The sequence below is a fragment of the Hyla sarda genome, chromosome 6 (assembly GCF_029499605.1).
Source record: "Hyla sarda isolate aHylSar1 chromosome 6, aHylSar1.hap1, whole genome shotgun sequence".
In the NCBI taxonomy this organism is placed as follows: domain Eukaryota; kingdom Metazoa; phylum Chordata; class Amphibia; order Anura; family Hylidae; genus Hyla; species Hyla sarda.
The window spans coordinates 123089459-123233637 of NC_079194.1; positions in this window are offsets into that span (position 1 = coordinate 123089459).

Below are 144179 nucleotides of genomic sequence, written 5' to 3' on the forward strand. Positions count from 1 at the left end.
CGACAGCCGACAAGAGGAGGAAAACTCACCAAGACATTACATGCAAAGGAAAAATCACCAAGACATCACATGCAAAGGAAACATCACCAAGACACCACATGCAAAGGAAACATCACCAAGACATTATAAGCAAAGGAAAAATCACCAAGACATCACATGCAAAGGAAACATCACCAAGACATCACATGCAAAGGAAAAATCACCAAGACACCACATGCAAAGGAAACATCACCAAGACACAACATGCAAAGGAAACATCACCAAGACATTATAAGCAAAGGAAAAATCACCAAGACATCACATGCAAAGGAAACATCACCAAGACATCACATGCAAAGGAAAAATCACCAAGACACCACATGCAAAGGAAACATCACCAAGACACAACATGCAAAGGAAACATCACCAAGACATTATAAGCAAAGGAAAAATCACCAAGACATCACATGCAAAGGAAACATCACCAAGACATCACATGCAAAGGAAAAATCACCAAGACACCACATGCAAAGGAAACATCACCAAGACATCACATGCAGAGGAAACATCACCAAGACACCACATGCAAAGAAAACATCACCAAGACACCACATGCAAAGGAAAAATCATCAAGACATCACATGCAAAAGAAACATCACCAATGCATCACATGCTAAGGAAACATCACCAAGACATCACATGCAAAGGAAAACTCACCAAGACACCACATGCAAAGGAAACATCACCAAGACACCGCATGCAAAGGAAACATCACCAAGACATCACATGCAAAGGAAACATCACCAAGACACCACATGCAAAGGAAAAATCATCAAGACATCACATGCAAAGGAAACATCACCAAGACATCACATGCAAAGGAAACATCACCAAGACACCACATGCAAAGGAAACATCACCAAGACATCACATGCAAAGGAAACATCACCAAGACATCACATGCAAAGGAAAAATCATCAAGACATCACATGCAAAGGAAACATCACCAAGACATCACATGCAAAGAAAAACTCACCAAGACATCACATGCAAAGGAAACATCGCCAAGACATCACATGCAAAGGAAAAATCACCAAGACATCACATGCAAAGGAAACATCACCAAGGCATCACATTCTAAGGAAACATCACCAAGACATTATAAGCAAAGGAAAAATCACCAAGACATCACATGCAAAGGAAACATCACCAAGACATCGCATGCAAAGGAAACATCACCAAGACACAACATGCAAAGGAAACATCACCAAGACATTATAAGCAAAGGAAAAATCACCAAGACACCACATGCAAAGGAAACATCACCAAGACACAACATGCAAAGGAAACATCACCAAGACACCACATGCAAAAGAAACTGTTACGCCGAGCGCTCCGGGTCCCCGCTCCTCCCCGGAGCGCTCGCTTCACTCCCTCCGCTGCAGCGCTCCGGTCACGTCCTCTGACCCGGGGCGCTGCGATCCTGCTGCCAGCCGGGATGCGATTCGCGATGCGGGTAGCGCCCGCTCGCGATGCGCACCCCGGCTCCCCTACCTGACTCGCTCCCCGTCTGTTCTGTCCCGGCGCGCGCGGCCCCGCTCCCTAGGGCGCGCGCGCGCCGGGTCTCTGCGATTTAAAGGGCCACTGCGCCGCTGATTGGCGCAGTGGTTCCAATTAGGGTCTTCACCTGTGCACTTCCCTATATTACCTCACTTCCCTTGCACTCCCTTGCCGGATCTTGTTGCCTTAGTGCCAGTGAAAGCGTTCCTTGTGTGTTCCTTGCCTGTGTTTCCAGACCTTCTGCCGTTGCCCCTGACTACGATCCTTGCTGCCTGCCCCGACCTTCTGCTTCGTCCGACCTTGCTTCTGCCTACTCCCTTGTACCGCGCCTATCTTCAGCAGCCAGAGAGGTGAGCCGTTGCTAGTGGATACGACCTGGTCACTACCGCCGCAGCAAGACCATCCCGCTTTGCGGCGGGCTCTGGTGAAAACCAGTAGTGGCTTAGAACCGGTCCACTAGCACGGTCCACGCCAATCCCTCTCTGGCACAGAGGGTCCACTACCTGCCAGCCGGCATCGTGACAGTAGATCCGGCCATGGATCCCGCTGAAGTTCCTCTGCCAGTTGTCGCTGACCTCACCACGGTGGTCGCCCAGCAGTCACAACAGATAGCGCAACAAGGCCAACAGCTGTCTCAACTGACCGTTATGCTACAACAGTTGCTACCACAGCTTCAGCAGTCATCTCCTCCGCCAGCTCCTGCACCTCCTCCGCAGCGAGTGGCCGCTCCTGGGATACGCTTATCCTTGCCGGATAAATTTGATGGGGACTCTAAGTTTTGCCGTGGCTTTCTTTCCCAATGTTCCCTGCATCTGGAGATGATGTCGGACCTGTTTCCCACTGAAAGGTCTAAGGTGGCTTTCGTAGTCAGTCTTCTGTCCGGAAAAGCCCTGTCATGGGCCACACCGCTCTGGGACCGCAATGACCCCGTCACTGCCTCTGTACACTCCTTCTTCTCGGAAATCCGAAGTGTCTTTGAGGAACCTGCCCGAGCCTCTTCTGCTGAGACTGCCCTGTTGAACCTGGTCCAGGGTAATTCTTCCGTTGGCGAGTATGCCGTACAATTCCGTACACTTGCTTCAGAATTGTCCTGGAATAATGAGGCCCTCTGCGCGACCTTCAAAAAAGGCCTATCCAGCAACATTAAAGATGTTCTGGCCGCACGAGAAATTCCTGCTAATCTACATGAACTTATTCACCTAGCCACTCGCATTGACATGCGTTTTTCTGAAAGGCGTCAGGAACTCCGCCAAGATATGGACTCTGTTCGCACGAGGCGTTTCGTCTCCTCGGCTCCTCTCTCCTCTGGTCCCCTGCAATCTGTTCCTGTGCCTCCCGCCGTGGAGGCTATGCAGGTCGACCGGTCTCGCCTGACACCTCAAGAGAGGACACGACGCCGTATGGAGAACCTCTGCCTGTACTGTGCTAGTACCGAACACTTCCTGAGGGATTGTCCTATCCGTCCTCCCCGCCTGGAAAGACGTACGCTGACTCCGCACAAAGGTGAGACAGTCCTTGATGTCTACTCTGCTTCTCCACGTCTTACTGTGCCTGTGCGGATGTCTGCCTCTGCCTTCTCCTTCTCTACAGTGGCCTTCTTGGACTCTGGATCTGCAGGAAATTTTATTTTGGCCTCTCTCGTCAACAGGTTCAACATCCCAGTGACCAGTCTCGCCAGACCCCTCTACATCAATTGTGTAAATAATGAAAGATTGGACTGTACCATACGTTTCCGCACGGAGCCCCTTCTTATGAGCATCGGATCTCATCATGAGAGGATTGAACTTTTGGTCCTCCCCAATTGCACCTCGGAGATTCTCCTTGGACTTCCCTGGCTTCAACTTCATTCCCCAACCCTGGATTGGTCCACTGGGGAGATCAAGAGTTGGGGGTCCTCTTGTTCCAAGAACTGTCTAAAACCGGTTCCCAGTAACCCTTGCCGTAACTCTGTGGTTCCTCCAGTAACCGGTCTCCCTAAGGCCTATATGGACTTCGCGGATGTTTTCTGCAAAAAACAAGCTGAGACTCTACCTCCTCACAGGCCTTATGATTGCCCTATCGACCTCCTCCCGGGTACTACTCCACCCCGGGGCAGAATTTATCCTCTCTCTGCCCCAGAGACTCTTGCCATGTCCGAATACGTCCAGGAGAATCTAAAAAAGGGCTTTATCCGTAAATCCTCCTCTCCTGCCGGAGCCGGATTTTTCTTTGTGTCCAAAAAAGATGGCTCCCTACGTCCTTGCATTGACTACCGCGGTCTTAATAAAATCACGGTTAAGAACCGCTACCCCTTACCCCTCATCTCTGAACTCTTTGATCGCCTCCAAGGTGCCCACATCTTCACTAAATTGGACTTAAGAGGCGCCTATAACCTCATCCGCATCAGAGAGGGGGACGAGTGGAAAACGGCATTTAACACCAGAGATGGACACTTTGAGTATCTGGTCATGCCCTTTGGACTGTGCAATGCCCCTGCCGTCTTCCAAGACTTTGTCAATGAAATTTTTCGTGATCTGTTATACTCCTGTGTTGTGGTATATCTGGACGATATCCTAATTTTTTCTGCCAATCTAGAAGAACACCGCCAGCATGTCCGTATGGTTCTTCAGAGACTTCGTGACAACCAACTCTATGCCAAAATTGAGAAATGTCTGTTTGAATGCCAATCTCTTCCTTTTCTAGGATATTTGGTCTCTGGCCAGGGACTACAGATGGATCCAGACAAACTCTCTGCCGTCTTAAATTGGCCACGCCCCTCCGGACTCCGTGCTATCCAACGCTTTTTGGGGTTCGCCAATTATTACAGGCAATTTATTCCACATTTTTCTACCATTGTGGCTCCTATCGTGGCCTTAACCAAGAAAAATGCTGATCCCAAGTCCTGGCCTCCTCAAGCAGAAGACTCCTTTAAACGACTCAAGTCTGCCTTTTCTTCGGCTCCCGTGCTCTCCAGACCTGACCCTTCCAAACCCTTCCTATTGGAGGTTGATGCCTCCTCAGTAGGAGCTGGAGCTGTTCTTCTACAAAAAAATCCTTCCGGGCATGCTGTCACTTGTGGTTTTTTCTCTAGGACCTTCTCTCCAGCGGAGAGGAACTACTCCATCGGGGATCGAGAGCTTCTAGCCATTAAATTAGCACTTGAGGAATGGAGGCATCTGCTGGAGGGATCAAGATTTCCTGTTATTATCTACACCGACCACAAGAACCTCTCCTACCTCCAGTCGGCCCAACGGCTGAATCCTCGCCAGGCCCGGTGGTCTCTGTTCTTTGCCCGATTTAATTTTGAGATTCACTTTCGTCCTGCCGATAAGAACATTAGGGCCGATGCTCTCTCTCGTTCCTCGGATGCCTCAGAAGTTGATCTCCCTCCGCAACACATCATTCCACCTGACTGCCTGATCTCCACTTCTCCTGCCTCCATCAGGCAGACTCCTCCAGGAAAGACCTTTGTTTCTCCACGCCAACGCCTCGGAATCCTCAAATGGGGTCACTCCTCCCATCTCGCAGGTCATGCGGGCATCAAGAAATCTGTGCAACTCATCTCCCGCTTCTATTGGTGGCCGACTCTGGAGACGGATGTTGGGGACTTTGTGCGAGCCTGCACTATCTGTGCCCGGGATAAGACTCCTCGCCAGAAGCCCGCTGGTTTTCTTCATCCTCTGCCTGTCCCCGAACAGCCTTGGTCTCTGATTGGTATGGATTTTATTACTGATTTACCCCCTTCCCGTGGCAACACCGTTATTTGGGTGGTCGTTGATCGATTCTCCAAAATGGCACATTTCATCCCTCTTCCTGGTCTTCCTTCTGCGCCTCAGTTGGCTAAACAATTTTTTGTACACATTTTTCGTCTTCACGGGTTGCCTACGCAGATTGTCTCGGATAGAGGGGTCCAATTCGTGTCTAAATTCTGGAGGGCTCTCTGTAAACAACTCAAGATTAAATTAAATTTTTCCTCTGCATATCATCCCCAGTCCAATGGACAAGTAGAAAGAATTAACCAGATCCTGGGTGATTATTTGCGACATTTTGTTTCCTCCCGCCAGGATGACTGGGCAGATCTCCTTCCATGGGCCGAATTTTCGTATAACTTCAGGGTCTCTGAATCTTCCTCCAAATCCCCATTTTTCGTGGTGTACGGCCGTCACCCTCTTCCCCCCCTCCCTACCCCCTTGCCCTCTGGTCTACCCGCTGTGGATGAAATTTCTCGTGACCTTTCCATTATATGGAGAGAGACCCAAAATTCTCTCTTACAGGCTTCTTCACGCATGAAGAGGTTCGCGGATAAGAAAAGAAGAGCTCCCCCCGTTTTTTCCCCTGGAGACAAGGTATGGCTCTCCGCTAAATATGTCCGCTTCCGTGTCCCTAGCTACAAGTTGGGACCACGCTATCTTGGTCCTTTCAAAATTTTGTGTCAAATTAATCCTGTCTCTTATAAACTTCTTCTTCCTCCTTCTCTTCGTATCCCTAATGCCTTTCACGTCTCTCTTCTCAAACCACTCATCCTCAACCGTTTTTCTCCCAAATCTGTTCCTCCCACTCCTGTTTCCGGCTCCTCGGACGTCTTCTCGGTCAAGGAAATTTTGGCTGCCAAAAAGGTCAGAGGGAAAAATTTTTTTTTAGTAGACTGGGAGGGTTGTGGTCCTGAAGAGAGATCCTGGGAACCTGAGGACAACATCCTTGACAAAAGTCTGCTCCTCAGGTTCTCAGGCTCCAAGAAGAGGGGGAGACCCAAGGGGGGGGGTACTGTTACGCCGAGCGCTCCGGGTCCCCGCTCCTCCCCGGAGCGCTCGCTTCACTCCCTCCGCTGCAGCGCTCCGGTCACGTCCTCTGACCCGGGGCGCTGCGATCCTGCTGCCAGCCGGGATGCGATTCGCGATGCGGGTAGCGCCCGCTCGCGATGCGCACCCCGGCTCCCCTACCTGACTCGCTCCCCGTCTGTTCTGTCCCGGCGCGCGCGGCCCCGCTCCCTAGGGCGCGCGCGCGCCGGGTCTCTGCGATTTAAAGGGCCACTGCGCCGCTGATTGGCGCAGTGGTTCCAATTAGGGTCTTCACCTGTGCACTTCCCTATATTACCTCACTTCCCTTGCACTCCCTTGCCGGATCTTGTTGCCTTAGTGCCAGTGAAAGCGTTCCTTGTGTGTTCCTTGCCTGTGTTTCCAGACCTTCTGCCGTTGCCCCTGACTACGATCCTTGCTGCCTGCCCCGACCTTCTGCTACGTCCGACCTTGCTTCTGCCTACTCCCTTGTACCGCGCCTATCTTCAGCAGCCAGAGAGGTGAGCCGTTGCTAGTGGATACGACCTGGTCACTACCGCCGCAGCAAGACCATCCCGCTTTGCGGCGGGCTCTGGTGAAAACCAGTAGTGGCTTAGAACCGGTCCACTAGCACGGTCCACGCCAATCCCTCTCTGGCACAGAGGGTCCACTACCTGCCAGCCGGCATCGTGACAGAAACATCACCAAGATATCACATGCAAAGGAAACATCACCAAGAAACCACGTGCAAAGAAAACATCACCAAGACCTCACATGCAAAGGAAACATCACCAATGCATCACATGCTAAGGAAACATCACCAAGACATCATAAGCAAAGGAAAAATCATCAAGACATCACATGCAAAGGAAACATCACCAAGACACCACATGCAAAGGAAACATCACCAAGACACCACATGCAAAGGAAACATCACCAAGACACCACATGCAAAGGAAAAATCATCAAGACATCACATGCAAAGGAAACATCACCAAGACATCACATGCAAAGGAAAACTCACCAAGACACCGCATGCAAAGGAAACATCACCAAGACACCGCATGCAAAGGAAACATCACCAAGACATCACATGCAAAGGAAACATCACCAAGACACCACATGCAAAGGAAAAATCATCAAGACATCACATGCAAAGGAAACCTCACCAAGACATCACATGCAAAGGAAACATCACCAAGACATCACATGCAAAGGAAACATCACCAAGACATCACATGCAAAGGAAAAATCATCAAGACATCACATGCAAAGGAAACATCACCAAGACATCACATGCAAAGGAAAACTCACCAAGACATCACATGCAAAGGAAACATCACCAAGACATCACATGCAAAGGAAACATCACCAAGACATCACATGCAAAGGAAAAATCATCAAGACACCACATGCAAAGGAAACATCACCAAGACATCACATGCAAAGGAAAAATCATCAAGACATCACATGCAAAGGAAACATCACCAAGACATCACATGCAAAGGAAACATCACCAAGACATCACATGCAAAGGAAAAATCATCAAGACATCACATGCAAAGGAAACATCACCAAGACATCACATGCAAAGGAAACATCACCAAGACATCACATGCAAAGGAAACATCACCAAGACATCACATCCAAAGGAAAAATCACCAATGCATCACATGCTAAGGAAACATCACCAAGACACCACATGCAAAGGAAAAATCATCAAGACATCACATGCAAAGGAAAACTCACCAAGACACCACATGCAAAGGAAACATCACCAAGACACCGCATGCAAAGGAAACATCACCAAGACATCACATGCAAAGGAAACATCACCAAGACACCACATGCAAAGGAAAAATCATCAAGACGTCACATGCAAAGGAAACATCACCAAGACACCACATGCAAAGGAAACATCACCAAGACACCACATGCAAAGGAAAAATCATCAAGACATCACATGCAAAGGAAACCTCACCAAGACATCACATGCAAAGGAAACATCACCAAGACACCACATGCAAAGGAAACATCACCAAGACATCACATGCAAAGGAAAAATCATCAAGACATCACATGCAAAGGAAACATCACCAAGACATCACATGCAAAGGAAAACTCACCAAGACATCACATGCAAAGGAAACATCACCAAGACATCACATGCAAAGGAAACATCACCAAGACATCACATGCAAAGGAAAAATCATCAAGACACCACATGCAAAGGAAACATCACCAAGACATCACATGCAAAGGAAAAATCATCAAGACATCACATGCAAAGGAAAACTCACCAAGACATCACATGCAAAGGAAACATCACCAAGACACCGCATGCAAAGGAAACATCACCAAGACATCACATGCAAAGGAAACATCACCAAGACATCACATGCAAAGGAAACATCACCAATGCATCACATGCTAAGGAAACATCACCAAGACATCACATGCAAAGGAAAACTCACCAAGACATCACATGCAAAGGAAACATCACCAAGATATCACATGCAAAGACACGAGTGGCAGAACCAGGAAGGAATTACTTAATAGGAACATGAGAGATGGCAGCACAAGGGTAGAGTTGAATCTTGCTGAATGGAATTGCAGAATTCTGCCCAAATTTCAGTGGAATGTCTGTGTTCTGAGAAATTCAGAAAATGTAATAATTCAAGCTCTATTGATTTCACAGCAGAATTCCACAAAATATAAAACCGGTCTTATATTTTTGCAGAATGCCGAAATTCTGCTGTCTAAATGGGACTGCGGAATCCCATTCAAGTCAAAAGACAGTAAATTATGTATTGTAACACTGCATTCATAGAATGCAACATCAAGCTTTTACTACACATGTGCATCCACTGCGCCCCTGTGTGACACATGTAAAAATTTAACCTTACTTCTACTTTAAAAGTTCTTTAACTTTCTACTATACTTTGCATTTCAAGTCCACAGCGTTTTTTTAGATCAGTCAGTAAAAACCCATCTTGATAATGTGCATAGTCCATTAGAGATATGTTGGTTTATTTTTATCTATTCCTCTGCTTAAGGCTGTGTTCACACATTCAGGTTTTTAATTGCAATTAATGAATACAAAGCCAGGATATGAATTTGTGAAAAGGAGATTGCCTCTGTGTTTCCTTTATACATTTCCTACATTTGTGATCTGTTCCTGACTATGCATTCAATAATTGCAATTACAAACCTGAACATGTGAACACAGTCTCAAAGGACTAGATGAATTGAATTTTACTGTATATAATATGTAGGTCTGGCATACAGCTTTAGCTACGGTTTTTAACCATTACCATCTACTGCAAAAAAAAGAAATAAAGTTGTCATTCCCCTGATTTCTTCTGGTTCAAACATCTTGTAGTCGATACCTTGTATTCACAGTTGGCAATCCAGTCAACAAATGTTTAATCACTTTCTGATACATTAAACTTGCTTTGTTTTTAATCTAATTGAAACTGGCATTTAAGCATTAAATTGGCATCATAGGCGGGCAGAGATAAGAAGGTAGCCAGTCATTATCATACTTATTAAATGTCAATCAGCAGCTCAGCAATTAATGCTTATGTAATCACTTCGCTACAACTAGATGGTTAAATGCCAATTAAGCAGTTCAACAATCTCCCGCCATCTGAAGCATTAATAAGGCTCTTATTACAGATTAGTTGCCATCAGCATTTTCATGGCATTCTGCTTCAGTTCACCTACCTACTGCAAGTTTTATTGCTATTAAATGCAGATAACCTACATATATTTAACAGGGCGGGATTGTGTTATCATGGCAGGGAGCTTAACAGTTAACTCCGATACATTTTAGAGTGGGAGATAGGCTAGGTTCACACTACGGAATTTCCACCTGCAATTCCGCTTTGAAATTGGAGGCAGAAATTCTGCTTACTAAAATGTATAGTGTAGTGAATGGTTTTCTGTTCACAAATTCCGCTTCACAAATTCCGAAGTGTGAATGGAAAATCCGCTTGGAAATTTCCACCTGAAGAATGGCGTTACTCATTCTTCAGGCGGAAATACTCGTGGAACCCATTGCAGCCTATTGGAGACTGCAGTGTCCACGGGGCCATCATATAAACGGCTATCCGGCAGCGCAGACTGCTTCAGCTGCTACCGGATAGCTGTTTAAGGTGCCCTGTGTGGTCCGGTGGGTGTCACTCACCTGTACCGGCGCTCCGGACCGTCCTCTTTGGGATCCCCTGCATCGCCGGCGGTCACCATCGTTGTAACGTCGCAGTGCACGCCGTCCCGTCATCCAATAGGAGCGGCATGCGCAGCGACGTGATGACGGCGATGAAGAGACATAGCAGAGACGGTCCGGGGACGCAGCGACAGCGACATCCAGGGCAGCGGTGAGCGGCGGGGACAGGTGAGTATAACCTCCTATACCAGTGGTCTTCAACCTGCAGACCTCCAGATGTTGCAAAACTACAACTCCCAGCATGCCCGGACAGCCGTTGGTTGTCCGGGCATGCTGGGAGTTGTATATTTGCAACATCTGGAGGTCCGCAGGTTGGAGACCACTGTCCTATACTTTACATTGCACGGATCCCTCAACATACGATGGTTTCAACTAACGATCGTTCATTTGGAATGGATTACCATCGTATGTTGAGGGACCACTGTATTTTAATAATGTGTTTAATAAAGTGTGTGTTTTTAACTTTTTTCTTTAGTTAGTACCTGTACCAATAGACAGATCGCCCCATTGCGACACCCATTGCGATCCTCCTATATGATGTATAGAAGCAGCGGCATGGCCGCTCTTCTCTGGTCCCCTGCACTGTATTCTGCGATGTGACGTTCTTTACATCACAGATTCATATTTCCTGCAGAGAGCAATGATTGGCCGGATGGTTCCAACCAATCACAACTCTCTGTGGGAAATATGAATAATAGGTATATATATGACATATAATATAGTAAAGACCATACTACAGTGGGACCAGAGAAGAGATGCCAGCCACCTGCATCTATGCATTATACAGGACGATCGCAGAGGGTGTCAGGAGTGACACCCGCTCTGATCTGTCTTTAAAGGGGTTGTGCGCTGCCCTGCAGTTCGGAGCTCTGCTCACAGTGTCCGGAAGTTCATTACTCCGAACGCTGTGTGCGGGCTTCCATGTTCGCGGCTGCCGGGAATGACGTCACGCCCGGCCCCTTCGTGACGTCTCGCCCGCCCGCCCCCTCCTGATGTCTCGCCCGCCCCCTCTACCAAAGTTTATGGGAAGGGGGCATGACAGCGATTGCGTCCCCTTCCCATAGACTTTCATTAAGGGGGCGGGCGAGACGTCACGCCCGGCGGCTGCGAACACGGAAGCCCGCACACAGCGTTTGGAGTAATGAACTTCCGGACGCTGTGAGCGGAGCTCTGAACTGCAGGGCAGCGCACAACCCCTTTAATTGCAGGTACTACTGCTCTCAACATGGAACACACTCTGCTCCATGCTGGGAGCTGTAGTACCTGCATTAATAGACAGATCGCAACAGGTGTCAGAAGAGATACCTGCTGCAATCTGTCTATTAATACAGGTACTAAAGCTTCCAGCATGGAGAAGAGTGTGCTCCATGTTGGGAGCAGTAGTACCTGCAGTTAAGGACAGATCACAGCAGGTGTCACTCCTGACACCGGTTTCAATCATCCATCTGAGATGCAGAGCGGCTTTCTCCTGTGCTCGCATCTCTGCACTATACTCCGGCTGGCCAGTGATGTGAATATAAATTCACATCACTGATTCATATTTCCCGCTGAGAGCGAGGATTGGCTGCCACCATCCAGCAAATCACCACTCTGGGGGAAAAATATGAATCAGTGATGTGAATTCTATTCACATCACTGGCCGGCCTGGAGTATAGTGCAGAGTTGTGAGCACTGTATGGAGCCACTCCGCTTCTCTGAAATGTAAAGGACAATCGCATCGGGTGTCAGAAGTGACACCCGGGGCAATCTGTCTATTAGTACAGGTACTACTACTCCCATCTAGGAACAGTCTGGAAGTAGTACTACCTAAACAATTCAAAAAATAAAGAAAACAAATTTAAAAAGTTAAAAACACACACATACTTTATTAAACACATTATTAAAATACATTACTAATAAAAATGTACTGGAAATCTTAAGGAAAAAAAACTTAGTGGAAACCTATTGAATGGGGATTCTGCTGCCCCATTCATATGGTGAAATTTTCCATTCTGGACATTAAACCTGTCTTTACATTTTGATGAATTGAATTCCATTGAAGAACTGGCCAGAATCTGAGTGTTGAGCGAACAGAAATTCTGCATAAATTTGAGTGGAATCCAAGAAATTGTGCCGTGTGAACATAGCCTTATAGAGGCAACTGTCAGGTGTTTAAATCCTTTGTCTAGATCCGTCCGGAAGAAAGTTTATACATCTTTCCAGTTTGTTCAGACATTTAGCTCATTTGCAATTTCTCAGGGAAAATAACATCTCGTGTCATAATTATTTGTCGAGTTGTTAGTGATCGAGCAGAGATACAAGTAGAGATACAGCCGCCTTGTAAGCAGCTGAATGGAGAAGTTGTGATCTTTCTCCTGTCAATGGCGCCGCTGAGTAAAGTACAGTACAGTACTTGGCTTCATTCTATACTGATTATTACCTCGACAAATTCACCTGACACCGGCGTCCTACTCAATGACTTAATGAGGCATTGCCGCGTTCTGGAGCTATTATCCTCATTAACTGCAGCTCAGGAGATACTATTGTTTCAATAAAAATATCCTTCCGTAGGGTCTCGCCATTTGCCAATAAAACATTTTTTTTTCTCTCTTACAAGCACAGATTCTGAGATATCATTTCCCATGATTGTCAATGCTGGAAGTAGATTAAAGGGGTACTCCGGTGAAAACCTTTTTACTTTTAAATCAACTGGTGGCAGAAAGTTAAATATATTTGTAAATTACTTCTATTAAAAAATCTTAATCCTTCCAGTACTTATTAGCTGCTGAATGCTACAGAGAAAATTCCTTTCTTTTTGGAACACTGATGACATCACGAACACAGTGCTCTCTGCTGACATCTCTGTCCATTTTAGCAACCATGCATAGTAGCTGCATAGTAGCTGCATAGTAGCTGCATAGTAGATGTATGCTAAGGGCTGCATGGTGGCTCAGTGGTTAGCACTGCTGCCTTGCAGTGCTGGGGACCTGGGTTCAAATCCCACTAAGGACAACAATAAATAAAGTGTTATTATTATTATAATAACGTCAGCAGAGAGAACTGTGGTTGTGATGTCATCAGAGAGCATTCCAAAAAGAAAAGAATTTCCTCTGTAGTATTCAGCAGCTAGTAAGTACAGGAAGGTTTAAGATTTTTTAATAGAATTAATTTACAAATAGGTTTAACTTTCTGCCACCAGTTGATTTTAAAGAAAAAAGGTTTTCACCGGAGTACCCCTTTAAGACAAAAATCAAGATAAGAGGGGCAATGTGGATGGATCCAATAAAATATTAGTAATCTGGCATTTAATAGGCCAGTGGTCTCCAAAGTATGGACCTCCAGCTGTTGCAAAACTACAACTCCCAGTATGTTGAGAGTTGTAGTTCTTTCCATTCTGACTATAGTACTCTCTGCTGACACGTCTGTCCATGTCAGGAACTGTCAGCAGGATAAGTTTGCTAAGGGGATTTACTCCTACTCTGGACAGTTCCTGACATGAACAGAGGTGTCAGCAGAGAGCACTGTGGTCAGACTGGAAAAAACTACACAACTTCCTGTGGAGCATACAGCAGCTGATAAGTACTGTAAAGATTTAGATTTTTAAATAGAAGTAACTTACAAAATCTCAATGCAAAATCTGCCCCATGTGCCAATTATAATACTGGTCTCTTTTGGTAGATGTGCCTTGGGGCCCCCTTAGGCATCAGTGCCCCTGTGGGACTGCTACCTCTGCACCCCCTATAGTTACACCCCTAATGCCAGCTCCCACAAGGTGTGTGCCCAATCCAACTAGCTCCTGCAAACACTTTGTCACAGCTTTTAGAGATAGCTAATCCAAGCTCAAGATAGAGATAGCAATTCCATTACCCCCTGTGCTATTTCATTAGTCCCCTGTCGTATTTCAGAGGTTTGCAGGACTGCATAGAATTTTGTATGTCCTTTGACCGCACGCTCCCTCCCACTCAGATGAAAAACTACCCATTCCCGTAAGCTTTATATCGGGTCCTGTGGGACCCACGGGATCCCAATCCCAGTTTGGAGACCACTGCAATAGGACATAGATTCTGATAGCCTAGAAGAGAAAATCAATGAACCTGTCCAGCATCAGAGGGATTCTTCATATAACAAGTTACTATGGATTATGGGTAGGCTCACACTGTGTTAGTGCACTCGTATGCTGCTAGCAGTGCTTTTGAGCCCGCTTAAAATAGTGCATATGTCCCGAATGGAGTCACTAGGTGACTTTGTTCGGACATAGAAATTAATGGGGTCCAGAATTCCACGGCAGAAACATCTGCCATGGAAATTTAGCCATGTACACAGTGCAGCAGAATCTTTTTGAAATCAATGGGACCCAGCGGCAGTGGAATTTCTAAACGGAATATTCCCGCAGAATTCCACTCGCTTTGTTTACACGTCCGTAATGTCTGCACGGAAAAGCATAACATGCTGGCGCTATGACCGCATGGGAATGCGCCGTCTCATAGATGGCTATGCATTCTGTGCAGAGTCTGCAGAAAGAATGGAAAGGTACATTCTTTCTGCAAACACGGAAATCAGTATTACCGTGCCAGAAACATCTGGGGTGGAAATTCCGCTGTGTGCACAGAGCAGCAGAATCCTATTGAATACAATGGAACTCTTCTGCTCCAGAATCTCTGGCGGAATTCTAGTGCAGATTCCAGTGCCGATTTCTGCCCAGAAATTCTAAATGTGTTAAAATGGCCTTAGAGGTTTTTACCCATCACTCTCTCCAGTCCATGCTGTTTTCTGATCCAATAGAGAATATCAACTAGTCAGAAGTGGAGAACAAGCTAAGCAAGGACCCTTTTGCTCACACTAATTTCTTTGTGGGCTTCCAACTGGAGTTAGTGCCACGTGGCTGACATATCACAAATTTCTACTGCATACGTCCTGCAATTGGGAAATCATGCCACAAACGTCAAAAAACTATTCAAGTGTTACACCACAGTGAACCAACCGGTATAGGCCCTTTTCAGTATAGTGTAAACAAACTGGACTATGGGGGAGATATTTCAAAACCTGTCCAGAGGAAAAGTTGCTGAGTTGCCCCTAGCAACCAATCAGGTGGCTTCTTTCATTTTTAAAAAGGCCTGTGAAAAATGAAAGCAGCGATCCGTTTGGTTGCTATGGCTCTTCTTCTACACAGGTTTTGATAAATCTTCCCCAATGTGTTTATACATTACCACTAGAAACCAAGATGCGAGAAGCACATTAGAGACTATTAGTCAGTATATTCCCTTTGGAAGACTCAGAACAGAAACTTTGACCACATTTTCACATACCTTACCTGCATGGGCTCACAAGGGAACCCCCCAACCTGCCATACGTGACACTACTGTACCCTTCCCCAACGAGACTACTACCCGCTGGTCTGGAATACTCTACTTGGCCTAGTAATATATACCATATACTCTCCAGATCCACATTACAGAAGATAACACACTGAAAATACTTTGGAATATTAGGGTTAGGGTAGTAAACTGAACTAGAGCAACTAGTGTCAGTCAGCTGCCAAGGCGGGGAGGGTTGCTGAATCATTGTCTACTATTAGGGTTGCCATCTGGCTGGTATTTTAACAGCACAGCCAGTATTTTGGCCACCGACAATGCAATGGCCGGTATTTATCCAACCAATCCTCCAACTCCCGGAATGTTGCACCATATACTGTACCAGTGTTTCCCCACCAGAGCACCTCCAGCTGTTGCAAAACTATAACTCCCAGCATGCCCGGACAGCCGCTGGCTGTCCAGGCATGCTGGGAGTTGTAGTTTTGCAACAGCTGGAGGCATCCCTGGTTGGGAAACACTGACCTATACTGTTTACTTCTATATAGTCCAACATGCTGAGAGTCGTAGTTTTCATTTGGGGTAGCTGCTGAGCCACAGGCTGTATCAGGGCATGCTGGGAGTTGTAGTTAGTAACTAACTGCAACTCCCGAATTTAACCCCTTAAGGACTCAGCATTTCTCCGTTTTTGCATTTTCATTTTTTTCTCATCACCTTCTAAAAATCATAACGCTATACATTTTGCACATATAATGCCATATTATGGCTTATTGCGCCACCAATTCTAATTTGCAGTGACATTAGTCATTTAACCAAAAAATCCATGGCAAAACGGAAAAAAAATTCATTGTGCGACAAAATTGAAGAAAAAATTTCAGTTTGTAACTTTTGGGGGCTTTTGTTTCTACGTAGTAGAAAATGACACCTTATTCTTTATTCTGTAGGTCCATACAGTTAAAATGATACCCTACTTATATAGGTTTGATTTTGTCGCACTTCTGAAAAAAATCATAACTATATGCAGGAAAATTGAAAATGTAGCCAGCACCTAAACCCAATACACGGGTGCACGCTGCTGTGGCAAGTACAAAACATGTAAAAAAAGAAAATGGCAGCAGCACACTTGGTCAACAAAATGGAGGCTCTTAGCGCACTTTTTGATCAAAACGTGTCCCCCATCCACCACGCGGAGGTGGCCTCTTATCGGATGGGTCCCTAAACACTCACCTACCTCAGGCTGGGTGACATGTTGGATCCACTAACGATCCAAACCACCTCCTGTGAAAATAGGGGAGGGGATGCACGGCTACAGAGGGAGCCACTCCCCCCAAAATTGCACAGCAAAGAAAAAAAACTGAAAATGTAGCCAGCACCTAAACCCAATACACGGGTGCACGCTGCTGTGGCAAGTACAAAACATGTAAAAAAAGAAAATGGCAGCAGCACACTTGGTCAACAAAATGGAGGCTCTTAGCGCACTTTTTGATCAAAACGTGTCCCCCATCCACCACGCGGAGGTGGCCTCTTATCGGATGGGTCCCTAAACACTCACCTACCTCAGGCTGGGTGACATGTTGGATCCACTAACGATCCAAACCACCTCCTGTGAAAATAGGGGAGGGGATGCACGGCTACAGAGGGAGCCACTCCCCCCAAAATTGCACAGCAAAAATATGCAGGAAAATTAATACGTTTAAAATTGTCATCTTCTGACCCCTATAACTTTTTGAATTTTCCGCGCACGGGCCGGTATGAGGGCTCATTTTTTGCGCCGTGTTCTTAAGTTTTTATCGGTACCATTTTTGCATTGATAGGAATTTTTGATCGCTTTTTATTAATTTTTTTATTATATTAAAAGTGACCAAAAATACGCAATGTTGGATTTTGGTATTTTTTTGCGCGTACGCCATTGACCGTGCGGTTTAATTAATGATATATTTTTATAGTTCGGACATTTACGCACGTGGCGATACCACATATGTTTATTTTTATTTTTATTTACACTGGTTTTTTTTATGGGAAAAGGGGGGTGATTCAAACTTTTATTAGGGAAGGGGTTAACTTGTTAACTTTTTGTTTTCACTTTTTTTTTTTGGAGTGTTATAGCTCACATAGGGACCTATAACACTGCACACACTGATCTCTTATGCTGATCCCTGCAAAGCCATAACTTTGCATGGATCAGTGAGATAGGGGCTCGATTGCTCAAGCCTGTAGCTCAGGCTTGGAGTAATCAAACCCAGATCGGACACGATGGAGCGAAGCATGGGGGTCTCCGCTCGTTTCCTAGCTGATTGGGACATCCCTGATTTTATCACGATGTCCCGATCAGCCCGACTGAGCTGCTGGGAAGCGTTTACTTTCACTTTCAGACGCGGAGGTCAACTTTGATCGCCGCGACTGAAGGGTAAATAGCGCGGCGTGACCCCGTTTTAAACACCGGGTCCGGGCTCAGGGCGTACAGGTACGCCCTGAGTCCTTAACAGGTTAATTAAAAAAAAAAGAGATCAAAAATTCACATCAAAACAAAAATGGTACTGTGAAAAACTACAGATCGGGGCGCAAAAATTAATCCCTATACAGGCCTGTATAAGGTGAAATAAAAAGTTATAGTGGTCAGAATAAGACAAATTTCCCCCGCATATGTGTATCCTGTGATGTTACGCATATATAATTAATTATGCAAATTAGCATGGGCAATATTTTTTTGCAACCCTATCTACTGTACACTGTAAAACTGTCTTGCTGTCCTGGTGGAAGTGTGGAAGAGAGAATTTTATCATGTTAAGACACTATAACATCTTATGAGAGCCTCATTTATAAGAGCCTACTACAATGCTTGACCAATGTGCGGGTAAGGTCTTTGCTTCCATCATTCGTCTACGGCACTTTTATTACATTAGATGTGAGGCCAAAAATAGATGGATTTTTAGTTAAAAGGATTATGCAAGGCAATATTGGCCTGTTTGGCCAATCCTTATTCCATATCATAATACCCTTACATAGGTAGGGGCACCCTCAAGTTTCCCCTTTTGTGCTGGCCAAGGTTCCTTGTAGACAAGTAGCCCATTTCGAACCAACCATAAGACGTAATAACTCCTGTCATAAAACCTCATCCGACTTTATTATAATGATGAATTAATCATCTTATCAATTGGGGATATGAAGAAAATGTGTTGTCACCTTTTAACTGTTCCTGTCCCAGGTGCCCACTTGCTTTGATGAGCTACATTAGAAGTTCAGCTAGCAGTGAAAGAGATTCTTAGTCACATACAGTATAGGTGTAGATGCCCTGATAATTAGTATGTTCACCTTGAAGCCCGGCGTGACCCATTATAATGACCTATGACCAACCCTTCGGCGGGTGCCATTCATTAGTGAGAACCATTCCTGGATTCAGCTTCATTAGCAGGAAGATGCTTCATGACAGGAGGGAAGTCTTGCAAAAATTCGGCACCCTGAACCACTAAGCGGGAAGGGCCAAGTCAGTAATTAAATCATAGTTACATCATGTAGACCTCTAGAAGCTAACAAGCTCCAGAAGTGTAGGGAGGACTGTATCAGCAACGGTAGGAGCTCAGTAATTTGGAATGAGTTCCTCTGATTTTCTCTCAGTCAGCTCCTCAAATCTGTAATGTTACAGGTACGTAAAAATTGTCGCGTTTGGGGCATTTGATAATGATTTACAGTTAAACTCTAAAGAATGGGATTGCACTGAAGATGTATCAATGTATCCCGCTTGTCCCCAGCAGCAGGACCCCCGCGATCTACCTGCTGCACCCAGCAATCGTTTAGAGCATCAGGTGCAGCAACGGAGGCTCGTGACATCACAGTCACACTCTACTCATAAAGTCACGGCCACGCCCCCTCAATGCAAGTCTATGGGAGGGGGTGTTACAAACGTCACACCCCCTCCGATAGACTTGCATTTTGGGGGCATGTCCGTGACGTCACGAGCCTTTGCCCCGCTTCGACAGTCATCCAGCACGTAGAGAAGTTTGCTCCGTTCACCGGATGTCTGGAGTGATGCAGCAGAGATTGTAGGGGTCCCCACGATCAGACATTTTATTCCCTATACTTTTTTTTTTTTATAGGGGATCAATAAATATACAAGTGAAAACTGAGCAATAATGTATAGGGGATAAGGGATAAGATGTCTTAGAGCCAGAGTACCCCTTTAAGGATTTTTTTTTTTACATTTTATTATTAACATTGCTGAGGTTAGAAATGGTAGATGTGAGTACTGCCAACCTGCTGTGTCCCTTTTTTTGCACAATGCCAGTCCAGCGTAAGCTGAACATTAGAGTTCAGATAAGTTAGCTTGAATGCATATACTTAGCAAACAGTCTGTCTGGGGTTACCGAGGTCTTCAGGCTAAACTGTTCAGATGTTCAGAGTATTACGTATTTTACAGGGTAGGTTAAAATTCCACATAGATACAACTTCTTGAAAGTCAATATAAATCTCCTTGTATGCAAGGGCGTACATACCGTAGTGGCAGACCATGCAGCTGCTATGGGGCCCTTGCAGAGCGGGCGTCCTGTACTGGTTGGTCCTATTGCATTTTTTATTGGTAAGAAAGTGAAGAACTCCTCTCTCCATGTTATTGCATTGTCAGTACATTAATGGAGGGGGTATTGACCAATGAGTTTTGGAAAGCAAGGGGAAATAATGAGCAGATCTTTTTGTCCTGGGGGGACAGACTAAATGCCATTATAGGAGTCCCATTTTGATATTTGCTCTGGGTCCTCCTTTCTATGTATGCCACTGCTTTGTGGAATCCTAAACCAGATCTTAAAGGGGTAGTCCAGTGGTGAAAAACATATCCCCTATCCTAAGGATAGGGGATAAGTTTCAGATCGCGGGGGGTCCAACCGCTGGGGCCCCCGACGATCTCCTGTATGGGGCCCCGGCTCGCTGGCCAGATAGCGCGTGTTGACCACCACATGAAGCGGCGGCCGACACGCCCCTCAATACAACTCTATGGCAGAGGAGATCGTGGGGGGGCCCCAGCGGTCGGACCCCCCGCAATCTGAAACTTATCCCCTATGCTTAGGATAGGGGATACATTTTTCACCACTGGATATCTCCTTTAATTACTCTAGCTTTATCAGGTTTTGAAAAGGATATCTCTCAATAGTTTCTTAAAGATTTTGGTCTATCTCAGGTTACAGATGTCTTCATGCCAAACTGGCACCAGAGGCAGATGCAGATGTGGGTGGAGAATGCCTCGAGTTTTGCTGTATACACCTGCATGAGCTTAAGGCTTGTCAACTTTTGTGTCTGATTAATCTCTGGATTATTTTCCAACCACCTTCATTTCTTGGATTTTTTTCTTTAAAGTGTACCTGTCGTCAACAAAAAAATGTTTTATATAATGTAGATAATACCATTATATGTATATTTGTAATACACAAAATATTTTTGTCCCTGAAGATATTGCCTGTGTGTCTCTATGAGGAGTCCAAATACAGGAAGGGAGGGTGGACAAGCAGGGCTCTGTGCACTAAGAAAAAGCAGGACAGTGTGCACTGAGGCTCTATAATATGCTCCTGGCTCATACATCAAGATGATTGACAAGCCACCAGCCTGCACTGAGCCCTGCTTGTCCTACCCTCACTTCCTGTATTTGGACTCCTCATAGAGACACACAGGCAATAGCTGCGGGGACAGCATTTTTCCCCCCAAAATATACACAATTTTTAACCAATGTATATTACAAATATACATATAATGGTATTATCTACATTAAATAAAAAGTTTTTGTTGACAACAGGTACACCTTAAGCCAATAGTGGGCAAACCTGGAGTTGTGACCTTGAAGTGGTAAATCACCAAGCCCTTTTGTTTCTGGAATGAAGATTGGGCATTTGTCAGTATCACAACAAAGCTTTTTTCTTCCACTACTACCACCATGAGTCAGACTGGCCCGCCAGATAACAAAAGATCTTTCAGCAGGCTCTGAGACAATATTGGATCCCAAAGGTCCAAAAGAAGACAGTGCCTTTGGAGATGACTTGATGACTTTGACAATTACGACCAGGGTTTATTTCTTATGGGATGATTCACAAATAACCCATAAGAGCAAATATAAAAATTATTATTACACTTACGATTAAATTGTTCTGTATACAGAATGAGCCTAAGATACATGTTCTCTCATGACTCAAGGAACCCAAGTCCGACACTGCCAAGGAGCGAATGGCAACCCTAAAACTAACATTGTATGTGTGATGGGACCTTTTTTCTACATTTCAACGTCATCTTCAACATTTTCCTTTGCTAAACATATGCAAAATCTCACCCAGTGGTTGTAAGGAGTTAAGCAGAGGTTTTGTCTTGACTTCTTCGGCTTGCAGTGCTCTGATTGGATCAGGAAGCCATCGTTCCATGGGCAATCACATATATTGTTCTCCCTCATCCCAGTTACATTGGCTTCTGCATCTGTGTGGCAGATAAGGTTTACCCATTGTTTTATTGTGGTAGCTGCTTCTATATTTGAGATATTGGAGATGCAGATGGAGGGATTAACCCCTCTGTTCTCTTCTGATGTTCCAGAGCAGTTATTTTCTATTTATCTATAGATAATATATAGATAGGTGTGAATATTTATTAAATAGTATTTATATAGATAGGGGTGAGTATTTATTAAAGAGTATTTCAGCTGAATTTTTATTAATATTTTTTTTAAGAAAAGCTGGGTAACAACCCATAAAACTTCCATTATATGGGTCAGCCAGACATCTGAATGTCAAATTCACGTATTATGAATGATAATAACCTAGTTATTCAGAAATGCGGGGGTTGTATTTTCATCAGACTTCACATTCAGAATGGAGGAGATTGTGGGATACTTGGAGATTTTATTAATGGCGTTTTCTATCCACTAACAAACATTTATAAGTGTATTTAAATCTTTTCTTAATTCACTGCCATTCCAACTCTACCAGTTACCAGGTGACCCCCCCACCCCCTATGTTGTGCTGGGCTACAGATTATTACATTTTCTTAAAGCGAGGGTGATATGACCCTCTATACAGTGTCAGACTGGGGAATTATGGCTACACAAGAAAAAACATATTTAGAGGGCCTGCCCGACATTAAAATTCATTATGTCACCGCACATGTTGAAACCAAAATCATCTCTGAATGAGGTTGTCCTCTGCTGGACCTTTGGGGTCCATTTTTTAGTCAGAGACTGGACAAATGTTAAGTACTCTGTAGGGCGCCCAGCCGCAGAGTGTACAGAGGTAAGTAGTGATGCATACCATCACTTCTCACCTCCACCTGCCTCAGTGCATAGTGCACCCATTTATACTATATAGGAGCCCGGACCCCCGTCACTATATCCCTGCTCCTACATACATTGCTGCTTTACTGTGGGCCCTTGCTGAGCTGAGCACTATGCGCCAGCCCAGCAAGGAAAGAGTTAACTCATGCTACTGGGCAGTGCTAGTTAACTCTTTTTGCTGGACTCAGATTATACAGCCATCTATAGATGGCTGTATGTATTGGATACAGTAGACAGATGACCACTTACCCCATCCTGGCTCTTGCCTCAGCTTGGTCATTGTAGCTCCGCCCCTAATAATGACGTAATTAGAGGTGGAGCTACATTCGGGAACCAGGCTGGTGAGTATGAGTTTTGCATAATGTAAACAGAGCCTTTCTGGCAGTGTGTCCCCAAGCACAGTGTGTTCCCAAGCACAGTGTGTTCCCAAGGCAGTGTTGTTAAACCACTTTCTGGCAGTGTGTCCCCAAGCACAGTGTGTTCCCAAGCACAGTGTGTTCCCAAGGCAGTGTTGTTAAACCATTTTTCAGACAGCCAAAGGGTTAGTACAATTAGGATACTCTCCTCTGGGGAAGAGCACCCATAATGCAGTATATTCCCAAATAGGGAGCCTCCAGCTGTTGCCAAACTACGTCCTCAACATTCACAGACAGCCAGAGGTTGTTGGGGGTCATAGTTGGTGGGGTCATGATGGGGGTCATAGTTTAGCAACAGCTGGAGGCTCCCTGCATGGGAACACACTGCAAGAAAGGCCTTTTTCACATTATGTAAATCGCATAATGAGAACAGAGCCATACTCACCAGCCTGGCATCTGGCTCTGCCTCTAATGACTCCATCGCTAGGGAGCGGAGTTACACAGACCAAGCTGGCACAGGAGCCAGGTTGGAGTAAGTGAACATCTGGCTATTGTATTCAGTATGCACAGCCATCACAGCCATGCAGCAGAAAAATGCAGCAGGGCAGTTTGGGCAATTTTTTTTTTGCCATTATTACCCAAATAAAATAAGTGGAAACTAAGCCTAATGGTGACTGCCCAGTTGACAAGAAAGCACAGAGAATATGTTATTTACTTAGCTGAGCACGTCAAGGATGGTGGTTACCAGGATCTTACTGTATATACAAGTGGAGCAATGTGTATTATTAAATAATAAAACAGAGGCTGTTGTGTATGCTTTGTCTATACCTGTTTTAGCTGATGTGGCATGCATGGATTGCCTGTCCTATTGATTTATATTCCACTCGTATATGATTTCCTACTGTTGCCAACATTTCCCATAATGGCTCTGAGTTTGCAGAGAGTGGGGGAAGAGTCCCATTGCAGCATTTGCTATATGTTATATGTACTCACACTATACATTATTATATTGTATGTGATTTAACAGTATCGCCCCTGTCTCCGTTTCTCCCTCTTTGCTCCTTAAATAAATGCCATTTTTTCATCTGTACCATATATTGTACCTATGAAAGATTAGGTGCTGATTTTCTGTTCTCTATTATCTACACTGAGTTCCTTTTCTGGCATTGATGGGTATGGAGTGGCCAAAATCGTAGTCTCATGGTAAGTACATTTAGGGCATTCTCCTCTGGGGAAAGCATCCATAATGCAATGTGTTCCCAGACAGGGAGCCTCCAGCTGCTGCTAAACTATGACCCCCATGATTCCCAGACAGCTGTTTTAGCGATCAGTGAAAGTCTCACCCCCCCCCCCCCCCAGACCCCTGCAGATCAAGACTTCAGGCATGTCATATCCAGCCATGATATGTCAGAGGTTTTTTATTTTTTTTAAACAATATGTACTGTTTAAACAACACTTTATGCAGGCATTGCTCCTATCAGTCCAAAAAAGGGGTCTTAAAGGGGTACGCCGGCACTAAGACATCTTATCCCCTATCCTTTGGATAGGGGATAAGATGCCTGATCGCGGGAGCCCCGCCGCGGGAGACCCCCGTCATCTTCCACACCGCACCCCGTTAGAATCAGCCCCCAGAGCGTGCTCGCTCCGGGTCTGATTACTGGCGATCACGGGGACGGAGCATAGTGATGTCACGGCTCCGCCTCGTGTGACGTCACGCTCCGCCCCCTCAAAGCCAGCCTATGGAGGGGTGTGACAGCTGTCACTCCCCCTCCATAGGCTTGCATTGAGGGGGCGGAGCGGGACGGTACACAGGGGCGGAGCCGTGACATCACTATGCTCCGTCCCCGTGATCGCCAGTAATCAGACCCGGAGCAAGCACGCTCCGGGGGCTGATTCTAACAGGGTGCGGTGTGGAAGATCACGGGGGTCCCCAGCGGCGGGACCCCCGCGATCAGGCATCTTATCCCCTATCCTTTGGATAGGGGATAAGATGACTTAGCGCCAGAGTACCCCTTTAAACAGTTTGTCGAGTCCCTATTTACCCCTTACACACTAATATAGCTTTTTCAGTCATTCTGTTTTTCTGCTGCTTTATAACTTAAACAGAGAAGTAAAGTTTATCTATCTTCACAGCTGCAATTTTTATCTTCATGTCCAGAGTCAATGATGCTGCCGCACGTTCTTCAATTCCTCCTAGAGAACAAACCACTTCAGCCCCCATAGACTTTCACTGTCTTGGCACATACTTTAGCTTTGTTTCAGGAAGTTAAGAGATTCCCCAGTGGTATGAGCAGAACTTCCAGGGCACATCAGTCGCCCGCGCCAGGCGAAGAAGAATTATGCCAGGAAATCTCCAGGGCCCTTGACTCTGTGCTTGTCATTCCAGATGAAACAGTGGCACACCGTGTAAGCAGATTATATATGTAATACCAGCCGGCCTCTTTATGACTTTAAAGGGATGTTTCAGCTATGCTGGGTCAGGGGAGGTAAATGTCGTTTTTGTATCTAGTGAGGCATAAATCCATATCATGGAATAAAATTGACATTGGAATCCAAAAGACTCAATACATAAGTAGTTAGAGAGCCAAAAAAACAACAGAAGTCACAGGGAGGGTTGTGGATTACTTTTTGATGCACAGCGATCTTTAAAAATACTTAAAGCGTACCTCTGATAATGGTCCCTAGCAGCAGGATATCTGTTTAAATTATGTGAAAACTCTGGAACCCAAGACTTGCCCGAGACTAACAGGGTCTGGAGGCAGATTTGCCAGATGTCCCACAGACTTGCATGGGATCCGGAAAATACGTCTCCAGATTCTCTCAGTCTTGGAGGCAAAGCTTGGATTCTGAAGTTGCAGCAAAAGAGAAAGAGGTTGCTGAGCCTTGTTTGGTTTAATTTCCTCAAGTTCTAAGTGGTGAAAACCAGTGCAGTAAATCGCAACAGTCAGACCCCTGTGATCAGACACTTATACCCTATCCTGTGCATAGGGGATAGGATGTCTTGAACCGGAGATACCCTGTAGTGGGTAAGATTTTTGAAGGTTTTCTGAGAGATGCTATTCTGGAGTATCTCAATGAAAATAGCCTACTAACTCAGCACCAACATGAGTTTTTTGTGGGATCGGTCCTGTCAGACTAATCTGATCATCTTCTGTGAGGAGGTCAGTTATAGATTGGACCGGGGTGAAGCTGTGGATATTGTATATCTGGACTTTTCTAAGGCATTTCATGCTGTGCCACACAAAAGGTTAGTACATAAAAGAGGATCCTGGGACTAGAGGAGGATATATGTAAATGGATTAGTAACTGCTCCATGACAGGAAGCAGATGGTGGGGATCAATGGAACTTACTCTGGTTAGGTGGCAGTTACTAGTGGGGTACCGCAGGGGTCAGTCCTGGGTCCACTTCTTTTCAATATGTTTATTAATGTCCTTGTAGAGGGATGACAGAGTAGAATTTCAATATTTTCAACAAAAATAGCGAAACAGAAACATAGCTGCACATCCATCATTTGTATTTTGATCTACTTGCTTCTCAGCATAATTTAAAAACTAACAGGTTGTGAGTATACAGTTTGATTAAAAAAAAGTACCACGTAGTAAAAGTCATTCCTAACCTAACACTGGTGCAGTGCCGAGCAGCAGCCACCGCCTCCGCGACACCAAGCCCATAGTGGGAATGACCCAGTGGCCAGGCAGCCCCACTTCTGCCCGACCAAGCCCCCGCTCCGGGCCACACCACACAGACAAAGCATCACAGCAACAATGCCCGCCACAGAGCACCACACCAGTGTGAACACCTACCATAGGCTTCCTGCCAGAGGGCTGGGAGAAAGGTGTTTACACTGGTGTGGTGCTCTGTGGTGGCCATTGTTACTGTGATGCTTTGTCTGTGGTGTGATGTGGCCCGGAGCCGGGGGCTTGGTCGGGCAGCAGTGGGGCTGCCTAGCCACTGGGTCATTTCCCCTATGGGCTCGGTGTCACGGAGGAGGTGGTCGGCCCTTGCACTACGCCAGTCAGGGCCGCCATCAGGGGGGTACAACCCATACACCTGTATGGGGCCCGGAGGTTCAGGGTGGCCCGGACGTCCCTGGACCTTTTTTTTTTTTTTTGGCCTGTCAGTGAGTGACTGCGACTGTCACTCACTGACCGCTGGGTGCCCCCAGGACTATGACCGGGCCTCATAGTCCGGGGGGCCCGCACATTTCAATAAAATTACCTTTTTGTAGGGCGCGGGCCCCTTAAGAAACAAAGCAGGGCCGGCACCGGACAGTCAGGGGCTGATGGGAGTAGAGACGTCACGTGCCCCGCGCAGGCATGCACATCTACTCCAATCACCTGACCTGTCCCTGGTTACGTCCCTACGCGATCTCCAGCAGAGACGATCCTCAGTGACTGGACTAGGAGCAGCCTCACGCCGATGCATCGATCCCCGGCAGGGTAAGTACACTGACGCGGGGGGCCCGGGGGGGGGGGGGGGGTTGTTATGGGGTAATAAGCGTTGCTGGAGGGGGGGGGTGATAGGTGCAGGGGGGGTGCATTTGATAGGTGCAGGTGGGTGTTATGGGGGGTGATGAGAGGTGCGGGGGGTTGATGGGGGTGATGAGAGGTGCGGGGGGTGATGAGAGGTGCAGGGGGTGTTATGGGGTGACGAGGGGTGCAGGGGGAGTGATGAGGGGTGCAGGGGGGTGATGAGAGGTTCTGGGGTGGTGGTGATGAGAGGTGCCGTGGGGTGGTGGGGGTGATTAGAGGTGCAGGAGGGTTATGGGGGTGATGAGAGGTGCAGGGGGGTTATGGGGGTGATGAGAGGTGCAGGGGGGTTATGGAGGTCATGAGAGGTGCCAGGGGTTATAGGGGTGATGAGAGGGCAGGGGGGGGGGTTATGGGGGGTGAGGTGCCCCCCCCCTGGTTATAGTAGTGATGAGGAGAGGTGCGGGGGGAGGGGGAGTTATAGTAATGATGAGGAGAGGTTTGGCGGGGGTTATGGGGGTGATGAGGACACAGAGGATAAGAGGTTGTGTATATGCATGTGTGGCAGTATTATAGTCAGTGGATACAGTGTGGAGCAGTATTCAGGGTACAGTGTATGGCAGTATTATATTTAGTGGGTACAGTGTATAGCAGTATTATATTCAGTGGATACAGTGTGGGGCAGTATTCAGGGTACAGTGTGTGGCAGTATTATATTTAATGGGTACAGTGTATAGCAGTATTATATTTTGGGGGTACAGTTTATAGCAGTATTATATTCAGGGTACACTTTTATTTAGGGTTCACTTTCTGGCAAGGTTATAATGATTACTGTCTTCATGCAATGGATGAGGATCTGCTGACAAAGTGAGGAGCCAATGATGTCTGGATGTCAGACTCTGCAGAGAAGATGGAGCTGGAGGAAGACCTGGTCTCTGGACCCAATGAAGAAGAAAAGATAACAGAGAAGATATCACTCAAGTCAGAAGACATCACTCAGGTCACTGATATCATTGTGTGTTCTCCTGACTGTCCCATCAGAGCTGTAGTCACTTGTAAGTTCTGCAGTGATGATGGGTAAAACTGTGTCCAATCTGTGTCTCTCCAGCTGTTATAAAACTACAACTCCCATTGCCAGAGGCTCTCCAGACATGATGGGAGTTTTAGCTTTCCAACAGCTGGAGAACAGCAGTCAGACCCCCAACAAAAAAATGGCCTTGGGGGGGTCTGGACAGGGGGTATGGGTAGGGAGCCCCGAGGTCATTTTTTGCATCGGGCCCTGTGGTTTCTAGCTACACCTTTGGTTGCAACTATTAACAGAGGGGCCTACCCAAACTATATGGAGCCCCCTATATAGTTTGGGTAGGCCCCTCTGTTAATAGTTGCTTCCATATAGTTTGGGTAGGACCCTCTGTTAAAGGAGTATTCTGGTGAAAAATAACTTATTCCCTATCCAAGGATATCGATCGCAGGGGGGGTGCAAGTGCTGGGGCCCCCCTTGCGGGGCCCTGGCAGTTTGCTGGAAGCTGACATCTGTACCCCGCAGGAAGCCGCAGCCGGCACGACCCCTCCATATGGGGTACATGGAGGGGCGTGTCGACCGGCGCTCCGTGCGGGGTACAGCATGTCCCCCTTCCAGCCGTGCAGGAGATAGCGGACCCCCACTATCTATAACTTATCCCCTATCCTTGGATAGAGGATGTTATTTTTACCAGACAACTCCTTTAATAGCACAGTGTTATTCAACACCGCACTCTACTCTAATCTAATTAGAAATATATAATTAGAAAATAAAATAATAATGGGGGCAGGCCGAGGGGGGCCCAGACATTGAGCTGTGGGAGGGGCCCCAAAATTTCTGATGGCAGCCCTGAGGTTAGGTTAGGTGCCCACTCTGACTAGGTAGCCTTGACATGGTGAGTGGGCTTGTACTTTTTGATCACAATGTATACTAACAACCTGTTAGTTTTTGAAATTATGCTGAGAAGCAAGTTGATAAAAAATACAAATGGTGGATGTGCGGCTATGTTTCTGTTTGTCTATTTTTTATTCACCTTTGTAGTCTCTCCCCTCTTTCATAGCCAGCACTCCACTCCACCCATTTGGCCCAGGCATTTTTTAACTAGCATTCTCCCAGCCCTCTGGTAGGGAGCACATGGTAGGTGTCAATACTGGTGTGGTGCTCTGTGGCGGCTTTCTGGAAAAATATAATATTACAGATTATGGATACTATATTTATGAGGATAGAATATTAATCCAGGGATTTATTCTGATTGCCATATTGGGGTCGAAAAATAATTTTTCCTTTGTCATGGGACAATAGGCATCAGCCTCATGTTTTTTATTTTTTTTTATTTTTTTTGCCTTCCTCTGGATCAACACAGTAGGGTTTTATGTTGAACTCGATGAACTCTTGTCTTTTTTTTTTAACTATGTAACTATTATTATTGACCCTATTATTTGTATTCTTGTTCACAGGAGGCAGTATTATAGTATCTGTATTTTTGTACAAAGGAGACAGTACAGTGGTCCCTCAAAATACGATGGTAATTCATTCCAAATGAACCATCGTTAGTTGAAACCATAGTATGTTGAGGGATCCGTGCAATGTAAAGTATAGGAAGTTATACTCACCTGTCCCTGCCGCTCTGGACCATCACCGCTACCCTGGATGTCACCCTCCATCACTGTTGCGGCACCTCCGGAGTGTCCCCGCTGCTCCGGACATCTATGCTGCCTGGGATCATCGCTCTTCATCGCCATCATCACGTTACTACGCACGCCGCTCCTATTGGATGACCGGACGGCGTGCGTGGCGACGTGATGACGACGAAGGAGAGTGACGGCAATGCAGGGGATCCTCAAGAGGATGGTCCGGAGCGCCGGGGACAGGTGAGTTATCATCACTGGACCACACGGGGCATCGTAAACGGCTATCCGGCGGCAGCTGAAGCAGCCTGCGCTGCTGGATAGCCGTTTATGCGAAAGCCCCAACATACAAAAGCATCGTATGTTGATGCTGCCTTCAACATGCGATGGCCTCTGAGAGGCCATCGTTTGTTGAAATTATCGTATGCCGGGGCCATGGTAGGTCGGGGTCACTGTATTATAGTACATCTTGTAGTAGTTATACTCATACTTCGTGCCATTATTATGATAATTATATTTATATACATGAGAGCAGTATTTTAGTAGCTATATTCTTGTACATAGGGGGCATTATTATAGTGGTTATATTCTTGTACATATAGGGCAGTATTATAGTAGCTACATTTTTGTATATGCAGGGCAATGTTAATTTATGTGTTGTCTATGGGGAGGAAAGGGGTAAGCCACAACCAAAGAACTCTGGTGCCGGATTATTCTTCCCAGAACAATAGTGTTTGTTGACAAAAATCCAACATTTACAACTCTTCTCTTCGTTGACATCATCAGTTGGGAGATAAACAGGGACAGACAGCGCTGTGTGTTGCACAGAACTGCTAAAAGTCATTCATCAAGAAATCGAATCAAGGCTTACTCCACGAAAACTGGAAATGGGAACCATGGTGACCGACCACTGGAAGAACATCTTGTCTGCGTTACAACAAAGAAGCCTGAGACATGTGCCCTGCATGGCACACGTGTTCAATCTGGTTGTCAAGCGGTTCCTGAAGTGTTCCCCCCATCTGCAAGACATCCTAACAATGGGAACAAAGCGTTGCATGCACTTCAGCCACTCGTACACCGCAAAGCACACCCTCCTTGAGCTGCAGCATCAGTACGGCATCCCACAACATAGTCTGATTTGTGACATTTCCACAGGTTGGAATTCCACTCTCCATATGTTGGACCAACAATATGAACGGAGTAAAGCCATCACCGATTTATTGATGATCCAAGCGGATAGGAGTACTCCCCTGTGTAACTTCAATGTGAACCAGTGGCAGCTCATACGCGACACCTGCTGTTTGCTCAGGCCCTTTGAGGAAGCCTAGTCACATGACAGGAGAGGAGGAGCAGGAGCAGCTAGAGGAGCTGGAAGGTTATGAGGGGGAGACAGAGGAGCCAGACACATCATGGCAGTATGCAGTGGAGATGGAGGCAGGGAGTCCCTCCGAGTCACTTGCACAAATGGCACGATGCATGTTCACTTGCGTAGTGACCATTGAATTCGGCAGCAGGATGACTTCTGGCTCTCCACCTTATTGGACCCTCGCTTCCTGCACAAAATGGGGGCCTTTTTTACACCCACTGAGAGGGAGGAAAAACTAAGCTAATACAGAGAGATACTACATAGTCAGTTGGCTGATTCCTATCTGCGCCATCATCCATCCTCTCTGACTCGGGGGGGACCTCTGCGGTCACCTTCCACTGCCATGGCTGCTGGGGAGGGGTGGGGTGGCAGGATCAGTACCAGCTCCATCAGCAGCAGCCTGAGTCTACAATTGCTGATGAGTAGCTTTCTTCACCCGCATAGTGAAGCAACTCATCAGCAGCAGGTAGACCTGGAGCAAGACCTGAACCAGCAGGTGATGGCATACCTTGACATGACCATGCACACACCTAGAAGATCAGCAGGATTTCTTGGCAGCGAAACTTGATTTGTGACCTCAACTAGCAGAGTTTGCCCTGGAAAAGTTGTCCTGCCCGGCCAGTAGTGTGCCATCAGAGCGGGTGTTTAGTGCGGCGGGGCCATAGTGACCCCAAGAAGAACTCATCTGTCCATGAAAAATGCGGAGAGACTGACCTTTGTGAAGATGAATCAGGCATGGATCAGCCAGGATTTCTAACCACCAATGCCTGATGCATCAGAGTAGATTGACCATGGTGCCACACCAACACTTCCCCCCAGTACCCCCCAGTTACAGACACTCCTCTCCATCAGACGTAACTTTTCTTAGGATAAAATATATGTAGTCAAAACATTTTTGAAATCAAACAAAAAGAAAGGTGTGCAAAAAACACAATGTACCACCTACACCACCAAGTATCGCTGTGATGCAAAGACCTCAAAAAGGTGGAAGGGAACAATGTATGGTCCATTGTAAACAGTGGGGGTAAAAACTTCCCCTGTAAGGCCCTACTCTCGCATTATTAATTCCCTTCTTGGCAAGTGTTACTCGTCCTAAAAAGGGCGGACCCACACAGGAACCTCATCCTATTTCTACCTGCAAACACTGCCATTTCCCAGGGTTTTTAGGTGTAAATAGAGAGAGTCTTCTGTGTGGGGCCACCCTTTTTTGGGCGAGTAATACTTACCAAGAAGGGAATTAATAAGGCGAGAGTAGGGCCTTACAGGGGAAGGTTTTACCCCCACCTGCTACAATGGACAATACATTGTTCCCTTCCACCTTTTTGAGGAAAGTGTTATTTGTCTTAAAAAGGGCTGCCCCACATGGGAACCAATCCCTATTTCCACCTAAAAACCCTGGGAAATGGCAGTGTTTGTAGGTGGAAAAAGGCAGAGGTTCCTGTGTTGGGCTGCCCTTTTTAGGGCGAATAACACTTGCCAAGAAGGGAATTAATAATGCAAGAGTAGGGCCTTACAGGGGAAGTTTTTATCCCCACCGGTTACAATGGACAATATGTTGTTCCCTTCCACCTTTTAGAGGCTTTTGCATCACATCAGTACTTGGTGGTGTAGGTGTAGGTTTTTTACACACCTTTCCTTTGAACTATTTGGGGGCCACATATTTTATCCTAAGCATATTATTAAAAGTTAAGTTTTACGTAATGCATATCCTCAATACTTACTTGTGCACACTACACTTTTACAAGAGACCGCTTTCTTCTGCCTACCTGCCTCAGCTATTATTCTGATTCTGCCACCCGCCTGATGTCACACATCTGATGCCAAGTTCTCCTTTTTTCAACCACCTTCGTCACAGGGTACTGGTATTGCGATCCACCGCACCACTCTGTCACCGGGTCACTTTCAGGACTCCTGCTGTCACCTCCAGGCTGTCTCATTCTGCCACCATATGTTCTCCTCATGCTGATGCCAGCTCCAAGCTATCTCATACTGCAACCATAGGTTATCCTCATGCTGTTGCCACCTCCAGGCTGTATCATTCAGCCACTATATGTTCTCCTCATGCTGCCACCACCTCCACGTTTTGTCATTCAGCCACTATATGGTTTCCTCATGTTGCCGCCAACTCCAGGCTGTGTCATTCAGCCACTATATGGTCTCCTCATGCTGCTGCCAACTCCAGGCTGTGTCATTCAGCCACTCTATGTTCTCCTCATGCTGCCGCCAACTCCAGGCTGTGTCATTCAGCCATTTTATGTTCTCCTCATGCTGCCGCCACCTCCAGGCTCTGTCATTGTGCCACCATGTGACATGTGACTCCTTGTTAGATTTGGTCTTTTGTAACCACACTGTTTATTCAAGGTAAACGCCGGGGCCCGGGACATTAAACTTGGGAGTGTAATATTACATTTAAATTTCAAAACCTTAAATTTTAAAAAATCAATGTCATTCTTTCAAGACTGAGGCCCTATGGTCGTCAACGTCATATATTAGCTGTGGAATTACCACAAGAATCCAATGAAACAGGTTGGAGCGATAGCAATGAACCATAACTGATTAAATGAAACATTTGCAGTTCCACAAGGAGTAAGGCAGTGGAGGCGGAGGCGCTGAGAGGCACGGGCTGGAAAAGGTTGTAGCTCGCCTCATGGCGGACAGCCAGCTCGATGCTCACCAGAATGGGTACTCAAAAAATGGAAATAAATTCAAATTAAATTAAGTAAAAATTATATTAAAAATCTATTTATTTTCTTCAATGTTGATGTCATATGGTCTCCCTGATGCCACATCCAGATATTCTGCGGCAGTGATTCTAATAGCGATGCCTGTAATCTGCATGTCATACTGAATAACAGTTTTTTTTCACTAACACAGCACACTCCCTATGCATGTTAGGACAAGGCAAAGTGTTCTACACCCCTATTGAGGCTCTCTGTAGGCCAGAAATAGCCATTTTTAATAGCAATTCATCGCTATTAAATTAGGAACGAAACAATGTTTTTTTGGAAAATTCAGCGAATCGGCCGAATCAAATTTTTCAAAAATTCGGTCATCTCTAACAAACACCATTATATTGCAAAGCTTGCATACTTGTCTTCCCTCTGGAGTAGCTCCTCGGCTTCAGATTAATAATAGTCTATAGTCTCTCTATTACAGGCAGTAGCCCAGACTATGTATACACACTTAATTAACAGCAGCGCTGGCTCACAGACTACTTTACCGACATGGTGCAAGAGCGGTAGGCAGGGTCCTGACCAGGCGCTTTAAGGCTGCAATCATCCTGGGATCCCAATGGAACATAATTACCAGTTTATATTTTTCTTTGTCGCTGCACAGACAGCATAATGACAAGAACATAATGCAGGGAGTAGAGAACCAGAGAGAGAAAAAGCCCAGGATGGCACAGTCCAGCCTTTACCAACTCCCATTGGGACTGACTGTCTGACCCACTGTGTCAGTTCTGACGTCCATTCTATAAACCAGCTAAGAAAATCTTCGAAGTTTAAATTCTCCAATTCTCCTCTGTGGAAAGGTCTTATTCTATAATTGCCTCTGTTTGCTAAGCCAGCTTACCATAAAGTAAAGTATTTTTGTTTCTCTCTGATAAACTTCCTGTATAAAGATTCATAATTTGCCAGTGCTATCCTCAAGACAAGTCTGGGGGGGGGGGGGGGGGGGCACACTGGCCACTTGTCACTTGAGGTTCAGCCTTGGATAAATAATAGACAATAAAGGTTTTAGCATAATTAATGGCAATTTTTCCTTGAGGGCCAGAGTATAGCACCATTATCCCACCATTTACATGATTTTGACATTAAGCTGTCCCTGGTGGAATAGTGAAAGGTTTATTTGGCCCAGGGATGGATTGGAAACCAAGGCCTTATTCTTGGGAACCTCTTTAAGATGTATATCCAAAAAAGGTAGGTCAGAATCCTCAAAAAATCCAATTCAGTTTATACACTCCATATATATCCCAAAAATTATAAGCCACAAAAATATTGAAAACAAATCAATTTGTGAAGAATGACAGCAAAGTTTATTGAACATGATTAATATATACCCAACAAATACCCATAAAAAACATATTTTTTGTTTTCAATATTTTTGTGGCTTATAATTTTTGGGATATACCTCTTTAATGTGTACCTGTGACTTAAAAATAAACTTTGACCCTCTCCTAGGGACATTTCAAAAGCTTTTATTGGTTAGGTTCTGAGTGTTTAGACCCTGACCAATAACAAGAACAAGCTGATAGAGGCAAGCTGCCATATGCTCCTCTCCTTGCTCTGTGCCTATGAGACCTGGACAGCCCCATAGATTTACATTGTAAGTCCGTCCAGGTCGCGTGACACAGAACCAGGAGAGAATGCTTTAGGTATGAATGTAAGATTGGCTTGTGTGGTGTCCCGGTACCACATCATATACGTTACCTATGTATGTTTGGGTCCCCATAGCCAGAGTCCCTAGGATGTAGGGATCCCTGTCGCTTATTTAATCCCTTGTCGCCTTTATTTCTACTAAAAGACCAGTGGTTTATATAAGGTTAATGTAAATATAGTGATATATCTGTAAATAAATGGTTAATTACCTGTGACTAGGTGAACTCTATGGTATTAAGCTTAAGGACCTTTGGAGGCCCTGTGATGTAAGCAATCCCATTACACCATGTAATGGTGAATGGCAGATGTTCGGACCAATCGGATTTGCCCCGCCCCCTGCCCATATAAGGGAGCGGCAGCCATCTTCTCTCTCTCTTGTTCCTGGGTTGCTTAGCAAGCAACAGCTCTTACCTCGTGGGCTGTCATGAGAGAAGGATCTGCGCAGCAGCTAACGCAGTGAGTTAGGCCTGAGCCTTGCAGCAATGGCTGAACAATTCTAAGTCTAGAGTGTATCAATCCCCAGACACTCTGCAGCATCACCGGACCTAATAATACCCCTAAATCCGGACGGATCTGCAAATGTCTACTAGCTCAAGGTCCGCAACAACTGCCAGTCATTAAGCAAGATAAGGACTGTTTATATGAGACTATTACTGTGCCGTGGATATTGCAAGCACTTCAGTAAAGTTATTCACGTTCAAGTTAAATCTCTTTGTGGACCTTCAGTCATTTCATGCACCTATCGTTACTGGGAAGGGCGGCGATAGGCCGGAACATTGATTCAGCATACCAGCCCTCAGCCTGGCGTCACGAACTATAGGGTTAACATTAACCCCTCCTATACCGATCCCATACCACCACTACCATACACCCCCCAAGGGCTACCACACTTGCATGTATTGTATATAGTGTATATAGTGCATGTACCTAAACCAGTGCCAAAACATTAGGTCCTAATTGTAATAATTGTCCTGTTGTGTACACCCTACATCATCTGTTTAAATCAATGAATCTCCAACTATATAATGGATATTTATATTGTGCTTCCAGCAGCAACAACAAGTACTCAAGAAGGGAGGGAATGGTAGTCTGATGAAAGGGTATATCAAATATTTTTCCTATTATCTAGGAATGCGTATGGCAATATCCTGAATATGATAAACTAATAATACCCAACGTCTGTAGAAATTGTCTTCCAAAATGTTTCATAACCCCTCAAGCTACCCCCCCCGCCCCCACCCCCAAAACAGCTCTGTCCTCTCTAGGGGGACATAATATCACAGTTTGGTCTTCGAATTTATAGGTTGTTTACAATTTACAAACCTTCTCACCTGCTTCATTTCGTGTTGATGTTTTCCAGGTTATAAAAAAAAATAGAGAAATTACATTTAGTGGCCGCTCCTGGGAAATTTTGTTGTGAAGTTTTATTCAATCAAACTTGAGAATCAACAAGAAGCTTCTGTAATAATAAATGAAAAAATCCTGTCATGATTATGTACATTAGAGAAGTTGAGTAAATACTTGCTCTAAAGATGGTTGTAGATGCGGTCACAGTCTGTCTGTTGGGACCTAGAATAGAAAAATACAAAAAATAAAAAATTGGTGAGCGGACGATTTCCACTTAGCATATGCACAGATTCATTAGATAACTTATCAGCACTTACTTCACTGAGAGGGGTATATACATCTGTTACCCCCCTCAAATCCTCCCAGCCTTACTATAAACCTCCCGATGTCTCCTCCACGCTCTGACTTCAGCCACATGCCGATACCTTCTTGGAGCGTGGAGGAGACCTTGGGAGGTTTATAGTAAGGCTGGCAGGATTTGAGGGGGGTAACAGATACAGTAACCCCCCCGACCTACGATGGCCCCGACATATGATAAAATCGACATACAATGGCCTCTCAGAGGCCATCGCATGTCGATGTCAGCATCAACATACAATGCTTTTATATGTCGGGGCCATCGCATTAACTGCTATCCGACAGCGCAAAATGCTTAAGCTGCTGTCGGATAGCAGTTTAAGCATCCCTGGCAGGTTCGCTTACCTATCCCCGCTGCTCCGGGTCCACTTCGCGATCCTCCGGTGTCTTGCGCATCTTCTCCAGGGTCCGGGCCTCGCTTTCCGGCGTCGTTATTACGTCACTACGCACGCCGCGCCGGCGCAGCAGCGTAATAACGTCACCAGAAAGCGAGGCCCGGACCCTGCAGAAGATGCGGAAGAAGCCGGAGGATCGCGAAGAAGACACCGGAGCAGCGGGACAGCATCGGGAGCCCCTGGAACAGCATCGGGAGCGGTGAGGACCTGGTCCGGAGCAACGGGCACAGGTGAGTACAGCTTCCTATACTTTACATTGTACGGATCCCTCAACATCCGTTGGATTCGACAAACGATGGGTCGTTTGGAACGAATTACCATCGTATGTTGAGGGACCACTGTATATATACAGTGAGGCCTCAACTTACAATGCCCTCAACATACAATAGTTTCAACATACAATGGTCTTTTCTGGACCATTGTAACTTGAAACCAGACTCAACATACAATGGTATGGAATCTGCAAAACTAGTCAATGACTGGAAGAACCGACCAATCAGAATGGATATTTCACTGGTAGTGATCCTGTAGTCCTAAAGTGCATGCACTGACTGGTGTCTGGTGGCGTCCCCTACAGTACAGGTAGGTATTACATGTTCTGTACCACTCTTTAGCTGTACCAGGGTTAGCTGCTGCTTTGGACATAAGGTGAGGGCGGCTCCATTCTCCTTTTTTTAGGACATTGCGTGTACTGTACAGCACCCTGAAGAAGCTTCTTTCCTCTACATAGACCAGTGTTGCCCAAAGACGGTGCCTCCAGCTGTTGCAAAACTGCAACTCCCAGCATGCTGGAAGTTGTAGTTTTGCAACAGCTGGAGGCACCTGTTTGGAAAACACTGACATAGACAGTGATTTACAGTTCCCAGCAGATCTTTCTTACTTTTATATGTAAGGATTTGCTTTATCTGTTTAAGTTATCTACTTATTTTCTTTATTCCTCACCTTTTCCTATTTTTGGATGATATTTTGGTGGCTTCAGAACCAATTAGCAGGTTTCCATAGAGTTATGGTCTCAACATACGATGGTTTCAACATGCAATGGTCGTCCTGGAACCAATTAATATTGTAACTTGAGGGACCACTGCACCCCTCTCAGTGAAGTAAGTGCCGAGAATCTGTGAATATGCTAAGTGGAAATCGTCTGCTCTCCAATTTTTGCATTTCTTTCGGGGCGGCTTGGAGCCTGCCGAATGGGATTGAAGGTGACAAAGGATCCAAATTAGAGATTATGAGACAGATGCGTTTGAAGAGTTTGAGTGGTTTGCAAAAAAAACACTCACCAAGTGTACATTTATCTTACAACCCTTTTTTGTTTCATTGAGGTATGTTGGTGGTGAGAATTTTGACACCGCTCCCAAGGTATTTTTCCTGTGTTTTCCTATATACTTTGGGACTTATGATCAGGATCTCTGTAGTGACATGGGAACAAGTGTTGATGGCTCCCATTACTCAGATTTATCTGTTACCATTTTTACAGGGGTTGTCAGAATTTTTTTTGGGCTAAAATGGGTCTAAAAACAAACAAATAAATAAATAATTAAAATAGAAAGTACTTACAGGCCAGTGATCGGCTAAGCAGGGATTTCTTGTGTCAAGAGGAGACCAGAAATTAAGGATCAGCAGCACCTGGGCACTATCAGAATAACATCGGTGAGTGAACATAATAGCTTTTTCCTTTTTTATTTTTTACCTAGCCACAAAAAAACCTTTTAAAGGGATACCTACATCAAAAGCCCTTTGAAGGTAGGCTTGTCATGGAGGAGGGGGCTTACTAGATATCCCTATAATTAAATATTATGCAGGAGATCTGTATACTACAAGGGCAGATGCCATTAGACCATATAGCTACTTTTAGATCAAAAGTCCAGGTTAACTTTGCTTTTTTTAAATGAATGGTACCATAGACCTTACAATGTTAGCAAAGAAGCCAATATTGCAATCAAGAACCAAGTCTTCCTGTCCCAGGTAATAAGATGTATTGGCATTAATGAACACAAGAATATTACCCAATTTTAGTATTTGCAATTCGGCCTCTTTCCTCAAGAATTATCTAAAGAGAGATCTTTTTCCGTGACTTACATTTATTAGTGTTGAAAGTCTCTTTACATTCTTTGGTTACAGACTTGTAATCCCAATATGTAAAAAGTACTCAATGAGCTGAGCTGCAATGCCCTCTGTCGGGTGCAGGTCCTTGGAAAAGTCTGTAGCTTGGCAGCTACAAAATCTGCATAGCCATAGTCCTAGCATAGCCAGTGTGGGTTTTCTATATATTCTGTAGAACCCCATTATTGTCTCCCTCAGGAATGTGGACTAGCATAAAATCTTTACTTCATATGAGCTGAAGTGTGCCCAAATGATCCAAAGCAAAAAAAAAAATGAAGATGCTGGTCCTCTCCAGAGGTGAGCCACTCAAGACAGATTGCACTAACTAGGAAAGTCTGTACTAAACTGACTTAAAAGAGTACTCTGGTGGAAAACAATTTATTTTTTATATCAACTGGTGCCAGAAAGTTATACAGATTTGTAAATTACTTCTATAAAAAATTCTTAATCCTTCCAGTACTTATCAGTTGCTGTATGCTCAACATGAAGTTCTTTTCTTTTCGAATTTCTTTTTTGTCTGACCACAGTGCTCTCTGCTGACTCCTCTGTCCATGTCAGGAATTGTCCAGAGCAGGAGCAAATCCCCATAGCAAACCTCTCCTGCTCTGGACAGTTCCTAAAATGGACAGAGGTATCAGCAGAGAGCACTGTGGACAGACAGAAAAAAATAAAAAAAAATAAAAGAACTTTCTCTGTAGTAAACAACAGCTGATAAGTACTGGAAGGATTAATCTTTTTTAATAGAAGTAATTTACAAATATGTAACTTTCTGGCACCAGCTGATTTAAAATAAATTGTTGTTCACCGGAGTACCCCTTTAACTCCCTGGGGAGACAGAGGCACACACACACTATCTTGAATGTTCTACTATGCTGTGGGCCTATGCATGTAAATGAGCTCCCGCTCTCAGCTAATAGAAGGCACAAACTGTGTAAAACAACAGGATTAGAAAAGTGCAATAACAACACAAAAGCAGAAAATGTACACTTAAAGTATTTTTATTTTTTTTTGACAATGCTACAGGGGCTGTAAAGTTAGTGTAGTTCATAATATAGTGTCAACATATAAAAAGTTTTTGGATCTGACAGTGCCCATGTAACATTCAAACTTAGCATGTAAACACCTATCCAAGATTCTGGATTGCCAAGCCTTTGTGCCCCATCTACAGTACCATCTAGTTATATCCAACTTATAGTGCCAAAATAAAACAATCCCAGTGCACAAATGATACTGCTGTAAAGTTTGAAATAGCACTTCCCCAGCAATAAAGCAAATACAGTGTTATCCTGGGTGACTTTTTTTTTCATAGGATTGGGCACTAGAAGCCCAGGACCTCAAGGCTGGTGCAACCCCCTTCATTAAATGCGTACACCCCTGGAAAACATTTTATTTTAATTCAACTGGTGCCAGAAAGTTAAACAGATTTGCAAATTACTTCTATTTAAAAATCTTAATCCTAACAGTACATATCAGCTGCTATTTGCTCCACAGGAAGTTCTTTTCCTTTTGAATTTCCTTTTTGTCTGACCACAGTGCTCTCTGCTGATACCTCTATCCATTTCAGGAGCTGTCTGGAGAAGGATAGGTTTGCTATGGGGATTTGCTCCTCCTCTGGACAGTTCCTAAAATGAACAGAAGTGTCAGCAGAGAGCACTGTGGTCAGACAGAAAGGAAATTCAAAAAGAAAAGAACTTCCTGTGGAGCATATAGCAACTGATAAGTACTGGAAGGGTTAAGATTTTTAAATAGAAGTCATTTCCAAATCTGTTTAACTTTCTGGCACCAGTTGATTAAATCATTTTTTTTTTCAGTGGAGTACCCCTTTAATGACAGATAATGTGCCTTAAAGGGGTACTCCGCCCCTGGCATCTTATCCCCTATCCAAAGGATAGGGGATAAGATGTTAGATCACCGCGATCCCGCTGCTGGGGGCCCCGGGAATCGCCGCTGCGGCACCCCGCCATCATTACTGCACAGAGCGAGTTCACTCTGTGCGTAATGACGGGCGATACATGGGCCGGAGCAGCGTGACATCATGGCTCCGCCCCTCATGACATCACGGCCCGTCCCCTTAATGCAAGTCTATGGCAGGGGGCGTGACGACTGCCACGCCCCCTTCCCATAGACTTGTATTGACAGGGGCGGGCTGTGACATCACGAGGGGCGGAGCCGTGACGTAACGATGCTCCGGCCCCTGTATTGCCGGTCATTACGTGCAGAGCGATCTCGCTCTGCGCAGTAATGATAGCGTGGTGCCGCATGCAGCAATCCCCGGGGTCCCCAGCAGCGGGACCCCAGCGATCTGACATCTTATCCCCTATCCTTTGGATAGGGGATAAAATGTCTAGGGGCGGAATACCCCTTTAATGCCATAGGGTGCCCTGTGGGTAATTACCCCCGTGAAGGGTAATTGCAGCTATTGGTGGTCAGTCAGTTTTTTCCAGAATCAGATGTAACTAAAATAGATGAATACAATGCAGAATTTATGTTTGCTATGGATTTATGTTTTAGGGGTAAATACTCTTTAGCCTGTGTAAGCACTGAAGTCTATGATTTAGAATGTTTCTATCTGCCACAGATTTATTTGCTTGTCCTGACTCCATTCCCAAGTGAAAGCTAGACTCAATATCAAAATAAAGTGACAGGCTGCTAGGGAGACGCTTCATTTGTGCGACGGTCTCAGTAATTGGTTAACACCAGTGCTCGCTGGGATTCTGCAACAACAAAATTTTGTTACTATCACCTTTGGCTGCCTCTCTCGTTCTCGCTGCTGCAAACCCACAAGAGAGAAGAGTACTTGGCATCTCCACAGCTGTGCCAGCCTCCACCCTGCACCTTCATGCCTCTTGTACGCATTTTATAGCAGGGCCAACGAGATGTTTCGTTCAGATTTAAATTGGTCCCCTGAGTAAATCCAGCTGGTGTTTTCAATTCTGCACAGGCAGCGAAAGGAAGACAGGGGCAGCAGACATGGAACTACCAGCAAAGCTACGGGGCAGCAAGTGAGACAGATTGAAAGTTGAACAGGAAGGAGACGGCAGACATATTTGTATTATTCATCCGTATTAATGCATTGTCAGATTCTATGTTCTTATTTCACTTGACCCTGTCTTTTCTTGCAGGATGTGCTCACATAATCTTGCCGGGGAAGAGCGTCTTTTGTTAGGCGGCATGTGAACATAAGGGCAACTAGTGCAGACTCTGTAGGGAGTATCTATAGCAGACATGGAAAATAAACCTGAGACAGGCAATGAAGGAGGCCCCTGGGGCAGATAATGATTAGACACCTAGGGGTGGATACTGAAGGGAGCATCTGGGTCACAGACTAATGAAGGTAACTAAGACAGACATTGAAGGGGCACTAGGGATGGATACAGAAGTGGGCACCATGATTACACACAGAAAGGGCAACCTGGGACAGATGCTGAAGCAGCACTAGGGGTAGATACTGAAGGAGGACACCTGGGCCAAACACTGAAGGGCAAATCTGGTACAGACATTAAAAGAGTACAGCAGGTAGATACTGCAGGGGTCAAACAATGAAGAGGGAACCTGGGTCATACACTAAAGGTGTCAACCAGGAATAAAAAACTGAAGTGGAAACTCAAGGCAAACACTAAAGTAGGCACTGGCACACATGCTACTGTATAAGGGAAAACCGAGGACAGATACTTAAAGAAGGAACCTGGGATTGACAGTGAAGCGGCCACAGGCACTGGCACAGATAATGAATTGGGCTCAAGGGCAGACACCAAAAAAGGGAACCTGTTAAGTGTCACAACTTGCGCTCCGGCCCCTCACTCTGGCCATGAGTGCATTGTCCCCTTCTCTTCCCCAGCCGGCAGGGCTGGGATTCGCATTGTGGGATGTGGCTGCATGCGAATCCCCGCCTGTCACTCCCATCTGTCCTCTGCTGCTTCCTCTCAGCTCTGGCGCGCGTGCCCCCACCTCCTAGGGTGTGCACGCACCGGAGTTCTAAGATTTAAAGGGCAAATGCGCCCGGAATTATCCGTTGCACCTGTCACACTGTTATAAGTTTCTGCACCTCCCACATACCCCTGCTGGATCTTTGGGTCCCCAGTGCCTGAGAGAAAGCGTTCATGTGTGTTGCCTTGCCATTTTTTTACCTCATTGTTCCATGACCTGACCTTGCTCCTCTGCCACTTGCCTACTGACCTCCTGCTACATTCCTGACTACGCTCCTGTGCCACCTGCCTTGACCTTCTGCTATCGTGACCACGAGTTGCCGTATCCTACCTGTGCCTCGAACCTACTCAGCCACCTGTGTGGTCGAGTCGTGCCATGGGTAGCGACCTGGGTGCCACCTGCCACTTCAAGTCCATCCTGCTTTGTGGCGGGCTCTGGTGAAATCCAGCGGCACCTTAGACCCCGCTCCCTGGTACAGCCTGTGTCATCTGCCACACAGGTCCAGCGGATCCACTACCACAAGTGTTCCTGTCTACTGAACCGCGAGTGTTACAGTAAGGCTACTGGAAAAGGGAACTATGATTTGTAGAGGGCACTTGGGACAGACCTTTTTAGAGAGCTCCTGGGGCAAAAACAGTAAAACTTTCACAAACATACCAACTAGCACTGCTATAATACTCCAATAGGATAGGGCATATTTTGGCTAAGTAACGAGAAGATAACTTCCAAATCAAAGGGGTGAATAATGAGGTCACTTAGATACTGTGTGGTCACCAACAAAAAAGAGCTACTATAAATACATATGTATTGTGTTTAGTGCACTTATTGTGAAAGGCGCATGAAAATTTATTGTCTAGGGGCATGTATTCAGTTCTGGTCACTCTCAGGGAATACCACTTTAAAAAGTTCATCAAAAAGTTATAACTATCCCTATTTGGTGGGATCGAAAAATCATCCCACAATAAAACAAACCTTTGTATACCTATGTTGACTGAAAAATAAAACAGTTATTGTTCTGTTTTACAACTGTATGCCTGTTTAATTGAAAAAAAAAATAGAATAGCTCAAATGTTTATTGAACAACATAATGGAATATTTGTTTCAATATTTCAAAAACACAGTATGTCAAATACAGTATGTCAAATACAGTATATAACACAAGAAACATTTTTCCTGTAGAAACGTATGGGTGCATTACCGAGTTTTTTTGGAATTATTTTCTTGCAGTCCTAATGATTTCTTTTGATAAAACGCATATGCATTATGTGAATAGAGACTAATAATCTAAATATAACCTGATATTATATGCATCTGGATACAAAATAACATTTAAGCTCTATATATAGCAGTACTGTTTAAAGATATACTTTATGTCATTATTATTACATTTATGTATAATTCGATGTATTAAATTTGTGGAAAAGTTATAGGTATATATCAGGCAGTGTTGCAGGTAATGAAAGGGTGTTTTTTCCCATTCTTTTATGCTAGGTGAACTAGCAGCAGAGCCCACACTTGCTAACTTATTAATTAGAGGGCAGATATCTAAAGGGGTACTCCCCTGGAAAATGTTTTTTTTTTTTTTTTTTTTTTGTTTCTTTTTTTTTTTTTTAAATCCGCTGATGCCAGAAAGTTAAACAGATTTGTAAATTACTTCTATTTAAAAATCATAATCCTTTCAGTACTTAGCAGCTTCTGTATGCTCCACAGGAAGTTCTTTTCTTTTTGAATTTCCTTTCTGTCTGACCACAGTGTTCTCTGCTGACATCTCTGTCCATTTTAGGAACTGTCGAAAGTAGGAGCAAATCCCCATAAAAAACCTATCCTGCAGTTCCTGACATGGACAGAGGTGTCAGCAGAGAGCACTGTGGTCAAACAGAAAGTAAATTAAAAAAGAAAAGAACTTCCTCTGTACTATACAGCAGCTGATACTGGAAGGGTTAAGATTTTTAAATAGAAATAATTTTCAAATCTGTTTAACTTTCTGGCACCAGTTTATTTAAAACAAATTTTTTTCCAGTGGAGTACCCCTTTAAGAGTCCAGGAAGTGTAGTCTGGGCTCTCCCCAGAAGACAGCAAGGTGGCTGTGAGGGAGAGGCAAGAGGTCATTGCAAGGAGCACACAGCCAGGGGCTGTGAGTGACCCACAACAGTGAAGGGAACTGTGACAAGTTGTCATAACACAGGTGAAGTGTTAGTTCTCCTGTATGAGTAAGAAAAGGGGTCCAAGAAGAAAAGGCAAGAGGCCTGTGTGAACAGTGAGTGAACAGTGAGTAAAGGTTGCAGGACACATGTTTTAACTGGCAGGAAAAGCCCTCCAGTCAGGGGTGCTGTGAACAAAGCACAAAAAGATAAAAGGGGTGTGGTTTAAATGGTGGGAGTGGCTTTGCAAAATGTAGAGGGTGTGGCTTGCAAGATTTTCTGATGCACTCACCCAGAGATGCAGAGCAGAGCTTGTGGAGTAAGGTACCGAAAGTGCCATATACTTGCATGGGACTTGAAACAAAAACCCCATCCTTCACTTAAGGGGGTAGGTTAGGGTTAAATTAACTATCCAATATTTTTATTTGACATATTAGTAATATGTAACCAAGTATTTTCGAAAAATCTCAAGCCATACGGAAGTTATGCTGAATCATAAATTTCCCATAGACTTGCATGGGACCAACCCCAACAGGATAGGTTAGTGTTAAATTAACTATCCTAAATTTTTAGTTGACATATTAGTAACATGTGTGCCAAGTTTCATGGAAATATCTTTAGCCGTTTGAAAGTTATACTGGAACATACACACATACATACACACATTAGGGGATATTTATCAAAAGCTGGGCAGAGGAAAAGTTGCCTATTTGTCCATAGCAATCAATAAGATTTCTCCTTTAATTTTCAGTGGCCTTTCCAAAAATGAAAGAAGCGACTGGTCAACTGGCACCTGGTCAACTTTTCTTCTGCACAGGTTTTCATAAATCTAGTTATGTGAACACCATTGAAATGTATTTATTTATACAAGGATGGGGTAGGGGCCTAATTGAGATTTTAGATTGGGGGGGGGGGGGGGCTGCCATTCTTATTCACTTTCTGTATTAAAGAGATGGGACCTATGGCCGCAGTTCATAAAATTATATTGCAGCTGGTTTCTAATCCAGCCGAACAGTTGGAGAGGTCTTACTATGATTTCCCAAAAAACTTTTCATATGTCATATAGATATGTCAAAAGTTTTTATTGGTCAGTGTCTAGAGACAGATTCTATAGTAAATGTAATGGGACAGCGAGTCGGGAAGAGAAGCGCTCCTCCCAGTGCTTCTCCCTATTTTAGCAATTGTTGGGGACTCCGACTGATTCAACTTTCGATGTGTCTCTATGAAATAATAGGAAAGCTTTAAGATCATGTACGCAGTCACCTAATAGTTCCTATAGGCATATAGACAATATATTAAACAACCACCATTGTCTCCTTCAAATTGTAGAGTGTTCCAGGTCATTGCTGTGTGACCTCAACTAAAACCCAAAACATTTTCAGTAACAACATTAGTCTATACAGAAAAGTGCAATTTGTCATGAAAACCATTCCAAACAGTTTTCTGAATAAAGGACCCTGTCTGTGTCCGTGGCCCCATAGGGCACCATTCCTCACATACCACCCTTTATTTTACTCCCTACTTCATGTATCCATCCACTACAGACAGGGTTTTGTTAAGAACATAAAGCAGCGATTAAAAAATAATAATCCAGACTTGTAGATGTGAAGGACCATACAAGCGAAGCGAAGAAATGTTGTGTGCTGTTACTATATACATAAGAAAGGAAGTGGTCTCCTCTCTCCATCAGTTTCCATGTAGAAACCTTGAACACGCATAAATCATTTTAGCTGAGGTGGGGGAGAATGGAGTGGTTCCCATGGCAACGAGAGTGGGTCTCCACTAGAAAGTGTCTCTTTTGTGTTGCTGGCCTTGTCTTTTCACGTTGGGCAAATTGTAATTCGCAGGAAAGCAAATACCACCGCCATTTTCCAGACACGGCAATTAACCCATTAGTGGTTTTTTGTATTCTGTGTGATGAACAACTCTAAATGTGGTAGAAAATGAAGATTTCACTGGCGTGACACAGGGATGAGACGTGCCCTTCATGCCAGGGACAAAAAGGAAGGGGGGGGTGACCCCCACAAAAGAAAGGAGCAGCTATCTATGCTGTCTAGACATTTTTTAAACAGTTTTGAAACCAAAAATTGCTATTTTAATTCCTATTTGCCATTTTGCATACACATACTTTAAGCCTTTGCTTTTGATACCACGATGGTGTTGAAAATTTTAAAGTGCCGCATTGGTTGCACTGATTCAATAATTAAAGGGACACTAACCTAAATTTCATAATAGCGCAGTAGCGTTATAAGAGGAGCCGCTAATATCATGCACACATATGAATAGAAATGTATTTAGAGGTTCTCGTCACTGGAGAAATGTGATACAAAGTAATGACTATGGGAATGGAGGTCGCAGGACTTCCCATCCCATTGTAGAATATTGCAGAGGGCATCTCCCTAGTGTACCCCCAGCCGTAAGTAGGGGATAACAAGGAACAATACATAATATTCCCCCACACACCAGATGTATGAAGACAGAATACAGGTGGTATGTTCTTAAATGGATTTTTTACTGTTTGATACGGTTGCTATCGCTGCCTATATAAAATGTCAGCACTGCGGAGAGATCCCATCCCATTAGTAAACACTCATCGGCAGCTTCCTTCTGGGGCTGGCATTTATTTATACACCCTCTTCTTATAGTTCAGCCAAATATTTGCACAGTCACTTTATTCTTTTATTGTTCCAGTAAATTCTTCCTTCTTATCTTGCTGTGTTGGTATATAGTGCAGGTCAATGATCCTAATTCCCACTGCTGCTGGAAAATACGACTTTCCTAACTAAAGAATCTTTTCCGGGAGGCAACACAATTACTGCAACAAAACGAAGAACCCACAGACACTAGTAGTGACAAGTTACACCACAAAAGACAGAGATAGGCAGCATTTTCTATCATAAAAATGGCTGTATCTGTATATTTTGGTGTATAGACAGAGTAGAATTTATGACAGAGTTTACAGACAGTGGTGGAATTGAGCACTGTAAAAATAAGTATGTAAAAATAAGTACAGTATACTAAAGGGGTACACTGGTGGGGAAAAAACATTTTTTAATCAACTGATGCTAGATTTGTAAATGACTTTTATTAAAAAAAATCTTAATCCTTCCGGTACTTATCAGCTGCTGTATGCTACAGAGGAAGTTCTTTTCTTTTTTGAATTTCTTTTCTGCCTGACCACAGTGCCCCCTGCTGACACCTCTGTCCATGTCAGGAACTGTCCGGAGCAGGAGAGGTTTGCTATGGGGATTTGCTCCTGCTCTGGACAGTTCCTGACATGGACAGAGGTGTCAGCAGTGAGCACTATGGTCAGACAGAAAAGAAATTCAAAAAGAAAAGAACTTCCTATGGAGCATACAGCAGCTGATAAGTACTGGAAGGATTAATAGTTTTTAATAGAAGTAAATTGCAAATCTGTTTAACTTTCTGGCACCAGTTGATTATAAAAAAAATTGTTTCCCACTGGAGTTCCCCTTTAAGCACCAGGCCAATTTTCCTTTTTGCACATTTTATTCCTCCTCTCCTTTTAAAAATCTTAGCACTCTCAATTTTGCACCTACAGACCCATATAAGGGATGTTTTTGCATCACCAATTGTACTTACATTGTAATGTAATTGTACTTTGTAATGGCAAAACCAAAAAAATATTATTTGTGGGGTGAAACACCATTTTGTGACTTGTTTGGGCTTCCATTTCTACGCAGTGCACTTTTTTGTAAAAATGACACCTTATCTTTATTCTGTAGGTCCATACCATTACAAGGATACCCAATTTAGGTAGGTTTTATTTTATTTTACTACTTTAAAGAAAATCCTAACTACATGCACCAAAATTAGTATGTTTAAAGGGGTACTCTGCCCCTAGACATCTTATCCCCTATCCAAAGGATAGAGGATAAGATGTGAGATCGCCGCGGGATCCCCGCTGCGGCACCGGGCTATCATTGCTGCACAGAGCGATTTCGCTCTGTGCGTAATGACGGGCGATACAGGGGACGGAGCAGCGTGATGACCGCCACGCCCCCCTCACATAGACTTGTATTGAAAGGGGCGGGCCGATCGGATGGTGAGGAGACAGGTAAGGTCCCTCCCGCCATCCACTCAGCTGATCAGAACATTGAGATTTTACCACAATGGTCCCGATCAGCTCCACTGAGTTGGTATTACAACTTGGCTCCAATCATTTCAATACAACTGAGCTGCAATACCACACACAACCTGAGGACAGGTGTAGCGCTGTTTTTGGGGAAAAAAATTGCTCTGTTTTTCTAATTCTGGATTATACTTCCACATAAGTCTTGTAGTCTTTCCAGTCAGTCACAGTGCTCTCTGCTGATGCTTTTGTCCATGTCAGGAACTGTCTATAATAGGAGAGGTTTGCAATGGGGATCTGGACAGTTCCTGACATGCACAGAGGAAGCAGATTAAGGTTAAGTTTCCACTTTTTTTTTTTTTTTCTGGCAGTTTTTGGAAAACTGCCACTGCAGTTTTTGAGCCAAAACCAGAAGTCTACTCAAAATATAATGGAAGGACTTACACTTCACCTTCCTTATGGATCCACTTCTGACTTGCAGTGGCAGTATTCCAAAAACTGACAGAAAAAAAAAAGTGGAAACTTAGCCTAAGGGATCATTTTGTGTGATGATGTAGTGAAAGTACATCTGTTTGCAAAATACGGCACTCTCTTAGGTTGATGGAGCACAAGTAGGGTCCCACTCCATGTAAGCATATATTAAGGAGACTTGGCACTCGTATGTGTGAATGAAGCATTTTATCTATCCGCAATTCTATATTAGACAATGTTTCAGGCATAAGAAGACTCTTATCAGATCAGGATTGCTGTGGATGAACAAAATACTGCAGCCTATAGCTGTGCTGTTTGGAAGTATAAGCAAAAAAGGATGGGCAAGTACCATAGTTGTAAAAGAGTAATAGTTGTTCCCTGCTAGGCATGGGATGGGTCAATAGAGTATAAAAGGTGAAATCCCATTCAGCAGGCAAGGGGGGCCTATGTAGTTGCAAATTGTCTGGCCAGGAAGTAAGCAAAAAGAGAAATATTTAAAGGATCATGCTTGTCACGTAATGTTTGGAAAGGCAGCAGAGATTTGGATGAGATGTCTAGTAAGTGCAACGGTGTACAAATGCCCTTCACATGCCAATATCTAGTTCAGGACAGTTGTTTTGAAAATCAGGGTTCCCCCCCCCCCCCCCCCCCAGGGTCACTAACAAAGATATTTTGCCAATTTTTTGCCAAGATCTTCACACAGACATGCAGAGAGGGTTGTCCTTAATCAGTGATAAGAACATGGCGAGGGAGAGTGCAGGCACCAAGGTTTAGTCCAAGTCTATGTCTACAGAGTCAGAGGTATTATTAAAGGAAATCTGTCACCAGTGTTACCTGCACTAACCTGTCGGTACTGTTGACAACGATCTCCGGTAATCTTGGCCGTTAAGCTTCAGTCCGTCCTGGCTTGGGGCAGTTCTCTAGCAGGGACCAGGGAGCAGCAGCAGTGATGTCACTAAGCTCCGCCCATGCCCCAGCCGCTGCTGCTCTCTGCTGGGTCTCGCAGCAGCGGTAACATCACTAAGCTCCGCCCATGCCCCAAGTCGGGTGCCCGAAGCTGGAGATAACGGCCAAGATTACTGGAGATCCTCGACATGGAACGGGACGAGGTGAGTACCATTGTCATCAGTGTCAGGTTGACCAAAAGCTTAGTGCAGATGACACCGGTGACAGATTTCCTTTAAGCCAGTCTCTGAGCCACTAGCTGAGGCCATCGTGAAGTTGTGTTTGCTGTTTTTTCGTGGATCCATATGAATGTACAGTATATTGAGAGTTGAAGTGCCTGTAGTAGATAGAGATTTCAACAAGTTTCATAAGGTTGGCTTTACCTAAAAAGGATAGAAGGAATTGCTCCCAGGCCCTCAAAGAGGTCTTCACTGATTTGATATAAAATTTGAGGTTTGTTGAGTACAAGGCAGGAAGCGATCTTGTTATTTCCACCTCAAGGTAAAAAACAGATGCAGTGCGATAGAAGTGGTCCAAAGGGGTTTACTGGGTCCTTTTAAAAAAAAAAAAAGACCATGTTTCAGTATATGACGCTAATTGTAAATAAAGGCCTAAGTCCTAAGGCTCACTTCAATCATGAGCTATAACACTATGAAGCAGCATTAGATGGATTTGGCAGCCAGCCAGGGAGTGAAGCGAGATACTTCACTCTTCAGATAGTTATAACTCTCAAGTGGGTCTTAGGACTGAGAACAGATGCGATTCTTGAGTCACTAATGGAGCCCGGCTTAGAGAGGCTGTATCAGTGGATTGCCGATCTCACTGTGTAATGCTATGCAATAGGCATAGCATTACACAGTGAATGCAATCTAATGATTCCCATTTTACAAAACAAAAATAAAAAAATATTTAGTATTGCTTGAACTATTAAAACATAATGTTTATAAAGCCGCATGGTAAATGGCATAAATGTAAAAAAAAATACCAAACACCAAAAATCATGACTTTTAATCACATCGTATATCAGAAAAAAATGTATAAAAAGAAATCAAAAGTACTGTCAAAACTAAAAAGGTACTGGTAAATACTACAGATCATGCTGCAAAAATTGAGCCATTGAACGTCCTAGTATACAGAAAGTAAAAAAGTTATAGGAATCAGAAAAGGTCAATATCATAAAAATACTGCAGAGCATATACTGTAGCTGTCTTGCCATTGGTGGAGAGTACAGGGGTCAGAGGTGTCAGGGGTGGAGCCTGTAGGTTATTTAATCCCCTGTGTGTGGCTGAGCCGGCCTCTTTGGAAGAGTCACTGGCCCAGAAAGCATTCCTCGCCCTCCCTATTATGTGTCTGTTTTTCTTTTGTGATGTGATTTGTATGCTTCTTTTGTTTAAAAAAAAGATATATATATATTTCAAAATATTTAAAAAAAAAGTACAAGAATGGAGGAATATATATTTTCTGACTACTGTCTTATGGTGGTAGTGGAGTCTGGATTTGCACGGGCCTCAGTGTTTTGTTGATTGGTAATGGCGTTGAGCTGTGCTGTTTTTTCTTTTAGGTTAAGTCACAGCGTGGCAGAGGAGAAATGGTTAGGAGAAAATCCAGAACACAGAGCGGACTTGCCCGCCAAGAGAGGGCGGCCGGCATAACCCTTACCTCCGTGAGGTGGAAGGTAATGCTGGAGTTATCTGTTATTTATACGGTTATTTATTAATAAACGCTGTGGCCGACCCCCAGTTGTCCAGCAAAGGTTAATAGTGTCTGGGGTATTTATTGGTCAGCGATAAGAACAGCAATGTAAAACACATCCAGGTACATACAGTCCTCCTGCCCTGCCTAATTTCCTCCCACAGCCATCCTGCCCGTTCACTGCTCAGAGCTTTTGCCAAACAGCAGACTATCGCACGCTCAGTGAGGTTGCAGCACCTGCTAATCATTCCCTGTGTGCTCTTCTGCCACTGGCATTGTTCAGCACAAGGCAGCATGAAATAAACACACCTGTGGCGGCCACTGGGTGTTAGTAAGAGTATCTGTTCATGTTGTGACGCCAGGGCACCGTTTTTTCCGATCCATGGTCCAAAGGTATGGAGACTGCTTCTCCTGGACCAGACACAATGGGCGAAAAAACACACTGACGTCATGTTACAGATAACTGTCTTTACTGAGATTGTGCAGATGTTAGGACACAGACAGCTGGTTTTGGTGTGAGAATGCAGCGTACCCTTTGCGAGCCCTGTTACCGTTCTGAGACTTGTGGTGCTTCCACAGGACAGAATTGTAGACTGTAACTTGAGGTTCTGGTTGCTATGGTCTTTCCAAGGCATTTTAAACTATTCTGCAGGGGCATGAATTTCTCCTGCGAGTGAACCTTATAGGATAACCAGTAGAAAGATTAAAGCTGGAGTAGGCCTCTACTCAAAGCACACGACACACAGCACACCTGAACTTAGCTGTTGCTCAGTAGTACACATTAGGTGAACTAGCAGTGACTGACTAACTCCTCCCCTGTATCTCACTATACAGGGGAGACTTTTGGGGTCTCATTGGCTCACACTGTCACATGGGGTTCACTGCTCACATTTTAAAGGCACAGTAACATGTTGAACATATATACATAGAACAATTATGCAATTAATTTAGAAAAATATATTACTTTGAATAGCAAGGAGAGGTATATGATCCCATACCACTCACATGTACAGGCGGACGACTACAACAGTGTTTATGGCACTGAGGGCAGATCCCGAGAAAGTCCTGTGCTCAGTGTGCATAGATAAACATCCACAATCATTAGAACAAAAGAAGTCTGCGGCACCAGGTCATCTCTTGCAAATGAAAACTTATTTTATTTAGGCATAGCTGGACATCAAGAGAGGTGGAACAAGGCGCCGACGAGCGCTAGTTTTGTGTCATGTGACGCTTTGTCAAGGCATGATGATGTCCAGCTATGCCTAAATTAACAAGTTTTTATTTGCAAGAGATGACCTGGTGCTGCGGACTTCTTTTGGTCTAATGATATATTACTTTGATATTACGGTATACACATAATCAATATGACAGTAGGACTCTAGTGGACCCAACATCTCATGCTACTAGGCTGCCCGAGACAGTCCAAAACCACGGGACAGCTATTGGTGCTGGGACACCACACACCTCATTCTTCCCTCAATGTCCCAATAAAGATATATATGTATACATTAAAGGGAGATGCTCATGTAGGCTGTAGGGGCTGGTCAGAGAAGATGAAGCTTAGAGACAAGATCCAGCCAATCCTCCTGAGGCAGCAGAGGATGATGCGTTGTCTTGGGAGAGTCTTTTGTATCATGCATGCTGAAGCCAGTACAATTTGTGGTAACACTATATTAGAAAGGTATATATCTTGGGGTGACACTCTTATGTAAATACAATTATCTGAAACTGGAATGTGCCTTTAGGGTTTTTTTTTTCATATAGCTTATGTAGCTCTGACATATTCTACAGTGCTGTATAGATTTTTACCATTCACATCAGTATCTGTTCTCAATGGTACTCACAAACTATCTTCCCTTTTTTGGGTCCCCACACTCTAGGGTCAATTTCCACAGAAGGCAAATTAACCTCCCAGATTATTTTTGGAGTGTCCAGAGGATACCCACTCAAATATGGGAAGAACACACAAACTACATGCAGATTTTATCTTTGATTTGAACCCAGAATCCTAGCGCTGCATGGCGAAAATGCTGACCACTGGGCAATATAGGGACTTACGGGTGACTGACAATCAAACACTTAGAATTGTTGACAGTGGATAAGATTTCTGGGTATTTCTTAAAATACTTTTTTAAACTCTTTCTTGAAGAAGATGAAGGGATTCTGGTTGTTCCCACCTGCCCGAGGGGATTATGACATCTCTACCTGTTGTCATGGTGTTGACTACAAGACTCTGCCTGTGCCACAAATAACAACTTCATGCCGCATCTTACATACAATAAGCAATAAGACATCTTTCCATCACCTAGCAACGTAACCCACCTCCTCTTAAGACTTCATTCCTTCCCTCCGGGTCTTTTTGGGGACAGGCTGATTTACCAGCACTCATACATAAAATGGCGTTGGCAACAATGCCAGTCTGTGGGAGGCTTTTATTCCGTAAAAGAGCAGTGGCAGGTCTCCTTTTGAGCCTCATTAGTGACTTTTGAGTTCCTTTATTCATATATACTGTGAAATATGCAGGGAGCACAAAATACCTTTTGAGACCAACAATGAGGTATTTGGGAAATGCAGGCTTTAAATGGGTTTTCTCCACACGAACCCTAAATTGTAAGAATGGAAAGGCACTTTACCTTGCCAGGAGTGAAGGGGGTTCTTTCAGAGCTCTACGTCTGAATCCTCCGCTAGTCTTTGTACTCCTTATAAACTGCTGCTATTAACCCCCTAGGCTTCGGCAACATGCAAAGTGGAAATCTATACACTGGAGAAATGAGCGGCAGCTTTACACTCTACCTTTATACGGTAGATTGGGTAAAGCAGTTTCGTCCATTAAAAATATTTTGTCCACCATACCATAAAATGCCCACTAGGCAGAGTGTCAGGATGAATATACAGAGCTTAAAGCTAAACTAAATTATGCTGTCTTCCCATGTCCGCCAGTTACGCTACTTCAATCTACTGGGACAGGTGAGAAACGCCCGATCACAAAAAAGTAGGCTCCTTATTTGATGCTGTTCACAGGGGAAAATTGCGCTGGCACACACAAAAGAAATTTCATTTATGGCTGTATGATACTGCACAAGAAAGTGCTGGGTGTCTCTTTTTTTCCTTCCTTTCTTTGCACACAGTTAACCTACTTGACATTCTTGTACTATACTCCAGAAGGTATTTCTATTATAGTATAATATACAGTATAGCATCCACTATGTTTACTTTCATGGTGATTACATCTGATCCAGGGATGTAGCTATAAAGGTAGCAGAGGTAGCAGTCGCACCGGGGCCCTGGTGCCTAAGGGGGCCCCAAAGCACATCGGCCGCATAAGAGACCAATATTATAATTGAGATCACCCAATTGACAAGCAAAGAAAACAGGGCACGTGCAAAAAACTACTTCATAGCTAAATTGCCCCTGAATATATTTAAGGCGCAGTAGGGTGAAAACTCCAAAACAAAATATGCACCAAAAAAAGGAAAGAAAAGAGAGTCACTTATAAGCAAATATCCAAATCAATAAAAAAAAAAATCAACAAATGGGGCAATATCACCGGAAACTGCACAACAACGTATCAGTAATTATATCCAGGTCATAATAGACTAAAGTCGGTTTGAAGATAAGAAATGCAATACAGATCACAAAATAATAACCACTAGCAGAAAAGGCATGTAGGTATACAAGAGCAATACACCTACTAAAGGGTGCATCCACTAAAAAGTATATTGGTAAAGTGCCTTGTGCAAGGATAGTATAAACACTAAACATCAAAGTGCAGCATTAGTACAAACAAGCCTCTATACAGACATAAAAGCAGTCAGGAAAACTCCAATGCAGAGAATAAGATGGTGCCATGCCTCCTACGCACGTTTTGGCACATCACCTTCAACAGCTGAAGGCACTCTGGTTGGGAAACACTTCCCTAGTGCGAACCTATTCATTCTCCTACTCTGGATAGTTCCTGACATGGACATAGGTTGAGGCAGGAGGCATCATGTCGGATTGGAAAGAGCTACAGTACATGACTTCCTTCATGGGAGACAATGGCAGATAAGTACCGGCATAAGGCCTAAATCTTTTTAAATAGAGGAAACTTGCAAATCTGTATAACTTTTTTGCACCAGTTGATTTGAAAAATTTTTACTTCTCTGGAATACCCCTTTCAAAAGTAGTTCCCACCATCTGTATTTTTTTTCTGTCCCTACCTATTGCTAAACTATCCCTAACCCCCTCCCTGCCTTAAAACATTTTTTCCTACCTTATAAAGGGCTAATATTCTGCTTGTCTCTTGCTCTGCAGGAAGCCAACTGTCACGATTCGGCTGGCTGGAGGTGGATCCTCTGTGCCAGAGAGGGATTGGCGTGGACCGTGTCGGTGGACCGGTTCTAAGTTGCTACTGGTATTCACCAGAGCCCGCAGCAAAGCGGGATGGTCTTGCAGCGGCGGTAGCAACCAGGTCGTATCCACCGGCAACGGCTCAACCTCTCTGACTGCTGAGATAAGCGCGGTACAAGGGAGTAGACAAGAGCAAGGTCGGACGTAGCAGAAGGTCAGAGCAGGCAGCAAGGATCGTAGTCAGGGGCAACGGCAGGAGGTCTGGAACACAGGCTAGGAACACACAAGGAAACGCTTTCACTGGCACAATGGCAACAAGATCCGGCAAGGGAGTGCAGGGGAAGTGAGGTATAAGTAGGGAAGTGCACAGGTGAAGGTACTGATTAAAACCTCATGCGCCAATCAGTGGCGCACCGGCCCTTTAAATCGCAAAGACCCGGCGCGCGCGCCAGGACAGCACAGACGGGGAACGGGTCTGGTAAGCGAGTCGGGATGCGCATCGCGAGCGGGCGCGTCCCGCATCGCGAATCGCATCCCGGCTAGGAACATTATCGCAGCGCACCCGGTCGGCAGGTCTGACCGGGGCGCTGCGAATAGGAGAACGCATTGAGCGCTCCGGGGAGGAGCGGGGACCCGGAGCGCTCGGCGTAACAGTACCCCCCCCTTGGGTCTCCCCCTCTTTTTGGAACCTGAGAATTTGAGGATAAGATCCTTGTCCAGGATGTTGTCCTCAGGTTCCCATGATTTCTCCTCTGGGCCGCAATTCTCCCAATCAACCAAAAAAATTTTTTTACCTCTGACCGTCTTTGATGCCAGAATTTCTTTCACCGAAAAAACGTCAGAGGACCCGGAAACTGGAGTGGGAGAAACAACTTTGGGAGAGAAGCGGTTAAGGATGAGTGGTTTAAGGGGAGAGACATGGAAAGCATTAGGAATACGGAGAGAAGGAGGAAGAAGGAGTTTGTAAGAGACAGGGTTGATTTGGCACTTGATTTTGAAAGGACCAAGATAACGTGGTCCCAGTTTATAACTGGGGACATGAAAGCGGACATACTTGGCGGAGAGCCATACTTTGTCTCCGGGAGAAAAAATGGGGGGAATTCTTCTTTTCCTATCGGCATGTTTTTTCATCCGGGATGAGGCCTGTAAGAGAGAATTTTGAGTCTCTTTCCATATGGTGGAGAAGTCCCGAGTCACCTCATCAACAGCGGGCAAACCAGAGGGCATGGGAGTGGGAAGGGGGGGAAGAGGGTGACGGTCGTACACCACGAAGAATGGGGATTTAGCGGAAGATTCAGAGACTCTGAAATTGTACGAGAATTCGGCCCATGTAGAAGATCTGCCCAGTCATCCTGGCGGGAGGAAACAAAATGTCGCAAATAGTCACCCAGAACCTGATTAATTCTTTTTACTTGCCCATTGGATTGGGGATGATAAGAAGATGAGAAGTTTAATTTGATTTTGAGCTGATTACAGAGGGCCCTCCAGAATTTAGACACAAATTGAACGCCTCTATCCGAGACGATATGCGTGGGCAGCCCGTAAAGGCGAAAAATGTGTATAAAAAATTGTTTCGCCAACTGAGGCGCAGAAGGAAGACCTGGAAGAGGGATAAAATGTGCCATCTTGGAGAATCGATCAACGACCACCCAAATAACTGTGTTGCCATGGGATAAAGGTAAGTCAGTAATAAAGTCCATACCAATCTGAGACCATGGTCGTTCAGGAACAGGCAGAGGATTGAGGAGACCAGCAGGCTTCTGGCGAGGGGTCTTGTCCCGGGCACAGACTGTACAAGCCCGCACGAAATCAACAACATCAGCTTCCAGGGTAGCCCATCAATAAAATCGAGAGATGAGCTGGGTGGATTTTTTGATGCCAGCATGGCCTGCGAGGTGTGAGGAGTGTCCCCACTTGAGAATCCTGAGGCCCTGGCGTGGAGAGACAAAGGTCTTCCCTGGAGGAGTTTGTCTGATGGAAGCTGGAGAAGTGGAGATCAGACAGTCCGGAGGAATAATGTGTTGCGGGGAAGCTTCCACTTCAGAGGCATCCGATGAACGAGAGAGGGCATCAGCCCTAATGTTCTTGTCAGCAGGGCGAAAATGAATTTCAAAGTTAAAACGGGCAAAGAACAACGACCACCTAGCATGGCGAGGGTTCAGCCGTTGGGCAGACTGAAGATAAGAGAGATTCTTGTGATCAGTGTATATAATAACTGGATATTTGGATCCCTTCAGCAGGTGCCTCCATTCCTCAAGCGACAATTTTATGGCCAGTAGTTCTCGATCACCAATGGAGTAGTTTTTCTCCGCCGGAGAGAAGGTCCTAGAAAAGAAACCACAAGTAACAGCATGACCGGAAGAATTTTTTTGTAGGAGTACTGCTCCAGCTCCCACCGAGGAGGCGTCTACCTCCAGCGAGAAGGGCTTAGATGGATCAGGTCTGGAGAGTACGGGGGCAGAAGAAATGGCAGTCTTGAGATGATTGAATGCGTCTTCCGCTTGAGGAGGCCAGGACTTAGGGTTGGCGTTTTTCTTGGTTAGGGCCACGATAGGAGCCACAATAGTGGAAAAGTGCGGAATAAATTGTCTGTAATAATTGGCAAACCCCAAAAAACTTTGGATAGCACGGAGTCCGGAGGGGCGTGGCCAATCCAATACGGCAGATAGTTTATCTGGGTCCATTTGTAGTCCCTGGCCAGAGACTAAGTATCCTAGGAAGGGAAGAGATTGACATTCAAAGAGACATTTTTCCATTTTGGCATATAATTGATTGTCCCGAAGTCTCTGAAGAACCATGCGGACATGCTGGCGGTGTTCTTCTAGGTTAGCAGAAAAAATCAGAATATCGTCTAGGTAAACCACAACACAGGTATATAGAAGATCACGAAAAATTTCATTTACAAAGTCTTGGAAGACGGCAGGGGCGTTGCAAAGCCCAAAGGGCATGACCAGATACTCAAAGTGTCCATCTCTGGTGTTAAATGCGGTCTTCCACTCGTCCCCCTCCCTGATGCGGATGAGATTATATGCACCTCTTAAGTCCAGCTTGGTAAAGATTAGTGTTGCTCGCGAATATTCGCAATGCGAATTTTATTCGCGAATATCGCATATTCGCGAATTCGCGAATATTCGCGAATATAGCACTATATATTCGTAATTACGAATAGTCTTTTTTTTTTTTTTTTTTCAGTGTACACATCACAGTGATCATCCCTTTCTGCTTCCAGCTTGTGTGGTGTAAAGAAGGCACTAATACTACTGTGTGGGACCGGTGTGCGTATTTTCGCATATGCGAAAATAAATCAAGAATATTACGAATATGCGAATATTCGCGAATATATGACGAATATTCGCGAATATTCGCGAATTCGAATATGGCCTATGCCACTCAACACTAGTAAAGATGTGGGCGCCTCGTAGGCGATCAAAGAGTTCCGAGATAAGATGTAGGGGATAGCGTTTTTTTACAGTGATTTTATTAAGTCCGCGGTAATCAATGCAAGGGCGTAAGGAGCCGTCTTTTTTGGAAATGAAAAAAAATCCAGCTCCGGCAGGGGAGGAAGACTTGCGGATAAACCCCTTTTTTAAATTCTCTTGGATGTACTCCGACATGGCATGTGTTTCCGGAGCAGACAGAGGATAGATTCTGCCCCGGGGTGGAGTAGTACCAGGGAGGAGGTCAATAGGACAGTCATAAGGCCTGTGAGGAGGCAAAGTCTCTGCTTGTTTTTTGCAAAAAACATCAGCATAATCCAGATAGGCCTTGGGGAGACCAGATATCGGAGGAACCACAGGGTCTTGACTGACAGTACAGGGAGCCGGCTTAAGACAGTCCTTGTGGCAAGAAGTACCCCAGTTCTTGATTTCCCCGGTGGTCCAATCGAGGGTTGGGGAATGGCGTTGAAGCCACGGTAATCCAAGAAGAATTTCCGAAGTGCAGTTAGAGAGGACCAGAAATTGAATTTTTTCGTGATTGGGTCCGATGCACATTAAGAGGGGTTCCGTGCGGTAACGCACCGTACAGTCCAATCTTTCATTATTAACAGAGGTGATGTAGAGGGGTCTGGCGAGACTGGTCACCAGGATGTTGAACTTGTTGATGAAAGAGGCCAAACTAAAATTTCCTGCAGATCCAGAATCCAAGAAGGCCATCGCTGAGAAGGAGAAGGTAGAAGAAGAAATCTGCACAGGCACAGTAAGACGTGGAGAAGCAGAGTTCACATCAAGAGTTGTCTCACCTTTGTGCGGAGTCAGCGTGTGTCTTTCCTGACGTTGAGGTCGGATCGGACAATCCTTCAAGAAATGTTCGTACTGGCACAGTACAGGCAAAGGTTCTCCATGCGGCGTCGTGTCCTCTCTTGAGATGTCAAGCGAGACCGGTCAACTTGCATAGCCTCCACGGCGGAAGGCACAGGAACGGATTGCAGTGGACCAGAGGAGAGAGGAGCCGGGGAGAGAAACCGCCTCGTGCGAACAAAGTCCATATCCTGGCGGAGCTCCTGACGCCTTTCGGAAAAACGCATGTCAATGCGGGTGGCAAGATGAATAAGTTCATGCAGGTTAGCAGAGATTTCTCGTGCGGCCAGCACATCTTTGATGTTACTGGATAGGCCTTTTTTAAAGGTCGCGCAGAGGGCCTCGTTATTCCAGGACAATTCGGAGGCGAGAGTACGGAATTAGATGGCGTACTCGCCAACAGAAGAATTACCCTGGACCAGGTTCAGCAGGGCAGTCTCGGCAGAAGAGGCTCGGGCAGGTTCCTCGAAGACACTTCGAATCTCCGTGAAGAAAGAGTGTACAGAGGCAGTGACAGGATCATTGCGGTCCCAGAGCGGTGTGGCCCATGACAGGGCTTTCCCAGACAGAAGGCTGACTACGAAAGCCACCTTTGACCTTTCAGTTGGAAACTGGTCCGACATCATCTCCAAATGCAGGGAACATTGTGAAAGAAAACCACGGCAAAATTTAGAGTCCCCATCAAATTTGTCCGGCAAAGATAAGCGAAGGCTGGATGCGGCCACTCGCTGCGGAGGAGGTGCAGGAGCTGGCGGAGGAGATGATTGTTGAAACTGTGGTAGTAGCTGCTGTAGCATCACGGTCAGATGAGACAGCTGGTGACCTTGTTGCGCTATCTGTTGCGACTGCTGGGCGACCACCGTGGTGAGGTCAGCGACAACTGGCAGCGGGACCTCAGCGGGATCCATAGCCGGATCTACTGTCACAATTCGGCTGGCTGGAGGTGGATCCTCTGTGCCAGAGAGGGATTGGCGTGGACCGTTTCGGTGGACCGGTTCTAAGTTGCTACTGGTATTCACCAGAGCCCGCCGCAAAGCGGGATGGTCTTGCAGCGGCAGTAGCAACCAGGTCGTATCCACCGGCAACGGCTCAACCTCTCTGACTGCTGAGATAAGCGCGGTACAAGGGAGTAGACAAGAGCAAGATCGGACGTAGCAGAAGGTCAGGGCAGGCAGCAAGGATCGTAGTCAGGGGCAACGGCAGGAGGTCTGGAACACAGGCTAGGAACACAAAAGGAAACGCTTTCACTGGCACAATGGCAACAAGATCCGGCAAGGGAGGGCAGGGGAAGGGAGGTATAAGTAGGGAAGTGCACAGGTGAAGGTACTGATTAAAACCTCATGCGCCAATCAGTGGTGCACCGGCCCTTTAAATCGCAAAGACCCGGCGCGCGCGCGCCCTAAGGAGCAGGGCCGCGCGCGCCGGGACAGCACAGACGGGGAACGGGTCTGGTAAGCGAGTCGCGATGCGCATCGCGAGCGGGCGCGTCCCGCATCGCGAATCGCATCCCGGCTGGGAACATTATCGCAGCCGGGATGACCGGGGCGATGCGAATAGGAGAACGCTGTGAGCGCTCCGGGAGGAGCGGGGACCCGGAGCGCTCGGCGTAACACCAACTTCCCCAGCAGGCGCATTGTCAATGATGCCTGCTGGGCGCCGACTTCCGCCCTCACCTCATCAATGCTGTGCTCCTGGCGGGAGCACGCATAGATGAGCGGACAAGGCACGTCAGGCTGCTCCGGGGTCTCCTCCTCCCTGTTTAGAAGTTCCTGTGCTTCCCAGGGAGGAGGAGTATAGGAGCATCGCCAACCTGCCGTGCATGTACATAAGGACATGTACAGTAGTAATGGAGCATCAGTGCGGCACTGATATTCTAGGCCAGTGAGCCAATGCGTGCAGCCCCGGCGTTATATTTGATGAAGAATATTTCGCCCAATGTATTGCTTCTGTGAGATTTAATATTGGCTCTGATAGTGTTACAGCAGAGACAGCAACTTCTTCCACATTTAAAAACACCACAATTCTGGTGATTTAGTTTTGTTCTGGATCTCTTGTATGCTGTTTTAATTTGCTGGGGGCTACAATCGATTTTAAGGTGGGTGCCCTTCTGAAGGTTAGATTAGGAAATGGTGGTAGGGAGTCCTTTAAAATCTGATCTGATTGTAATATGTGCTAATGTTTTTTTTTTTAAACCAATTTGATATGACTGTGGGCAGAGTTGTAAGTTGTGATAAAATTCAGCCGTGATGGTTCATTTATAGTAGTAGAGCCTGGGTCCTTTTTTGTCGGCTTTGCTAGGCACTCTTCTTGTGATAGACAGTCAGGTTTTTTGAAAGCTTCAGTGATCAGCTCCTTCAGTGATCCTTTTCTTTCAAATTGTTTCATCATCAATTTGGCTTGAGTGTGGAATGTTTTGGTTTCAGTACAGTTTTATCGTATTCTTTTAAGTTGGCTGAAAGGAATATTTGTTTTCCATTTTTTTAAATGTGTGCTATCAATGGAAAGATATCTGTCGGCATCAACTTTCTTAAAATAGGTGGCAGTGAGAATCGCGGTTTAGTTATGATAAATTTCTAAATCTAAGAATTCTATTTTTCTTTTGAGTATTGGGAGGTAAGTGTGATGCCCCAAGGATTACTGTTTATATCCTCCACCAATCGGTTGATTTCATCTGTTGGTCCTTTCCAGAGAAAGAACAGATCGTCGATGTATCTTTTATATTCAATCACATGGTTTAAAAATAGTTCATGTGAGGTAATAAAAAGGTCTTCAAATCTGCCCATGACAAGATTTGCGTATGACGGTGCCACCCTCGTGCCCATCGCTGTGCCACGGGTCTGGTGGTAGGTCATACATAAAAAAAATTGTAAGTTAAAATGGTTTCCAGGCATTCAATAACAAATTGTTTCTGCAGTGGAGATATAGAGGGACCTTTACTTAGGATATCACTGATGCATGTTAATCCTATAATATGTTGGATATTGCTATATAAAGCTGCTATGTCCATGGTGATATTAAATGTATATTCATTATCCCATTTCAGATTTTGTAACAATAGGATAACATCGTCCGAGTTCTTCAGAAAACTTGAACATAGTTTTGCAGAATGAGGTCCAGGTACTGAGATATGTTTGACGTGTGACTATTGATGCCCAATATAATTGGGCGGCCAGGTGGTTTAACCCTTTAAGGACTCAGGGTTTTTCCGTTTTTGCATTTTCATTTTTTCCTCATCACCCTCTAAAAATCGTAACGCTTTCAATTTTGCTAATAAAATTCCATATTATGGCTTATGTTTTGCACCACCAGTTCTTCTTTGCAGTGACATTAGCCATTTTACCAAAATATCCACGGCCAAATGGAAAAAAAATTCATTGTGCGACAAAATGTTTGAAACAATGCCATTTTGTAACTTTTAGGGGCTTCCGTTTCTACACAGTGCATTATTCGGTAAACATGACACCTTATCATTATTCTGTAGGTCCATATGGTTAAAATGATACCCTACTTATATAGGTTTCATTTTGTATTAATTCTGAAAAAAAATCATAACTACATGCAGGAAAATGTATACATTTAAAACTGTCATATTTTGACCCCTATAACTTTTTATTTTTCCGTGTACGGGCTGGTATGAGGGCTAATTTTTTGCGCCGTGATCTGAAGTTTTTATCAGTACCATTTTTGTATTGATCTGAGTTTTTGATCACTTTTTATTCATTTTTTCATCATGTAAAAAGTTACCAAAAATACACTATTTTGGAACGCCATTGACCCTGTGGTTTAAATAATTATATATTTTTATAGTTTGGACATTTCCGCACGTGGCGACACCACATATGCTTATTTTTATTTACACAGTTTTTTTCTTTAAATGGGAAAAAGGGTTAAATGATAGGGAAGGGGTTAAATGATCTTTATTAACTATTTTACCCCACTTTTTTTTGCAGTGTTATAGCCCCCTCTAGTGGCTATAGCACTTCACACACTGATCTGCTATACAGATTGTTGCTAATTGCCAATTAACACAGCAATGGTCAGTGTTATTGGCGGTTGATTGCTTAAGCCTGGATTTCAGGCTTGGAGCAATCAATCGCAGACCGGACGCGACGGAGGCAGATAAGGCACCCTCTGCTAGCGTTATAGCTGATTGGGACATCGCGATTTCACCGCAATGGTCCCGATCAGCCCGACTGAGCTGCCAGGAGTGTATTTTTCTTACTTTAAACACAGCGATCAACTTTAAACGATGCGTCCAAAGAGTTAATGGCACGTGGCACAACGATCAGTGGCGCACGCTATTAGCCCAGGGTCCCGGCTTTCATTAGCCGCCGGGACCGATCCGGGACGTGACCCCGCGTTATATATCGGGACCGGGCGCAGGGAGGTAAGCCCTGCATCCTTAAGAGGTTAATGGGGTCTTTATACATTTTCGTCAAATGATAGTAGTAAGGTTGTGATGGATTTTTGATGATAAGAAATCTCTTCTTTATTTATGACGTTCTTAAACGCATGTTCCGCCAATGTGCATATCTCTTTTTGCAGAGCTGGATAGGGATTTGTGTACAATCTCCTATAATAATCTGTATCCTGTAGAATGTTGAGATCATCCGTATGATAGTCTATGTAATTTTGTATTACAATGCCCCCCCTCCCTTTATCAGCTGACCTGATAACAATTTCTGCATTATTTTTGAGGGTTTTTAGAGCCATTTTTTCTTTTTCAGAGAGTTTTCCTTCTTTGTATCCTGATTTCATCTTGGGTACTTTTTTCAAGTCTTGGGCCACTAGTTCATGAAATGTCTTCACTAGGTGGCCTTGACTATGCATCAGGTAAAAAAAATAAAATATATATATATATATATATTTTTGGGTGCTTGCCTAATGGTCTTTCACGGTCATCTGCTGTTATATTCTCCTGGAGATACTCAGATCTTGTCATGGGCAGATTTGAAGACCTTTTTATCACCTCACATGAACTATTTTTAAACCATGTGATTGTATATAAAATATACATCGATGATCTGTTCTTTCTCTGGAAAGGACCAACAGATTAAATCAACCGATTGGTGGAGGATATAAATAGTAATCCCTGAGGCATCACACTTACCTCCCAATACTCAAAAGAAAAAACTGAATTCTTAGATTTAGAAATTTATCATAACTAAACCGCGATTCTCACTGCCACCTATTTTAAGAAAGTTGATGCCAACAGATCTTTTCTTTGATAGCACACATTTAAAAAAAATGGAAAACAAATATTCCTTTCAGCCAACTTAAAAGAATACAAAAAAACTGTACTGAAACCAAAACATTCCACACTGAAGCCAAATTGATAATGAAACGATTGGAAGGAAGCTGATCACTGAAGCTTTCAAAAAAACTGACCGTCTATCAGAAGAAGAGTGCCTAGCAAAGCCGACAAAAAAGGACCCAGGCTCTACTGCTATGAATGAACCATCACGGCTGAATTTTATCACAACTTACAACTCCACCCACAGTCATATCCAGGGGTCAAGTCCTAGAAAAAAAAAAGTGTGGGAACTCACCCAAGATTTCTAATGACCCCCCGCCCCCCCAGTGTGCGCAAAAAAACAAAGAAAAAACGTCCAAGCTAGAACTTGACATCCTGCACAGTTCCAGGATTCTTACAGGGGGCAGGCATGAAGCTGCCTACGGTTTATAGAGTTTAGTAACAGGGTAAGACTCATTGCTCAGTCACAGATATTTACTGTACAGTAACCCCCCGACCTACGATGGCCCCGACATGTGATAAAATCGACATACGATGGCCTCTCAGAGGCCATCGCATGTCGATGTCAGCATCGACATACGATGCTTTTATATGTCGGGGCCATCGCATTAACTGCTATCCGACAACGCAAAATGCTTAAGCTGCTGTCGGATAGCAGTTTAAGCATCCCTGGCAGGTTTGCTTACCTATTCCCGCTGCTCTGGGTCCACTTTGCGATCCTCCGGTGTCTTGCGCATCTTCTCCAGGGTCCGGGCCTCGCTTTCCCGCATCGTTATTACGTCACTACGCACGCCACACCGGCGCAGCAGCGTAATAACGTCACCAGAAAGCGAGGCCCGGACCCTGGAGAAGATGCGCAAGACACCGGAGGATCGCGAAGAAGACATCGGAGCAGCGGGATAGCATCGGGTGCCCCTGGGACAGCATCGGGAGCGGTGAGGACCTGGTCCGGAGCGATGGGGACAGGTGAGTACAGCTTCCTATACTTTACATTGCACGGATCCCTCAACATACGATGGATTCGACAAACGATGGGTCGTTTGGAACGAATTACCATCGTATGTTTTTTTTTTATAACAGACTAACCCTCTGTGTTATCCTACTAGGGGGCTGTTCACATCACCATTTAAACTTACACTAAGAACATACAAAAAGGGTTGCCAACACATACTGCGGTGTACTGGCAGTGGTCTATTTCACTTTAATGGCCTAAACATACTCAACTAGTGACTAAGTTTTAGTCCATTCCCTGCATGCATGTGTTTACTTTGCAGCACTGTAAAGCACAGCAGACCACACTTTTTAGCCACACTAAGTAAACATATATGCAGAAAATGGACTAAACATAGACACTAGCCCTTGACTATGTTTAGGCCATTAAAGTAAATGGGGGCATTGCCACTACACCGCAGAATATGTTGACATCTCTGTTTGACAGAATATATAACCCAAGTGTAAGGTTAAATCATGATGTGAATATATAGGACCATATATAGTAGCCAGAGAAGGAGAGAACAGAGGTAAGGACTGCCCCCTACCCCCACTTTTACAAATATTCCCACATATGGTGACCATATAATGGTAGATATCAACAGTGCACAGGCTCTGCAGACCATATAAGCGATTACATTGGCCCTGGGTGACTGTCACTGAAGAATACACACTGTAATAAATTACCTTTCTGACAACAAACTGTAACAAACCCTTCATAGAATTAAGGATAGAGCCCATTTAGGCCTTGAAGACACAGAAAGTTTACTTTTTTTGCGTTTAGATTTTTTTCCTCCTCGTTTTCTAAGAGCTACAACTAATTTCGCCATCCACAGACCCATAAAAGGCTTGTTTTTGCATGACCAATCATACTTTGTAATGACATCACTCTACTCTACATTTTACTATAAAGTGTATGGCGCAGCCAAAAATATATATATTTTGTGAGGGAAATTGAAAAGAAAAACGCAATTTAGCAACTTTTTTTTTTTTGGGGGGGGGGGGGGAGTAGTTTGTTTATTTGGAGTGCACTTTATAGTAAAAATTATATGCCATCGTTATTCTGTGGGTCAATATGATTAAAATGATAACCATTTCTACATGCTTTTCTATTATTGTAGTGCTTTTAAAAAAAGTTAAGCTTTCTTTTTTTATTATTGTATTCTGACCCCTGTAACTTTTTTAACCCCCTCCTTATGTAATTACCTTACTACTGGGGTGACACACTGGAACAAACCTCCTCCTCATGTAATCCCATTACTACTAAGGTGACACACTGTAATAAACCTCCTCCCATGTAATCTCCTTACTACTGGGGTGACACACTGTAACAAACCTCCTCCTCATGTAATCTCATTACTACTGGGGTGAAACACTGTAACACACCTCCTCCTCATGTAATTACTATACTACTGGGGTGACACACTGTAACAAACCTCCTCCTCATGTAATCTCCTAACTACTGGGGCGACACACTGTAACAAACCTCCTCACTCATGTAATCTCCTTACTACTGGGATGACACACTGTAACAAACCTCCTCATGTAATTACCCTACTACTGGGATGACACACTGTAACAAACCTCCTCATGTAATTACCCTACTACTGTGGTGACACACTGTAACAAATCTCCTTCCATGTAATTACCGTTCCTGCATGACTCGAGCCCTGGTCATATCAAATTGTTTTTTTTACAAAACATTAGCACATATTAGAATCAGATCAGATTTTAAAGGACTCCCTACCACCATTTCCTAATCTAACCTTCAGTAGGACACCCACCTTAAAATCGATTGTAGCCCCCAGCAAATTAGAACAGCATACAAAAGATCCAGAACAAAACTAAATCACCAGAATTGTGGTGTTTTTAACCCTTTAAGGACAGAGGGTTTTTCAGTTTTTGCCTTTTAGTTTTTCCCTTATCACCTTCTAAAAATAATAACACTTTCAATTCTGCACCTAAAAATCCATATGATGGCTTATTTTTTGTGCCACCAATTCTACTTTGTAATGACATCAGTCATTTTGCCCAAAAATCTACGGCAAAACGGGAAAAAAAAATTTTGTGCAACAAAATGGAAGAAAAAACGCCATTTTGGAACTTTTGGGGGCTTCCAGTTCTATGCAGTATATTTTTCAGTAAAAATGAAACTCTTTCTCTTTATTCTGTAGGTCCATACGATTAAAATGATACCCTACTTATATAGGTTTGATTTTGTCGTACTTCTGAAAATAAGTAAAATCTTTTGGTCCATATGTGATCAACTCCACCAACAGCCATCTGTGGTCATTTCCAATCAGACATGTAAGCCCAGTCATACAATTGACATTTCTAGGCATCATCCTCTGGAAATTTACATCCAACGATACCTTTCATCTCCCCAAATCATTTATGATATTGAAGTCAGTATATGTATCTATGTGTATATAAATATAATCCTGTTCATTTAGGGTATGTTGCTTCTCTTTGCATCACCCGACCAAATAAATTATTTATGTAGTTCTGCACAAATGCATTTCCGTTATGGAAATTATAAATTATATATATATTTATGTCTTAGTTTTATCATCACTTTTCATTTTTATCTATAATAATTTATCACGGCATCTGTTTAGACATTTGTGAGATATCGACAACATTATCTTCCCGTATCGCTACATCACTTCCGGTTTTACTTGTTACGTCAGTGTGACATGTCTTATTCCTGCATTTTTTTGAATATGTATAACATATATAAACAGTGTTCTGTCTTTATGTTCCAAATGACCTGACGAAGCGAGGGTCCCCTCGTGAAACGTGTTGTCTTTTACTGTAATAACTTTTATTATTTTAAAAAATAAATCAGTGGCCCTCATTTAATAAGAGTGGAGTGTAGGTTTCTTTGTGAGTTTTAATTCCCTACAATTTATTTTCCATGGTATTTACTAAGGTTTCCCTACATTTTCCCCTTTTCCCTACATTTTGCTTTTTTTTACACATGCTCTGATCTGTAGGGTATTCCTCAGCTCAAATCCACCACATTTTATGTGGAAACCTTAGTAAATATGTTGGGTTTTTGTGAAAATGTCGGGAACACGCTCCTTTTCGGAGACCACGCCCCCTCTCCCTGCGGCCACGCCCCTTTTTCAGGTTTTCTTAGCAAAATGGAGAGTTAGTCGGGGTTTTTTCCAATTCAGGTGCAAATTCGGGCAGAATTTCTGCCGCAATGCAACTGAATCGGGCGCACAACCCAACAAAACATGTCGGGTTTGCAATAGTAAATGAGGGCCACATTGGAATTCTGAAATCATTTCCTGAGAAATCCAGCATCCACCTTACCATTCTCGGAGGTGCCGGAAATCATATTTTTCCTCCAGAGTGGACAATTGGAGCCCCTCTACATGCGCAATATACCCACAGAACGCCGTCTTTGATGATTCCTTTTGATGGAACCTTTTGAGTGTCCTTTCTCTCTAATACGCCTAGTCCAGTGGTGTGCCTGTAGCGCAACACTAAAAGGTGAGTCTTACCGCTCGTCTATATGGTACATCTGTTCGGCAAGACAAACACCCTACCTCAGTAACGGCACTTAGATAGCGCCACCTCTGTTTCCTTTTTTTCTTTATATGCTACAATCATGAAACAATAAGAATTTATAAAATGCTGCTTGTATATATGTAATTTGTTCAGAATGAGCTGGGATCTAGAATATAACCAGCCCTAGAACGGTAAGTGCCTTTTGTGTGATACAGCTTCAACAGTACTTTTTAGGGCAAGCTGGGATTTGTAGTCTCCGTGGGTAAAGTCTTTAGCAAATATCCATATATAGCATATACCCACTTATGATAATTGTTGGTGGTATAGTAGATAACAAATGTGGGTGGTGACTGTTATTGCCGGTATTTGTAGGGCATGCTGGGATTTCTGTCTCCGCAAGTGAGATCGTTGATGGTATAGTGCAGTGGTCTCCAACCTGCGGACCTCCAGATGTTGCAAAACTACAACCCCCAGCATGCCCGGACAGCCGTTGGCTGTCCGGGCATGCTGGGAGTTGTAGTTTTGCAACATCTGGAGGTCCGCAGGTTGAAGACCACAGTGGATAACAACCAAAAAATAGCAACAGTCAATGCCCGTTGTGCACCACTGGCAGGCTCCTCTGTTAGCTGCCGAACAAATAAATTTATAATCCGAAGGTAGAAAACAAGATTGATTTTACCCACTCCTGTGTGAGTCCTCTCTCCGCAATCTAACTGTCCGATGGGGATTCGCTAGTTTGCGCATGCGGCACTAGCTGGTAGCAGGTACAGGGTAAGAATGATTCGCAGACTGCGCCGCTTCCTGGAAATTAGCAATCTGCGTCGCTTCGTTGGTAGAATCACAGACTGCGCCGCTCCATTAGGTAGAATGATAAGTGATGGGATAGGTGGGACAGCGTCCTCGTGGATGCCTGGCAGGATGTTGGTGTTTTTACACACCAGATGTAGGAAAGGCAGTTAGAACTGAAATACTAATAGTAGTAAAAACAGCAATGTAGGTTTAAAATAGATCAATTGTCTGCACGCATTTCAGGATAGACATTCTTTTTTCAGCAGCCTATGTGGAATATAAGATAATGATCATTATCTTGTATTCCACATAGGCTGCTGAAGAAAGGATGTCTATCCTGAAACGCGTCCAGCCAATTGATCTATTTTAAGTGACCGGTGCTGAACTTCAATACCAAATGCAGCCCCCATACAATCCCTTATATATAATAATTCAGCCTCCATACTTTACTGTAAGCCTTCCGCAAGCCTTATCTAAAGCTTTGCTCCTCAATAAGAATACATTCTTGTTTAGAAACAAAACAGGCAATTTATTTGAAATGCTAAATAATTTTTTAATCAAGCCTGATACCTATTGTCGAGCTATTTAAGTCAAACCTACTTAGGAAGGAAAATAGTGGAGCAGCAGGGGAGGCGATTACGGCCTTGTGTGCGTCTAATGAGTCACCGCTCCCTTCTCTCCATTATGCATTTTCCTGCTCGTGCAAAAAATACATATAGCATCCAAAGCCTGACCTCACGAGTTCAGCTCTGCAGGCAGAGAAATCTGTGTTTTGCCTCCACTTTTATCTTCCTTCAGAAGAAGCAACTGTAGCAGCTATGGATTGTGCACTGCCACCAATTATCCCTTTCCCTGCAATCTGCTGCCCCCTGTCATGAAGGTGCAAATACCAGGTTATCATTAGAGAATAAGTATTAGAAAAAAAATTACATACTGTATATCTGCTTATATTAAAGAAACACTCCAGGCAAAATCGATACACTCTGATTCCTTGTGCTGCGCACGAGGGGCCGGAGCATGGCACAAGAATTCTAAGATCAAAGCCCCCTTCAGCTCTAGATATAGTACATATATATATATATATATATATATATATATATATATATATATAGTTTTGCCCAGAGAGTCTCCCCATGATCTTTCTGTAGCTGTGGATTTTATACTCAAATCTCGAAAATTCCAATAGTAAAGCAGAAAATATGGCCCCTGGGGTCCATGTGGTCTCTTGACTTAGCTGAAGGTCCAAGGGTAATGATGAAGCTCCAAATGAAGTTTTATATGGGATGAAAGATGCCTACAGCTTTATAAAGTCTCCAAGACAAATAGGACTTATGAGTAGGGATCAGACCACATTATCAGCTATTATAACTCTTTCGCTTCTGTAGTAATAAAGGAATTACTGTTCCTGTGAAATGATGGGGGTTTAGCGGGAGAAAAATTACTGCATGTCCGGTATTTTTCTTCTGCCATTTTCTCCAAAATAACAGATACCCGATGTTAGGGGTTTGCGCTGCGACCAGACATGCTGGCCACAAGCGCACCACCGCCGGCGGCGCAGCTGTCTGCACCTCAGGATGTGAGGCATCCGCTGGCCCTGCCTTGCTCCTGCTTCCTCTGTATGCTGGCGCGCGCGGCTTCTTCCTAGGGCGTGCGCGTGCCAGCTCTCAGAAATTTTAAGGGCCAGTATGCCCTTAATTGGTTTTGCTAATTAGTGAAGTAATAAGTGACAGCACTTGCTCTATTGCCTTGCCGGATCTTTGTGCCATCATTGTCTTAGAGAAAGCGTTCATTTGTGTCTTGCCTTGTCGTGTATCTGACCTTTGCTATGTTTCCCAACCTTGCTCCTGTGCCACCTGCCTTCTGACCTCTTGCTACTTGACCTGGCCTTGCTACGGTGCCTCCAGCCCTGACCTCCTGCCTGTCCTGACTATGAGTTGTCTCATCCTTCCTGTGCCACGTTACACCTTGGCAGCCTGTGTGGACGAGTCGTATCAGTGGTAGCGACCTGCCGCAGCAAGTCCATCCCGCTTTGCGGCAGGCTCTGGTGAAAACCAGCGGCACCTTACACTCCGCTCCCAGGTACAGCCCACATCATCATCCACACAGGTACAGCGGATCCACTTCACCTCAGCCGTACCGCCTGACAGACCCCATGCAAAGTCAATGGGATCTATCGGGACCCGTTGGTGCCCGTTGTGCTCCGACACGTTTAGGGTCCGTTAAGCACAAAAAAAAATTACTGACCCTGAACAGACCGAAGCATAGCAGTACAGTAACCCCCGACATGCGATGGCCCCGACATATGATCAAATCGACAACGATGGCCTCTCAGAGGCCATCGCATTTCGATGTCAGCATCGACATACGATGCTTTTATATGTCGGGGCCATCGCATTAACTGCTATCCAGCAGCGCAAAATGCTTAAGTTGCTGTCGGATAGCAGTGTAATGTGCCCCAGCAGGTTCTCTTACTTATCTCTGCTGCTCCGGGTCCTCTCCGGGACGGGCCTCGCTTTCCGGCGTCGTTATTACGTAGCTGTGCACGCCGTTCCGGCGCACTAACGTAATTACGTCACCAGAAAGCGAGGCCCGGACTCCGGTGAAGATGTGGAAGATGCCCGAGGACCCAGAAGAAGACGCCGGAGCAGCGGGACAGCATCGGGAGCTGTGAGGACGCGGTCCGGAGCGGCGGGGACAGGTGAGTATTTAATGCACTTTTTACATTGCATGGATCCCTCAACATGCGATGGATTCAACAAACGATGGGTCGTTTGGAACAAATTACCATCGTATGTTGAGGGACCACTGTAGTGTGAACCTAGCTTAAAGCTGCTTAAATGTATAAGCTTTAGTTTACACACTGTATTTTTAGCTTTTATGTTCAGCCGTTTTTCTGTTTACACAGATTTTTAAGCAGTTTTTTGCTTTTAGTCCTTTTTTTTCCAGCTGTCTACGGCTCAAAATGAGGTTAAAAAAAACAGTGTGTGAACATAGCATTAGATTGTCTAGCTCACAAACCATTGTCTAGACTAGATATAATTGTTGCCAACCCACAACTGTGAGAAGTATTAGGTCTAGAATGGTTTTCAGCCACCTCAATGTATTATTAATAGACAACAAGCAGGTGAATATGCATATTATCACACATTAGAAGCCTTTCCCTGACCCCATTCAGTCAGGCCTGTATGATGTTATAATTTTCTGTTGGTTACTTAGATCCAAAGTAAAGATCAGGTATGATATGTATGCAAGGCACCACACTGCTGCCAGGCCATAAAGATAGATCTACAGTACACCCCTATTTGGTGCCCTGTGTACAAGACTTTAATGCCGGCTCTCTGCCTGAACCCTACTGTCGACATTGTCCTCTGTTGTCCTCTGTCAATAAGAAATAATTGAAACTCCATCTTCAGTCCATCCCATCATATACATCTTATGGAGGGGAGAATGATCCTATTACTTTCTACACGTAATCTTAAGACATATCATTTTTATGGCTGTACAAAGAGCGGTAGAGGCAGTTTATGGGCAGTATTCATCTAGATTATAACACTTCCATCATGTTCACAGATACCTATCTATTGGCTTATCCAGGACCAACCATGATTGTTCTGTGGAATAGTTTGTGACGGACAGTAGAAATAACCACAGCAAGGAAGGGTTAAATCTCAGTTTAAAGGACTATTGCACCCACTGCCTGTGAAATAAGAGAGGAAGCAACCTTGTATTTGGTCTTGATTAAAAATGTAGCACCATATTTGGAAACAAATAGGCCTGTATAGTAGCAGTATACCACAAACTAGCATATATTGTACTTTGAAACTTTGCAAGATGACATAGGTGAAAAGTGTAGTCCCAATTTTGTCAGGAAGGCACTGTGTCAATGCACCTGATATTCTAAACATAGTGTATCCTTTATGAAGACTAATAACCACATTAAGTTTATGCAAAATAGTTGTCACAGCCCCACCCCTATGATAAATAATTCCACCTGTAATGAACTAGTTGTTCAGAGATTTTGTGACGTACTTGTCACCACCTTGAATCTCTAGAACCTCCAAGTGAAATATATTGTGACCTTATGGATGGGAAATGTAGACACAGGTTGTTGCATCTATTCTCATTTTAGACTAGATCTGGTGAGAATTGGCTGGACCTGTTGAATCTGCACCATATTTGTACATCACTGCATGGCTGGCTAATCTGATCCTCCTCCATTGCCGCTTCTTGGCCATTTATTTTCATTTCCCTGATGCCACGGCCAGTTCAATACATGTCATTGCTGCACGCAGGCTGTTAGACCCATTAAAACACATCCTAAAAGATGTAATTTATCAAGGCTAGAGAATGTGCAAAAATGTAAAATGCATAATGCCCACAACATACAATGTCAATTTGGCTGCAAGAGAATATTGAAATTGTAAGTCCTTAAAGGGAACCAATCATCAGATTTTACCCTATATAACACTTGGCAAAGCGTTATATAGTGTAAAATCTTTATCCTCACCATCCCCGAGAGACATTCCTGACTGTGGGGATGGTGCGGATATGAACTTATAAACTGCTCCCCGCCGGACCCGTTTGTAGTCCCCTGGGCGGGGAGCTCCTCTCACCTAGTCCCGTGTCTTTGGCCAGCAGCGATGCCCCCTCCGCTTGATTGACGGGCCGCGTCATTGCTCTGCTCACTGAACAGACAGAGCAGAGCAATGACACAGCCCGTCAATCAAGCGGAAGGTGCCTCGCTGCCGGTGTGAGGTGCAGAATTGTGTCCTATGCAAGTTTGCGTCCGCCCCTCCCCTCAGCTGTCCAGAGATTTCTGAACATACATTGAGGGGAGGGGGAAGGCAGAGCTGGCTGTGCAGGATGCAATTCTGTACCTCCATCAGGAGGATGTAGATTTTGACTACATCCAGGGGGCTGTAAAAATCTACTTGTGGTCGTGTGACTTACGGAGCCATTGTTAAAATCTACATCCATGGGGCTGTGTGAGCGGGGCTGTGCACCTCCCTCAGGAGGAGAGGGATTCTCACAGCCCTGCTTCTGGACGTAAATTTTCATGCACCTCCCTCAGGAGGAGAGGGATTCCCACAGCATTGCTTGCACAGACCCCTGGATGTAGATTTTCACAGCTGTCGAAATCTATGTCCGGTAGTGCGGTTGTGAAAATCTATGTCCTCCACCTGAGGGAGGGGCGAGGAGGGAAGTGTGTACGGGGCTGAGGGAAGTGCTGCACTGCGTACTGCACAGCTCTGCCAATGCAAAATTGCATGGGGCGCAGTTGTGAACCTTACACCGGTTGAAGACACAGGACTAGGGGAGAGGGGCGGGGAGCCCAGGGAACTACTTATGGACGTGGTGGGGTGTATCTTATCAGTTCATATCCGCACCATCCCTGCAGGCAGAAACTTCCCCCAGGGATGGTGAGGATAAAGATTTTACCCTATGTAACGCTTTGCCAAGCGTAATATAGGGTAAAATCTGATGATTGGTTCCCTTTAAAGGAAGTCTGTAGTCTTAGACACTTATCCCCTATTCGCAGGATATGGGATGAATGTATGATCGTGGGGGTCCGACCACTGGGACCCACGCAATCTCCCATACGGGGACCGTCATTGCCGCGGCTCTGCGTAGCTGATGCGCTTGTTGCCGTCCTTACTGAGGTCGACGACATGCCCCCTCCATACAGCTCTATGGGAGAGGCAGGGATGCACAATCATGTATCATTCCTATAGAGATACATGGAGGGGACGTCCCGGCAGAGCCGAGGCCCGTACAGGAGATTGCAGGGGGGTCCCAGCGTTCACACTCCAAACTCACCTCCCGCGATCAGACACTTATCCCCTATCCCGCAGATAGGGGACAAGTGTCTAAGACTACAGATCTCCTATAAGTGTATGTATGGCTTAGAGACCATAAACAGAATTTGATAGAGCTGCATTACAAAACCACTGCCTTGACACAGATAGGGCCTGGGTCAGGGGTCCTTGCTTAAACAGAACAAAGGAATCCTCCGCAGCACACCAACAAATCCGTGAAAACATGAAAGTGAAACAAAGCAACATATCAAATAGTTCTCCTGGTCTTTCTCAAGCTCAGTACAAATGGTGCACATCACACATTAAATAGGGATGTCAATGCAGACATCAAAAAGTGTTATAATCAAATAATCAAGTGATAAAAATACAAAATGTAGTCAAACATATCAAACTTATATGGTGTATACTTGTGACAGTGTCTCAAAGCATGGTGTCTTTACATAATTTCAGTGGATCCATAGTGTTAAACACAGAAAAACACCAATAATGCTCAACAATTTCCTGATTAAGTTTCAGGTACACATGTGCAGAATTACAAAATTACAATACATCAGGGATCGCTCACTCACCCGGTAAATTAATTGCTGTAAACACGTGGACAAACGGCGTGTGCCTAACACCAGAAGCTCACGGAGCCCCGGAACTGTGTCATACCGGAAGAGACTGGAGGGAGAACATCAGCGCATCATTGTAACCATAGCAATGCGATATTTAACCTCTGTGCATGCCCATAGAGGAGACAGACTTGCGATTGCCATATTTAACCTCTGTGCATGCCCATAGAGGAGACAGACTTGCGATTGCCATATTTAACCTCTGTGCATGCCCATAGAGGAGACAGACTTGCGATCGTCATATTAGAATAGGTATAGATGAAATGAATGAAAAATAAATAAAGTAAAAATAAAGCGGACTCTACTGCTCCATTGCAGAGAGAAAGGTCAGACTATCAGCTATATGTTTACATATCCATGCTTCTTTGTGGAGAAGGTGAGTTGGTAGGAATGAGTCCAGGCACAATGAAGTGTACTGATTCATTCCACACCAGCCCAAAACCCAGACAGTACCATCACCAGACAGCACTATCACCCTATTCACACTCATCCCTCGCTAAGGCCCTCATGGCCACTCAAGGTAGGTCGACCCAAAAGTACCATAGTACTTGTAAATGTAGTGTCCTAAATAATAAATAAAAAATAATAATAAAGTAAAATGAAAATAATAGTAACAAAATAATAATAAATTTATGAAAAAATATAAAAAATATATATAAAAAAAATATATTAAAAAAAAGATGAAGAAAGGAGAAAATGAAATAAATAAAATAAAGTGAAGGTTCTCCCCATATAAAGTCTCTCCAGGTACACACACAAAGAATTATTAAAAAAAAAAAATTTTATTTATGCTTAATAGCAATATATACTATATATATCATCTTCCGGTGAGTGTCCGAATCTCCTTATGTAACTGCAACAAAATAGAGAAAGAAAACAATTAATAATCATCATATGATATACTTCATATATTAATTAATTGTACTGACTATACTGACATCTTAGTATTCCGCACCAGAGCTATCTCAAAGTAATTTCACCTTCTCACAACACGCCACAGTGTTTTGAACTAAACATTTAAACCACCGGGTTTCAACGTGTTAAGGTTGAAAATCCATTTTGGCTCACATTTTTTCAGGATACCCTGTCTGTCACCTTCTTGTTTTAATTGGGGTACATGATCTATTATCATGAATCTCAGATCTCTCTCATTATGTCCCTTTTCAGCAAAATGTTTAGAAACAGGAAGGTCTAACTTCTTTTTCCGTATTGTGTACCTATGTTGGTTCAATCTAGTTTTTAAGTCCCATGTAGGGTTAACGTCCTATCTTTTCTAGTAGTAACTAGGTAACATCACATATCTCAATGTTTTTGGATAGATTACTTAGACCCCATTAGGGTAATACCAGATCTTACATAAAGGACACAAGTGACTTTTTAGACAAAATTGTTGACAGTTGCCATCAGAGACCGATGGTCAAATACCTGCCCTACAGCCAAATGCTGAGGGCGGGTAGAATTGCAGACTTGGATGACAAAAGAGACAGGGCACTTGAGTGGATGGCTAGGAACTTTAGACTTAGGGGTTACCCATGGACATTGGTGGAGAGACAGAAAGAGAGAGTTAGGAGGCTGCAGACAGATGACACGTATAGCTTCAAGTATCCGTAGTTTCAGGTGCTGCAGAATGGGCAAAACAAAAATTGGAACAGGACCCTCAGTTTATGCAGAAGGCTGCTGCTTCCAAAGCCAGCAGGATATTGTCATGTATCAAAAGAGGTATGGACTCAAGGGACAGGGACATAATACTCCCCCTTTATAAAGCATTGGTACGGCCTCACCTGGAATATGCTGTTCAGTTTTGGTCCATAAAAGGGACACTGCGGAGCTGGAAAGGGTGCAGAGACGTGCGACTAAACTAATATGGGGCATGGAACATTTTAGCTACGAGGAGCGATTAAAGGAGTTACAATTGTTTAGTCTTGAGAAGAGACGTTTAAGGGGGGATATGATAAATGTATATAAGTATATTAATGGCCCATACAAAAAATATGGAGAAAAACTGTTCCAGGTTAAACAACCCATCCCCCCCCCCCCTAAAGGACGAGGGGGCACTCCCTCCGTCTGGAGAAGAAAAGGTTTAGTCTAAAGGGGCGACAAGCCTTCTTTACCATAAGAACTGTGAATTTATGGAACAGTCTATCTCAGGAACTGGTCACAGCAGGAACAATTAATAGCTTTAAAACAGGGTTAGATACATTCCTGGAACAAAATAACATTAATGCTTATGCAGAATTATAAAACTACATCCCTTCCCCTTATCCCCTTACACCCTTCTCTTCAATTCCCTGGTAGGACTTGATGGACGTTGTCACGATTCGGCTGGCAGGAGGTGGATCCTCTGTGCCAGAGAGGGATTGGCGTGGACCGTGCTAGTGGACCGGTTCTAAGCTGCTACTGGTTTACACCAGAGCCCGCCGCAAAGCGGGATGGTCTTGCAGCGGCGGTAGCAACCAGGTCGTATCCACTAGCAACGGCTCAACCTCTCTGACTGCTGAAGATAGGCGCGGTACAAGGGAGTAGACAAGAGCAAGGTCGGACGTAGCAGAAGGTCAGGGCAGGCAGCAAGGATCGTAGTCAGGGGCAACGGCAGGAGGTCTGGAACACAGGCTAGGAACACACTTGGAAACGCTTTCACTGGCACGATGGCAACAAGATCCGGCAAGGAAGGGAAGGGGAAGTGAGGTTATATAGGGAAGTGCACAGGTGAATACACTAATTAAACCAACTGCGCCAATCAGCGGCGCAGTGGCCCTTTAAATCGTAGAGACCCGGCGCGCGCGCGCCCTAAGGAGCGGGGCCGCGCGCGCCGGGACAGGACCGACGGAGAGCGAGTCAGGTACGGGAGCCGGGGTGCGCATCGCGAGCGGGCGCCACCCGCATCGCGAATCGCATCCCGGCTGGAAGAGGTATCGCAGCGCACCCGGTCAGCAGGTCTGACCGGGGCGCTGCGATTGCGAGGATGTTGCGAGCGCTCCGGGGAGGAGCGGGGACCCGGAGCGCTCGGCGTAACAGTACCCCCCCCTTGGGTCTCCCCCTCTTCTTGGAGCCTGAGAACCTGAGGACCAGACTTTTGTCTAGGATGTTGTCCTCAGGTTCCCAGGATCTCTCTTCAGGACCACAGCCCTCCCAATCTACCCAAAAAAATCTTTTTCCTCTGACCGTCTTGGAGGCCAGTATCTCCTTTACGGAGAAGATGTCAGAAGAACCGGAAACAGGAGTGGGAGAAACAAGTTTGGGAGAGAAACGGTTGATGATGAGTGGTTTAAGGAGAGAGACATGGAAGGCATTGGGAATACGAAGAGAAGGAGAAAGAAGGAGTTTGTAAGAGACAGGATTAATCTGGCACAATACTTTGAAAGGACCAAGATAGCGTGGTCCCAGTTTGTAACTGGGGACACGAAAGCGGACATATTTAGCAGAGAGCCATACCTTGTCTCCGGGAGCAAAAATGGGGGGGGGTTCTTCTTTTCTTATCGGCAAACCTTTTCATGCGGGATGAAGCCTGTAAAAGAGAATTTTGGGTCTCTTTCCATATGGTGGAAAGATCACGAGTTACTTCATCCACAGCGGGCAAACCAGAGGGCAAGGGAGTAGGGAGGGGGGGAAGAGGGTGACGGCCGTACACCACGAAAAATGGGGACTTAGCAGAAGATTCAGAGACTCTGAAGTTGTATGAGAATTCGGCCCATGGTAGAAGATCTGCCCAGTCATCCTGGCGGGAGGAAACAAAATGCCGTAAATAGTCACCCAGGACCTGGTTAATTCTTTCTACTTGCCCATTGGATTGAGGACGATAAGAAGAAGAGAAGTTTAATTTAATCTTGAGCTGTTTACAGAGGACCCTCCAGAATTTAGACACGAATTGGACGCCTCTATCCGAGACGATCTGCGTGGGCAAACCGTGAAGACGAAAAATGTGTACAAAAAATTGTTTCGCCAACTGAGGCGCTGAAGGAAGACCAGGAAGAGGAATAAAATGTGCCATCTTGGAAAATCGATCAACGACCACCCAAACAACAGTGTTGCCACGGGATGGGGGTAGGTCAGTAATAAAGTCCATACCAATCAGTGACCAAGGCTGTTCGGGGACCGGCAGAGGATGAAGGAGACCAGCAGGCTTCTGGCGAGGAGTCTTATCCCGGGCACAGACAGTACAGGCCCGCACAAAATCAACAACATCCGTCTCCAGAGTCGGCCACCAATAGAAACGAGAGATGAGTTGCAGGGACTTTTTGATGCCCCCATGGCCTGCGAGGTGGGAGGAGTGACCCCATCTGAGAATCCCGAAACGTTGGCGTGGAGAAACGAAGGTCTTCCCTGGAGGAGTTTGCCTGATGGAGGCTGGGGAAGTGGAGATCAGACAGTCAGGAGGAATGATGTGTTGCGGAGAGACCTCTGCTTCCGAGGCATCCAAGGAACGAGAGAGGGCATCGGCCCTAATGTTCTTGTCGGCAGGGCGAAAATGAATTTCAAAGTTAAAACGGGCAAAGAACAACGACCACCTGGCCTGGCGAGGGTTCAGCCGTTGGGCAGACTGGAGATAGGAGAGATTCTTGTGATCGGTGTAAATGATAACTGGAAATTTTGATCCCTCCAGCAGATGTCTCCATTCCTCAAGTGCCAATTTAATGGCCAGTAGTTCTCGATCCCCGATGGAGTAGTTTCTCTCCGCCGGAGAGAAGGTCCTAGAAAAAAAACCACAAGTAACAGCATGCCCGGAAGAATTTTTTTGTAGAAGGACCGCTCCAGCTCCCACTGAGGAGGCATCTACCTCCAATAGGAAGGGTTTAGATGGGTCAGGTCTGGAGAGCACGGGAGCAGAAGAAAAGGCAGACTTGAGCCGTTTAAATGCGTCTTCCGCTTGGGGAGACCAGGACTTGGGATTGGCATTTTTCTTGGTTAAAGCCACGATAGGAGCTACAATGGTGGAAAAGTGTGGAATAAATTGTCTGTAATAATTGGCGAACCCCAAAAAACGTTGGATAGCACGGAGTCCGGAGGGGCGTGGCCAATCCAAGACGGCAGAGAGTTTATCCGGGTCCGTTTGTAATCCCTGGCCAGAGACCAAGTATCCTAGGAAAGGAAGAGATTGACATTCAAACAGACATTTCTCCATTTTGGCATAAAGTTGATTGTCTCGAAGTCTCTGAAGAACCATGCGGACATGCTGGCGGTGTTCTTCTAAGTTGGCAGAAAAAATCAGAATATCGTCCAGATACACAACAACACAGGAATATAAGAGATCACGAAAAATTTCATTAACAAAGTCTTGGAAGACGGCAGGGGCGTTGCACAGGCCAAAGGGCATGACCAGATACTCAAAGTGTCCATCTCTGGTGTTAAATGCAGTCTTCCATTCGTCCCCCTCCCTGATGCGGATGAGATTATAAGCACCTCTTAAGTCCAGTTTGGTAAAGATGTGGGCACCTTGAAGGCGATCAAAGAGTTCTGAGATAAGAGGTAGAGGGTAGCGGTTCTTTACCGTGATTTTATTAAGTCTGCGGTAATCAATGCAAGGACGCAGGGAGCCATCTTTTTTGGACACAAAAAAAAATCCAGCTCCGGCAGGAGAGGAGGATTTGCGGATAAACCCCTTTTTTAAATTTTCCTGGATGTATTCAGACATAGCAAGAGTCTCTGGAGCGGACAGAGGATAAATTCTGCCCCGGGGTGGAGTAGTGCCCGGGAGGAGGTCAATAGGACAGTCATAAGGCCTGTGAGGAGGTAAAGTCTCAGCTTGCTTTTTGCAAAATACGTCAGCATAGTCCATATAAGCCTTAGGGAGACCGGTTACAGGGGGAACCACAGGGTCACGGCAGGAAGTACTGGGAACCGGTTTAAGACAGTCCTTGAAACAAGAAGTACCCCAGCTCTTGATTTCTCCTGTGGACCAATCAAGGGTTGGGGAATGGCGTTGAAGCCACGGTAATCCAAGGAGAATTTCGGAAGTGCAATTGGAGAGGACCAAAAACTCAATTTTTTCGTGATGAGGTCCGATGCACATTAGGAGGGGTTCCGTGCGGTAACGCACGGTACAGTCCAATCTTTGATTGTTAACACAATTGATGTAGAGGGGTCTGGCGAGACTGGTCACCGGGATGTTGAACCTGTTGATGAGAGAGGCCAAAATAAAATTTCCTGCAGATCCGGAGTCCAAGAAGGCCATAGTAGAGAAGGAGAAGATGGAGGAAGATATCCGCACAGGCACAGTAAGGCGTGGAGAAGCAGAGTAGACATCAAGAACTGTCTCCCCTTTGTGCGGAGGAGGACGGATAGGACAATCCTTCAGGAAGTGTTCGGTACCGGCACAGTACAGGCACAGATTCTCCATGCGGCGTCGTGTCCTCTCTTGAGGTGTCAAGCGAGACCGGTCAACTTGCATAGCCTCCACGGCGGGAGGCACAGGAACGGATTGCAGAGGACCAGAGGAGAGAGGAGCCGGGGAGAAAAAACGCCTCGTACGAACAAAGTCCATATCCTGGCGGAGCTCCTGACGCCTTTCGGAAAAACGCATGTCAATGCGAGTGGCTAGATGAATGAGTTCATGCAGGTTAGCAGGAATTTCTCGTGCGGCCAGAACATCTTTAATGTTGCTGGATAGGCCTTTTTTAAAGGTCGCGCAGAGGGCCTCATTATTCCAAGATAATTCGGTAGCAAGAGTACGGAATTGGATGGCGTACTCGCCAACGGAAGAATTACCCTGGACCAGGTTCAGCAGGGCAGTCTCAGCAGAAGAGGCTCGGGCAGGTTCCTCAAAGACACTTCGAATCTCCGTGAAGAAGGAGTGTACAGAGGCAGTGATGGGGTCATTGCGGTCCCAGAGCGGTGTGGCCCATGACAGAGCTTTTCCGGACAGAAGGCTGACTACGAAAGCCACCTTAGACCTTTCAGTAGGAAACTGGTCCGACATCATCTCCAAGTGCAGGGAACATTGTGAAAGAAAGCCACGGCAAAACTTAGAGTCCCCATCAAATTTATCCGGCAAGGATAGTCGTAGGCCGGAAGCGGCCACACGCTGCGGAGGAGGTGCAGGAGCTGGCGGAGGAGATGATTGCTGGAGCTGTGGTAGTAGCTGCTGTAGCATCACGGTCAGTTGAGACAGCTGGTGGCCTTGTTGCGCTATCTGTTGCGACTGCTGGGCGACCACCGTGGTGAGGTCGGCGACAACTGGCAGTGGAACTTCAGCGGGATCCATGGCCGGATCTACTGTCACGATTCGGCTGGCAGGAGGTGGATCCTCTGTGCCAGAGAGGGATTGGCGTGGACCGTGCTAGTGGACCGGTTCTAAGCTGCTACTGGTTTTCACCAGAGCCCGCCGCAAAGCGGGATGGTCTTGCAGCGGCGGTAGCAACCAGGTCGTATCCACTAGCAACGGCTCAACCTCTCTGACTGCTGAAGATAGGCGCGGTACAAGGGAGTAGACAAGAGCAAGGTCGGACGTAGCAGAAGGTCGGGGCAGGCAGCAAGGATCGTAGTCAGGGGCAACGGCAGGAGGTCTGGAACACAGGCTAGGAACACACTGGGAAACGCTTTCACTGGCACGATGGCAACAAGATCCGGCAAGGAAGGGAAGGGGAAGTGAGGTTATATAGGGAAGTGCACAGGTGAATACACTAAATAAACCAACTGCGCCAATCAGCGGCGCAGTGCCCCTTTAAATCGTAGAGACCCGGTGCGCGCGCGCCCTAAGGAGCGGGGCCGCGCGCGCCGGGACAGGACCGACGGAGAGCAAGTCAGGTACGGGAGCCGGGGTGCGCATCGCGAGCGGGCGCCACCCGCATCGCGAATCGCATCCCGGCTGGAAGAGGTATCGCAGCGCACCCGGTCAGCAGGTCTGACCGGGGCGCTGCGATTGCGAGGATGTTGCGAGCGCTCCGGGGAGGAGCGGGGACCCGGAGCGCTCGGCGTAACAGACGTATGTCTTTTTCAACCATACTATGTAACTATGTAAGATTTTGTTCAGTGATGAGGCAAACTTTTATGTGAATGGTGAAGTTAACAAACAAAACCACCGCTATTGGTCTGACACTAACCCACATTGGATAGATCCCTCCAAGACTGTTGAAACACAAAAATTGATGGTATGGTGTGGTATGTGGGGTACAAAGATAGTGGGGCCATTCTTCATCAATGGAAACCTCAAGGCCACTGGATATGTGAAATTGCTACATGATGATGTGTTTCCCTCTTTATGCACTGAAGCTGGCACGTTCCCTGAGTTTTTCCAGCAAGATGGTGCACCACCACATTATGGGTGTCAGGTCCGAGCATTCCTAGATGAACAGTTTCCTGGTAAGTGGATTGGTCATCGTGGGCCAGTTGAATGGCCCCCAAGGTCTCCCGATCTGACCCCCTTAGACTTTTATATATGGGGTCATCTGAAGGCAATTATCTATGCCGTGAAGATACGAGATGTGCAGGACCTGAAACTACGGATAATGGAAGCCTGTGCTAGCATTTCTCCTGCGGTGTTGCTATCAGTGTGTGAAAAGTGGGAGAAGAGGGTTGCATTGACAATCCAACACAATGGGCAGCACATAGAACACATTTTATAAGTGGTCAGAAACTTGTAAATAACTCATGAAAGAATAAAGTTATGTTAAAACCAAGCACATCATGGTTTTTCTTGTGAAATTCCCAATAAGTTTGATGTGTCACATGACCCTCTTCCTTTTGAAAAAACAAAAGTTGGATTCAAAATGGCCGACTTCAAAATGGCCACCATGGTCACCACCCATCTTGAAAAGCCCCCCCCCCCCCTCACATATACTAATGTGCCACAAACAGGAAGTTAATATCACCAACCATTCCCATTTTATTAAGGTGTATCCATATAAATGGCCCACCCTGTAGATTGGTTTTCCAAGATGGCTCATTTTATTCCTCTACCAGGTCTTCCTTCTGCCGCACAGCTGGTGAAGTACTTCTTGTTGTATGTCTTTCCTTTACATGGTCTTCCTCAGCATATTGTTTTGGATCGTGGTGTGCAGTTTGTCTCTAAGTTCTGTCAAGCCCTTTGTAACCGTCTGGACATCAGTCTGGACTTCTCCTCGGCCTACCACCCTCAGTCCAACAGTCAGGTGGAGAGGGTTAATCAAATTCTTGAGACTTATCTTCGGCATTTTGTTTCAGCTCGCCAAGACGATTGGGTCGACCTTCTCCCCTGGGCTGAATTCTCGTATAATCATAAGGATTCCGAGTCCACGACGTTGTCTTCGTTTTTTGTTGTCTATGGACTCCATCTCCATTCTCCTCATCCTCTCCCAGCTTCCTCCAGTGTGCCTGCTGTTGATGAGCTGGTCCGTGACTTCTCAACCATCTAGCAACAGACAGAACAGTCGTTATCCCAGGCTTCTTCACGCATGAAGGCGCAAGCTGATAAGAGTTGAAGACCTCGTCCTTCCTTCTCTCCTGGTGACATGGTGTGGCTTTTATCTAAGTAAATCCGCTTCAAGATACCCTTTTACAAGCTTGGTCCTCGCTACCTTGGTCCCTTCCAGATTCTGCAAAAAAAATGATCCTGTCTCCTACAAACTCTGTCTACCTGCTACATTACGTATTCCAAATTACTTCCATGTCTCTCTCCTCAAGTCATAAACCGGTTTTCTCAAAAGAATCTTGTCCCCACACCTGTCTCCAGCTCTTCTTATGTCTACAATGTTAAAGAGATTCTTGCCACTAAAACCGTGAGAGGTAAACAATTTTTTTCTGGTCGACCGGGAGGGTTACGATCCTGAGGAGAGATCCTGGGAGCCTGAGGAGAATATCCTGGACCAAGACCTTCTCAGTAGTTTTCTGAATCGTAAAAGGAAGGGGAGACCAAAGGGGGGTACTGTTACGTTATGCGCCCCGCCGGCACACGCTGGACGTGATCGCATGGTCCTGTTACCTGCTGCTGCTGGCGGGGCTGGGATTCGCATCACGGGACACGCCCGCCAGACCTTTAAGATTTAAAGGGTCAGGGCGCCCATTAGTGAAGTAACACCTGTAGCTCATAGATAAATTCCTCTACCTCCCACACTTCTCTGCCGGATCTTTGTTGCCCTAGTTCTTGAGAGAAAGCAATCCTGAGTGTTGCCTTGCCGTGTATCATAACCTTTGCTCAGTGACCTGACCTTCCTCCTTTGCCGCCTGCCTACTGACCACTTGCTATGTTCCTGACTATGCTACTGTTCCGCCAGCCCTGACCTTCTGCTATCCTGACCACGAGTTGCTTTATCCCACCTGTGCCTCGAATCTCCTCAGCCACCCGTGTGGTCGAGCAATGCCAGGGGTAGCAACCTGGGTGCCGCCTGATGCAGCAAGTCCATCCCGTTTTGCGCCAGGCTTTGGTGAAAACCAGTGGCACCTTAGAATAGGGTCCGAGTCATCTACCCCACAGGTCCAGCGGATCCACTATCATCAGTGTTCCAGTATACTGAAACGTGAGTGTTACACTATTTAGGGCAGATGTAAATTCAATAAAAGCAATAGCAGGCTTGACGAAAAAGAAGCAAGTGACATCAGTGTGCCAAGCCATGCACCAAGCCTGTCGTTCGAATAAGGAGGAGAAGGCGTGACTGGAGCCATGGATTGGCCCCTGGTAAGTATAACTTTCATAGTGTCACCTGCACTACAAGCCTGTACCAACAGGTTAGTGTCGGTGATACTGATGACAGGCATTGAAGGGGTATCCCCTTTCGACCCCCCTGCAATCTCCTGCATGGTGCCCCAGCAATACATATGCATGGAGCAATCTCCGCTCCATGCCAGATTACGGGCGACCAAAGCCTGAAGCTGTGGCCAACATGCTCCCGAAGACAACAGTCGCCTGAAGCCTAGCACAGCCGGTGTTCTGATTATACAGTAAATGTGGAGAAAACCGGCATACCGGGCTGGAAATCACGGTGGTGGGGGGTGGCTGCTTTGGTCTGTGGCCGGAGTACCCCTTTAAAGACAGTAGTGTTCATCCACTGCCCAAGGTAGCGGATGAACACGAGCCTTGAGCAGCCTTGATCCCCCGTAGATTCCATTTCAATAGCTAGTAGCTGGACCAGGTGCCGTCAGAACAGCAGGAGTAGGATATTGCATAGGTATACATATTTATCTGTTTTCAACACATCCTATCCACTGTGAAAAGTAAATCACTAGACAACCCCTTTAAGTCTGGTGATTTACTATATTGCACGCCCTAGTGTAACTATTGTGTTTGGGTCGTCTATAGCTAGACTTCTGTATAAGATAAGAATTGTTCCCTAAATGTTTTAAGGACATTGGTGTTGCAGCAGCCCAGAGGAAATTCAGGCTGTCTGTGCAGCAGGATAAAAACACCCTTGGTATAGCTGGGACCTGTGATTTCACAGACAGTCACAGTTACTGCAGCTTTTGTCAAACAGCACGAAGGCTTCACAGAGTAATCCCGTGTTCCATAGGCTGGTGCAGTAAGGGAGGCTGCAAAAATGATGTTATAGGTGATAATTCCCCCTATGTACACCTTATTTAGTGTACAGTGGGATAGTGTATGGGGTGCCCTTGATGTTAATGGTGCAGAAGATGAGCCTGACAATGGTATGATAGATAAAACAGTCTTTTAGCAAACGGATCATCCAAACAAAATAGATTCACAGTCTCTTGCAAAACACAGTATTCTAACACCTGGCTGAATTGAAGGGTTTGTCTTTAGAATTAAGGTAGAAAATAGAGGTCCCAGTAATTCTATGATCCATTCTAGCCCATGACAAAGCCCTAGTCTAACCCTCTCTCCTCTAAAAGGGTACACATTCACTGTTGGGCTCCCAGCAGATTCCCAAGAAATACTCACTGAGCTGCAGAGGTTCAGGTCCTCTGAAACTTTGGTAGCCACAATGTCTCTACACAATCTTAAAGGCGTATTCCAGGCCAAAACTTTTTTATATATATCAACTGGCTCCTGAAAGTTAAACAGATTTGTAAATTACATCTATTAAAAAAAATCTTAATCCTTCCAATAGTTATTAGCTTCTGAAATTGAGTTGTTGTTTTCTGTCTAACTGCTCTATGAAGACTCAAGTCCCGGGAGCTGTGCAGTTCCTATGGGGATATTCTCCCATCATGCACAGCTCCCGGGACGTGACATCATCATTGAGCAGTTAGAAAACTTCAGAAGCTAATAACTATTGGAAGGATTAAGATTTTTTTAATAGAAGTAATTTACAAATCTGTTTAACTTTCCGGAGCCAGTTGATATATATAAAAAAAAAGGTTTTGCCTGGAATATCCCTTTAAAGCCCTGGAGGGTCCTAAGATAGCTAAAGGAAACATGTTCAATTCATCTTTACTATTTTTGTCTCTTTCTATAGAATTCCTAAATCTTCTCCTCTTTCTCTCTCAGTAACTGGACTAGGATAACCTAACTGGGATATAATAACCAACTCACAGGCTCCACAATGGGACACTACAATGAAGCTAGGGAAGGCCATACATGCATGGGTCTAAGGTGCTGCTTGCCATGGGGGCTTCAATGGGCCACTTTATATTTTGACATAGTCCTGAGACAGCAAACTAAATTTTTTCCCTGAGTAGAGGAAAACCTACCTATGAATCTGCATAGGGATTGCAGAAATTGGAGTTGCATCTGGATCCATAGGTCTTTCATGTCATATAAAAAAAAAAATAGTATCTACAAAAAAAGTGATGTAAAGCTGAATAACATCCATAAGCCATGGAGCATACCTATAAGATATGCAGTGGTCACAGATGTACCAGGCCTTGAAACATAAGGAAGGACCCTGCAGAGGATCACTCTGTCCCATATAAAGAAAACATTATTCTATATAGAAGGTCATAGTTGAGGGCCCAGATTTTGCATTGAAGCTCAGGGGCTTGAAGTTACCCTCTACATAATAATCATAATAATAGGTCCTATTGGGGGGAAAAAAAACTACCATAAAGTACACACTGAATAAACCCCATCAATATTGGACCCATATCAACCCTTTACCTGTTACTGCACAGAACATTCTGTAGACTTTTCGCCAGCTTTGTCCTCCCCTCAAATCCAACCTTTTCTTTTTTTGTATGCAGTCATTTAGCCAAGTCCTCTATATCAATTAATTTTCTCTATTTTTTTCCACATACGGATAGCAATTGAGCGGTTGTATTGTTGTATTTTGTGCTTCAATATTCCACTGTGCTGCTAAGATATTGGACTGTGTAACGTCCTAATCTGTTGTCAATTTATTCTCTATTCTATTTCACAACACTTCTTTTTTATGAAGGAAAATGTCTTCCATTCATTTGAAATGATGAAAAGATTTTTTCCTTTCCACAATAGTCAGGTATTGAACGCTTGAATCATTAGAACTGGTTCCAACAATGACTTTTCAGCCTAGAACAACATGCACCCTTCTGCTGCCCGCATACTGCCCTGTGTGTGCTCTGGTTACTCCATGCTCCTGGGGATATAATTGCACTCTATATTATTAATATACCCCCACTCAGGCTATTCTAGCACTCCGCATGGTATTGTATAGCTTGTCCAATATTATAGCCCAAGAGGTAGACCCTTATTACATACATGCTGTTATAATACGCTATCCTATTCTCTCTCATTATCAGATCAAAACCTGGCCCTTTATTGTCATGTGCTATAGAAGTCTCAGGCCAAGGCCAGCCAGTCATGTGCAAAGGCATACCGCAATAATCTGTGCATGTGTTACCTGGAATAGTCAATACTGGGCCCTCAGGAGGCTCCATAGTGTATGGGAGATAGCAGTGTAGCTAGAAGGGATGCATAGGTCTCACTTACACCAGAACCTTGTGCCCTTCTCCTGCATAGAGCTTTAAATGTCATTTAAGTTTTGTGTCCCTAGTACAGATTTTTCATTTAGAGAATAAGGGCGTCAAGCTAGGCCTATAGCCATAAGCAGTTCTAATTATTGTGTGGTGGACCACTGGGTGTAATGGCGGGACCACGGGTGTAGCGGCATGAGTGGTGGGATCAGATGGTATCAACCCCGGGGGTGGAATGGTATTAACCCCTAGTGTTCATGACGCCAGTGTGGTTTTCGGGTTCCGGAACACCACACGCCTGGATTCTCCACTATCCCAATTGCTAGAAGTGAAATGAGAGTCCACAACCAGTTATGGTCAAACGGAGGCTTTACTGAGTAGAAGACAGGTGTGATTATCTTCACAGCTAAGGCCAGAGTTCCCAGAGAGGTGGCCAGGACCCAGAGGACCTCGCAGCTTGCTGGACCAATATACTTGTAGTTACTGTAACTTGACTTGAAATTAGACTTGACTTGACTATGTACAGGACTTGACTACTTGTAGTGACAGCAGACATAGACTTGAGACTTACTGGAATGATTTTAGCTTTTGGGGTCTTCCCGATGCTGATCACTTGCACTGAGACATTGTAATGGCTGCCCCTTTATATAATGGGGGGCTGGACTAAAGCCCATTGGTCCAGCTGCGGGTCATAGGTTAAGCTGGTGCTCTCTGGGAGAACATGTAACAACAAATCAAGTGACTGCACAACATAACATGTGACTGACTTACACAGGTCCTTGAGACCTCCCACAGGTCCTCTATACTACCTATACATAGGGATCCTGTCTAGGCATTAAAGTGACACACACACCTTTATAAAACCAACAGGGGGAGACCTTGCAGGGGAGACCCCAATTCACTGAGGGACTCAACCTGACAGGGCCTAAAGGTAGTAAAGGACCATGTCATGTACTGGGACATCACAATTGTGTCCTCCCATAATACCGTACAGTAATTTTGGAAAGTCAGGGAGAAGCAGGGGCACAACTAGCTGACTGTAACTGCTCACTGTAACTGTATAATCAATCTTATCCTGCAGAGACTAAATTTAGTCCAACAGTGAAAGCGTTGAGGAGAAAAGTGTTGGAACTCTGTTTTTATAACCTGTCAGGTCCTAAGGCCGGTGTGTGCGGACTCAGGAACCTGACAGGTTTTATTGGCCTTAATAATCACTTCTTCATGATACCACTGATTGGCTTCAACGTTCCATGCACAGTGTACAGGCATTCTGGAAAAGGTTTAACCCCTTTAATACTGAATCAATGAGCTGATTAGGAAGTATTCCTAATTTCTATTCTGCTGCTTTACTTCTCAAATTTTTTCAGATTATCAGATTATCAAACTTTCTGGACTATCAAATACCAAATTAAAGGAATGTTGCTGTATTTTTTACATTGTGTGGTAATGCAGGGTCTGGCATATGTCAGTTTTTACTTGGCAGTGTGCAAAAACAAGAAGCATATAATTTGCCGGTGATTATCTCGGTGTAACGGTTACTCATGTGTTATCTATGGCTGCTTGGAGCCGCATTTAACACAACGAAGTGTTTACAAAACCAGTAAGCTCCTTGTTCTTCTACAGAAAGCCAAGATAATACTGGCACATTCTGCAGATAATTATGAGTTTTATGTCGCCATCTTCTTCCCCTTTGGTGGCGAGTCTCCCGTCCCATGGAGACGCTTTGGCATCATTAGCTGAAAAGCTGTTGTGTTTGCTCCAGGTGACACCGCCAATGATTTTCCTGCTGAGTCGCGGACTTCACAAGAACTGTCACTCCTTATACTCTGTGATAATACGACATCGCTCGGAGCCCTTGCCTGACTGTTGTGCTAATACAAAATAATGGACAACTTAATGGATGTGATAATGGAAATAGTTTCAGACTCGGAAGATATCCAACTGATAACTCCTATTAGGGGACATCTTATAGGGGTTCTTCAGCTTATAAAGATGTACCTCCTATACACTCTCTCAAAGGTCGTACCCCCGCAATCTCCAGAACAGGGCCTGACTCCCTGTTAAATGTTCTGACCCTCTCCATTCAAGACATTCTTGTCGTGGCAGTAATGGCCTGCTCAGCCAATCACTCGCCACAGCGGTGTCCCGCCTCTGTCAGTGATTGGCTGAGCAAGGAATCACTGCTTAGACAAAAACATCTGTGAAGGTAGAGGCTGGAGCGTTCGTTGAGGAGAGCCGGGGCCTGATCTGGAAATCGCGGGGGGGGGGGGGGGGGGGGGCTCGGTGTTGCGGGGGTCAGACCACTCATGATCAGACATGTTTTTCCCCAATCTGTTATAGTAGATACGTTTTTATAGGTTGGATAATGCCTTTAAGGGAATGCTGTCCGTCTTATGGGGCACTGTACCTAGTACCTATGGGGGCACTTTAGCCTGCATTTGTAGGGGGCCTCTTGGAGAACAATGGCTGGAACTTACAGGTATACTAGATAATGCCAATGGATACTCTTCAGCTTGAGACCTCCAAATGACCCAATGAGACACCCACTGCCTTTTTAGGGACACTGCTGGTTGTCTCTGTTATGTGAACACTGTACTTTTTTTCTCACATGGGTTTTTGTTTTCTAACATACAGATATTTAAAAATGTTTTGTTGCAGTTGCCCTTTAAAGAGAAAATGTGGTAACCCAGGGTACAGCATGGTGGTGGGGTGCAGGGTCTGCTGGTGCTTATAGTTCATGTCTCAGCAATGGAGATATCACAGTGATGTCACAGTGATGAACTTGTTAACGAGATATCAGAGGTGAAGAGTAGTGTTGGGCGGGTATATTCTCATTTCAAATTTTTATCGCGAATATCGCAAATTCGCGAATATTGCGAATATATTTGCTATATATTTGAAATTATGAATATTCACTTTTTTCCGCATATGCGCATATTCGCACATGCGCGTATTCGAATATGTGAATATTTGCATATGTAAATATTCCCATATTCCTTCTTTTCACTTGTGAGCCAATTAGAATGATGCAAATACACTTGTCAGAGGTTATCAACAACATCCCTTGCAACCAATAGTAAAGTTTCCCACCCCCTCACTGTTTTCTTCCTCGAATACGTGAATATGCAAATATTCGCATATGTGAATATAACAAATACGCGAAATTCGTGAATATAAGACGAATATTTGTCTATATATTCGCGAAATATCGCAAATTCGAATATGGGCAATGCCGCTCATCACTAGTGAAGAGCTGTACTAAGATGGTAGAGTGGCGCAGGTTCCCCTGGGGCACACCCCGGTACTGTATCTGTCTGCTAAAAATAGTGTAGATGCAGGAATACCAGGCATAGAAAGATGAGGAGGAGGAACAAAAAGTTCTTAACTTAGAAACTTCTTTAAAGGGGTCGTTTATCTCCTATCCACAGAATAGAGGATGAGTGTATGATGGCGGGGAGGCCTTTCACAATCAGACACTTCCTCTATCCTATAGATAGGAGATAAGTTGTCTATCACTGGACTAGAAGATAAGCTGCCTCTCACAGGAAAACCCCATTAATCCTATCTATATGAACCCTGATTTGCTGTAATTGATCGTGAAAAATTCTATGAAAACTGTATGACATGCAGTACATTTGAATGACCACTAGCTAGTGCTACAGCTAATTTCTAACAGTAAATTATGCATAAATCTTAGACTATGCATTTGCATTTAGGACCATTACTAAGAAATAATATAGTACAAGCCAGCACTATACATTTTCCCCTGGCATATACATATTACTTCTAATTTATCATTTTATGCAGAAGCCGTGTGATTTCTGTCGCTTCACAGAGCGCTGTGGACAGCGGTATTTACCATATACATCTGCTATAAATAATCTACTATCTGCTCATTCGGTGTTTTCTTCCTTAGATTATCCTATGATATAATTTAAAGCACAGTTGCCGTTTCTGTCCCAGGAGACTCAATTATGTCTCATAAGGCTTAATTTATAGCATTACTTATTGCAGAGGCCACGGGGGGAGGGGGACAGATAAATATTGCGATTCACACTTTTTTTTTTTTCTTGGTTGCCATGCCACAGACTGTACAGAAAGTTCACATAATTATTGAAAAAGATGTGTGAAATTTATGGCAATGCGATTAATGCTTCAAATAATAGGAGAATTTTCACATTCTATACAGCTCCCATATCTAGTCAATGCTTAAAGGGGTATTCCGGGCAAAAACATCTTATCCCCTATCGAAAGGATAGGGGATAAGATGTCTGATCACGGGGGGGCCGCCACTGGGACCCCCCGCAATCTCCCTGCAGCAGCCCACATTCTATGCGTAGCTGATTCTGCAGTTTTGGAAACCACCAGGCTTCCGAGGTGGGGACATGACATCATGCCACGCCCCCTCCATTCATGTCTATGGGAGGGGGCGTTGCAGCCGTTACGCCCCCTCCCATAGAAATGAATGGAGGGGGAGTGGCGTGACGCCACGTCCCCGTCTCGGAAGCCCGGCGGTTTACAAAACTGCAGACGCAGCTACAAATAGAATGGGGGCTGCTGCAGGGAGATCGCGGGGGTCCCAGTGGCGGGCCCCCCGTGATCAGACATGTTATCCCCTATCCTTTCGATAGGGGATAAGATGTTTTTGCCCGGAATACCCCTTTAAAAGGGCATGTTGACAGTTTTACAGTTTTACATATAGAAATAATTTAAGCAGTCACTATGCACATACATTCCATTACTTATCAGGTACTCATGTACAGTAGCGAAAACAACAGGGTAACTCCCAGGTAATTTCGCGTGGTTGGATTTGCAGATAGCGGTATTAGAACTCTAGGCTTGGTCAAGGGAGCTATTCATAAGAAATACGTGATGCAAAAATTCTTATAGAAGGAAGACTGTACAGCACTCACCAGATCGTTGGTGAGGATGGTACTTTATTAACTCACGGGGACATTACAGCAGTGGCAGGGAAGGTGGACGCGAGCTCCGAGGAGCTCGCGTCCACCTTCCCTTCCCTGCCGCTGCTGTAATGTCCCTGTGAGTCAATAAAGTATCTTCCTCGCCAACAATCTGGTGAGTGCTGTACAGTCTTCTTTCTATAGGAACTTATCAGGTACTGAACCTGGGTCCTAACCTGGGTTTTATACTCCAGAGCTTCACTCGCTCTACTGCTGGTGGAGAATAGGGAGTTCAGCTCAATATATTACTTTTACTGCACTAATTCTATGTTACACTTTACAGCTGTACTCACTATTCTGCTGGTGTTGTCATTTGTCACACTACATTACTTCTCTTGTACTGTACTGAGTTACAGCCAGCATTATAGTCAAGAGTTGCCTTCAATATTGTACTGGTGGAGTTGTGGTATCCATTAGGCACTTATCAGTGCCATTGTCCTCTTTGATCGGGTAGAGTGCACTAGGCTACAAAGGGAAGTATGCTCTTACTTAGAGATCTGATATGGATGAAAAAATCTGTGAGTTCAAATATGGGCACCCATCCTGGTGTATGTGGACTGCAGTCAGCCATTCATTCTGTACACAGACAAAAGTCTCAAGAAACTGGGTGCTATACTGAGCCAAATGCAAAATGGCCAAAAAAAGAGCAATTTTCCTATACTAGCTGTATACTGCATGAAGGGAGATGGAACCTACAAACTATAGCTCCTTCAAGCTTGAATTACTTTTCAGTATTGTGGACAGTCATTGAAAACTTCACAGAGCTCTTACATGGGTCTGAATTCATACTCTGGATCAACAACAACCCTCTGGTACATCTAGAAAATGCCAATCTGAGGGCTTTAGAGAATGTAAGGGTGGGTTCACACTACGTTTTCTCCCATACGGGAGCGCATACGGCAGGGGGGAGCTAAAACCTTGCGCTCCCGTATGCCACCGTATGCGCTCCCGTATGTCATTCATTTCAATGAGCCGGCCGGAGTGAAACGTTCGGTCCGGTCGGCTCATTTTTGCGCCGTATGCGCTTTTACAACCGGACCTAAAACCGTGGTTGACCACAGTTTTAGGTCCGGTTGTAAAAGCGCATACGGCGCAAAAATGAGCCGACCGGACCGAACGTTTCACTCCGGCCGGCTCATTGAAATGAATGACATACGGGAGCGCATACGGTGACATACGGGAGCGCGAGGTTTTAGCTCCCCCCTGCCGTATGCGCTCCCGTATGGGAGTAAACGTAGTGTGAACCCAGCCTTAAATGGCTCAACTAAGCAAGTTGAAATACATGGTATAGTACTGCCCAGTGCACAGTATTGGGAACTCCCATGCCCTGTCTAAAACCCTGTGAATCTGTTGCCTATGCTGGCCGATAATAAATTGGAAGGAGATAAATTGGTAGAGATCCCAAATTTTATGTCGGCTTTGAAAGCAGATAAGTCAGTCCAGTGGAAACAAGAGAGTGTCTGTGCTTAAGCAGTGGGGGGTGAACAGGACACCAGTGGGTCCAGTGAAGAATAGTACAAAAAACAGCAACAAAGCTGAGGGTACAGCTGCTGTAAAACAAGCTGGTGAACAGTAAGCAGACCCTGAGAGACTTTGGGAGGTCGGGTTCACACTATGGAATTTCTGAGCGGAATTCCATTATGAAATTCTGGTGGAGCAGAGTCCCATTGCTGAAAGGAACTTTAGCGGAATTTCTGCCACAGCTGAGTCCTCACAGGACAGAGAGTAATTGGTTGCACAGAAGTCTAAGCGCCACCCAAAAAAAACTTGAACCAGGACTGTGCTTGTGGCATGGGAGCCATGGAAATTCATGGCAATTCCTATGCAGGGTGACCCACAAGTGGTATATAGGCAGTGCATTGTGTGGTTCAGAGTAGCCACTCAAAGACCCAGTAGGATGGACTTTAGGCCGATGGTAGCCTTGGCGCAACTCAACTTGGTTGGTCTTCCAGAGAAAGTAAGCCACTGTTGCTACCTGGCCTGGGTAATATAAAATAAACGTCTATATGCATCACAACTCAAGAGAGTACAGGAACAGGGAGTCCAGGGAGAACAACCTTGTTCTAGCTGCTACATCCATATATCTTTGTATAAGGTGTGTGCTGTGTATTTGTTTAGGGGGGTCCAGTGCATGGTCTGTACCTATTTTGGGGTATGCTGAAAGGAGTCATATTTAAAGGGGTAAAAACATGGTGGAAAACATTTTTTTTTTTTCATATGAACTGGCTCCAGAAAGTTAAACAGATTTGTAGATTACTTCTATTAAAACATCTTAACCCTTCCAGTACTTATCAACTGCTGTATACTACAGAGGAAGTTGAGTTGTTCTTTTCAGTCTGACCACAGTGCTCTCTGCTGACACCTCTGTCCATGTCGGGAACTGTCCAGAGCAGGAGAGGTTTGCTATGGGGATTTGCTCCTACTCTGGACAGTTCCTGACATGAACAGAGGTGTCAGCAGAGAGCACTGTGGTCAGACAGAAAAGAACAACTCAACTTCCTGTGGAGCATACAGCAGCTGATAAGTACTGGACGGATTAGGATTTTTAATAGAAGTGATTTACAAATCTGTTTAACTTTCTGGAGCCAGTTGATTGATATGAAAAAAAAATATTCTACCGGAGTACCCTTTAATATGAGTGATTCAAACACTGCAGGGCACAGCGAAAAAACAGTGTGCCGCATGCTAAGCATATCTCTCTCCTCTCTCTGCGCACACTACACATATAATTCCTTTCAAATGTATGGATTATTGGACAGTCATAGAAATGTAAGGGCAGGAATCGGATAGGAAGAAATCCCAAGATGAAAAGTTCTGGTCATGTGAGTCTCCATATCTGCACTGCAGTTCTGTCCTGGATTATCATGAAATGCTATGCTAGTACAATCTTACTGTATACTATATACTTTATATACAGTACATTGTATATTTCATCTTGTCACGCAGCTACTGGTCAGTATGGCCAAAAGCAATCGGGGGAGCTGTTTGACGTTTTGCTTTCCTAAACCGCTGTGTAATTTTGGTGTCAGGGCTGAAATGTTAGGTCGCTTGTTTCAATGAAATAGCATCAGGAAATAAATGTGCGGCGGCCGAGCATTTTGCACTTTACTTGACAGAGTGGACTAACGAGAAAACATCTCCAAATGACACATTCTCATGCAGCCGCTCCGAAAGACGCATCAATCCAGGACAAATGCCACAACACTCGGCATTGTGGGAGCTGAATCTCGGCCCGGTCCTCAGTGCCAGCATTTACACAGGCTCCAGATCATTATGATATAAATATAAAATGCTAACAAGTCCTTAAAACGTGTGTCTGTCAACAGCACTGATCATCACATCGATGGCCCATATTTTATCCAAGACCCCTGCTTGCTGTAATGACAGTCTTCTTTTATATTGAGAGAATACACATCTTTACAGATGAGAGTTTACTACAGATGTATATACTCTGGACTGTGGGTCCCTAAAATGTTGACAATTCCTGCTTGCTGTCAGTGGTTTTCTACAATGTCTTAATGTTGGGTCCAGGTTGCCACATCCCACCTCAGTATATACACCATGCTCAGTTAGGGATGTAGACATAGGAAGAGACTGCTGGGTGTGATCAGATCATCTGCATTTATGTAGAATTTATGGGATTTTCACAATTAGGTCTCATGCATAGGGTGGTATTACACGTGTAAAGATCTGTATTTTGATCTCTTTGGAGATTTTCCATTGGGCTGCCAAGCTCCATAACATCTGCTATGGTTACCATGCTGATAGAACCTTTCTTGTTTCCAAGAAATAAAGCCTACACAATCACGAGTGGCCCATTAGAAAAGGAGCCCAAGGTTAAACTAGACCTTTAAACCTTACCCATTAGCCACAGTAACAAGAGAAAAAAACACAAACCCTTTTAAATATGGCAGGACATAAAAAAAAACATCTGGTCCTTAGATCATTTTAAATTAGGTACATACAACCTCAGATGAACAACACCCAGCAGATTCCACAGTGTCATTACTTATCTAACAAAATAATGGCAAAATGGAAAAGCTGTGTGAAAAACTAAGTGCACCTCATGAATAAGTAGCTTGTAGAACCCCCTTTAGCAGCACTAACCTGAAGCATTGCTTTGCTGTATGACTTCTTTAGTCTCTTACATTGTTCATCTTGATTTCTCCAAAGACTTTGATATGGTGCCACATAAAAGGTTGGTACATAAAATGAGAATGCTTGGGCTGGGGGGAAATGTGTGTAAGTGGGTAAGTAACTGCCTTAGTGATAGCAGACAAAGGGTCGGTATTAATAGTACATATTCGGATTGGGTGACTGTTACTAGTGGGGTACCACAGGGGTCGGTTTTGGGTACGATTCTATTTAAATTGTAAGTATCATAAAGTATAGTAAATAATCAATCTTTGCAGATGTAATGTGGGACAGTCCACTGTATATATAGTAGATAACAAAATAGAGGACAGTGCACTGTATATAGTAAATAACACAATAGAGGACAGAGTACTGTTACAAATGGATCTGAATAGGTTAAAGGCTTGTGCTGAGAAGAGGCAGATGCAACATGGATAAAAGTTAGGTTATGTACATGGGGAGGAAAAATCCAGGCTGGGAATATGTATTAAATGGGAAAGTAGGGAAAATATTGGGGAGGAATGACATGGAAAAGGACTTCAGAGTTTTAGTTAAAAGTAAATTTACCTGTAGTGACCAGTTTCAGGCAGTTGCTGCCAATGCAAATAAAATCATGGGGTGTATCAATCACTGTACATCAATCACTGTGCACCAGTATACAAGAAAGATATAGTGGAGCTGGAGAAGGTTCAAGATGGGCAACCAGGTAATGGAAGGACTACAGTACCTGAAAATATTGTCAGAATTAGGATTATTTATTTAGTTTAGGAAAAAGATGCCTCAGGGTGGCCAAATAGCTATGTATAAATATATCAGGGGCCAGTACAGAGATCTCTCCCATGGTCTTTTTTATACTAAGGACTGTATTTATAACAAGGGGGCATCCTCTACTTCTAGAGATAAAAAGGTTTCTAGACCAGCAAATATGGGGGTTCTTTTCTGTAAGAGCAGTGAGACTATGGAACTCTCTGCCAGAAGAAGTGGTCATGGTGAACTCAATAAAAAAAAGTCCAAAAGGGGCCTGGATACGTTTCTGGACAGTAATAACATTACAGGTTATGGATATTATATTTATAGCGACAGAACGTTGATCCAGGGATTTATTCCTGTTGCCATTTTGGAGTTGGAAAGAAATGTTTCCCCCTGGTATTCCCCCTTGTCATCAGCCTCATTACCTCATAAGGGTTACACAATAGGAATATAGGTTGAACTTGATGTACATTTGTCTTTTTTCAACCTTATGAACTTAGTTACTATGTTCTGGAAATCCACTCTTATTTACAATGTTGCTTCAGTTCATTAAAGGGGTTATTCGGGAGGTTTTTTATTTTATTTATTTTTTTACAACATTTCCCACTTAACAGTCTATTTAAAAAAAAACTAAAAAACTTTTACTTACCTCCAGCGCTCTAGAAGTGCCTTCGGTGTCCCACTCTCGTTCCCACCTGCGCTCCTCTTCCTTTCAGAAATCGTGATGCATGATGTCCCTTCACAGCCAGTACATTGCCACTTGGTATTGGCTGAGGGGCAATGTATCATTCCGGGCCCTGACTTCACTCTGGACCTGGGCATCACAATTTCTGAGAGGAAGTGCAGCCTGGGACTGGAGCGGGACACCGGAGGCACCACTAGAGCCCTGAAGGTAAGTAAAAGTTTTTTGTTTTTTTATATTGTTAAGTGGGCAAAGTTGTAAAAAAATTTAAATAAAAAACTCCTGATGGATAACCCCTTTAGGCTAGGTTTCCACAGGTTTTTTGTGGCATTTTTTGGAAAGCTGCCGCTGCAGTTTTTGAGTCAGAGTCATAAGTGGATTCAGAAGTAAGGAGAAGTATAAGTACTTTCTTTATATTTCCTATTCCTCTTGAATACACTTCTGGTTTTGGCTAAAAACTGAAGTGGCAGTCATCCAAAAAAAACGCTATAAAAAAACCTTTGTGCAAACCTAGCCGAAAGGTTTGCAACATTTCAATTGGGATGAGTTCTGGAATGTGTAACATCTTGGTTCTTTTCTTTTCTGCCATTTTGTTGTAGATTTGTTAGTGTGCTAGGGTCCATTGTTCATTGGCTAGGGTCATGGCCCAGTTTCAGGCAAGCTTTAGCTGTTGGATTAATAGCCTCATAATTGACTCTAGAATACTTTCGCATAGAGAACAGTTCATAGTCAACTCAATGACTACAAGATTCCTATGTCCTGTATCTGTAAAACAAGAGTAAATCATCACACTTCCACCACTGTGCTTTGCAGTTTGTATTAAGTGTTTATGTTGATATGCTGCATTTGGTAATTATCAATCATGGCGCTGTGAATTATGACCCAATATCTCCACTTTGGTCCATAGGACATTCTTCCAGAAGTATTGGGGTTCTGAGATGTAGCTCATGTGTTTTTTTTCAACTTCAAAGGTTGACCTTGGGTTAAATTTTCTGGGACATCAACTTCTGGGAAGCTTTTTGCTTGTCTTAAATGTTTTCCAACTGTAAGTAATCTTATCGCTGTAGAAAGATGGGCTACAAATTGCTCGGAAATGGCCTTCCAGGACTGATGGGGAGCAACAAGTTAATTGCTGATGTCTTTTTTCCTTGGCATTGTGTTTACAAACCCCTGAATGTTCCAAACCAGCAAACTGCCAAAACTACTGCTTATATAAAGGTGGTCACACCTGCTGCTGATCAATTGATTACAAGCACCTGGCTGTTACTAACCCTCCTAATTGCTATTGTTTAACCTACTTTTAAGACCTTCTAAGGACGAAATGTTTTTGTAAACATGTCCTGATATGTAAAATCATAGCATTCTAAGAGGGTATAGTTTATCATGACTGTATGTGAACTTGCAAAGGAACAGCAAACAATATACCCTGGGTCCAGGACAAAAACTTAGAACCTATTGCCAAGAGGGGCATGTGGTCTTGTGGTTAGTATAAAAAATTAGCAAATTAATTATAAGTGTAATGTGGCTATACTGTCCCAGATCACTCTCAGTTTTCCACAGGGTGGGAAAATGGTCAACATCCATAGTACATGAGAAAGGTGGTGGGAGATGGAGCAACAAGTGGTGGGTAGGGACCACAGTGGGGTGGAATGGCATAAGCCAACACTAACAGCTCCCACATCCTGAGTTTCACTAACTCTGTTCTATATACAACTTGTTTCTAGGCTGTACTTGACAACTTTTGAGAAGGAAGATATTTTCTCTATAAAACACACCCTCAATGTAAGGCATTTGAATACCACATAGTGCATATGACTACATGTATTATAACCTAAAATTAATACATATCCTTAAATAAATACAGACCACAGAGCAGACATCTTAATGGGGCACTCCACTGGAAAACTTTTATTTTTTAATCAACTGGTGCCAGAAGGTTAAACAGATTTGAAATGTACATCTATAAAAAAAAAAAAAAAATATATATATATATATATATATACATATATATATATATCAGTGGCGTTGCGACCCGGGTGCGGGGGGTGCGGCCCGCACCTGGTGACACCAACCTAATGGGGTGACACCAAGACGCTCCGCAGCACCCACACCCCCTCCCTGGCTACACTGACACCCCCCTATGTGCCCGACCGGCCTCCCATCCGTCAGCACACCCCCCCGTGCTGTGTGTGCGGTGCGCCCGTCCGTTAGCAACCCCCCCCCCCTTTCAGTGCGCCCGTGGCCGCGCAGGGGGACGTCAGTTACGTCACTCGCATTGCGCCCGGTGAGAAGGATTGCTGCGCTGGATGGGTGAGTGTGTGTGTCTGTCTCTATCTATGTTTGTGTGTGTGACTCTGTGTGTGTGTGTGTGACTGTGTGTGTTTGTGTGACTCTCTGAGTGTGTGTGTGACTCTGTGTATTTGTGTGACTCTGTGTGTGTGTGTGTGACTCTGTGTGTGACTGTGTGTGTGTGACTGTGTGACTCTGTGTGTCTGTCTGTGTGTGTTTGTGTGTGTGTCTCTCTGTGTTGTATGTGTTTTTTTTTTTTTTTTGTGTGTGTGTGTGTGGGGAGACTTTGACGCATTGTGGGGAACCTGCAAGGGAACCTGCGGCCTAATGTGGGGAGTCTATGCTACCTTATGTGGGGAGTCTATGCTACCTAATGTGCGGAGTATATGCTACCTAATGTGCGGAGTCTATGATACCTAATGTGCGGAGTCTATGCTACCTAATGTGGGGAGTCTATGCTAGCTAATGTGGGGAATCTGTGCTACCGAATGTGGGGAAACTGCTACCTAATGTGGGGAATCTGTGCTACCTAATATGGGGAAATTGCTACCTAATGTGGGGTAACTGGTACCTACCTAATGTGGGGAAACTGGTACCAAATGTGGGGAATCTATGCTGCCTAATGTGGGGAAAAGATGCTACCTAATGTGGGGAAACTGCTACCTACCTAATGTGGGGGAACCGCTGCCTACCTAATGCTCCCCCCCCTGGCAGTAGCACCCTCATCATCCGCCAGCAACTACCCCCCCCCCCCAGCAGCACCTCCATCAGCAGATCCTGATGGTGGATGAGGCGGTGCTCCTGCCAGGAGGATGATCCTGCCGATGGATGATGGGGGTGATACTGCCAGGGGGGATGGCCAGTAGCACCCTCATCATCCTTCAGCAACACCCCCCCCAGTGGTAGCACCCCGATCATCCACTAGCAACACCACCAATACCCCCCTCCCGTGGTAATAGCATCAGCTAACGGATGTTGAGGGGTGTTACTGCGGTTGTGGTATTACATTCAGAGGGTGCACTGTATGGCAACGTTATATTCAGAGGGCGCAGTTTGTGGTAGTGTTATATTCAGAGGGCACAGTGGGTGGTAGTATTATATTCAGAGGGCGCAGTTTGTGGTAGTATTATTAGAGATGAGCGAACTTACAGTAAATTCGATTTGTCACGAACTTGTCGGCTCAGCAGTTGATGACTTATCCTGCGTAAATTAGTTCAGCCTTCAGGTGCTTCGGTGGGCTGGAAAAGGTGGATACATTCATAGGAAAGATTCTCCTAGGACTGTATCCACCTTTTCCAGCCCACGGGAGCACCTGAAAGCTGAACTAATTTATGCAGGAAAATCTATCAACTGCCGAGCCGAGAAGTTTGTGACGAGTTGAATTTACTGTAGTTTGCTCATCTCTAAGTATTATATTGCGAGGGCGCAGTGGGTGGTAGTAATATATTCAGAGTGTACAGTATGTGTTGGTATTATATTCAGAGGGTACAGTATGTGATAGTATTATATTCAGGGGTACAGTATGTGATAGTATTATATTCAGGGGTACAGTATGTGGCAGATTTATATTCAGAGGGTACAGTATATGGTAGTATTATATTCAGGGGTACAGTATGTGGCAGATTTATATTCAGAGTGTACAGTATGTGTTGGTATTATATTCAGAATGTACAGTGTGTGGTAGTATTATATTCAGTGGGTATGGTGTATGGAAGGTTTATAATCAAAGAGTATAGTGTATAGTAGTATTATATTTAGAGGATACAGTGTCTGGCAGGTTTATAATAATAATTGTTTTCATATAGAGGATGAGAATGCGCTGACATAGTGAGGAGACGTCTGGGCGTCACATTCTACAGACAGAAGTTTTAGCTGGACCAGGCGGTATGTACCATCTGAATTAGATAAGGAAAGACTATAGAGAAGACGTCACCTGTAGTCACTGATATCAATGTGTATTCTCCTCACTATAGAGAAGACGTCACCTGTAGTCACCGATATCATTGTGTATTCTCCTCACTATAGAGAAGACGTCCCCTGTAGTCACTGATATCATTGTGTATTCTCCTCACTATAGAGAAGACGTCACCTGTAGTCACTGATATCATTGTATATTCTCCTCACTATAGAGAAGACGTCACCTGTAGTCACTGATATTATTGTGTATTTTCCTCACTATAGAGAAGACGTCACCTGTAGTCACTGATATCATTGTACATTCTCCTCTCTGTGTCCTATCAGAGCTGTAGTCGCTTGTCAGTTCTACAGTTATGGCCAGTGAAACTACAACTCCCAGCATAACCTCACCACTGCATAAAGGGGTACTCTACTGGAAAACATTTTTTTTAATCAACTGGTCTACAAAGTTAAACAGATTTGTAAATTACTTCTATTTAAAAATCTTAATCCTTCCAGTACTTATTAGCTGCTGTATAAGCAATTCACAGGAAGTTATTTTCTTTTTTAATTTCTTTTCTGTCTGACCACAGTGCTCTGTGCTGACACCTCTGTCCATGTCAAGAACTGTCCATAGTAGGAGCAAATCCCCATAGCAAACCTATCCTGCTCTGGACAGTTCCTGACATGGACAGAGGTGTCAGCAAATAGCACTGTGGTCAGATTGGAAAGAACTACGCAACTTCCTGTGGAGCATACACCAGCTTATAAGTACTGTAAGTATTAAGATTTTAAATAGAAGTAATTTAAAAATCTGTTTAACTTTCTGGCACCAGTTGATATAAAAGTAAATGTTTTCCAGTGGAGTACCCCTTTAAGTAATTCTGGGAGCTGTATATTTAAATGGTGAAAACTTCTTTAACACTTTCCCATTCTGTGGCAACTGGTATATCTGATTATTATACTGGAATTTCTCACAATGCGCTACAACAGTGGTGTCTGTCACAACAGGCTAAAAACTTACTGGGGGGAGGGGGAGGTATGGGGGTGACACCATTTTCTACCGCACCTGGTGACACCAACCCTAGCAATGCCACTGATATATATATATATATATATATATATATATATTAATCCTTCCAGTACTTATTAGATGTTGTATGATCCACAGGAAGTTATTTTCTTTTTTAATTTCCTTTCTGTCTGACCACAGTGCTCTCTGCTGACACCTCTGTCTGTCTCAGGAACTGTCATGAGAAGGATAGGTTTGCTATGGGGATTTGCTCCTACTCTGGACTGTTCCTGTTACGGACAGAGATGTCAGCTGAGAGCACTGTGGTCAGACAGAAAATAAATTCAAAAAGAAAAGAACTTCCTGTGGAGCATACAGCAGCTGATAAGTACTGGAAGGGTTAAGATTTTTTAATAGAAGTAATTTACAAATCTGTTTAACTTTCTGGCACCAGTTGATTTAAAAAAAAATGTTTTCCAGTGGACTACCCCTTTAAATAAATAGAAAACCTCAGACCAGATTTTTTTCTTATAACAGACCCCAGTTCACACCGAAATAGATGATCCAGCATACGGAAAATCTCTGTTTTATTGTATATCATAAAAACAGACAATTCACACCAATGTGCACACCATCACACACACATGTGAAATTGAAAAAGGCAATTAAAAACACAGAAATTCTTTCCATACTCTGCAACTGATAGGTCATAGAAAGTATGCCAATCAGAAGAAAGATCAGTACTGACAATGGATGGGGAGATGGAATACGTACAAAAAATATATATCTAACACATGTATATGTATACAATAAATAAGAATGTATAGGCACCTGTTGCTAAATTTTAGCATAGCCACAACTATAGTATTGATTTACTGTACACATAGCCACACATACACTTAGATATATAATAACATGTACAAAAAAGTGTAAATAATGATAAATACATAAATATGGAATACCAACAAAGAAACCAATCAGTAAAGGAATAACAATTCCTGACGTAGACTTAAACCGTCCGGATCATGTATGTTTAGAGTTAATTGCCAAAAGGCATCTCTGTTAAGTAACTTTTGATGTTGGTGTTAAGGATGGCTGCTGGTGAGGCCTAAAAATGTGCGTGACTGCTGCTGTATACTTCTGAGTGTCCACACAAGAAATATACACCAGACACAAAGTTGGTATAAAACTCTTTCTCAGCAAGAAACTCAGGAGCTATTCCCAAGAGTTCTCAGAGAGTTCCCAGAGAGAGTTCTGTTTATTACACAGAAGTACATTACTTTTTACATTTGACAAAAAGGGGAGGTTAGTTATCACGTCAAAATCATCATGTTATATTTTGATTGGTTATTTGCGTATTGCGTCTGTATATGTATTATCATATTATCATAAATTTCTCTCTTGGTCATATTTTGTCTCTAAACTTCCAACTCCTCTTCTTATCTTGCTTCTCTTGGCCTCATTCCAAGGTCTCCATCTTAGTCAGGAGCAGATAGAAAGCTAATATATGGGTTAAGAGTAGATAACAAATATCTTTTTGCAGCATTAGCAATGGTATATAAGTATTAATATATATTGATCGGCAGTCAGAATCATTTTAGTCAACTTCCACATTGGTATTGTTGGTATTCCTTATTTATGTATAATCTATATTTGAATTTTTGTACGTTATATATATATATATATATATATATATATATATGTATATATTGAAGTGTATGTGTAGCTATGTGTACTGTAAGGCTACTTTCACACTGCCTTTATGTCTCGGCAGTACAGCGGCCGTTGTAAAATGAAGGGAGTATAGCTATACTCCTCTAAAATAACGGACCCCATTATAATTTAATGGGAATCAATGGGATCCGGCGGTGCCCTTTGTGACCCATAAATCAATACTATAGTTATGGCTATGTTAAGGTATAGGCATGTGCTTGTACATTCTTATTTATTGTATACATATACATGTGTTATATATATATATTTTTTTTTGTCTGTGATAAAGACTGGGGATCCACTCAAAACGTGTCCAAATGCTTTCATGGTGTGCACATTGATGTGAATTTTCTGCTTTTAAGATATACAAAAAATCAAAATTTTTCCTTATGTTGGATCATCTTCGTTTCTTCAGCCTATATCTATGTTCTCGTGTCGGTGTGGGTCTGAGCACAGGAACACTTGGATTGGTGAGCTGGCCTCCTATATATATACGCCCAGTTCACATTCTCCATAAATACAGACCTCAGACCAGACATGAAGATACTCACCTCTCCCCATTTCTGCTTTAGTTTTCAGTCCTGGTGTCAGAACTTTTCCTGCTGTGGAGCCAGGGAGTAAAGAACACCGTTGTAATGGAGAGAAATGGTACATGAGAGGCCTGACTGCTCTTCCAGAAGTCCAAGAGATCTCCTCTTTTTTCCAGTACAATTGGCATGCACGCTCCAGTCCTTCCCTGGCCCACAGAGTGAATGGTTTTATAATATTTGCCTTCACATTTTTCTAAGTAGCAGACTGTTTTGATATTTCCCTGCACTGATCCCAGCTCCCACTGACCATATGAAAATTCATGAATCGCTGGGCACTTCTTGCTATTTATCCTCCCGGTAACAGAGATGTGAGCGCATAGACAAGACCGGTGTTTAGAGCAACCTGTGCGTGCAGTAAGGCTGTGTTAATTCCAGAATTTTTTAGTTAGGTAGCCAAAATTCAATACGGCTCGGAGGTAATGTCTGATCTGCAGAAGCCGCAGTCTGATTTATACGTAGTGTCACAGTGCCCCCTACTGGAGGTGCCCAGAACTCTGGCTCCAGCCTGGACAGTGCGACTTCCACAGCGAGGAGCAGATGTCTTTATTTTGGAGCCGTAAACACTCGGAAATAATGAGAGCGGAGACAAAATGCTGAGGGGAGCAGGATTTTTTGTTTGTGGCGCAGGTGACAATGGTCTGAACCTGGAGAATAATTTCTTCTATTCGTCACAGCAAATTTAAAGAGAAATGAGACAGTAATCTTGGCGGCCTCTGAGGGTTAACATGCATTTTATATGAACATCATATTATACATAGCTTCTTCTTTATTGTTTGGTAATTGCTGCTTTTACATATTTATGAGCTACTTGTGTAATACAGATATAGCCTGTGAGCCCGAAATGAAACATGGGCAGTAAGTAACATCCGGGGGCTATAAATATTTTTGGGACATTGTGGCTAGTGCTACTATAAAGGTCATGTTATGGAGTCCTGTGGCTGGCACTGATATGGAGTCCTGTGGTTGGCACTGTTATAGAGTCCTGTGGCTGACACTGTTATGGTGTCTTGTGGCTGACACTGTTATGGAGTCCTGTGGCTGGCACTGATATGGAGTCATGTGGTTGGCACTGTTATAGAGTCCTGTGGCTGACACTGTTATGGAGTCCTGTGGCTGGCACTGATATGGAGTCCTGTGGTTGGCACTGTTATGGAGTCCTGTGGTTGGCACTGTTATGGAGTCCTGTGGCTGGCACTGTTAATAAGTCGTATGGTGTGCACTGTTATGAAGTCCTGTGGCTGACACTGGTATGGAGTCCTGTGGCTGGCACTGTTATGGAGTCCTGTGGTTGTCACTGTTATAGAGTCCTGTGGCTGGCACTGTTATGGAGTCCTGTGGCTGGCACTGTTATGAAGTCCTGTGGCTGACACTGGTATGGAGTCCTGTGGCTGGCACTGTTATGGAGTCCTGTGGCTGGCACTGTTATGGAGTCCTGTGGCTAGCACTGATATGGAGTCCTGTGGTTGGCACTGTTATGGAGTCCTGTGGTTGGCACTGTTATGGAGTCCTGTGGCTGGCACTGTTAATAAGTTGTGTGGTGTGCACTGTTATGAAGTCCTGTGGCTGACACTGTTATGGAGTCCTGTGGCTGGCACTGTTATGGAGACCTGTGGCTGGCACTGTTATGGAGTCCTATGGCTGGCACTGTTATGAAGTCCTGTGGCTGACACTGGTATGGAGTCCTGTGGCTGGCACTGTTATGGAGTCCTGTGGTTGTCACTGTCATGGAGTCCTGTGACTTGCACTGTTATGGAGTCCTGTGGCTGGCACTGTTATGGAGTCCTGTGGCTGGCACTGTTATGGAGTCCTATGGCTGGCACTGTTATGGAGTCCTATGGCTGGCACTGTTATGAAGTCCTGTAGCTGACACTGTTATGGAGTCCTGTGGCTGACACTGTTATGGAGTCCTGTGACTGGCACTGTTATGGAGTCCAGTGGTTGTCACTGTTATGGAGTCCTGTGGCTGGCACTGTTATGGAGTCCTGTGGCTGGCACTGTTATGGAGTCCTATGGCTGGCATTGTTATGAAGTCCTGTGGCTGACACTGGTATGGAGTCCTGTGGCTGGCACTGTTATGGAGTCCTGTGGTTGTCACTGTCATGGAGTCCTGTGACTGGCACTGTTATGGAGTCCTGTGGCTGGCACTGTTATGGAGTCGTGTGGCTGGCACTGTTATGAAGTCCTATGGCTGGCACTGTGATGAAGTCCTGTGGCTGGCACTGTTATGGAGTCCTGTGGTTGTCACTGTCATGGAGTCCTGTGACTGGCACTGTTATGGAGTCCTGTGGCTGGCACTGTTATGGAGTCGTGTGGCTGGCACTGTTATGAAGTCCTATGGCTGGCACTGTTATGAAGTCCTATGGCTGGCACTGTTATGAAGTCCTGTGGCTGGCACTGTTATGGAGTCCTGTGGCTGGCACTGTTATGGAGTCCTATGGCTGGCACTGTTATGAAGTCCTGTGGCTAGCCCTATAAGAAATGTTTTGCACAATCAGGATTTGCAAAAAGTCTCAAATCAGGACTTCTGCAATAAATTTGTGCGAATCACAATTTTGCATGAATCATGTTTTCTGCACATGTATACATCCTAGAAATCTGTAATGATGGGGTGTTTAGGAGCTTGCGCAAAACAGATTTGTTATTGATCTCTATAGATGCACTGTTAGAATTTAGCGCCCTCTACTGGAGGTTGCATGCAGCCAAACTTTTTCATTTAGAGCAGTTTCCTTCAATCTGTGGCCCTCCAAAAGTTGCAAAACTACAGCTCCCAGGCATGCTGGGAGTTGTAGCTTTGAAACATCCAAAGGGCCACAGTTTGGAGACTACTGATTTAGAGGGATAAATCGAGACACCAGTGATTTTTTTTGGGGGTACTCCCCTTGCGCTATTGATAGGATAACAACCAAGTTGGCCTGTTGCTAACCTGATGCTACTTTGTTTACAGGGTCCTCATAGTGGCGTGACCACAACAGTGAGGTTGCGTCCACCACTGAATGTCAGGTTTTGCCCAACTCGGTCATATAGCATGGAATTACTATGACATTTAGAGCTATGTGTAAGAAGCTAAACCCCTATAACAATATACAGTAAAAAATGATTTAACACAACACCTGATAATTTAGAATGTCTGATAATCAGGCCTTTTTAACCAACATATTGCTGCAAAATAATGTGGAATTTTCTGAAAATGAGAATCGGCAGACCTTTGTGCCATGGCATATAATATAGGCAGTGTGGGAATGGGAATATGTAGTGTTGCTCACATGGGTGAATGTCTGCACAGAAAATTCTGTGCAAAAATTTCACAGACAGCGGAGCACCGGTAAAACATGTTAGGACCACTCAGAAATGTCTCATAGACAGCAATGCATATCTATTCTTTTGGTGGACTCCAGAATCAGGATTTACACAGCAGTGACATCTGCTGTGGACACAGTGCAGCAGGATCCCATTGATATCAATGGGACGTTGCTGCTGCAGAATTTCCGCACGGAAATTCTATTATTTAAACATAGCCTTAAAGGGGTACTCCAGTGGCCAATGTGTTTTTTCAGTTTCTACTTACCCTTGCAGGTGAGTTTTCTTGTTCTCTCTGGTCTCGTGCTTGCTCTTTGTTTGTCTTTCTTTTCCTTTCTTTGCACAAGTGTGTCTATGTAGTGTAGCATCTATTTCCGTTTGGCCTTTGTTTTAGAAACTACAACTCCCAGCATGCCTTGTAGCCTGTCTCCTCTTTCAGTGCCTTGCCCAACTTGTTTTGCGTTGCTGCCCAGCCCTGTTTGTGGCCGGCCTTTATTTTCCCCGGAACTAATCAAATGTGACCTGCGGGCGTTGCGCTGCTTCCTCCCCTCCCCCCCCCCCCCCAAAATAAAAATCGGGGAAAGGGATAACTTTGAGCCGCAGCACTGCACATTCTCACTGACGTTCAGCGCTTGCAGGGGGAGGTAACAGCTTCTGTTCTCCGATCGGAAGAGAACAGAAGCCCTGCGTCTGCGGCTCACAAATCATTCATTCCCCGACGTGGGGAGAATGTGCAGTGCTGCGGCTCAAAGTTAACCATTTCCTCAATGCGGGGACATTGCTTTTGTGGGGGGGAAGGGGAGGAAGCAGAGCAGCGCCCATGGGTCACATATGATTAGTTCCCCGGTGTGGGGACAGCGGGCTGCGGCTGACAATTCATTCATTCCCTGATGTGGGGACTGCGGGGTGAGAAGTTGACAGTGCGCCCGCGGGGGGAATCATGATAGCGCTGCGGCTGACATGTTACTAATTCCCCCGCCATGGGGACCGTGCGCCCGCAGGGGGGAATCATGATAGCCGATTCCCCTGATTCCTCCTGCGGGCACACGGTCCAAATGGCAGGGAAGGGGTTACATGTCAACCGCAGCGCTGATACAGGGTATTCAGTACAGTGTGAGCCGGGCACAGTGCAGGCTGACAGCTGGAGGAGACATCCATCCTCCCGCAACAATTCAATGAATATCCATTACAGGGGTGTGGAAAAGGGGCGAAACCATTAAAAAAAAAAAAAAAAACAGCAACGCCTGCAGCACTGATTATATCATATATACATATGTGCGTGTGTGTGTGTGTGTGTGGAGGGAGGGAGTTGTCCTGTAACGGTCATGCAAAAAAATATACTTACCTAATGATTGCTCAGGGTCTGAACACTCAGTCTCTGACCAATCAAAACTAAAGATTTTTTTGTTTGTGACATTGCCCTTTTAATTAGAGAGCTATTCTAATATTTTCTCCTTTGTATTACACACGGCCCCTTTAAGCATACACATATGATCTATTTTCTATGCACCTGGTTTTAATGGTATATAAAGTGGGGCTTGTTTCCACACCTGGCATATCACAACCAGCAGAGAAGTGTGTGAATGCAGCCACTCCATGCAGCTCAGTACGAGGCATAAACCTGAGCATCAAAAAGAGGCACTCTTGTAACAAGTTTCAGATAATAATAGGCGGCTTGACAGGTGTGGGTTATGTAAGGATGCTTTTATCAATAGTATAAGAGAAGACTGCACAGAAATAAACTTTCCACAGGTTACACACACAGTGGAAGCAGTAGGTTATTTCCTTACATAGATGTGCACCAATTCAGTCAGCTCTGCTACATCTTTTAATCAGGAATACTTTTGTGAGAGTTTGTTTTGGTTTAATTGCAATAAACAAATCCATATAATGCAAATATATTTTTTCTCTATGTTGCTGACATGTGATTAAGATGTTGCAGTTTTATACTGTTCATGTATGATTGTGTTGCTTTATTGTGTTATGCATCTTTGTATTGTCTGTGAGTGAGCGGAACAACAAACCCCAGGGCAGGAGCCCAGAGTCACTAATTCCCCTATTATATTCCCACCCCTAAAATTTAACTTTTATTGTCACCATTACAATAAAGCCCTTGAAAGTGTGCTAAAAACTAATACCGTGATAGTGTAAATTAAGGTTTCTCCATATATCTAACAGGATAGCTCCCTGTCTTTTCAATTGCTCTCCGTGATAGGGTTTTGCTACAGTGTACTGAGTTTAGCCTCCGGCTGAGAGGAGTTCAGTGCAGCCTCTTCACCTGTGAGGATGTGTTCCACCAAGTTCTTCTAAGCTCTTCTAGCAGAGAGAGGTAGTTGGGCAGAAGCTGCTGCCTTCTCCTTTTTGTGTGCTGATCTGCTGCTGAAGATAGGGCAGTGGGAGGATTCAGGAAGGGGCATTTATTATAAAAGATGATTTCCCTAGTAGAATCCCATAGTCTTGTTTAAAGTTTACGCTAACAATCGGAGTTTACAAGTTTTTACAGCCTTAGCTGAATGGCAGCAGTTTTTCCAATGGTTTACAGCTTCAGTCTTGAACTATTGACCCTCCATTCCCTTCACTTATTCAAGTGTCTCTAGTCCTGCAAAAAACATATTTACTTAATCCCTTATCAGTGAGAGGCTAGGTTACCCATGGGTACCCTGTAACAGCAGAACACAACACTATGGAAAGTATAAATATTGCCGCTCCTAATTGTGCGTTGCGTGCCATATAGTGAAACACATAAAAAGCATGCTTCTTCACAGTCACTTAACGTGTTCGTTTTGTGGTTATGTGAGGCACTGAATTGGTCTTTATTTTTACAGTAGAGAAGTCATTAATTATAACTTTTTGTGAATTGGGACATTTAAACAAGCTTTTTTTAAATTCCAATCTAAATTTAGTAGGAGTCGGAGTCAGAGTTGCTGCATTGTTTGCCAACTCCGACTCCAGGTACCCAAAATTTCGTCCAACTCCAACCCCTCGACTCCGACTCCACAGCACTGCTGGGTACTGCGGCTCATTTCAGTGAGTACTTCTAATATTTCTAAAATCTGCCACTGAATGTGCACCCCTCAGAGGAGAATCAATAGATTAGTGCATTTAGGTAAAGGGCTAAAGCAGAACATAGCTTGTATTTGGGACCCCCCCACACTACCTCACTTTCCTGAAGGGTGATGCCCTGCTCCAGCCATTTTGTTGAATTATTGTATTTTAAGAGATCATTATGCTAGATTATTTTCTGCCAATTAAAAGACTGAGCTGCAGTGTTTCTACATCTGTGTTCTGTTCATCTCTGCACATTACCATCGCGGACATCCTACCTGTCATCCAGCCAAACCTTATTATATAATCTACATCAGAGGTTTCCAAACCTATTTGGCCTGCCACTCCCTTGTCAGAAAATGTTATTGTAAAAAAGGCACCTTAATCCCATAACAACAATGGACATAAATGTACGTCATGGTGCCGTGGTACTGGACCGGTGCTTGTGTCATGCGCTGCAGGTCCCGGCTGCTATCAGCAGTCAGGAACCCACCGGTAATGGCTGACATGCGCAATCGCACGGATGTCCACTATTAACCCCTCAGATGCCATGATCACTGAAGATCACGACATCTGCGGCAGTGTGGTACTTTAAATGGATGATCGGATCACCCGCAGCGCTGCCGCGGGCATCCGATAATCCAGCATGGCGGCCGGAGGTCCCCTCACCTGCCTCCGGTCGTCTCCTCGGGTCTTCTGCTCTGGTCTGAGATTGAGCAGACCAGACCAGAAGATCACCGATAACACTGATCAGTGCTATACCCTATGCATAGCACTGAACAGTATTAGCAATCAAATGAAACTCAGGGAACGTGCCAGCTTCAGTGCATAGAGAGGGAAACACATCATCATGTAGCAATTTCGCATATCCAGTGGCCTTGAGGTTTCCACTGATGAAGAATGGCCCCACTATCTTTGTACCCCATATACCACACCATACCATCAATTTTTGTGTTCCAACAGTCTTGGAGCCAATGTGGGTTAGTGTCAGACCAATAGCGGTGGTTTGATTTGTTAACTTCACCATTCACATAAAAGTTTGCCTCATCACTGAACAAAATCTTCTGTGTAAACTGAGGGTCCTGTTCCAATTTTTGTTTTGCCCATTCTGCAGCACCTGAAACTACGGATACTGGAAGCCTGTGCTAGCATTTCTCCTGCGGTGTTGCTATCAGTGTGTGAAGAGTGGGAGAAGAGGGTTGCATTGGCAATCCAACACAATGGGCAGCACATTGAACACATTTTATGAGAGGTCAGAAACTTGTAAATAACTCATGAAAGAATAAAGTTATGTTAAAACCAAGCACTTCATTGTTTTTCTTGTGAAATTCCGAATAAGTTTGATGTGTCACATGACCCTCTTCCTATTGAAAAAACTAAAGTTGGATTCAAAATGGCTGACTTCAAAATGGCCACCATGGTCACTACCCATCTTGAAAAGTTTCCCCCCCTCACATATACTAATGTGCCACAAACAGGAAGTTAATATCACCAACCATTCCCATTTTATTAAGGTGTATCCCTATTAGGGATGCACCGATATATCGGCGGCCGATACATATGGGCCGAAAATAGCTATTTTGGGGAAATGCCAAAACAACAAAAAAATTGCCGATAATGACCCACCTCCCTTGCCCGCCCACAGCACAAGTTACAAACACTGCCAGTTCCAGAGGCGTAGCGTGGGGGTGCAGGGGGGCCGGCCGCACCGGGCGCAACATCTGGGGGGGGCGCGCTCTCCGGGATAGGAATACTTCTTTTTATGTGCCCGGGCCGGCTCCCAAGTGTGGCTGCAGGCGGGGCCGGCCAGAGCATATAAAAACTAATACTGTATACTAAAAACCAGGGGGCCTCCAGCTGTTGTGAAACTACAACTCCCAGCATGCCCAAACCGGCAAAGGCTGTCCGGGCATGCTGGGAGTTGTAGTTTCACAACAGCTGGAGGCCCCCTGGTTTTTAGTATACAGTATTAGTTTTTATATGCTCTGGTCGGCCCCCACCTGCAGACATATACAGGAGTCGGCCCGGACACATAAAAAGAAGTATTCCTATCCCGGACATCCCTGTGTTCCGAAAAATCTTTTCGGGACATAAGGATATCCGCTGGTCACTCACCATTCCCCGGCCAGCATGCGTCCTCCTTCGGTCCTTCGCTTCTCCGCCTCTATGGTTGTACGCACGGCACGGGACGTCCCGTGCGTACAACCATAGAGACGCAGGAGGACCGCAGGATCGTCGCAGGAGAACGCGCGCTGGCCGGGGCCTGGTAGGTGACCGGCGGCGCGCCATCTTCTTCAGTGTTCCGGTCACCGCTCCTCCGGTCCCGGCACCTACTGCTATGGTCCATAGGCTATAGCAGTAGATGTGACCCCGGGCCGGAGGAGCGGTGACCGGAACACTGTGGGGGCAGCAGTACAGACATACAGCCTCCAGCCATACACTGTATATGGCTGAAAGCTGTATGTCTGTGGGGTGGGGGGGGAGCTGCCTACAAATGTGGGGGGAGCTGCCTAATATTGTTGGGGGGAGCTGCCTAATATTGTGGGGGAACTGCCTACTATTGTGGGGAACCTGCCTACTATTGTGGGGGAACTGCTGACCTAATGTGGGGGGGAGCTGCCTACAAATGTGGGGGGAGCTGCCTAATATTGTTGGGGGGAGCTGCCTAATATTGTGGGGGAACTGCCTACTATTGTGGGGAACCTGCCTACTATTGTGGGGGAAATGCTGACCTAATGTGGGTGAGCTGCCTACTATTGTGGGGGAACTGCCTACTATTGAGGGGGAGCTGCCTACTATTGTGGGGGAGCTGCCTACTATTGTTGGGGAGCTGCCTATTAATGTGGGGGAGCTGCCTTCTATTGTGGAGGAGCTGCCTACTATTGTGGGGGAGCTGCCTATTAATGTGGGGGAACTCCCGACCTAATGTGGGGGAGCTGGCAATCTAATGTGGGGGAATCTAATCTAATGAGCGGAGCTCTGCATTTTACCAGAAGACGGGGAGAAGTCATTTTCGGTTTCGGCCGGACATTTTTTTTTATTTCGGTTTCGTTTCGGTTCTGAAATTTCCATTTTGGTGCACCTCTAATCCATATAAATGGCCCACCCTGTAGACAGTAACAGATTTTCAGTTGTTTTGTAACAAGTTTTGTAAGGGAGCGATGTCCTCGTGTATCAAGTGCTGGCAGGCGCACGCCTGGGCGGTAGGCCTCAAACTGGGGGGTTCCAACTGCTGTTTTAATTGTATGCAGTCCATAGCAAGGGCCCTGCTTGGACTTATCTATTGATATACCATTATGTTAATAAACTTGTTTTTTAATACAACTAGCTATTTAATTAGATTATTTAACATTATATTTATATCTAGAGGTCTGTATTCCTACATTGTCTTTATTGTATTGTTACGCCTAGCGCTCCGGGTCCCCGCTCCTCCCCGGAGCGCTCACGGCGTCTTTCTCCCTGCAGCTCCCCGGTCAGTCCCGCTGACCGGGAGCGCTGCACTGTCATGGCCGTTGGGGATGCGATTCGCACAGCGGGACGCGCCCGCTCGCGAATCGCATCCCAGGTCACTTACCCGTTCCCGTCCCCTGCTGTCATGTGCTGGCGCGCGCGGCTCCGCTCTCTAGGGCGCGCGCGCGCCAGCTCCCTGAGACTTAAAGGGCCAGTGCACCAATGATTGATGCCTGGCCCAATTAGCTTAATTGGCTTCCACCTGGTCCCTGACTATATCTAACCTCCTCCCATGCACTCCCTTGCCGGATCTTGTTGCCTTGTGCCAGTGAAAGCGTTTTGTGTGTCCAAAGCCTGTGTACCAGTACTTCTGCTATCCACCCTGACTACGAACCTTGCCGCCTGCCCCCGACCTTCTGCTACGTCCGACCTTGCTTCTGTCTACTCCCTTGTACCGCGCCTATCTTCAGCAGCCAGAGAGGTTGAGCCGTTGCTAGTGGATACGACCTGGTCACTACCGCCGCAGCAAGTCCGTCCCGCTTTGCGGCGGGCTCTGGTGAAAACCAGTAGTGACTTAGAACCGGTCCACTAGCACGGTCCACGCCAATCCCTCTCTGGCACAGAGGATCCACCTCCTGCCAGCCGGCATCGTGACAGTAGATCCGGCCATGGATCCCGCCGAGGAGGCCATGGATCCCGCTGAAGTTCCTCTGCCTGTTGTCGCCGACCTCCCCACACTGGTCGCCCAGCAAGCCCGACAGATTGCCCAACAAGATCACCAGCTGTCGTACTTGACCACCATGACTCAGCAACTCCAGTCGCAGCTACAGCAGATTCAGTCTCAGCTACAGCAGCAGCAACCATCTCCTCCGCCAGCTCCTGCACCTCTTCCGCAGCGAGTGGCCACTCCTAGCCTCCGCCTGTCCTTGCCGGACAAATTTAATGGGGACTCTAAGTTTTGCCGTGGCTTTCTTTCGCAATGTTCCCTGCATTTGGAGATGATGTCGGATCAGTTTCCTACTGAAAGGTCTAAGGTGGCTTTCGTAGTCAGCCTTCTGTCTGGAAAAGCCCTGTCATGGGCCACACCGCTCTGGGACCGCAATGACCCCGTCACTGCCTCTGTACACTCCTTCTTCTCGGAAATTCGAAGTGTCTTTGAGGAACCTGCCCGAGCCTCTTCTGCTGAGACTGCCCTGCTGAACCTGGTCCAGGGTAATTCTTCCGTTGGCGAGTACGCCATACAATTCCGTACTCTTGCTTCTGAACTTTCCTGGAATAATGAGGCCCTCTGCGCGACCTTTAAAAAAGGCCTATCCAGCAACATTAAAGATGTTCTGGCCGCACGAGATACTCCTACCAACCTGCATGAACTCATTCATCTAGCCACTCGCATTGACATGCGTTTTTCTGAGAGGCATCAAGAGCTCCGCCAGGAAAAAGACTTAGATCTCTGGACACCTCTCCCACAGTCTCCATTGCAATCTGCGCCTAGGCCTCCCGCCGAGGAGGCCATGCAAGTGGATCGGTCTCGCCTGACCCTGGAAGAGAGGAATCGCCGTAAGGAAGAGAATCTTTGTCTGTACTGTGCCAGTACCGAACATTTTTTGGTGGATTGCCCCATCCGTCCTCCACGTCTGGGAAACGCACGCTCGCACCCAGCTCTCGTGGGTGTGGCGTCTCTTGATGCTAAGTCGGCTTCTCCACGTCTCACGGTGCCTGTACGGATTTCTTCTTCAGCCAGCTCTTCCCTCTCAGCCGTGGCCTGCCTGGACTCTGGTGCCTCTGGGAATTTTATTCGGGAGTCCTTGGTGAATAAATTCCGCATCCCGGTGACCCGTCTTGTCAAGCCACTCCACATTTCCGCGGTCAACGGAGCCAGGTTGGATTGCACCGTGCGTTTCCGCACGAAGCCCCTCCTAATGTGCATCGGACCTCATCATGAGAAAATTGAGTTTTTGGTCCTCCCCAATTGCACTTCTGAAGTTCTCCTTGGACTACCCTGGCTTCTACACCATTCCCCAACCCTGGATTGGTCCACAGGGGAGATCAAGAGCTGGGGTCCCTCTTGTTCCAAGGACTGCCTTAAACCAGTTCCCAGTACTCCCTGCCGTGACCCTGTGGTTCCTCCTGTATCCGGTCCCCCTAAGGCCGTTAGGGACTCTGCCTGCCACAGAAAATGCCTCTCCCCCCCTCCCAGTCCAGTCAGGCAAGCCTCGGTGCCTCCTCAAGGCCCTCGTCCTGGTGTCACACTGCCCCGTGCCAGGCCTCGCCCTCTGCCCTCCCTCCCCATTCCTACTCCTGCTGTACTGCCTGCCATTGAGGAAACCATCCATTCCTTCCCGGTGTCCTCATCCCAGGGGAGGCAGTCACCGGACAAAAAAAAGGGGAGACCTAAGGGGGGGGGGGTACTGTTACGCCTAGCGCTCCGGGTCCCCGCTCCTCCCCGGAGCGCTCACGGCGTCTTTCTCCCTGCAGCTCCCCGGTCAGTCCCGCTGACCGGGAGCGCTGCACTGTCATGGCCGTTGGGGATGCGATTCGCACAGCGGGACGCGCCCGCTCGCGAATCGCATCCCAGGTCACTTACCCGTTCCCGTCCCCTGCTGTCATGTGCTGGCGCGCGCGGCTCCGCTCTCTAGGGCGCGCGCGCGCGCCAGCTCCCTGAGACTTAAAGGGCCAGTGCACCAATGATTGGTGCCTGGCCCAATTAGCTTAATTGGCTTCCACCTGGTCCCTGACTATATCTAACCTCCTCCCATGCACTCCCTTGCCGGATCTTGTTGCCTTGTGCCAGTGAAAGCGTTTTGTGTGTCCAAAGCCTGTGTACCAGTACTTCTGCTATCCACCCTGACTACGAACCTTGCCGCCTGCCCCCGACCTTCTGCTACGTCCGACCTTGCTTCTGTCTACTCCCTTGTACCGCGCCTATCTTCAGCAGCCAGAGAGGTTGAGCCGTTGCTAGTGGATACGACCTGGTCACTACCGCCGCAGCAAGTCCATCCCGCTTTGCGGCGGGCTCTGGTGAAAACCAGTAGTGACTTAGAACCGGTCCACTAGCACGGTCCACGCCAATCCCTCTCTGGCATAGAGGATCCACCTCCTGCCAGCCGGCATCGTGACATGTATTTGTTTTGGCACGAAGGGTACATGCAACACAGCACCTCGAGATATATATATATATATATATATATATATATAACCTATTTATACATTTTATATAGTGCGAGCCCCCCTAATTCCTGTTTTTTACTGAACTATCAAAATATATTGTAAATTTTCCCGTACGATAAACGTAAATGTAAAAAATATATATATATATATATTTTGCTAACCTTTTAAGGATGCAGGGTGCAGAAATGTCCGAACTATAAAAATATATCGATAGTTAAACCGCACAGTCAATGGCGTACGGGCCAAAAAATTCCAAAGTCCAAAATAGCGTATTTTTGTTCACTTTTTATATAATGAAAAAAATGAATAAAAAGCGATCAAAAAGTCCGATCAATACAAAAATGGTACCGCTAAAAACTTCAGATCACGGCACAAAAAATCAGCCCTCATACCGGTCGAGACCTGACTCACTAGTCAGCTTATGACAGGGAGCCTGTCTGCTTCAATGGGTGGAGCGATAGCTTGGTGGGAGAGAGATCAATCTGCAACTAATGCAACAGCTGTAGGAATCCTGATTGAAAACCACAGGTCTTTTGAATGGATGCAGTTCATTTATGTTTCAATGGGCGGGGTGGCTGATGTGTGGGAGCAAGGAAAATGGAATTATGGGATTTGTAGGCAGGGACCCCCGTGATCAGGCATTTTATCCCCTATCCTTTGGATAGGGGATAAGATGTCTTAGCGCCGGAGTACCCCTTTAAGGCGAAAATGGGCCTGGTCCTTAAGGGGTTAAAGCCTGAAATTATAAAAATATTATTATTTTTTTTAAAACCTTAGTTAAATTTACATTACACACAGAAAATTTAGATGATTAATAATATTAAAATAAAAATTACAAATAACATTAAGAATAATCCTAATGAGAAAAATTTACCTGCTGCGCTCCTATCAATTGTATTAATGTTCGGCTCTATTTTTAGTATTCTTAAATCCCTGTGATTAGCCACTATATACCCATGCAGCTCTGCTACACACCTTATATACACACAAAGCTCTGCTTCACACACATACACAGCTCTGTTGCACCAACATACAAACACAGCTCTGCTGGTCTCCTGGCCTGCTGGAATACTTAGTGATGAGAAGACAGGAGCAGCCAGAAAAGGGAAAAGAGAAACTTATAGTATGTCCCCTCCATACACCTTTGTCCTCCTACAGACACCTATGTCCCCTCCCCCAGCCTGCCTTGTCCTCGCCAGACCCCTTTGTCTGCCTCCCCAAGCCCACCTTGTTTCCTCCAGACGCCTTCATCCACCTCCCCCAGCGCCCCTGGATGCCTCTGTCCATTCCTGACCCTTCTGTCCTCCTCCAGACACCTCTGTCTATTCCTGATCTCCCAGTACTCCTCCAGACCCCTCTGTCCTCCTTCAGACACATCTGTCCCTTCCTGACTCCTCAGTACTCCTCCTGACTCCTCATAAACTTACATTTATAAGTGTTGAATCTAAGCTGCCACTTCCCAGCCCAAGGCTCCAACCTATCCAAATCCATATGTAACAGTGCACTGTCCTCTATTGTGTTAACCACTTTGCAGAGTTTAGTATCATCTGCAAAAATTGACAGTTTACTATACAATCCCTCTACAGGGCAATTAATAAATATATTAAAAAGAAAAAGCTGCAAAACTAACCCCTGTGATACCCCACTAGTAACAGTGACCCAAACAGAGTGTGTACTATTAATAACCCCCCAAAAAAGTCCACTAGCTGCCTATCTTCCCTTCAAACTGCTGCCTACTCCCTGTTGTTAGGGGAATTCCATCTATAGGAGAGAAGAGACCAGGACAGACACAGGAAATGGGTTGGATCAGATAGTGCTATGCAGAGGAAAGATAGGTCCTGGACTGTGTGCCTTGTGTTTCTACTATGAGCACAGTTATGCCTCCTGAATGTAATTTTCCCCTCTCCCTCCATTTAGCTTGTCATTATTATCAGCAGTTTACTGCATAAACCTTGATGTGATCCTCTCTGTTGCCATTTAGCCATCATCATTAACAGTTCAGTTTTGATCAGGGCTGCTTTGTGATGTAACCCTCTTTGTTGCTGCTGTTTGTTTCCTTTATGCTTACATAGCACCTTGCAAACCCAGTACATTAATAATGCCCTTTGCCCCCCATATGCCATTAATAGCAGTGTACAGTAAATATTCCCCAGCACAGTGCCAGCCTGTTCAGCCCAGAGTACTAAAAACACAAACTATGTCAAGGCATGGCAGACAAGTGGAAGGCTTGTGAGGAGGTGTTGTTTTATGAGTGGTCAGAGAAGTAAGGCAAAAGAAGTCCAGGTGTAAGTACTGCTGACAAACAGCTGAGTGGTAATCCCACCCCCTGAAATAAGGAGAATGTGCAACATGCGGGGGACTCAGGAGCTCAATAACAGCACTAAAATCACCTTTTTACCACTCAGACCCTGACCCTGAATTTGTACATACCTCTTATTATTCAAATGCCTCCTCCAGTGCTGAGATATAAGATTTTAAAAAAGATGTGCAAATTAGGCTCTGGAGCCCACTGGGTGTTCCGCTCGGCTGTTAGAATCTCCCCCTCTACCAGCCCGATTGAAAGCCATTTTCCAAAGCTTCTAGATTTGCTCTGACATGCCAGATGATTTCCATCACAAGACGGGTACATGTTTCCCAGCATTTCCCATGAGAAATCAAGCAAACATGCTTGAGAACACTGAAAGAAGTCATCTGGAAAATCTTTTGACATCTCCTAGTGAAATGTCAAAAGTTTTGATCTGTGGGGGTCTGAGTGTTCAGACCTCCACCGATCGGGAGAACAATCTCTGTCCCGGCTCCATGTCACAAGATCAAGACACACTCTCAATGTAAGCCTATGAAGCGTCTTGATCACTTGATACAGAGCGGGGAGAGAAGCACGTGACAGCGCAGACTTCTCCCAGCTCGTACTCCTGATTGGTGGAGGTCTGAACACTTAAGAGTTCCGCCAATCAAAACTTTTGACATGTCGCTAGGCATGTCAAAAGTTTTTCCAAATGACAGGTATTCCTCAATGTGCCACCTCTTTGCTGTACAACACTAACACAGAATGGATTACAGGGGGGAGGTGGGGATTATAGTACAGCCAAACACAATGACCCCCAAAGGCAATCCGGGATTTGGTAATATACTTAACACAATTACCCCAAAGCGCAATGCCTGGGGTACAGATATCCCTATTATTGTAAATTGCCCTAAAACTTAACTTTTATTGGAATAAGAAATAAAAAAAAAGAAATGAAGAAATGGTGCTCAACGTGAATATTAAAATTACATGTCACACATGCCCAACATCTTATGTCAACAGGTGGATAAACCAATTTCCGTGTATAGGATAAGTGGGAATTCAATGATTAATCCTAAAATTATTAGGCATATAGTGACATGCTCTAAAAACACCGATCTGTGCCCCTTCATTATAGTACAGCCTAGTGGTTGTCAATCAGTGGGATAGAGGAAGTGACTAGTGAGGGGCATGATAAACTGGTGAAGGGTATGAAGACTGGTGGGTTCTAGTGGACAATGGGAACACCCAGTGGGCTCCAAAGCCTAATTTGCATACATTTTAAACTCTGATATCTCAGCACTGATTGGGTCAATTAAGTATGTATAGATTCAAGGCCAAATGCCCTATACAGCCCTTACTTCATACCCTAATAACCTACTCACATGTCCACGAGTTGTCCAAGAATAGAAAAACAGAGCTTATTTCTTCCAAAAAATGACCACACCTGTCCTCAGGTTGTGTGTGGCAATAAAACTTGGCTCCATTCACTTCAAAGAAAATGAGCTGCATTACCCCATACAACCTGTGGAAAGGTGTGGTGCGTTTTTTTTTGAAGAAATAAGCTCTGTTCATTTTAATTCTGGATAACCCTTTTAAAGGGGTATTCCATTATTATTTTTATTTGACTATGCTACAGGAGCTGTAAAGTTAATGTAGTTTAGAATATAGTGTCTGTACCTGTGTTTGATGGCTGGTCTCGCAATTCTTATGTGATCTTTGCCCCGATGTTCATTTTTAGCAGCATACAAAATTAGTGTTGTCTCAGGATTTCTCTGGTTGCAGTGCGGCCCGAGGCATTACATCACTAGTCAGGTGCTGTAAGGAGCTTGTCTGTGCTTCAAGAGGTGGAGGAACCGATGAGTGGGAAGGAGATCATTCTCCACAGGACAGCAGGAAATAGTAGTTTCATGATCAGCACGCATAGCTCAGGTGTGCTTCAATAGGTAGGGAGGCAGAAAAGTGACTTCACACTTACAAACTAGCCATTTCACAAAATGAAAGCAGCAGCTTTATGGTGGACTCGCAACAGCCATTTAGCCCCAAGACAAGTACGGATCCTTCATAAGCATGTCTACTACTGTCTTGGAGGTAAGTACTAAAGTCACTTTATGGGGGATAACCCCTTTAAATCTCATTTTCTGCCTTCTTGTTGAATTATTTTAGAATTATTTGTCTAAAATGTATGGATTATCGAATGCCAGATTAAAAGCATATTTACTGTAGGTTTATGGCACCACTCTGGATCTATACAAATCAATCAAATGGGGATGAAAGTTTCATCACGGATTTAGTATGAGAATGAGTCATCTACATTTCATGTGATTCTGTTACCATAAATTAGGATATTTTTTTAGCCAGCCGCCCTCCTCAGGGGCTTGGAGCTGATGAGTTGTCACTTCGCAGCATGCATGACACCGCTTATCTGCTCATCCTTTGATCTCTGTTTACTGGGTCTGAGACTTTTGCCTTAAAGTCAACATCCTGCACTGAATGTAGAAAAGCTCCTTTTAGTTATTATATAGCCGGGAGTCTTCGTATTAACCTCTCCTTTTACCAAAGCCAAATGGAGAAAGGGGGTGGAGTTGACAGACTGAGGCGATAAAACAAAAATGACCCCAATCCCGCTGTTCCATCTTGAATGTATGTGTACGGTATTCAGACCCCAAACAAATCTGTACTCTATTGCTCCAAGAAGTGATCCTGCTGTATTCTGTAAAAGCCGAGTGAACTATACCGAGTGATAGCCTATATGTTGTCACCCAGCTTTTCCAGACCTGGCTCCTCTATCACTGCATAGAAACTATGTAAAACAAGGACTCCTATGGGAACTTTAATGACAGTCATTGAAGTTGTCGTCCAGTTTTCAGCCTAAAACAGAAATGACTGTTGAATAGGGCTGGGCGGTATGACCAAAAATGTGTATCACGGTATTTTTGTAACTTATGGCGGTTCCACGGTATATAACGGTATTTCTTCCCTCCCCCCCCCCCCCGAATCATGTTACCTGCCAGCGCTGTTCTGCTCCCCCCAAATCATGTTACCCGCCAGTGCTGTTCAGCTCTCCCCCAATAAATTATCAGCCCAGCGGGGCACTACTCACATATGTCACCCGCAAGCACTGCCCTCCTCCTCTTTGTTGGGGGCCACCGGCGCTGGAACTCTATACTGTACGCCAGTGGTCTCCAACCTGCGGACCTCCAGATGTTGCAAAACAAACAACTCCCAGCATGCCCGGACAGCCAACGGCTGTCCGGGCATGCTGGGAGTTGTAGTTTTGCAACAGCTGGAGGTCCGCAGGTTTGAGACCACTGCTGTACGCTGTATCCCTATGCCCGGGCTGCAAAAGATAAAGAAAATAAACTTTAACTTACCTACGTCGGCCTTACGCTGGGGACGGGAACGTCGGACAGCCGCCAGCCTATCACCGGCTGCAGCGATGTCCCGCCCCTGCCAGTGATAGACTGAGCCCACTGTCATGTAAGAAGCCGGCTTCTTACATGACAGTGGGCTCAGCCTATCACACCTGCCGGGGCGGGACATCGCTGCAGTCGGTGATAGGCTGGCGGCTGTCCGACGTTCCCGTCCCCAGCGTAAGGCCGACGTAGGTAAGTTAAAGTTTATTTTCTTTATCTTTTGCAGCCCGGGCATAGGGATACAGCGTACAGCAGTGGTCTCAAACCTGCGGACCTCCAGCTGTTGCAAAACTACAACTCCCAGCATGCCCCGGACAGCTGTTGCAACATCTGGAGGTCTCCAGGTTGGAGACCACTGGCGTACAGTATAGAGTTCCAGCGCCAGCAGCCCGCAACAAAGAGGAGGAGGGCAGTGCTTGCGGGTGACATATGTGAGTAGTACCCCACTGGACTGATAATTTATTGGGGGGGGGGGAGCAAAACAGCGCTGGCGGGTAACATGATTTGGGGGGAGCAGAACAGCACTATCAGGTAACATGATTTGGGGGGGAGGCGGGGAGCAGAACAGCGCTGGCGGGTCACATATGATTAGTTCCTCGATGTGGGGACAGCGCAGCGGGCTGATAATTCATTCATTCCCGAGGGGGAGGGGCCAAACCGGGATTGCGCTATGGGGAAAATTCATATCGTGCTGCACAAAAATTTCGGTATTCGGTATGAACCAATATACCGCCCAGTCCTACTGTTGAATATTTGCAACCACCTGATGTGGCTGCTATTGACCGATATTTAAGGGAGGCTCTTGAATACATTGTAGTCATTGACCATTGATCGGCACATAACATCACAGTATGGTCTCCAAACACCTGTGCAACTTTCCGAGAGAGCGGAGGCAGAGCGTGAAGTGGGAATGCGGGAGTCTCAGTGACTGGGAAAGATGGGTTTCCATGAGAACGAGGAGAGGATGTTTGTTAAACAAGACAGTAACAGCTTTCATATTTACAATTTGCTAAATGGGGCTGAATATTCGTGAAACGCGTCGTGCCAATTTTCCTTCTGCTCAGAGTGCTGCAGATGATATAAGGAGCACCTGTGCCGGCGATGGCTCAGGATGAGGAGAATCCTCCAACAATTTGGATAACTTGAAAATCAGAGAAAACATTATTTTTTTCTCACTTTGTAAAATAATTTGCAGACAGAAACAAGCTTAATGGTGAGAATAGAATAGAAAATGATGGGGGAGTAAAACTGCCCTAAAGTATTCCTACACACAGAGAATCTCAATTGAACAAGTAAAACTCTCTGCTGACTCATTTCTTTATAGCAGTCACAGATCTGCTGTACACAGCTCCAAATGTCGGCATAGTTGAATGATGAATACAATTGTTTCTGCCTGGAGCAACCACAAATGAGCTTAGAAGCTTAAAGGGGTACTCCGGTGGAATTTATTTATTTTTTTAAATCAACTGGTTCCAGAAAGTTAAACAGATTACTTCTATTCAAACATCTTAATCCTTCCAGTACTTAACAGCTGCTGTGTGCTTCAGAGGAAGTTCATATTTATAAAAAAAAAAAATTCCTGGATAACCCCTTTAATCCTTCCAGTATATGTATATACCAGAGGAAGTTGTGTAGTTCTTTTCTGTCTGTCCACAGTGCTCTCTGCTGACACCTCTGGACAGTGGGGATGAGTTCCTGACATGGGGACAGTTCTATGGGGATTTGCTCCATAGGAAGATGCCTCTATACATCACCTAACTGGCTGCATCATGTGTATATTTTCATTCACTGACAGCAAGTAGAAATCTTGACATGGCAAAGTAGTAAAACATAACAGTCTGTGATGGGACATGAAATCACATTTACATGATTTTATATGCTGTTCTGTGCACTCATAATGTCAAAAGATGTCTGTTTTGTTATTTTTTTTATGCCCAAAAAATTGAGGACATGTACACGTGATTTTATAAATTCAGGTACCCCCTCCCCCCAACACACACACACACTAGCTATTGCAACCCACAATATCACATAGTAGTACCACTGATCGTGGTAGACTGCATTCTAATGACTGTGGGGGTTCAACATGCCGGATCCTTTGTTGTCAAGGTGCTGCACAGTTTGGCAGAAGTTTTTTCTTCTTTCCCATGTACAGATAAAAGACGACTGATTGCTATAATTACAGCGGGATTAACTGACTAATGTGCATGGATAGGTCCCAAATATCTCCTTAAGCCTCCTAAAAGTTTTGCAGCCTAAAGCTGTCCATGCATTTAAAGGGGTTCTCCGGTGCTTAAACATCGCAGGAGCCCCGCCGCTGGGGACCCCCGGGATCTTGCACGCGGCACCCCGTTTGTAATGTAATCAGTCCCCGGAGCGAGTTCGGGTACACGCTACGGGGACTGATTACAAACGGGGTGCCGCGTGCAAGATCCCGGGGGTCCCCAGTGGCGAGACTCCCGCGATCAGGCATCTTATCCCCTATCCTTTGGATAGGGGATAAGATGTTTAAGCACCGGAGAACCCCTTTAAAGTTATATTTTTCTGCAGAACCCTATAGTAGTAGTATACTGTGTGTCCATTAGAGGGCGACATGTCATCCCTTTCCAGGACATATGCATTATGTACATTTCTCACTATTGTGCAGCAGAGCTGAACATTATCATTTTAATACCTAATGATGCTGGAGGGTAATTCAATTATCACAAGTAATCGGAGCACCTGGTACCAAGCGTTGCGATGAAGATCCCACTTAAAATTCTGACATAATGACTTCTTTAGTCTGCTGCTGACAGAATCACAAGGACTCGTCTGATATCATTTACATTGTATAATGTAATGTCGCTTGTTGACTCTAATATCTGCAAACAGTTTTATCCCCTGAGAGATGAAACACTTATAAATGTTGCAGTTTCCATGGGAACACAGAAGGCTTACACTCTATTAATTGAAATATTTAAACTTGTTTTATTAACATGTAACATTATTGTAATCCTGTTAATGGAGAGTAAATAGTGCAAAAATAGAATCACCGCTTACAACATCCGCCAATTGTTGGTTTGTGATTATTAGCCTAAATCCCAAAGTGACATCTCAACAGTCCCAAAATGTGACAACAAGGCCGTGGGGGCAGGAAAGCAGCACTCCAATTATTAAAAGCATCCCCTCCCTTGCTACCCTTATAGCTAGGAGTACATATGGGACTTGGAAAACTGCTATACAGTGCATATAGGGGGAGATTTATCAAAACCTGTGCGAAGAAAAGGTTGCTCAGTTGCCCATAGCAACCAATCAGATCGCTTCTTTCATTTTGCAGAGGCCTTGATTAAAATGAAAGAAGCGAGCTGATTGGTTGGTTGCTATGGGCAACTTTTCCTCTAGACAGGTTTTGATAAATCTCCCCTATAGTACTGGACGTGAAGAGTAGTTATACCTGAAGCTGACAGTAGAGGGCAGAAGACTCTCCTGTAAGGAAACTATTTCTGATTTTGTTATAGGGTCAATGGGTATTTTAGGGACTACATGGCCACTGTATACACTATTTATGTAGGTAAAGTATGACACCTTGGGCACTGTTTGGCACTTTTAGCTCTATGTGGATACAGTATGACGCTGCATGAGCACTGTATTATTATATTGGCAGATTATTGCAGGCTGTGGTCACAGTTTAGCATTATATCTGCATTCTTTACACACTATAGCAATCTACAGTATACAGTGACCCCCCGACCTACGATCATTTCAACATACAATGGCCTTTCAGAGGCCATCGCATGTTGAAGGCAACATCAACATACAATGCTTTTTTATGTCAGGTCCATTGCATAAAGGGCTATCCGGCAGCGCTGACTGCTTCAGCTGCCGCCGGATAGCTGTTTACTGTGCCCCCGTGTGGTCCGCTGACGATCACTTACCTGTCCTCGGGGCTCCGGCTCGTCCTCTTCGGGATCCCCTGCATCGTCGGCGCTCTCCATCATCGTCATCACGTCGCTGCGCACGCCGTCCCGTCATCGTATAGGAGCGGCGTGTGTAGCGAGGTGATGGCGGCGACGTACAGCGAGGATGCCGGGGAAGCAGAGGCTTTGCCGGAGCGTCAGGGACATCCAGGGCAGCGTTGACGGTCCAGAGCGGCGGGGATACGTGAGTATAACCTTCAATACCAGTGGTCTTCAACCTGCGGACCTCCAGATATTGCAAAACTACAACTCCCAGCATGCCCGGACAGCCGTTGGCTGTCCGGGCATGCTGGGTGTTGTAGTTTTGCAACATCTGGAGGTCCCCAGGTTGTAGTCCACTGTCCTATACTTTACACGGATCCCTCAACATACGATGGTTTTAACAAACGATGGTCCATTTGGAACGGATTACCATTGTATGTTGAGGGACCACTGTATGTATAATTTGGCACATTGTAGACACTTTGGGGTAGATTTATCAAAACCTGTCCAGAGGAAAAGTTGCTGAGATGCACATAGCAACCAATCAGATCGCTTCTTTCATTCTCAAGAGACCTTTTCAGAAATGAAAGAAGCAATCTGATTGGTTGCTATAGGTAACTCAGAAACTTTTCCTCTAGACAGGTTTTGATTATATCGCCCCTTTATATACCTGTGTGTGTGCACTGTTTAGGACTTTGTTACCCTTTTTTCTCGATATGGCAACTTCTAGGCAATACATGGGCGTAAGGTGGCTCTTCATATGTAAGGAACTTTATAGGCACTATCAGGGACATTTATCATTGTTTGCATTGGTAAGCTAGTTCTGTAGGCATTTTTTTTTCTTTTTTTGCTTTGGTTTAGCTTATGTGTGACATATTTATCATACTATCACAGGGGGTTGATAAATTTGGCTCACATAAGAAAAAACAATAAATAACTTCAGAACACCACAGGGAAACACCACCTCTTCTCTTGTGTTTATTAAAAGTTTCACAACTTGTTTTTCCCCTAAATGTGCTAAACTATTTTTTGTGTGTTTTTTTTCTTCTCATTTCAGATCCGTGTATACAGAGGACTTCTTTGTCTTCAGTGGACTACAGTAAAATAATAAAATGCTTAACCCCTTCATGACCCCGCTAGTTTTGGCCTTCATGACCCAGTCCATTTTCTCAAATGTGACATGTGTATCTTTAAAGTGGTAATAACTTTGGACTGCTTTTACCTAGCAAAGTGATTCAGAGACTGTTTCTTTGAGACATGTTGTACTTTATATTAGTAATACATTTTTGTTGATACATGAAGCGATTTTTGTGTAAAATATTGTGAAAAATTTGAAAAAATGTATTTCTCTGTTTGAAACTCTTTACTTGTAAGAGAAATAGTCATGCCAAAGAAATCTAGTTATTAATGCACATCCACAACATGTCTACTTTATGCTGGCATTATTTACTAGGCTCCTCCTAGTGTCTAGTGCACAAAAGATGCAGTAACAGGTTTAGGACACTAGGGGGAGCTGTTGTACAACTAAACAGCTCCTTTACAAAAAAAAAAAAAAAAAAAAAATATATATATATATATATATATATATATATACACATATATATATATATATATATTAATAATTTTCACTCGGCTTCACCCGGAAGTGAGGCATGCAGGTGGGCACAGCGTCAGCAGCTCGATAAGGGTAAGGAACACCGGGGAAAGGGGGACAGGTAAGGGACACTGGAGACTGCTAGCAGTGCATTGTGTGTGTCCTGATCTCAGTGATCGAGACACATCGTGCTGCTCAGGATTTTTATGTGCGAAACGCTGCCATCAGCTAGTCAGATGTGACTACCTGATAGGAGCAATCGCTGTGAGAGGGGGGGGGGGGGGGCACGAAACCCCCTAGGTCCTGAGGCTAGATGGATGGCTATTAGTGATAGCCACCATCTTACCAGCACGTGGCGGGATGCCATGAGTTGCGGGCAGTACCTGCATGTCGTACATGTACGTCATAGGTCGGGAGTACCTTCCCAGTCATAATGTACATGTATGTCATGGGTCAGGAAGGGGTTAACAAGGGCTTGTAGGGGGAGTTTTTTATTTTTTTTAAATCATAATTTTTTTTAAACGTGTTGTTTTTTTTATTAAATTTACTTTCGTTTCTTAGTAATGGAAGCCGTCTTATAGACAGAATCCATTACTAAGCTGGGGCTTAGTGTTAGTCTCAAAAACAGCTAGCACTAACCCCAAATTATTACCCCGGTACCCACCGCCACAGGGGTGCCGGGAAGAGCCGGTACCAATAGGCCCAGAGCATCAAAAATGGCGCTCCTGGGCCTAAGCGGTAACAGGCTGGCGTTATTTAGGCTGGGGAAGGCCAGTAAGGGTGCATTGACACGGCCGTCTGTCCCCGTTCTTTTATCCGCGTTTCAGTTCCGTTTTTGCAGAATGTAAACGGATTACAAACGGTTTAAAAAAAATCCCATTCATGTCAATGGGATTTCTTTACAATCCATTTACATCCCTGTGCACCCGTCTGCACTCCTTTACGATTTTTTCATGGAAGAAAAAAACGGCACCTGCAGTATTTTTTCTTCCGTGAAAAAAACGGAAGAAAACACGGACATCATAATTTTAACATTGAAGTCTATGGCAAATGGATGAACCTTTAATGTCATCCATTTGCACCTGGGTTTAAAATATCCGTAATTACATCTGAGCATGCTCAGAAGAGGTGACATCAGCAGACTCCTACAGTGTTGTGGGACTACTACTACTCCCATCATGGAAACAAGTCTGTTCCATGATGGGAGTAGTAATTCCCCAGCTGCGGGAGTCTGCTGGTGGCTGGGGGGACTACATTAGTGTTTGTACTACTATCCCCATCATGGATCAGACTCTGTTCCATGATGGGGGTTGTAGTACAGGGGCTGAGGGATTGATCGCACTGGGTCTCACTTCTGAGACCCGATCCGATCAGAAGTTATTAAGCAGGGGAGCGGGCGGCATGGTCCGCAACCCTGCAATGTACACGATGTATTTTACTTTCATTTTTAAATTCCCCGCAGAGGAGCTCTGAATGGCCCGTACTGCGGGATTTTTAAAATGGACAATGTATATTAAAAGCGCTGTGGGGGGCAAGATATATAGCGCTATATATCTAGGCCCCCAGCGCATTTATAAAGATATATATGTGACCCCCGCAGGCGCATTTATAATTATTTACCCCCTGCCGGCGCAATTATCAATATATACCCCCCACCAGCGCATTTATGTGACCCCCTGCCAGCGCATTTATGTGACCCCCCGCTGGCGCATATGTCATTAATGCAGCGTTATCTGTGAATAGTATTTTACTGGCAGAGCATCGCACCAGCCGCTGCCGCGATGCTGCTGATAGAATACTATTCATACAGATATATAGTATTATCTGGCCCCCACAGCACTTCTATATAATATGCCCTTGCAGCGCTATGTATGAATAATATTCTATCAGCAGCATTGCGGCGGCTGGTGCGATGCTCTGCGAGTAAAATACTATTCACAGATAGCGCTGCATTAATGACATATGCACCAGCGGGGGGTCACATAAATGCGCTGGCGGGGGGTCACATAAATGCGCTGGCGGGGGTATATATTGATAATTGCGCTGGCGGGGGTTGGTGTATAATTATAAATGCGCCTGCGGGGGGGGTCACATATATACAGGGTGGGCCATTTATATTGATTCCCCTTTAATAAAAGGGGAATGGTTGGTGATATTAACTTCCTGTTTGTGGCACATTAGTATATGTGAGGGGGAAACTTTTCAAGATGGGTGGTGACCATGGCGGCCATTTTGAAGTTGGCCATTTTGAATCCAACTTTTGTTTTTTCAATAGGAAGAGGGTCATGTGACACATCAAATTATTGGGAATTTCAAAAAAAATAGAAAAACAATGATGTGCTTGGTTTTAACGTAACTTTATTCTTTCATGAGTTATTTACGAGTTTCTGACCACTTATAAAATGTGTTGAATGTGCTGCCCATTGTGTTGGATTGTCAATGCAACCCTCTTCTCCCACTCTTCACACACTGATTGCAACAGCACATGAGAAATGCTAGCACAGGCTTCCATTATCTGTAGTTTCAGGTGCTGCACATCTCGTATCTTCACAGCATAGACAATTGCCTTCAGATGACCTCAAAGATAAAAGTCTAAGGGGGTCAGATCGGGAGACCTTGGGGGCCATTCAACTGGCCCATGACGACCAATCCACTTTCCAGGAAACTGTTTATCTAGGAATGCTCGGACATGACACCCATAATGTGGTGGTGCACCATTTTGCTGGAAAAACTCAGGGAACGTGCCAGCTTCAGTGCATAGAGAGGGAAACACATCATCATGTAGCAATTTCGCATATCCAGTGGCCTTGAGGTTTCCATTGATGAAGAATGGCCCCACTATCTTTGTACCCCATATACCACACCATACCATTAATTTTTGTGTTCCAAAAGTCTTGGAGAGATCTTTCCAATGTGGGTTAGTGTCAGACCAATAGCGGTGGTTTTGTTTGTTAACTTCACCATTCACATAAAAGTTTGCCTCATCACTGAACAAAATCTTCTGCGTAAACTGAGGGTCCTGTTCCAATTTTTGTTTTGCCCATTCTGCAGCACCTGAAACTACGGATACTGGAAGCCTGTGCTAGCATTTCTCCTGTGGTGTTACTATCAGTGTGTGAAGAGTGGGAGAAGAGGGTTGCATTGACAATTCAACACAATGGGCAGCACATTCAACACATTTTATAAGTGGTCAGAAACTTGTAAATAACTCATGAAAGAATAAAGTTACGTTAAAACCAAGCACATCATTGTTTTTTTTGGTGAAATTCCCAATAAGTTTGATGTGTCACATGACCCTCTTCCTATTGAAAAAACTAAAGTTGGATTCAAAATGGCTGACTTCAAAATGGCCGCCATGGTCACCACCCATCTTGAAAAGTTTCCCCCCTCACATATACTAATGTGCCACAAACAGGAAGTTAATATCACCAACCATTCCCATTTTATTAAGGTGTATCCATATAAATGGCCCAGCCTGTATACTGCGGGGTATATATTTTTGCGCTGGCGGGGGTTATATCTTTATAAATGCGCTGGGGGGCTAGATATATAGCGCTATATAACTTGCCCCCCACAGCACTTTTAATATACATTGTCCATTTTAAAAATCCCGCTGGGAGCCGATTGGCTCCTCAGTACGGGCCATTCAGAGCTCCCTGCGGGGAATTTAAAAATTAAAGTAAAATACATTGTGTACATCGCAGGGTTGCGGACCATGCCGCCCGCTTCCCTGCTAAATAACTTCTGAACAGATCGGGTCTCAGAAGTGAGACCCGGTGCGATCAATCCCTCAGCCCCTGTACTACTACTCCCATCATGGAACAGAGTCTGTTCCATGATGGGGGTGGTAGTACAAGCACTAATGTAGCCTACCCAGCCGCCAGCAGACTCCTGCAGCCAGGAACTACTACACCCACCATGGAAACAATTATGTTCCATGATGGGAGTAGTAGTAGTCCTAGCTGCAGGAGTCTGTAGGTGGCAGATTTTTCATTAAAAAAAAACCAGATTAAAAACGGTTCAAAACGGATACCCGTTTGATCAGCCGTTTCTATCTGTTTTTTAAAATCTGTATTTATTTTTATAAACGGAACAGGGGCAAACGGCCGTGTGAATGCACCCTAACAATGGTCCTCACCCACCCTGGTAACGTCAGGCTGTTGCTGATTGGTTGGTATCTGGCTGAGAATGAAAATATGGGGAACCACTGGTTTTTTTTCTGGAAATAATAAAAAAAAAAAATAAATAAAAAACGGGTGGTGTTCCCCCTATTTTCATTTTCAGCCAGATACCAACCAAGCAGCAACAGCCTGGTGTTACCAGGGTGGGCGAGGACCATTGCTACTGGCTCTCCCCATCCTAAATAACGCCAGCCTTTTACCGCTTATGCCCAGGAGCGCCATTTTTGATGCACCGAGCCTGTTGGTATTGGCTCTTCCCGACACCCCTGTGGCGGTGGGTACGGGGTAATAATTGGGGGTTAGCGCTAGCTGTTTTTGGGGCTAACTCTAAGCCCTGGCTTAGTAAAGGATTCCGTCTATAAGACAGCTTCCACTACTGAGCGGTGGCGCGGGGGGGGGGGGGGGGGGAGGAAGCTGCGGTGGTGGGGAAGATGAGCGGCGGTGGAGGGGGAGATGAGCGGTGGCCGGGGGGAGATGAGCTGCGCCGGGGGGGGGGGGAAATATGCGGCGACGGGGGTGAGATGTGCGGCAGCGGGGGGGGAGATGAGTGGCGGCGGGGGGGGGGGGGGGAGATGGGCGGCAGCGGCTTGGGGGGGGGGAAATGGGCGGCAGCGGCTTGGGGGGGGAGATGAGCGACGGCAGGGGGAGATGTGCGGCAGAGGGGGCCCGGGCTCCTGCGATTTCATATTTCCTGCCAGAGCCGTGATCTCAGCTCTCGCTGAAAATATGAAATCCCGCTCTCCAAAGCAAGTTTTGTAAGCCAGGTCCGGGCTGGCTTACATTTACGCTGCTTTGGAGGCGGTTGCGACTTTTGTGCGACTGTCGCACTTGATGACCACTGCAAAGTGAAAACTGAAATTTGCTTTGGTAAGCTCTTTTGTAGATTTTTGCTTACAGCCAAAAGTTGCACAAAAATTGCTTAGGTGCAATTTCCCTTATTGAATCTCCCCCTATATGATACAAAGTAGGCACAAAAGTGGCCACATGAGTGACTGCTTTAGTTACAATCCAACTTATCCAGTTTGCTGAATAACAAAACAACCTAGGGAAGGACTTCCGGTTCCAGTGCCTTGATGTGAGAAAGAAGCAGGAGCTTTATCCCGCCAACACCCAAAATGGCTGCCTGCCCTTTACTTCTACAGCTAGGTTACCCTGAGGGGGTTCCCATTCTTGGAGAAAGACTTTTAAAATACTTTTATGGTGCGCTGCTTGCCACTTCAAACATTGCGGTCACAGCCAGAGGTCATGAGCAGTGACAAGATGGCGCTCATGCTGAACATATAAATCTATTAGGCTAGGTTCACATCAGCATTTACAATCATGACCGTAAATGTTGGCACCCCTGACATTTTTCAAGAAAATTAAGTATTTCTGACAGAAAAGGATTGCAGTAACACATTTTGCTATACACATGTTTATTCCCTTTGTGTGTATTGGAACTAAACCAAAAAAGGGAGGAAAAAAAGCAAATTGGACATAATGTCCCACCAAACTCCAAAAATGGGCTGGACAAAATTATTGGCACCCTTTCAAAATTGTGGATAAATAAGTTTTTATTGTTTCAAGCATGTGATGCTCCTTTAAACTCACCTGGGGCAAGTAACAGGTGTGGGCAATATAAAAATCACACCTGAAAGCAGATAAAAAGGAGAGAAGTTCACTTAGTCTTTGCATTGTGTGTCTGTGTGTGCCACACTAAGCATGGACAACAGAAAGAGAACTGTCTGAGGACATGAAAATCAAAATTGTGGAAAAATATCAACAATCTCAAGGTTACAAGTCCATCTCCAGAGATCTAGATTTGCCTTTATAGTGCCACAGTGCGTAACATTATCAAGAACTTTGCAACCCATGGCACTGTAGCTAATCTCCCTGGGTGTGGACAGAAGAGAAAAATTTATGAATAAGCAGCCCCAAACAAGTTCCAAAGATATTCAAGCTGTCCTGCAGGCTTCGGGAGCATCAGTGTCAGTGTGAACTATCCGTCAACATTTAAATGAAATGAAACGCTATGGCAGGAGACCCAGGAGGACCCCACTGCTGACACAGAGACATAAAAAAGCAAGACTACATTTTGCCAAAATGAACTTGAGTAAGCCAAAATCCTTCAGGGAAAATGTATTGTGGACACATGAGACCAAGATAGAGCTTTTTGGTAAAGCACATCATTCTACTGTTTACCGAAAACAGAATGAGGCCTACAAAGAAAAGAACACAGTACCTACAGTGAAATATGGTGGAGGTTCAATGATGTTTTGGGGTTGTTTTGTTACCTCTGGCACTGGGTGCCTTGGATGTGTGCAAGGCATCATGAAATCTGAGGATTACCAATGGATTTTGGGTCGCAGTGTACAGCCCAGTGTCAGAAAGCTGGGTTTGCTTCTGAGATCTTGGGTCTTCCAGCAGGACAATGACCCAAAACATACGTCAAAGAACACCCAGAAATGGATGGCAACAAAGCGCTGGAGAGTTCTGAAGTGGCCAGCAATGAGTCCAGATCTCAATCTCATTGAACACCTGTGGAGAGATCTTAAAATTGCTGTTGGCAAAAGGCGCCCTTCCAATAAGAGAGATCTGGAGCGGTTTGCAAAGGAAGAGTGGTCCAACATTCCGGCTGAGAGGTGTAAGAAGCTTATTGATGTTATAGGAAGCAACTGATTTCAGTTATTTTTTCCAAAGGGTGTGCAACCAAATATTAAGTTAAGGGTGCCAATAATTTTGTCCAGCCAATTTTTGAAGTTTAATGACATTGGCCCAGATTTATCAAACTGTGTGTGAGAAATAATAGAGTGATTTCCCCTCAGCAACCAATCACAGCTCAGCTAACGAGCTGTGGTAAAGTGAAACTTGAGCTGTGATTGGTTGCTGCTGGAAAATCACTCTATTTTTTCTCTCGCACAGTTTAATAAATCTGGGCCATTATGTCCAATTTCCTTTTTTTCCCCTCCCTTTTTTTTTTAGTTCCGATACACACAAAGGGAATAAACGTGTTACTGCAATCCTTTTCTGTGAGAAATACTTGATTTTCTTCAAAAATGTCAGAGGTGCCAACCTTTACGGCCATGACTGTAAAATCAGTTCAAGTAGGGTCCGCTCATGTGATTGAATGGATCCTATTTTGAACAGATGATAAACTGTTGCAAACTGTCTTTTTTTTTTTAACCCCTAAGGTTAAAGGGGTATTCCAGGAAAAAACTTTTTTAGATATATCAACTGGCTCCAGAAAGTTAAACAGATTTGTAAATTACTTCTATTAAAAAATCTTAATCCTTTCAGTACTTATGAGCTACTGAAGTTAAGGTTGTTCTTTTCTGTCTAAATCCTCTCTGATGACACCTGTCTCGGGAAACGCCCAGTTTAGAAGAGGTTTGCTATGGGGATTTGCTTTCTAAACTGGGTGTTTCACGAGACAGGTGTCATCAGAGAGGATTTAGACAGAAAAGAACAACCTTAACTTCAGTAGCTCATAAGTACTGAAAGGATTAAGATTTTTTAATAGAAGTAATTTACAAATCTGTTTAACTTTCTGGAGCCAGTTGATATATAAAAAATTTTTTTTTTTCCCTGGAATACCCCTTTAACCACTTAAGGACCTAGGGCGTATGTATACGCCTTGACGTCCTGGTACTTAAGGACCCAGGGCGTATCCATACGCCCATGGGAATTTCGGTCCCCGCCGCGCACCGGGCGGGGACTGGGCAGGGGTGACTGACGACCCCCCCCCCCCCCCCCTGTCGGCAATCGGCGCAAATCACAATCGCAAATGAATTCACACTTGCGATTTGCGCCAATTCCGGGTCATACGGGTCTATGGTGACCCGGTATAGAAGGGGGATCGCGGTTGTCTAAGACACCCACGATCCCCCTGTAGGCATAGGACTGAGGTGGCCACCCCTCCTATCCCTGCTATTGGTCTGCTATTGATCGTCAGAGGCGACGACCGGGGCGGGGGGGTTAACTTTCGTTTTCCCCGTCCTGCCCACCCACAATAGGCGGGGCAGAACGGGGAACCGAAGGGGACCGGGCGCCGACGTCCACTTACCGATCCGGAGGCTGCGGCGACGGTTATCGGCGGGCGGCAAGACGTGCGTCTGAAGAGGACGGCTCCCGGGATCCTACGGAAGTCGGTAAGTTGATCTGGAGGGCTACAGTCTGAGACTGTGGTCTCTAAACTGTAGCCCTCCAGATGTTTCAAAACTACAACTCCCAGCATGCCCAGACAGCTATTTGAGCATGCTGGAATATGTAGTTTTGCAACAGCTGGAGAGCTGCAGTTTGAGACCACTATACAGTGGTCTCTAAACTATATCCCTCCAGATCTTGCAAAACTACAACTCCTAGCATGCCCACATAGCTGTTTGTTGTCTGGGCATGCTGGGAGTTGTAGTTTTGCAACATCTGGAGGTCCACAGTTTGGAGATCACTGTGCACTGGTCTAAAAACTGTAGCTCTCCAGATGTTGCAAAACTGCAAAACCCAGCATGACAAGAAAGCAAACAACTGTCTCGGCATGCTGGGAGTTGTAGTTGGGTACCTCCAGCTGTTGCATAACTACATCTCCCAGCATGCCCTTCGGTGATTAGTACAGCTGGAGGCAACACTGGTTGGAAAATAATGAGTTAGGTAA